Source organism: Mya arenaria, chromosome 3, assembly GCF_026914265.1.
Source record: "Mya arenaria isolate MELC-2E11 chromosome 3, ASM2691426v1".
Lineage (NCBI taxonomy): Eukaryota > Metazoa > Mollusca > Bivalvia > Myida > Myidae > Mya > Mya arenaria.
In genome coordinates, this window is record NC_069124.1 from 19,584,012 (window position 1) to 19,724,485 (window position 140,474).

The 140,474-nt window shown below is 34.8% G+C and overlaps 6 protein-coding genes, 1 long non-coding RNA gene and 2 pseudogenes across 14 annotated transcripts; 1 reads left to right on the plus strand and 8 right to left on the minus strand.

Moving 5' to 3' along the window:
- Positions 1–18,265: 18,265 nt before the first annotated feature.
- Positions 18,266–19,772, minus strand: LOC128225789 (neurofilament heavy polypeptide-like). Its single transcript, XM_052935688.1, has 2 exons — positions 19,685–19,772; positions 18,266–19,152 (listed from the first exon to the last, which is right to left on the minus strand). Exons 1-2 carry the CDS (start codon positions 19,770–19,772, stop codon positions 18,266–18,268), a joined length of 975 nt encoding a protein of 324 aa, XP_052791648.1.
- Positions 19,773–27,539: 7,767 nt separating this feature from the next.
- Positions 27,540–46,869, minus strand: LOC128229076 (uncharacterized). Its single transcript, XR_008260025.1, has 3 exons — positions 46,747–46,869; positions 43,056–43,129; positions 27,540–27,662 (listed from the first exon to the last, which is right to left on the minus strand). It is a non-coding gene; the product is annotated as an uncharacterized LOC128229076 (long non-coding RNA).
- Positions 46,870–51,293: 4,424 nt separating this feature from the next.
- Positions 51,294–54,934, minus strand: LOC128229159 (uncharacterized; annotated as a pseudogene).
- Positions 54,935–62,484: 7,550 nt separating this feature from the next.
- On the plus strand, positions 62,485–63,929 carry LOC128225791 (uncharacterized). Its single transcript, XM_052935689.1, has 2 exons — positions 62,485–63,377; positions 63,678–63,929. The coding sequence occupies exons 1-2, from the start codon at positions 63,225–63,227 to the stop codon at positions 63,927–63,929; spliced, it is 405 nt and encodes a 134-aa protein (XP_052791649.1). The 5' UTR covers positions 62,485–63,224.
- A 2,161-nt stretch (positions 63,930–66,090) lies between these two features.
- On the minus strand, positions 66,091–100,457 carry LOC128227834 (uncharacterized). 6 transcript variants are annotated; one of them, XR_008259858.1, is made up of 3 exons: positions 100,089–100,283; positions 76,209–77,175; positions 66,091–66,208 (listed from the first exon to the last, which is right to left on the minus strand). XR_008259858.1 is itself a non-coding variant. In XM_052938711.1 (2 exons), exon 2 carries the CDS (start codon positions 77,166–77,168, stop codon positions 76,296–76,298), a length of 873 nt encoding a protein of 290 aa, XP_052794671.1. In that variant the 5' UTR covers positions 77,169–77,175; positions 100,304–100,457; the 3' UTR covers positions 75,948–76,295. The 6 variants fall into 6 exon arrangements, 5 of the variants coding, with proteins under 5 accessions (XP_052794671.1, XP_052794670.1, XP_052794672.1 ...); XM_052938711.1 differs by lacking the exons at positions 66,091–66,208; positions 100,089–100,283 and adding an exon at positions 100,304–100,457 and having other exon boundaries at positions 75,948–77,175; XM_052938710.1 differs by lacking the exon at positions 66,091–66,208 and having other exon boundaries at positions 75,948–77,175; positions 100,089–100,282.
- LOC128227836 (uncharacterized) lies at positions 66,134–67,459 on the minus strand. Its single transcript, XM_052938715.1, has 2 exons — positions 67,285–67,459; positions 66,134–67,013 (listed from the first exon to the last, which is right to left on the minus strand). The coding sequence occupies exon 2, from the start codon at positions 67,004–67,006 to the stop codon at positions 66,134–66,136; it is 873 nt and encodes a 290-aa protein (XP_052794675.1). The 5' UTR covers positions 67,007–67,013; positions 67,285–67,459.
- LOC128227837 (uncharacterized) lies at positions 83,885–85,782 on the minus strand. Its single transcript, XM_052938716.1, has 2 exons — positions 85,718–85,782; positions 83,885–85,118 (listed from the first exon to the last, which is right to left on the minus strand). Exon 2 carries the CDS (start codon positions 85,109–85,111, stop codon positions 84,242–84,244), a length of 870 nt encoding a protein of 289 aa, XP_052794676.1. The 5' UTR covers positions 85,112–85,118; positions 85,718–85,782; the 3' UTR covers positions 83,885–84,241.
- On the minus strand, positions 90,930–94,693 carry LOC128227835 (uncharacterized; annotated as a pseudogene).
- Positions 100,458–117,965: 17,508 nt separating the features above from the next.
- On the minus strand, positions 117,966–128,026 carry LOC128227838 (uncharacterized). 3 transcript variants are annotated; one of them, XM_052938719.1, is made up of 2 exons: positions 127,154–127,345; positions 117,966–119,349 (listed from the first exon to the last, which is right to left on the minus strand). In XM_052938719.1, the coding sequence occupies exon 2, from the start codon at positions 119,340–119,342 to the stop codon at positions 118,452–118,454; it is 891 nt and encodes a 296-aa protein (XP_052794679.1). In that variant the 5' UTR covers positions 119,343–119,349; positions 127,154–127,345; the 3' UTR covers positions 117,966–118,451. The 3 variants fall into 3 exon arrangements, with proteins under 3 accessions (XP_052794679.1, XP_052794677.1, XP_052794678.1); XM_052938717.1 differs by lacking the exon at positions 127,154–127,345 and adding an exon at positions 127,626–128,026 and having other exon boundaries at positions 117,967–119,349; XM_052938718.1 differs by lacking the exon at positions 127,154–127,345 and adding an exon at positions 127,000–127,147 and having other exon boundaries at positions 117,967–119,349.
- Positions 128,027–140,474: the final 12,448 nt, after the last annotated feature.

Genomic DNA, 140,474 nt, shown 5'->3' on the forward strand with positions numbered 1-140,474 from the left:
ATGAAAAACTACAGAAACAATCTCAGTTGCCAAAAGTTTAAACATAAAACCAGTTTGCCAGTGGCACAGGGTAAACGCCAAAATACATAAAGCACATTTTCTAATCGTTATCATTTATTATATTGGGCACATACTTTAATATTAGCTATTTATTATCTGCCATTTATCTACCTTTTCCTTATTTAACAACAAGAATAAAGCTATTCTTATTGAAAAATCCGTACTGTCGCTTTCCTATCCCCTATCATGCTAAAACGGTGTGTAGCCTAGGAATTACTTAAAAAATAATTGGGAACATCCGTCTTAAATAGATACTTATCATGACCTAACTTTGGTGTTTAGCAGGAGGTAAATGGCAGTTCATTTAAGGAATGAATTGCAGGGTTGATGTCATTATCGGGATATGAACGCAATTGTAAATCATACAATTCACTCACAAAAAGCACAAACACAAAAACGCGATATTTGTTTTTATAATTGTAAAATAATTGTTTATAAAGTTACTTTAAAATGCAGACATATATTTCAGAGAAACAAGCCAGTAAAAAAAAATGCTAAAAACACCTGAACCTACACAACAGGATCCTACAACACCGGGCACTCGGCAAAATGAATCATCGAATGTTAAAGTTTTTACTTGAACTCTCTCGAATAGTCTGTGTGACAATTGTACATTACGATTTGCGCCAGAAGTGATAATGATTTCCAATTCCTATCCATTGACATGGTTAAACGTAATTCCGCTTATGTAAAAGCACTTAGGGCATTATACGTCCATGTATCATATTTTTCAAATCAGTAATTACAAAAACAATTTACATTTCGACATGCGCCTAAAATGATATTGATTTCCAATTCAATTACCGGTTATAAAACATTTCGTTTTATCAATGAACCTCAGGCATTTTACGTTATTAGTTTGTGAATGATCCAATTATTTCTGAAACCAATAAACGTTAAACAAAGTATATGTTCAGACTACCATAGACGATTTGCCCGATCTTGTATAAACACCAGGCATGTGCATTTAGCCGGTTGTGCTTTCAGTGTTTTTTGGACGTAAGCATGAAAGGTTTCTCTCTTTTAATAGCGTGCTCGTTGCTTGTCTTCTCCCTTGAAGCACATGAAAAAGAGAATCGACAATGTGAGTATAAAAAGTTGTTTTGTTTGTGTTATATATGTATATTATGGTGTTGGGCTACTTACTTAATTAAGACTAAATGATGGCATTTTGTCAAAAGTAAGTACAGATACTGTTGGCTTTGAATTCAATTAGAAGAATACATGAAACAGGTCGTTTGAAGCGTGGGAAGATAACCAGACATGGAGAGGGCCCGCAAAGGACAGCAGGAAAGATAGTATTTACGGATTCACTTCTCTTGGATGTTGATATAGAGGGAAAGACAAAGCAAAGGGTTAAATTGAACAGGAAAAACATTGATGCAAGAAGAATTGGTGCACCAGAGATTAAGGTAAATAAAGCTTATATACGTGGAAACGTTTCTGCATTGAAAATCTATTCCCAGATAGTTTGCGATCTTATAATAATGAATCTTAACATAGTTACGCAGTGTAAAATGCGGACTATGTATACATTTATTAAGTTATCGTACTGATAATTGTATTTTTGGGAACGCAGTTTTTGTTCAAAATAAGCCCGTATCCTTGGGTCCTTCAACCAATACTTTAGAAAAGTTTGTTTCGTTTTAAATTGTATATTGTGAGAATAGACCTTTATACTTTTCTACGTGAGCTGTTGTAAAAAGGGGAAATGCAAAACATATAGCTTGATATTAAATAGTTTTCTATGTGAATAGCGTGAAACTTATATAACAATATTCTTTTCAACGCTGACGACACCGTGTCAGGAAAAATAAGTGTGCCACAAACTGCCTGTATTCAAACCTTACCTTGAATAATTTTGAATGAACACACACAATTTACCAATGGGACTTTCAGAGAATGAATGAATTGAACAAATTCAACATATTATGTTGGCTCCCGGAACTAGCGTTCGAAAGAGCGCATTTGAGGCGCAAGTAAAGATGTGGATCCCTTTTACAGAAACTATGAAAATGTGGTACGGGGTTAAGCTTAAAAACAACATTTTGATGTAAATTTTGCATATCTTTTGCAGGCAGATGGACATAAAAGGTTAACTTTAAAAACTATTTAGGGAGGGCATGCGAGCGCGAGTGTTCGGCTTATACGTCTATATATACGGCATGGGCTATTAAAATATTGACTTTGTTTACGGTGCCATTTAACAATTACGATTGGTTCTTTATATAAAACGAAAGTTAACATTGCATAACTTACCAGTTTATATGGCATGCTGTACAGAGCTCAAATATTTCGCATTTTTTTCAGGGATCTTCCGTGTATATGTCAGATGACAACAGTGTCACCTACCGAGAAGAATGTACTGAGGAAAGTATTTGCCAGGGGGTGAGTCAACATCGTCATGCTATATATATATATATATATATATATTCCTATTGGATAGTTGTTGTTTAAATATATGTACATATTAGATGTAATCATTTTTCATAATTTTACAGTATATTATATGATGTAATGATTATTTAAAAAACGTGAACCGTACGGAACTTTATCTTTTCTTTCAAATGAATACGAAAACAGAGAAAAACGTTTGTATTCTTTATTATCTTTCATGGTTTTTCACTTTGTTAATGATAATATCTGAGTGTGTGTCATCGAGAAACTCTATTTGGCATTTTTAATAAATTCATTGAAGTATAAACAATTGTTGATTTAGAATTATTCTGTTATTAATTAGGACATTTCAGCCTTCGGGCTCAGGCCAATACTGCTGACCTCGGACAAATAACTCGGTCATTATGAAATCACCTAATTAAAGAATATTTTATCAATTAAATTTAACGTAAAATAAAATAAAATATTAATACCTGATTTTAGTATTGAAGCTTATTTCTGTTTTTCAATCTGATTTTGACATGCAGACTTGATGAAGCCGAATGTACTGTACATTTTAATGAAGCATACTTGTTCGTGATTTTTTCGTAAATCGTTTGCCGAAAATTGATAATGATTTTCAGCATTGTCGTCCATTTTGTCGGTTTCCAAAAAAGTAATTGTTATGAAATCCAACTAAATACAACTGTCAAAACAAACCGGTTGAAGAATTTATTAGGCTAGCAATTCAAAAATTATTTGGACAAGGCACACAATTTTTAAACAGTCTTAAAAACGAAAATAAACATGGCTGCCGATTTTAATAATTTATAGCATTCTCGCAAAAGGTCCAATGAAAAGATTCATTCTTCTTATCCCGTATTGGGCGAGTTAAGTAGCCAATCAAAACGGCAAAACCTCGTTTTAGCCAACTTTGGTCCGTATTGGGCGAGTTTGGGCATACATTGTCGTCAAATTTTAGTATAAGTACTATTGTTGTTCCAGTATCGCGTACAAAATGTAATAGTTAATTTATAATAGCTGATATTCACTATTACATCGACTGTGCCTTGGACAGTATGACATGATACCATAGAATATCTGATCAGTTTCTATGAATTCAAAGTCAGTAGTTGTACATTTCTTTCCAGTATGCAATTATCGCAGGTAATGAGAGCACTGAGTTCGTGTCTAAAACTGGTGCGGTGCTGGAGATTCCTTCTGACCCAGACGCACGACTGGCGTTTGTAGACAAACCCGAATTTCCGAAACAGTCAGAACAGTCTGACATTCACAGAGTTCCTGGTAGGAAGTGTACACATTTGTGTTTTGATTGCCCATTATATGTTTGTGTTGCTCCAAATAGAAACTATATTACAAATTTGTTTTAATGTGTTCTCTACGAAATAAAAACAGCAGTCGAGCTTGCCGTCTGTGAGACTGTCCGTCTGTCCTTTCTTTTGTCAACATTGTTATAAAGCTGTTAATCGCATTTTGATCAATTCTAGCAGAATAATAGAGCAATTTATGATGTGTTACCATAACACGAATGCGGTCGTCACAAAGATCTTTGACATTGAGTTTCAAAATTTGTGAAGTATAGCGATAACTCATAGCATAGGTAAAACTTTTATATAACTATTGATAGGAATCCAATCAAACTTAACATAGCTTTAGAATTAAATTCAAAGGTGTGCTACACATTAAATAAATGCTCTTATCTCAAGTGTGTAGTTCATATTTGGAAGTCAATGTTATACAATATGTATTTCATAGCAGTAGTAACTGTCAAAGTCATATATAATCCTTAGTAGGAATTCATTCAAACTTCCAACAACTCTGGAGCTCCATAGGAAGGTGTGTTGCACATACATTTACAAAGGCCATTTTGTATCATTTTTACGTCAATGTAGCACAATATGAATGTTATAGAAAAAAGTTGTGTCTCCAAAATTCAGTTTCACTATAAATGGGATTTCAAAAATAAAACCTTTTTGCATACGTGAACAATTCCATTAGGGAATGTGTTTCACATGATGTTCGTGCTTAAGCAAAATGTCCACTTTAACTATGGTCAATTTCTATCAAAACTAGTGAGTGGGAACTTTCATTTAAAATATGTTATAAATACAAATAATTATCAATATGTAAATTACCGATCGGGGGCATTCGTTACGTACCTATGACAACTTAAAACTTCATGCTGAATGTATTTCAAAGCATTTGGTGTTTCTGCTATGCCACTTTTATCAGATATTTAATGAATGCATTGCGGGGTTGATGCCATTATCGGGATATGAACGCAATTGGGCTGGTCATAGTGTGTTGAGTCCAAAAAGTGATTACCGCAATTGCCGAAAGGCAGTTCATTTAAGGAATGGATGTTATGGTGTTAATATAATTGTTTTAAGAAAATAGAAGAAACACTTACTTTATTATCATATTGTCAATTTTCAAAACGATCTTTTTAAGAGCCGAAGAATGACGTCTCGGGGAATGGACGTCACATCAACGTGACGAAAAGGGCTCTGAATGATGACCTTGTCGGCTCTCGAGTGGCGAAAATTCTCTACTTTGTTGATAAAGCATTTATGAACGAGTATGAATTCATGTTTAAAGACAAGGGTGGTGCGGAAACACTATCAGTTATTTGTAATCAACTGGATAACATGTAATCAATAGAATAACCTGATTTGTACCATATCGAGTATATGTAAACAGCGATGCTATTTATTTTGATTAATTATCATTAATGTCCATACAAATTTAAAAATAATACAGTATAACTTTTGAAATTTTCTTGCAAATATTTCAGAGAAAGCTATGATGTTTTGTTACAGATTTCTACCCTTGGGTGAAGATGACTATGAAGCTACGAAAGTAATAGTGCAAGATTTCTTAACACTTCTTACAAATCAGGTAAGTCTTAACATTATCTAAATATAACAGATCAATTAAGAACGTAATATGTAAGCTGTATGTAAGTCTTCAAAATAAGTCAGAAATGCACCATTCAACATAAAACCTACACGTACCCAATTTCAAGACGAATGCAATTAGTCTTAAATGCAACAGTCTACTTGTTCATTTGTGTTGTTTGTTGTTGCTTTCTAAAGGAAATAACACTTCCATACATTGAAACAAATAGGCTGATACATGTACATACTATATACCACAATATAACAAATCATAATGTTATTTAAGATAATAATCTAATTCTTAATAACGTTTGTCGCATATGGCTTAAAATAATGGTTCGATGCTATCTGAAAGCACAATTAAGCAAATTGAAAAACAAAACAAAACAAAAACATAAAAATGTACAACCCTACTTCTCTTTAATCATAAGTAATATTAAGATTCCTGTTTATGCAAGAATCATATTTCATAACAATATTTATATAATGTTATATTTGATATAATATTATATATCATGATTAAAAAAATATATCATAAAATGTTCGCATACTGATCTAAAACCTACCTCGATTTATTTCTTAGGTCACGGTGTCATATCAGTCCCTCCGTCAGTATAACAAACGCCTGTATCGCGGTGAGGCTTTCTACGATCAGGACGTAGCTATTCAACTTGTTGGGATTGAATACCCTCCGGAGGTTAGTATTAATAAACAGGTATCTATCAGAATCATGCTCATAATTTTGAAACAATTCAGTTCATATACTGCCAACGTTTGAGCATACATGTTCCGCTGACACCCAAGGTCAAAGGTTTTATAATATATTCATTAACACTGAACGCGTTTAAATTACCTTTATATTTCCGGCCCCAATTTCTCGAAACGTTTTAAGTCTCTTATAACAGAATTAAGCTAATCTCACTATTTTTTTTTATTATTTGCATAATATTTACTTCTTTTAATAAGAGTTTTTTGTACTTAATTTAGGAATTATCTATATGTTAGTTACATTAAACCATTCTTCATTAAATTTTTATCAAAATCCAGTTTTAGTATGTTTTTGGCTAATTGAAATAAACTACTTAAGCCTGACAAGCTTAAGAAGTTTTGAGAAATTTGGGCCAGTATAATATTTGATGGAAAGATAACTGAATAAAATATAACTTAATTGTCCGAGAAAAGCATAATCGAATTTATCATTACTCCAAGATTCAGCAATTCAGCACCTAATTTAAATTAGAATAATATATAATTAAAAATAAATAAATCCTGTCAATTACCCGTAGTAACCACGCAAAACAAAATAACAAATACAACTCTAGGTTACGCAACTTATAAATGCAACTATTGTAACTTGCCTTTTGTAATGCAACTTAAAAGACATACATTACCAGAATTTTGGGCGAGGGCAGACTACGGTAACCAATACAAACTTTGAATTGATTTTTAGGCCAAAATAAAGAGAAAAAATAGCTCTACTTTAAATAGTTCCACAAAAAGTACACTGTGTGTGACGGCCATTATATCATATGACCTTTAGGACAACAGCGAACATTTGCTATCGAACGTTCACAGACAAATAAAGCTAAACATTGAAGTTAAGGTACAATTCTTTCAATAATTTTTTCTTTCTTTTTCAAATTTTAAGTGTGTTATTTTATGTGAAAACGATGTTTACATTTCATACAAACAGTGTTTTTATACAGAAACTTTTGCCCACAATATATTAAGAAACCTGTAATCTATCCCGTAAAATTAAAGTTTCATTTGCAGTTTTATAACTCTCAATCAATGCTCGATATATGGCGGTAAGGTGTATATCGATTTAAACGCGCATGCATACAAAACCTGCATTTTTTGTATTGAAACTATTTTGTAAAATTCACGATAAAAGCTGTAATCGGGAAAGTTTATCAAATTACATCAAGACATGGAAACGCTACTATTAAGCTTAGTAATTCAAACACATATTAGTTTTATAAATGTTCTGCTAAAATATTTCAAATAGCAGGATTATTAGATGAAACGTTTAGTAAACTTTAACTGTACTACACGTAATATATTTATTAACACACCACTGAGGGTTATATCACATTATAAGGACCGGCCACTCAGCCCCCGAAAGTGTATTATATTACCGTTCAAAATTTTTAAAGCACTTAAGATGTGTTTTATTGAATGAAGCTAGTAATTTTTACTTGAGACAAATTTTCGTCCATATTACATTTTTGGCGACGTCCGGACCGGCCAAAATTATTATAATACTATCATAAAACTGGATTTTCATCAAAATACAGTGATATACGGACCGATCGAGTTTATATATACAAAGAAAGGACACATTTATGTGAGGTATGATATTTCTTTATAGTTTACATATTTAAAGTAAAAACACAGTAATACCCTTTAATCAGAGGACAAAGGGTAATCAGGTATCCAAAGTTAACATCATTGCTAATTCCTTTCTAAACTGGCAAATAAAATATACAACGGACCTATACCATCATAAATCCACGCAATACATATCGCAAAGTACGGCCGTATTCCACTCTTGTGACGTCACGTCATAACAAGTATTGTTTGGTTGTCCGGTGAGCGCGGTGGTTAGCGCACTCGCTTCTCACCTAGGCGACCTGGGTTCGATTCCCGGCTCGGGCGTATGTGTGTTTGCTTCGTGGTAACAAAGCCGGACAAGTGGGTTTTCTCCGGGTTCTCCGGTTTTCCCCACAACGCAAGACCACACTCTCGCGTAAAATCGTACCACGACAGTGATTAATATAATGTTGTAATAACTTGTTTCACAATCGTTTAAAATGTATATGTTTAAACTAATATTGTTGCCAGTTGTTAATATGACGTCATGAACAAAATATTGCGTCGTTAAAATGACATTTATTGTGAAAACATGTGGCTTTTAAGTTATCTAACCAGTAATGTATATAATAAAAGGGCTATCAGTACTGCGTTTTGGTGGTTGTGTTAGTGGTTTATACTCCGGGTCCCGGCGTGAACACATTAAAGGGTCCCTGAGTGACAGTTCAACCACCGCACACCTATCCTGGGCAGAACCAGTACTAGGTGACATCACCTCTGCAAGGAACTGACAACTTCTGTACATGCCAGGGGCAGTGGTACAGTGCGAATGGTCGTAGGAAGGATTTCATAACCAATCACAACAGAAGTAACCTGGTCCGCCCGGGATTCAAACCTGGGTTGTCCGATTCAGAGTCCAACGCTCTACCGATTGAGCTAACCGGGCGGGCAGTATTGCGTTTTGATCCTGAATGTCGTGTTCGAATCTCGTGGATTTTTGCAGATTTTGATTTCACTCGGCTTCCGCCTCGTTAAATCCGAATCAGCAAAATTCCTCTCGAGACGAATACAACCTCCCAGATAAAAACGCAGTACTAATAACCCTATTGTATTAAATAATATGATTTAGATTGCTGAAACAAATACATAATGGGAATAATCCACTTTTAATAGGGACACGATTTTTCTTTCTCGTCGGATAACGTGGACAACGGGACTATATTCTCTCTTAATGGCGAAGGTTTCCTGCTCGACTTTCGGAAATACGTCGCTTCGTTTGATACCGATATTGATTATGATCATGCTGCAGCCATAACAAGCTATCCTTACGTCTATGGAAATGATACGTACCAGTACCGTATCCTTGGTAAGACTTATGCATGCTTCCTCCATCAGTGTGTGTATACCACGTGATAAATTACGTCATATATGCTACGTCGGAAGGCAATGTTTTGCTTAAAATAAAGACTTTATCAAATTTTCGCTTACTGCACCATTTCAAATGAAACAAAGGTCAGTCTATGCCCCTTAAAGAGTCCCACCTTTAATTTATAACCGGAGTTTGATAATGTGATTAGTTTCATCAAACACTTCGACAAACCTGTTTCCAAAACAATGTTTTGACAGTGCTCCGTCAGACTGTCCGTCCGTATTGTGAAATGGTTTGTCGAAGTGTTATAAGAAACTAAACTCTCAATCAAAAGTTTGTAAAAGACCGAAGGCGGGGCTCCGTTAGAGGCATCGACTGCGCTATGTTTCATTTAAAATGGTAAAGAAAATGAAAAGTTATTATTGTTTTAAGTCTTCAATCGAAGCTTAATATTGCCTTCTGACGTAGCATTTATGACGTAATTTATCACGTGGTATACACACACTGTCCATGAGAGTCACTGTCTTTGCTTTTATCAATATTGTTGTAATCGCTATGTGGTAACTGAGAATGCATGTATAATAAAACTGGTTATATTAATTAAAATTGCTATATTGACTAATTTTAATTAAACTTTCCATCTTTTAAAGGGCTTGCGTATACAGGTATCATGTGTTCTCAATACTATTTCGACGCTGGAGTAAGTTCTTCGACTCAAAGGTTGTCTTGGAACCTGAAACTTGTATTGGCACATGAAATTGGACACGGGTAAGATAATGATAAAGACATATGTAGGTGGAATGTACAATCCTTTCTCGTTATAGTGACATATTGAGATTACTTTGATACCGTAACGACGATTAACGAAACAATAATATAAGGCCTTATATTAAGTAATAAAAGAAAGAGGGACTCATTCACAGATGTCAATTCGGCAACGATTTGCTTTTGAACTATGTCGAAATTGAGTCCCTTGCGTAGTTTATTTTCATACACCTATATGGAACTGACAGATACTTTTTTAAGCAAAATGTTGAAAATACAGGCCTAAAGCGTTACTAACGCCACTAAATGATTTTGTACGAAGTAGTTGTCAGTGGAATGGTATGATCGGGGCTTGTTTTCAAATTCAACAAAATGTTAATAAGCTCGAAATTGGCGTGGGACAAAAGTAATTTGCAATTGTGTGTTTAAAAAAAATCAGCTGCCATACTTTAAATCTATAAAAAACATATATAATGATAATTATATGTATATTTTAAGCAAGTTTTTTGAGTTCACAACATCTTAAACAACTCATTCATTTCAGATTTGGAATGAACCATGACCCTGATACAGAACAATGTCCACACTTGGAATACGTGATGTCGCCTGTGTTATGGATACCCTGGCAGTTCTCTTTCTGTTCAGCAGAAGATTTAAAGGATCATACTAAAGAGTTAGTAAAATGACATAATACGTTAAGGTACATTGATGACATTCTACCTGACATGGATAATAAATCTTTTGCGGAAAATATCAAATAAATATTCCTAAGGCTTTTAGAATTTAAACTTAATGAATCATTAACGTCAAATAAAATTACCGTCGCTCTTTATGACAAGAGGAATGATTTGAACTTTAAATTTGATAAGTATCCATCTTTTGAGGGCGATGCTCCAATGATGAATCAATATCACATTTGATAAGATTCGAAAAAGTATGTTAGGACGTGGGTGATGATTCTGCTCCGTATTACATTAGTGACTGCTAAGCAGCTTAAAAACGATTATTTTAATATCACATTTTGAGGAACACCTTCTTTTAAATTCTGGATTAACCCTTTCGACATACTCTTTGAATACAATAACAGTCTGCAATATCGGATTGTTAATGGTATTGCTCATCATGATCCCTATGGCGATATTCTCAAAAGCTCGGGGACCTTTTACATTCTAATTTGAACCGAGATTATAATGGTAGTATTTTACATAACACAATTAATTTATTATTTGAAAAAGAAAATCTTTGAGATAAAATTCACATTGACGTTCATTCTCCGCCACATCGATCGACAAACATTGATGATAACATTGGTGTTCGAGTTCCGCAAGTGGTGCTCTTATTTTTCTACTCTAAATGCAAAGATGAAGTTGTTACTTTTGCTTCTTTTATCGCTTTTTTAATAAAATATTATTTTACGGTTACGTTTTTGATTGAGAGTCAACAGATGGTTTGATGGAGATTTATTTACAGCCGTTTTCTGCCAGCCGATGCTGACTCACATATAAGACACTATTCGATTCATTTTGTTTTTAATCCCAAAGGATTTTCTATGCCATTGACAATTGTGCCCTACCATGTGCCTCCAAACAGCGTTTATTTACGATGTTTCGATTACTGGGCTTGTCCCTGTAGTTTTCATTGTATTAATGGTAATTCTGTTCGCACAACCCTTGACATTCAAACAATTGGTGTGATGTTTACCATGAGGTTAGTTGTTTTCATTGGCCACATAAACCTTAAACATCAGGAACAGTGTATGGCAGGGAAAGTTAAAACTCCTATTCAATCTATGGTCTACATATTTTCATCATTGTATACATTCAATTGTTTTGTTTACATGAACAACTTCAAGGTGCCTTCAATAAATTGCTTAGTATCGGCGTTTTCTGTAACACGTTAAAAAGATAGTGCCAATGTAAACGCTAAATGCTGGCTTTGTTTTATCGACTTCTGTCTCTGTTGATATTCTGCTTCTACAAGAACAAGTACAGTAACTGATGGTAATTATATTATTGAATAAGACCATTGAACGCTAACAAGACTATTGGAGGCCAAATTATTAATAAAAATTATTCATAAACCAACAACAGCATCATTTGCCAACAAGTATATAGATAGAATGCACCTTAATTAATCGACTTACATTTATGAAACTATTTAAGGACCAGCATTACCTGGTAACATTTTAATCCAGCGGGGCGAACACTATCTCGAAATTTATCTCGACCATAATTAGATTGTGGAACATTGAACTTGGTTAGGGTGAAATATATGTATAAGAAACACCATCATATGTCTCAAAACTTTTTTTGTCACTGGCAAATTGGCTCGTTTATTTCTATAATTTTATTTTATTGGCATGTTATTTCAAGAATTGATTTTCTTAATCCTCATAATCGCTCGTTTAAGAATAAGTGTCAGCGACTATAAGCGAACCTGCCTGACTCCGGTCGATCCTGGCTACTTTGAGGACTTCTGTGATGGCTTCCCGGGAACACAATACAGTCTGGATGAACAGTGTCGACGTCTCTTTGGACCAAACAGTGCACGCTGCGATTATGGGGTGAGGAAATACAGATTAACCTTATATATGTAAACTAGAGGAATTTGCGCTTATTAAAGCTCGATTTTAATTAACACCGGATCCATTAGTGAATTTCACTGGAAAGGGAGTATCATGGAAACGTTTTTTGTTCAATATTAAGTTAATATCTAGAGCAATTATTTCTTACAGATAGATATCAGAACTAGACTTCATGTCAAAACAAAATTGATATTAGTGTTCATAACTAGTGACTTCTTCTTAAATATACTGTGTTTTAGCTAATTGATTTATCCAGCGAGAGCAATTGTAAAATTTCCGATTCATATTCCTTTTTTTCGAATTGGTGGCTATCATTTCTACAATCTCTTTGCAATTAGCAATTCAATGAAGGTCAGTTAAGCCTGGGCTATGTAAGAAGATGCTCGGGCCGCACGCTTTTCTACTGTTATCCGGAGGTGAGGGACGGCTCTTGTTATTCTGTGGATCGAGCTCTATGGGGAACCAAATGTGTAATCGACGGCGAACTTGATCCTGACAATGTAAGTAATTCAGGCACTGAACACGATTTAGTAGTACATAGATGGCTACGGGATTTCTGTTCATGCCACTGTCTGTATGTTTACCAAATGTTTATCAATTGGGAGAAAAAAGGTGTTTGTCAATACAAATGCAAAATGAATACCATATTCTTATATTTGATATGCCTTTCCTTTATCTAAAATATTAAATTGATTGAATTGAATAGGAAAGATATAGACATATTATAGTCAATGAAATAGCTTGTTTGCTTTCAACGTTCAATGACTTGCACCGAGTGCTACCGAGTATCGAGTATTATGATTGGTTAACTGTGTTGTTTTGACGTACCATTGCCACTTCTGTTTCTCGAAAACGACCATTTAAATTTTACTTGCTTAGTTGATTTTATTTTCAGATCTGCTACGCAGAAACATGCCAGAGCAAGAAAATTTGCAACACCAAACCTTGCGTTTGTAAGGGTAACTGGTGCTGTAAGAACAAACGGAATATAGATGGCGGATGTTGCGATGGATGCCGGGGCAGAATCAGGGGGTCGCAGTTGCAGTGCTCATTCAATTCTTAATGATAAATCTATAAACAGCCTATCACTGCATTGCTTTATGCATGTTTATTTCTAATACATCATCGCAAAAAAAATAGTGTTTATTTTTGTATTGAAAAAAGAATTCATAATTGCATTTGACAATAAAATACTTCAATACAACAAGTACGGTTGATTCAGTTTAACTAACTAACATTTTTATAAATTCAGTTTTTTTATAGGTTTTTAAAGGACCATCTACATGATATTCAAGTGAAAAAATATGTGAAAAACATTGCAAGTAGGGAATTCATTCATAGCCAAGTTGACAAGAAGCATACATATTCTTAAAACTATTATTAGAAAATAAAGACTGACGTATCAGTCAGGAACTCTTATTGCTTAGCAGCAAAAACCAAGATAAGAGTTTATAAAACAGACCAAAAATGAATTATAGTTCACGCTTGTCACGGTTACAGCCTGATGCCTGATGCATGTAAGAAAGCATTTACGTTTTACGGTAATGTATACCCTTACCTGAAAATTCGGCTAAAACAATATGTTTCCAAAAAAAGAAAGATCTGTTATTGTAAATATAATATCATGTCATTTCGGGTATGCTTTACACAATTCCGATGTAAAAATATAGTCATTTGACATTTCGATGACTGAAAAATCAAGTTTGAAAAAACAACAACACATGTGTCATCAAAATAAATAAGCCAATGAAATGTCAGCAACAGATATATTTCTTTACTCCAACCGAATTAATCGGCTAAAACATTTGCTTTCAGATAAAATCATGTGGTATTCTCATTCTGAGTAATTAAAGATATGCTTAAGACGAATACGATATCACATTAGTCATATCTCTTAGCAATGATTGAAGAATCAAGTTTGAAATAAAGAAATGTTTTGCCAAGATAAGTATATACTTTGTTATTGGAATGTAAAATCGACTGTAAGTGATAAGAATGTTTTCTTTCGAGAAGTCAAAACACATAATGCATTTGAGTATAGCTTAAAACATGTACAAACATACTTTTAATAATGTACCAAAACTTCAATATTTAAACTTACGAAAATCTTCGGATTTATTTCTTTGAGTCACATTATTGAAAAAATCGCCTGCTGTTCACATTTACGTAGTTTCGTCTATGCTGACCGCAGATTCGATTTCAAACACGTCGAATCTCTAACAATTGATTAAAGAACGATTTTAATTTAAACAATGCCATTTCGTGCGGGAGAAGGACTCAATGCACTAGCGGTAGGGCATAACAATGCCACTTCGTGCAGAAGAGGGATTCAATTCACTATCGTTAGGACATAGCAATGACACTTTATGCGGGATAAGGACTGACTATACTTTCTGTAGGGCATAACGATGCCACTTCGTGCGGGAGAATGAACTTTGGGTCAGACTTAACAATGTAGATATTGGCAGAAGGAATGAATGCAGTATTGATAGCACATGACGATGCTTCTATTGAAATGAGAACGACTAAATGCACTATTGGCAGGAAATAGAGAAATCACTATTGGCAGGAGAAGAAATAAATTCTGGATATGAATAAACGATGCCATAACTGGCAGAAGGACTCTATGCACATTCGGTAGGACATGCCAATGCAGCTATTGAATAACAAGGATGATTAGGAAATAATGATAAAGATGAACAAGTACTGAATGCACAATGGGTTTAAAAAAAACGATACCACTTATTGCGGAAGAGGGAAAAATGCAGTATGGGTAGCATATAATAAAGCCACTTTGGGCAAGAGAAGGAATGTATGCGATATGGGTGGGATAAAATGGTGCAGATATGGGCAGGTGAATGAAATAGTGCAGTTTGGGTTGTACTAAACGATAAAATTATGGAAGGACAATGACGAAATGCAATTTGGGTAGGGACTAACAATGCATATAATTATGACAGGATTATGACGAAATGCAGTATTGGTAGAATCTAACGATGCATCGGACAAGACAGTGACGACATTCAATATGGGTAGGAACTAACGATGCATCTACGACAAGACAGTGACGACATTCAATATGGGTAGGAACTAACGATGCATCTACGACAGGGAAATGACGACATTTAGTATGGTAAGCAACTAACGATGCAACTAGGGCAGGACAATCACGACATATAGAGTTAGGAACTAACGATACATATTTGGATGAGAGAAGGAATTAATGTAGTTTTGAAAAGACACATCGATGCACGTATTGACAGGCTAAGAAATGAATACAGTATAGGAAGGAAATAACGATGAAGCCATACAGATGGGGATATGTTAGAAGTCATCGAATACAGTCCGAAATCGAACGTTTATAACTTAAGTCGCCGAGAATCGATTGCAATCTCTCCGAATCGACTATTGCTATGTTGCTTAAATATCTACTTAAGGATTAAAATTCGATATGTTGCATTTTATTGGGGTATGGTATGCAATGGGGCTGTTCAAAATGGATTTTGAATTGCGCCATTGCATACCATACCCCAATAAAATGCAACATGTCGAATTTTAATACTTATATTTACATTTATTTAAATCTACAGTTTTGCTAAAATAAATAGATTATTTAAGAGCATTTTCTCTTTTTTCTTACTTTCGTTGTTCTCAACGGTGGGTAAATTAGAACAGCTGTCGTGACCTAATTTTATACAACAATGAATGCGCATATAAAATAGTTCCTTATTTATATGTTTATTTTCTATATGTTCAAGGTCAAGTATATTATAAATACGTATTATAACTGCATTACAACTAGAAAAATACAACTGGAGTTATGAAAAATTAACAATAACAAGAAAACAAAAATATCGCCACCTACAAAGTTCTCATTATATCTCGCGATCATACCCGATAATAGCGTTTGTTAAGTCACGATCGAGTTTTCAAATTGGAGAGAAATTCCAGTCAATTTACTTGTCGAGTGATATTTTGAAGAATCAGTTGGTGTGTGAATCATGTTGGAATACAGTGTTGGACAAATCAGCAAGTGCATTGTCATTTCTTTGGAAGTAAACATTCAATGAGGATGAAACGTCTCTGTGGAAACGACAGTGGCGGTGGGTGGGGTAACGTGAACTTTTCGCGGAAGGAAAGCCAGAGGACGCGAACAGACTTAGTATTGAACTGAGCTCTTTCTTATGGACGTTGCTGGGTGCACTACAATATGTTATTGTTTCATTTTCTCGATTTCATGTTTTGTCAGATGCTTTATTTTTACGAAATGTCAATTCCAAATTCCGAAATAAGTCGTCATCATTGTAATTTAATATTTCTTCAACTGTTACATCCATCATGAAATCATCTACATTAAAATCAATCAAATTATCGTTGCTTATTTTGTTTTAACTGCTTTACTGCAAATTACAGTTTTGCATGTTGCCAATAATTTTACTACGATTTCATTGAAAAAAGTAGTTCCGTAGTAAATATGCCCCGCTCATTAATATTATTGCGCCCAATGACAGGACAGAAGTATCGAACAAACGCAAACGATTTCGATGGGAAATGCCCTTGCACTTTATACAGAAATAATGTGAAGTTGATAATCAACAGCCATCGTTAAGGAATGAAGTGTTAATGCAAATATAAAAGAATGGTAGAATAACAGTTAAAGTTATATTGTATTCAATTCACAACGTGAATGTTATCATTGAACATGTTCTTCAACATGTTAATAAATTTGATTACATAATTGAAATTGTCATGATACTTAACCAAGTTTCATTTATTTAAACTTGTGTTTCATTTAAGGTCACAAGAGACGGGCCCATGCCTGTTTATGTAAAGGTTTACTTTATCATTCACAGGAACATTGAAATTAAGTGCATTAATACCATTCAACAAATATGATGAGACAAGGAAGCTTTCATGTTAGTGATGAATATAGACTGCCTTAATGGGAATGCTTTTTAAAGTATAAACTGCAAATGATCCCGATGGACAGTAAAGAACTCAAGGCAGAAGCCAAAACGTCAAGGAACTACAACACAAATACCACGATACACACAATACTAATAAGAAGCAAAAAGACGGATTATCGTTTTAGTATTAATTGACTTATATTTAGGAAAAATCTCTGACACTTAATACTTACACGCTGACCTCTTTAACAATTAGAAGAATAAACTTGCTAATTATGACTTACATCAAAATGGTTCATATGGCTGTTGTTGGACAAACGTTAACTTATGTGTGTACATTTGTCCTACTTTTACTTACTCATCAACATGGGTCTTACGGCTGTAACCAAAAGTCTGTCTGCTATGTTTTTTTGTGTTTATACCGACTGTACACAACAATCCTTCTTGGTATTGGCTTTGATATATACTTTTCTATGTAGAACTAACTAATGTTAATTATTTGGAATAAGGTATTTGAAAAAGAAGGTACGATTCACTTTTATTTTCTTTCATCATACAAACATATATTATAAAACCGGATACGTCAGCTACCAATAGTATATCTACAATGCTTTTTTATGTTTATTCCTACTGTACAATAATAACATCTTTGGCATTGGCACTGATATAAACATTACTGTATATAAATGACTGATGTAAAGTATTTGTATTCAGGTATTTGACTCAGAGAAAATATATTATAAAAAAGGAAATAATAATAACGAGTAATAATTAGAAAACATGTGCACAAGCAAATACAGTATAGCAACACAGTACATAATGTATTCAAACATAACAAAAATAGTTGCAGCTCTTGAATATTTCTAAACATACTAAAGTGTACAAATAAAGATGGAAAATATTCAATCTTAATAGATTTGCTTTGCTCATGCTTCCCCTCTTCCGACCGCTCGCTCGGCTCATGCTTCCCTTCTTACCGCTCGCTCGGCTCATGCTTCCCCTCTTCCGACCGCTCGCTCGGCTCATGCTTCCCCTCTTCCGACCGCTCGCTCGGCTCATGCTTCCCCTCTTCCGACCGCTCGCTCGGCTCATGCTTCCCCTCTTCCGACCGCTCGCTCGGCTCATGCTTCCCCTCTTCCGACCGCTCGCTCGGCTCATGCTTCCCCTCTTCCGACCGCTCGCTCGGCTCATGCTTCCCCTCTTCCGACCGCTCGCTCGGCTCATGCTTCCCCTCTTCCGACCGCTCGCTCGGCTCATGCTTCCCCTCTTCCGACCGCTCGCTCGGCTCATGCTTCCCCTCTTCCGACCGCTCGCTCGGCTCATGCTTCCCCTCTTCCGACCGCTCGCTCGGCTCATGCTTCCCCTCTTCCGACCGCTCGCTCGGCTCATGCTTCCCCTCTTCCGACCGCTCGCTCGGCTCATGCTTCCCCTCTTCCGACCGCTCGCTCGGCTCATGCTTCCCCTCTTCCGACCGCTCGCTCGGCTCTTGCTTCCCCTCTTCCGACCGCTCGCTCGGCTCTTGCTTCCCCTCTTCCGACCGCTCGCTCGGCTCATGCTTCCCCTCTTCCGACCGCTCGCTCGGCTCATGCTTCCCCTCTTCCGACCGCTCGCTCGGCTCTTGCTTCCCCTCTTCCGACCGCTCGCTCGGCTCATGCTTCCCCTCTTCCGACCGCTCGCTCGGCTCATGCTTCCCCTCTTCCGACCGCTCGCTCGGCTCATGCTTCCCCTCTTCCGACCGCTCGCTCGGCTCATGCTTCCCCTCTTCCCACCGCTCGCTCGGCAATTTCTCATTTTCGGAGCACGCATCTGCTGGTGCGCCCTCTATCGGCGTAGTCTTTACCTCCACTTGCTGTTTTTTTTCTAAGAGACGTTTTTGCACGTGCCAGAGGAGGTAATCACAGCTATAACTTTATCTATAGAAGTCCCTTCTACCGGCCTCGTCTCAATCTTCGTTTACAATTCTGTTTTCATCTGTCTCATGCATCTGGTTGTATTCGGCGAATATTGCGTTAAGATTCGTAATGTAGTACGTCTTCACGATTTTGTCATCTCGTCATATAGACACTGGTAGAGATTTATGTTGCAACAAAAGGGTCGTAGTTCCCGTGAAGTCAATTATTGAGGGTTGTTCATAATACACAAACTCACATTCCAGGGTGGTATTTCAACGTTTGTTTCGAAATTCAAATTGAGAGACTTGTGAAACTCTTGGCCCGTTGGCAAGGCACCGACAAATACCTATTTTCCCCACCCCCAAATTTGTTTCAGCACCAATAGTGTAGTTCTCCTGCAGCTCAATCTTAGTAGTCGCTGTAGTCCCCCTTGGTGTTGAAAAGGTGTGACTCTGTTTTGTGTTGGTTTTATTTTCGTACTCTAAATAATACAATTCCACGTTTCTCTGATTCACGTTTCCGGTCCCGGTATTTCTTTGCTCTCAGTCCTGTGTGAAAAATCGAGGTATCCCCAGCGTATGTCGACATAATAATTGGATTTTCTGTTGAAGATGCCCCTCATAAACAAATTTTCTTTTTGGAAACAGTCCCATGCATATTGTTCAATAAGCTCCTGTAAGTTAACTTGGTAGAGCGTATTCTCTGGTATCTTGGTTTTGAAATGTCAAATAAATACATACAAAATTAGTGAAAAATAAGTTTTTAAACACAGTCATCTTAAACCGCACACCAAGCCAACACACACGCGCACGTACGCACGCACGCACGCACACACACACAGACACACAAATACAATATAGCAGGTTGTTAAACACGTTGTGTATTTATATGAAACACTTGTACATGTAGCTTAACGTACATACAAAAAATGCAGTTGAAATGTCAATTTCAATATTAATTGTATTTGATTAGATTCGTATTTCACTTGCTGTCGTCCTATTCAACTTGTCGTTCGAAACATTTGCAATGCACACAATCAATGACGTTATAATGCACAAAGAGAAGACTGGGCGTTCTCGCACACATAGTGTTTCGCAACCTTCCAATATGCTTGATTGTTAAAAACAAACCAGCTAATGGTATAGCTGATGTATAAAACAATTATCAAATTTCAAATCCCTTCAAATGATACATTTATACATAAGTAGAAAAGGAATAATCTCAAAACTCGTAACTGAAGTCATTTTGCTGCCATTATTCACAGTAAAACTATAAATTTGTTGATATAACACCATGTTTTGCAAATTTCTTATTACTTTAGAAATGATGATGTTGTCAAATATACATATATATACACTCAACAAAGCAATTTGAGTTGTATTAGTTATGTAGAAGAATTTGTGCTTACGTTTCTTTATAAGCAAGAAATTATGTATAACTAACATTATAAGCGCCCACTGGTATTGGGTAAGTTATGTTTATGTACTGATATCATGATATATAGAGGATATGTATTTGATTTTTGGAAGATCGATATAAATTTCACCGAATTAGCGGCAAAGGCGATTTGAATGCTACAAATGAACAATACCTTTTGAGGCTCACTCCGTGACAAATATTACAACGTTTCTGTTTATATGCGTTTTAAGTATACAAAATAACATAACACTTAAGTTCCAGAAAAGCGCATCGAATAGTGTGCGAATACAATGTCATTTAGGAACATTACTCCAAGCCCTGTGCGCGCTGACATTTTGTTTGATGGTGAGTCTTGTTAGAATTTCAAAACAGCGAAAATATCATCTTTATTTCACGGATAATTTTTACGAATTCAAAGAAAGGAATATAATATACTTTACTTACAGATACTGTGAAAAACGTACTATACAACTGAATTTGCATACAAATTGACATATTACTATTAGCAGGTGGTCATCGTATGTACATGTATCGATACGTAATCATTAAGCGCAATGATGGTTGTTTATGGATTAATTACGATTATCTTATGGCATACGTTAATCCACCCTCGGCACCCCACCGTATCATAACCTGCATGATACCCTAGGCAAATTGGCTAGGGAAACTTCGTCAATCTTGAATATTCATAAGCATTTTCATCATAACCAATGAAATAGCCGATACTAAAAAGGAAAGACTCTCCTTTGTGAAGAGCTATCGGCATATTGAACTATATCCTTCCTAAAACGATTTTTAAGCCGTGATTGATTGGAATATTTCGAACCGAAATTACATCCGTAACTTCTCTGCCATTTCCAAACCACATGAGGTGTGTCTCATGCGACCAGACAAGTTACAAGATTTCACCTTATTGATATTCATGAGTTGGAGATTTTCACAGCTGATTTGCCCTGGGTAATATATAGGTTATGGTACGCTTGGGTGCCGGGGATGACGCTAATCGGGATTCATTGCCATCATCCTAACTATTTTTTAACATTAGTCAAACTTACAGTAAAAAATCACTTAGAGGCAGGTTAAATTTTTAGGGCAAGTTGGCATTTTAATAAAAACAACTTATATACCCTTTATTCAATGCACTTAATACTACGCAGAATTATTGACGACAATCTGACAACAAGGAACATAACTCCATTTTAACCATACACACAAATTATGGCCCTTGAATGATTTTATTTTTAAATTTCTTTTAATTTCTTTTGTAAAGCACGTTTTCATATTCTTAACCGCATTTTCATTTTGAATGACCAGCGTCATTGTTCGGGCGGGCTGGTGGGAGGGCAGGGTCAAAGTCGCCTTATGTATCGAAATAATTTATCCTGTTAGCTTAGTTTGACATAAAGAGACCAAACTTGGTAAATACAAAGAGTTTATGGAGACCTTTTATTGGAATGCGTTTGAGGCCCCTAGGATCATGGTCAAGGGTACTATTTATAGAAAAAGGGTTAGTATTGAATAACTTAAATAAGGGTCTACATATTGTGACCAAGCTTGGTATATAGGAAGAGTTTATAGAGACTTTTCCTAAGATTGTGTTATGGGCCCCGAGAGTTGAGGTCTAGGTCAAGGTCACTGTTGCTAAAAAAACAGCATCCGGATTAAGTTTGCAAATCCGGAATTTTTGCAAACTTATTTTTTTTATTTTTCACCCAATGTTTTTTATTTTTGTATTTTTTAAAATGTGTTAGGTAATACTAATAAGAGATATTTTTTGTTTCCTGAAATTTAATTTAGAAATATGTTTTTTTGGCATTTAAAGTCAACTTTTCCAATGGGAATCCCATTGGAAAATGGCCTTCCCATTGGAAAATGGCTTTTTCAAGCATTTCCAATTGGAAAACTGCCTCTATTAAAATTGTGGGAGAATTTGGAACATAATTTTTAAAATTGAAATTGACTGTTTAATTAAGAATATTTTACACTAAATACATGAAAAATAATATATTCATTAAAAATGAAGAACCGATAGATTCATTTAAGGCATTTGTTTGCGAATCCTTCCCATGAGTGAATCTTTCCAATTGGAGGATTCCCACATTCAAAGTGGGAAAGTATGAACATTGGAAAATTCCAATTGGAATATTTGGTTAATGGGAAAATTCCAATTGGAGAATACAGTTCAGTTTTAAAATGGGAAATTTCCAATTGGAAGGACAGGTAATGGGAACATGTAGGAAATGGGAATAAAGAAAAATATTGTCATATTTAAAGCATTAATTAGCAAAATGACACTTCTTGCAATGTCCTTACCTGTCAACTGTCGACTTATCCATATTCCTCATCGCTGTTATACTATACAATGGTTAGCATGACGTCTAACCATCGCATTGCTTCATTAACCCTGTATGAGATACTAGTACAATTTTTTATCCGATTGAAAAAAAGACAAACAAAAAAATCCATCTTTCATCAATGTCACAAAAACGCTGTCGTTAAGCTTGATTACAAACATCTTGTCATTTAACCGATTATTTTCAAGGTTAAAGGCAACTAAAATTTGGTCAAGAATTAGCGTTAATGAAGTTCTTTGAAGTCGAAGATATAAACTTTTTTACACTTCTATCTTTTTTAAAGACCACATGATTATGTTCATATATTTACACAAATTAGAAAGGAGTCGGAGAGGTGATGGAGATCTATTGTATGAAAAGGCTTAATTTATGGTATTTATGGGTAAAAATAGTGAAGGAACGACTCGCCATACTGTCATTATTTTATGTACATTGTGCTATATGAAATTATTCTCGTTCACCAGAGTGATGGTGCCATGCGTTCCACATTTGATTTATCACTATCAAACCTCTTGTAAATGAGAATGTGTGAATATGGTGTTGATAAATCAATTAATGGTTTAGAAAATAAACATTTTGAATTTTGAAAAAAAGAAGCTTGTATGTATGTATGTATGTATTTCTTTAGACCTTGCGGTCAAGGATAACCCGTGAAAGTGCAAGCACTTTATTTCCAACGGGGTCCTTTGTTTTTGCTGAAGGGACAGCACGCTGAAGAGACAGTGGCGGGATACAAGGAAGTCCGGGTGCGATACCCTAGCTCTTTTTCGAAGAGACCCCTTGGTTCTTTTACGTGCTCGGTGTAAAGCACCGATACACGAGGTACAACTTTCCTGGGTTAAACCAGTACTGAGTACACCACTTTTCCAAGCACTACCCTTTAAATGCCGAGCGCCAGGCAAGGGAGCTACTTGTACCAATTTTTTAACGTCTTTTGGTATGACGCGGCCAGGGATCGAACCAACGACCTCCCGCTCCGTAGGCGGACGCTTAACCACTAGGCCACGGAGACGCTTGAACTTGAAGAATACTGCCCATGACTGATGAGATGCAATGTGCCAGGCCGCAAAGTTTTTATCAGTGAACATATTAACAGACAATTAAGATATTACATTCAAACAGGGAAAAGTAATATGAAAACCTATCGCTGTCGCTAAAGTAATGCACCAGTCAATGATAAGCATGCCCCCCCCCCCAGGTCCGGGGGGACAGTCGGTGGTTTTGTGTTCGCGCCAAAATAGCGGGGAATTGGCCTTGGACCGACTGTGTAGCTCAAGGAATTTGGTCGAAGCACTAGCGGTTTAAGCGCCCGGCGTGCGCCACCTCTAAAATAATCGAAGTTTACTGTTTTCATCAATATCGGAGAAACAAAGGTAATAAAATACGCTCATAATGCACCATTTCCGACTACATACATGAGGGAGTAACCCCAAATTCCCGTAAAACAGTTTATGACATATACTTTCGGTTCTGAGGGAGGAGCACATGTCAAAAGTTGCGCCCCTAAGTTACTACCCCTCTAACATCAATTCCTGGATCCGCACCTGCGATGTGCCATGTTTCCGCAACCTGGGAGATATAATAAAAACGCTTCTGTTTCTGGGGCTGTGATTACGAAGTTCGTAATCACTGCTTCTGCTGTAATAAACCAAGATGATACTTGATTCCTACTACTACAAGTTACCTACATTCACGTGCATTATTTAGCACGTTATTGCTATGTGTTTCACAAGATTTATACCCTGTGTACTGCTAAGATTTAGCATTCTCAAACATTTATTGTTGAATAAGATTTTAGCTGATAGCTATTTTCTATTTGTCTGAAGATGATGAAAAACATAATCTTATATATTCAACCTCAAGTCAGTTTCCTAGTCTGAATTTTGAGAGGATACAAAATGTATTCCTGGTGGGTACAACCTTTAAGGTAAAAGACAGACACAAATACATGCATGCCATATTTTTGAGAGGCTTTGCAGTGGATTTTAGTCTGAATTCCAGGGAATATTGGTCTAAAGTCCAGCGGATTTTGATCTTAATTCCAAGAGATTTTGGTCTGAATTCCAGGGGATTTTCGTTTAAATTCCAGGGGATTTTGGTCTTAATTTCAGGGGATTTTGATATTAGACCAAGGGAATTAATGAAACTAAGCGCAATATCAACATTTATTATTTAAGACTAAATACAGAAATCTGAATGCATATTTACTTATATTTATTTAATGATCTAGAATACGTACATACAATAAAAGAATAAATAATATATTATGAAATTATAATCAATTGTCAAAGCACATGATAAATAAATAATACATAAAAAAACAAGACAGAATTTTTACAAATTTTACTCAGCACATTTACTTATTTTAATAAGTGAATTATTATAGCACTGCGCATAGTAATATACTTACTTTCCATTATTAATTTATTAGGTTGGGGATTCCCCCCCCCCCCCTCCCCCCCTGGGGCATATATGGCATTCACAAACCAAACTTACACTCTCAATTGTTTCAAATGAACATTATTATTTATTAACTATTTTGATTCAATTAGCATTCACATTTAGTCAAGTCACCATGATTGCAATTTGAATTTTTGCTATTTGTAACATTAGACATACCTTATATACTTCATTTGTACCAAAATTAAACAAATAACGATCTGTACTTATAAGATAGCACTAATTTGAAAAAAAAGAGAAAAAAATACTTTTATTACTTAATTAATTGCTTAAACAATAAACATACATTTTTTTCCATCCGTTTCTTTTATGAAATTCAAAAGCCATTGCATTACTCTTCATATTGACAAACAAAAAATAAAAAAAGTTCATGTATGTAATCGTCTATTTTATTTAACTTTAAACAATAATTTGATATCAATATAATTTAGTTCTTACAAATCATGTAAGTAATTTCACTTTCAATAAATCGAGAGTTAATAAACAGTCACATGACAAATTCCTTTTATTGGACCTTGTCAGATGGAAAGCTATTATTAAGGACCCAAGTGATGTTTGTTCCTGCATCTGAACTGCCTAATTGCAGCCAATTAGAAATTTTGCATTGAATGTTACATATTTGGGTTAATTAAGGGCTATAATCCCTGTCCCGACAATTTTGAAGATAGAACATAAGAAAAGTTATTGACTGGCTAAAAGAAAAATATAAATTGAGGAATATAGGCAATGTAATCTTTACAGATATACACAAATGATTTACAGATACATATTTAGACTTATCAACATTTTACTTAATATCAAAAGGTTCTTACAAATTATTCATAATATTATTCTTCATATATATACACATTATTTAGTAAACAGTACTGTTTCAACAATTTTAACAAATACATAGTTACAAATCAAATGTTGCTGTATTATGGCAAACACTTGGTGTTCCATCAGTACTTTAACTGAACTGGAACCTCAGATCAACCCATAAAGCAATGGAGTCTAGTAACTTCCCACTCGCCTGCCTCTTGGAACAACTGGGCCATGATTTTACCAGTTACCAGTAAGTGTTCTTTTAGACCATCATGTTGGTCAGAAATGTAATCAAACAAATCAAGACTGTCCGTAACTGGAATGTCGGACCAGTTTCAATACATAGGCCACACTTTTTTTATCCAACTCCTTCCAAATGATGGGTAGTGACATGGACATTCCTCAATCCAACTTCTGCCGTGACTTCATTCATTCCTTTAGTCAAATACGGACAGTGTGAGCTGTTGAGATAGACAGCTCCTGTGACATCACATTTTATTGTGAAGAATGTCCAGCATAGATGGCTTGTCATCTAATGTAGCTAATATGTCCGCCCGGTTAGCTCAATCGGTAGAGTGTTGGACTCTGAATTGGACAACCCGGTTTCGATTCCCGGGCGGACCAGGTCACCTCTGTTGTGATTGGTTATGAAATCCTTTCTACGACCATTCGCACTGTACCACTGCCCCTGGCATGTACAGAAGTTGTCAGTTCCTTGCAGAGGTGAAGGCACCTAGTACTGGTCTGCCCAGGATAGGTGTGCGGTGGTTGAACTGTCACTCTGGGACCCTTCAATGTGCTCACGCCGGGACCCGGAGTATAAACTACTAAACCACCACCTAGCAGCCTGCTCTGAAGCTTGTCCATAGCCCCATATGTGTGGCCAGTCATCCATTATCCCCGTTTTAATGATAATCTGAAAATATACATTTAAAGCACATTTATATGCATATTTATTATATCATATCCGCTTCTATACACTTATCTTCTCTAGGATGTTCAAACAGGCTTGATGTGACAATACAAAATGTGAAGACAAATAAACAGTGAGATACTTCAAGTATATTGAATTTTCTGTCTGATTTAAAATGATTTGTAATATAAACAGGACAGGTGAAACTTCCTATTCGACAAATATCTTTCTTTATTGTCATTTCCAAGCATTTTTTATGATTAGATTATTTAATATTTCACAACTTAAATACTATCAGGAAGTCATAAGATTAACCATCTATATATATAATCATATATATATATTTAATATATAAAAATAAGTCATTATACAATTGATATACACAAATTAAAAAGGTATTTATACTTCTGAAACACCGTTGCACAAGCCACTGGGCACAAAGAGGTTGATGAAGGTTTTCCTGATGCCCTTTGAGGTTTCCCCACAATAATGAGAAAGACGACCTCTGAGAGAGATGGTGGTTATTTCCTGAAACATGAATATTTATACATGTTGTATATAATTTTAAAAAAAGGACACTTGACAATATACAGAATGCTGTACATAAAATTTATAAGTCCTATAAATAAATGCTTTGGAAAAATCCCAGAACGTATAAACAGCAAAACCCAAAACCTCTTGATTTTGTTCTCAATTGGCCAACAGAGGAAGTATTTTATTTTTCAAGAATCCATGAAAACCAGTGATATAAAATTGCTGACAAAAAATTAGATCATGCTTTTTTCTTTAACCGTTTGTAATAGTTTAACCCACAAAACATTGGCTCTCAAACGAAAATATGCAAATCTGCGATATAATCTATGTCAGCAGTCTTTTATCATTGGTTTGCAGATACTTACCCAAAAATTTGCTCTTTCCAAGACAAAAAAATAAAACAAGAGGCACATCAGTGCCTGTGCTCCACTGGCCAAAAGGTTCAAGCAAAGACCACCTAACGAACATTTTCGTCAAGTTTCATAGAAATACAATCATCAATTTTTGAGGAGAAGTTATTTAAAAAAAATTTTTACTTTAATAGCTCTTGCTGTCATGTTGTGCAGTGGACCGAAATGATTTGGGCAATTTGAGTAAAGGAGCACCAAACAAACATTTCTGTCAAGTTTTATCGAAAAAAGGTCATCGGTTTCGACGACAAGTCGTATAAAGTTTATTTTTTATTTTTTAGCTCTGGCAGCCATGGTGTGCAGTGGACTGGAACCATTTAACAAATTTTGGTTAATGACCACCCAAGGAACATTTCTGTCAAGTTTCATCAAAATCTGATCATCGGTTAACATTTAATCTGAATAGATTATGAAGCAAATATCTAACCTGAACAAGAACTGACGAGATAGAATCGACTTGGTGTTTCACTTACACTTTTCGACCATTTAAGTTACTAAAAATAGCTGTTTCATAAACTTTCAGAATGTCACTTAAACGAAAATTAATGTTCAGTCTATATATACTTTCCTATGTATAAATGTAAGGTTTTTAAATTGATCTTTTTGTGAGAACTTTATGCTTATATGTTTACTCATAAATTATTATTGTTTAAAAATTATTTAAAGATGCTATAGGTGAAAAATTAAGACATTATTTTTTTTTCTATTAAAGGGAGGTAATTCAGTAGTAAAATGTAATCAAAGCTATTAAAGCATGGCATTTCTTTTCTAACCATGTTGATATTATTACAGTCTATTCAAGCAAGATGCCTTTTGTTTTTACATAGTACCCATAGGTTCTGAAAAACAAGGAGCACTATTCCCAACAGAAGGATGTCACTCCCTATCACTGCATGAGCATCATAATAAAGAAATGTTTACTCAAACTGCAAGCTGCTCAATTGAAATAGGTATTTACCTCAAGCATACAGTTTTATAATGTGGCAAAATAGTCGGACTACTAGATTGTCATTTAGTCCAACTGGCTAGTAGGTTAAAATGTTTTTCGTGAAGACTGCGGACGAGAAGTCCTTAAAGGTTTTTCTATTTTTAACTCTCGCAGCCATGTTGTGCAGCGGACCGGAACCATTTGGGCAATTTTGGTTAAAGGGCATCCCGATGAACATTTATGTAAAGTTTCATCAAAATCTGATAATCGGTTTCTGAGAAGATGTAGTTTAACGTTTTTTTTCTATTCTTAGCTCTGGTGCCCATGTTGTGCAGCAGACCAGAACTGTTTGGGCTATTTTGGTTAAGGACTACCCAAGTAACATTTCTGTCAAGTTTCATTGCAATACGATCATCGGTTTCTGAGGAGAAGTCGTTTAAAGGTTTTTCTATTTTTACCTCTGGGGGCCATCTTGTGCAGTGGACCGAAACCATTGAAGCAAATTTGATAAAGGACCATCCAAGGAACATTTCTGTTAAGTTTCATCAAAATCTGATCATCGGTTTCTGAGAAGATGTTCTTTAAAGGTTTTTCTATTTTTTTGCCCTGGCAGCCATGTTGTGCAGCGGACCGGAACCATTTGAGCAATTTTGGTTAAGGACCACCCAAGGAACAATTCTGTCAAGTTTCATCAAAATCTGCCTATCCGTTTCAGAGGAGATGTCGTTTAAAGATTTTGCTATTTTTAGCTGTGGCGGCCATATTGTGCAATGGACCAGAACCATTTGAGCAATTTTAATAAAGGACCACCTAAGGAACATTACTGTCAAGTTTCATCAAAATCTGCCGAACCGTTTCAGAGGAGATGTCGTTTAAAGATTTTGCTATTTTTAGCTCTGGCGGCCATATTGTGCAATGGACCGGAACCATTTGAGCAATTTTGGTAAAGGACCACCAAAGGAACATTCCTGTGAAGTTTTGTCAAAATCCGCTTATCAGTTTCAGAGGAGATGTCGTTTAAAGTAAAAGTTTACGCACGCACGCACGCACGCACTCACGACGGACAATCTGTGACGACATAAGCTCCATGGCCTTCGGCCAGTGGAGCTAAAAATTGTAGAAACGGTAAATTTGTGAGAGTGCAGCTTTAATAATAATTAATATATTCTTGTAATGAAGCTGTTATGTGCTAAAAATAGAACCCAATGAAAAATAAGCATATCCTTATAAGCCTAGCTTTATATGAATCACCATACAATTTACTGAATCAAATAGACATATAGGCAAATGACTGAAAAGCTTCCATAGTTAAAGCTGCACTCTCACAGATTAAACATTTTGACAACTTTTTAATTTTTGTCTTGGAACAAGCCAATTTTTGCTACAATCCATGGAGACCAGTTATAAAAGACTGCTGACAAAAAATTAGATCGCTGATTTTTATATTTAAGTTCATAAATTGATGTTTTATGCATTTTTCTTAAACCGTTAGTAAGGGTTTAAGCTCTAAAACATTAATTTTCGAAAATATGAAAATCTAAGATCTGTTTTTTTTATCAACAATCTTTGCTCTTTCCAAGACAAAAATAAAAAAAGTTGTAAAAATGGTAAATCTGTGAGAATGCAGCTTTAAGAGTATTTTTTAAACTTATAATAAAAGTCATTTGCATTTAAAAAATATAAGCATGCAAACTAATGTGTTATTTATTCTGAACTCCTTTATAAAAATGTAGGACAAAACATCCCATGTCATTTTTGGACGGTGCCCCTCAGGGCCCGTCCTAAGTAGGCACATCAGCCGAGCAAACTACAAGCCAAAGAACGCCAGTGCGCTCAGTAAATAGTTCTCATCATTGTTTTGAATACACAGCTGATTTAAAGTGGTTGTTACATAGTTTTTTTTCTAAAATGTCTGGGCGAATAGTGAGAGAAGTGGGTCATGTATAATTTATTGACAATTGGTACTGAAATCAAATATTTATATTGATAAATCATTTCGCCAATATTGACTACTACATGGAAATCATTCGGAGCTCCTCGGCCATTTTTTTCAAAAACAACCTCGGATGTATATGGACGGTTTACATACTTAAAAAGTGGTACGTTTAAGTCCGCTGCAAATAGATCGCGTAGTAATCTTATTTAGTAGTTAAAATTTATGACTTAACTCTTGGGAATCGTAATTATGTTTGCAATAATACACTTCACTGGCAATCAATTTAAACTGAGAGCAATGAATACAACTCTTAAACACTACATTTAATTAATGATTTTATTCAAAAAAATACGGACTACTTCAACAGATGTACCGGCATACATCCGAGGTTGTTTTTGAAAAAAATGGCCGAGGAGCTCCGAATGCATGGAAATAGTTCCACTACATTACTACAAATTTTCATTCGGAACTCCTCGGCCATTTTACTGTATCGATAAAATTAAATCCGTAAATGTTTCGAACTGAATACTGAAGCGATAAAATTAAATCCGTAAATGTTTCGAACTGAATACTGAAGTACATTGTTGCTAAACATAATTAATTCAATACTTTGAACTATCGAAATATTTTAAAATATATATCATACTGTAGACTCTTTTAGTAGAATCATCAAAATATGATGTGTTAATGGCATGACCCAAAATGACCCGGTTTATCCAAGATGGCGGATGAATCAACGGGAGCAAGACAAATCGGCCCCTTACCAAATCGGCCTACTACCAAATCGGCCCCTAAGACGTTTCGGCCCTGCCATTTCGTCCCCTTAATTAAAATGACTCGAGACGTTTCGGCCCCTTAGTGATTTTCAATAGAGACATTTCGGCCCCTTAATTCTATTTTATTTTTTATCTTGAGTATAAAGAAAAACATTGTAGGTCGTCTTATAAATGTCAATGAGATCTGTAAATAAGTTGTAAATAAGTTGTCTGGTAGCCGAATCAACACATGTCCGTGGAATTTCCGATGTCAAATCGGATTTAAGGCATCACACTCGAGTTTTACAATGGATTGTTAGTGCTAAAAAGGAGAATTAAAAATAATTAATTGAATAACATCATCACCTTGTGGTCAAATTGGCTGAATTTAACGCAATACAATTAATGACTGAAATACATCTGGTGAAAGGTCACCCACCACTAAAAGTAAGTTGCAGTAAAACACGGAAATACAAACTAAGTGAAAATCCAAAAAACAATGACGTCGTTTTGCTTCGTGCCATTACTAGCATTAGTAGATGTTAATAATTGTTGCAAATATTGATGTGAAAAATAATGATTATGTAAATAACTCGAAACAATTTGCATCTGCGTCACAGTTGTCATCTTTCTGCATAGTTCAGTAGGGTATTTCAGATTTTCTTTAAAATTGTGATATTAATGCACCAGTCAATTGTAACCACGGCCACCCCAGGTCCGGGGAATAGCCGGTGAAATGGGTCGTGTTTATGCTTTTCCGGTGGCACCACATTGCCGGGTAAATGCGGTGGTTTTGTCTGTTTTAAATACAGCGGGTAATTGGCCTTGCCTAGAGTCCCCGGGGTGCAGGGACTTTGGTGGGGATTTTACCAACTGTTCGTCTCCGCATGGTATGGAATTTAGCCGGTTTTGACTGTACTGAAAGTCCAAGTCCCTGCTATTCCCAAGATCGGGGGGGGGGGGGGGGGGGGGGGGGGTGGTGGTGGGGGGGGGTTGCGTGGTTACAATTGACTGACCAGTGCATAATTTGGTTGCCTTTATGCCATGTTGATCTGATTCATACCATAGTAAAATATTTTCTTCAACTGTAACAACACTTCAATATTAAAGATTGCATTGCAAAACAGGAACATGAAAGTTTCGCATAATTTATCTTGAGCCATTATCATTGTTTAATCACACAAGTGTGTATAATTACACAAGTGTTTCATTAAACACTTAAATTCCGATCAGCTTCTGTCAACATAGCATTGCCATTTTGGACCTATCTGGCTGATGCGTGTCATCTTGAAGCTCAATATGCATCAAGTCGAAAATTAAAGATGTGTTCACTATGTGATGTGCCATATCAAAAATGGTAAAAAATCATTCAATGTACAATTATTTGAACTAAATAAACTTAGTGCTTGAAATGTCATTCTTGGCTAGGAGAAAAAGTTGGATGTGGACATGAAGACTCGCCAAAACAAAACTTGTCCAAGACTCTGAAGTTGCTGTTTATTTGGACTAGTCAAGTATTAAACTTTTCAACAAGATAAAGTTACTATAAATGATCCTGGCATTAGGACACGGAGCTAGCCTGTCTGTATTATCTGGATGGTGCTAAGCCCCTGGTGAGCCTTAAATGCCTTGATTTGAAATCTGCCACTTATTATTCTCTATCATTTACTACACTTTTTTCAGGTAAGTGTAAATTACAGTATTTTCTTGTATGTTAAAATTAACAATGGTAAAAGATAATGCATAACTTAATTGTGCATGCTGGGGATATCAATATTGTATACATGCATATAGCTTTACGGATATTTACAATGTTTAAATAGCTCAAAAGGGTCTCTTACTCAATGAAAAAAAAAAAATCAAAATACTAGAATGTAGACAGGATTTTGACATTTTTTGGCAATTAATTAAATTCAAGGGCGTAGCCAGGCTGTACTAAATGTGAGAGGCTATGGGATGGGGAATTCCTGTAACCGTAGGAGGTTAAGGGGGGGCTGCTCCCCACGGAAAAAAATTTAATTGATTTTTAAGGCTGTGTTAGATATCTAGCACAGAGGAACAATGCTTTCTATAGCTGATCTTCCCTTTAAGGTTTTATTATGATGTCAAAACATAACCCTCAACTTTGATGCCATGTTTGGCCATTTTTTCGTTTTTCAAATTGATGTTGCGCATGTGCGTAAGTGTGTAACGCTGGCTACGCCCCTGAAATTGTTCTGTTGCAATTTTGGGCAAATCATTCTCATTGGTATGCCTATCAAGCATCAAACATGTGTGTCTAAAAAAGATCAATAAAAACAAGCCATATTACTGAAATGTTCAAGGCCAACAGATCCCTTCAGAGAAAATCATGCATAACCCTTGTATATACATATACATGTATTCTTCCTCCAAACAGAGACCTGGTATGTTAATTTGCATATTTAATCCAGGACATCCACATACTATGAATGCACTTCCCCCTTTGGCAGAATGTTACATTACCCTTATTCGTTATTTCAATTTATTTCTGAAGACAGCATGAACTTTTATAGAAAAGGAGTGTCAGTTATTTAGTCCGACAGCCTGTGATTTTTTTTTCAATCAGAAGGAAATTTTGCAATTTTAACATGGCCATGTTTTGACATGCTTGCACAGTGTGTGAATTGTGATCAAAATTGTGCTTGGTTTATTTTGTGCTATAAATGCGTATATCTTGGACTTGACATATTTCTTAGTTACCACATGGCTTGTTCCAAAGGGTAAAGCATTTGGAAATGTCAGTTCAAACCTGATAAATATGAAATTCTTTTCCTTAATTCAATTTTGATATTTTCAAAACACCCTCTTTTTTAAAAACTTGTTTTAATAGATGTTTATGGATAAGAAGACTCTTAATTTGAACATCAACTTGTTTAGACTAAGAAATAATGAGCCCTTAAAGCTGCACTCCCACAGATTGACTATTTTAACAGCTTCTTTTATTTTTTGTTTTGGAAAGAGCAAATTATTGCGTAAATATATATGTGCAAACCAATAATAAGATATCTGACAAAATATCAGATCTTAGATTTTCATATATATGTTCAAAAATCGATGCTTAATGGCTTAAACTGATACTAACGGTTAAAGAAAAAATGCATAAAACATCAATTTTTGAACTTAAGTATAAGAATCTATGATCTGATTTTTTGTCAGCAGTCTTATATTACTGGTTTCCATGGATTTTCGCAAAAAAATGGCTCGTTCGAAGACAAAAAATAAAGAAGTTGTCAATACTTTCAATCTGTGTGAGTGCAGCTTTAACAACAAAAATAGAATAAACCTACAATTAAGCAAATGAAATTTCAGATAGGCATAAATGAAGTGCTATCCTTAATCATTAACAATTTCATTCTTCAAGTTTGGTTTTTCCTCAGCCTACTGTCACTCACCTGATGCACAATCCCTGCATAAGATTTTACGTCGACAATGAATTAGACAATGAGGTTGTTTTCTAAGTCAATTGAATGACCTAAAGTAACTAGCTTAATGATTAAGAAGGGCTCATTATCATCGATCACTCCACCCATTCTGAATAATGTTTATTCATAAAGATTTTTTTTTTCATGTTTTTTTTTATTTACTTGTATACTTTATATCCAGTTAAATACAGCCATCACACATTTGTTCTCTCCTAAATACACATGGGTATATCAATATAACATTGGTCTATTTCAATTGGTCAAAAAAATATAACAACTCCAATATTTATGAAACACCGCTGTTGGTCAAGGACAGGTCACGCGGTGACACCACATTTTTCCATTTTCCAAATTTAAATTACACCAAAATGGCATCTTTATTCGGATTTGATGAATATTTCAATGAATAAATAAAACATTTAAACAGGGTAAGAGGTTGTCAACGTTATACTTACATTACAGGGTTAGTAGGTGACATAGTATTGGAAATATGGGGGGCAAGAATCCATATTTAGGTTCGAGCTTCACTCCACCGCAATATGGTTTCCTTTACATTGAATATCCCATATCGCGGGCTACCTACTGACCATGTAACTTATAGTATCCCTTGCACATGTTTTTAAACAAATTCATAGACAAGAATGTTTTTTTCAAATGACAATTTGTCATTTTGTATTCATTGTGATGAAAAAATGTCAAATTAAATTTCCAATCAATTCTTAAGAGGAAAATGTGATATTTATCTTATCTCCTGATAAAAACTTTCAATCACGTTGGGTACTGAATGGGGTACTATATTGGTTTAAATAGGAAATGACGTCATGAACACATAGTAATCTATGACTTCATCTTACCGGTGACCATTATGATGTCACAATTAAAAAAAGTTTAGTTTTTTGTTTTTATTCCTTTCTGCTGTACTTGATATCACCTTTATATGTATTCTTCTTACAAACAGTGTGAGAATGATCGCATGATTTTTTGGTTTGAAATTTTTACTAATACAAATTTTTGCAATGCATGCTTGTAGTGCAGAGAATAGCATCGCTTTAATGGTACATGTATCCTGTTTTTAGCTCGACTATTCGAAGAATATGGAGAGCTATACTACTCACCCAAGCGTCGACGTCACACCTTGGTTAAGGTTTTGCATGTAAGCACCTTTAATTATCATTGTCATTATCTCATCATGTATTGCATTGAAACTTTAGATATGTATTCCCAACTATCTAACCTACTAAATTAATGAAGTTAGATAACACTTATTTGAATTTAATGCAAAAAATGGCCCTTTATTATTTGACTTTGAAATTCTGGTTAAGGTTTTGCATGTAAGCACACATAGGTTGATATCTCAGCAACTACTTGATGTATTGTATTAAGATTTTATACAATGGTACTCAACCATCCAACCTTCCTAATTAACCAAGTAAGAGAACTCTAGTTTGCATTTAATGCAAATAATGACCCTTTCAAAAATTTAAGTGTTCCGACAGAATACCGGACTTCGAAGTTCAGGTGTCCCTCCTGAAAAATTGGTGTCCTCGGGATCCCGGGACCCCGTTAGTGTCGAACACTGCTTTATTATTCGACTTAAAAATTCTGGTTAAGGTTTTGCTTTATTATTTGACATATAAATTCAAATACATCATGTATTGCATTGAAACTTTATACACAGGGTCCCAACTATTCAACCTTCTTAAATAATCAGGAAAGATAACTCTATCTTTTATATTTTATCATTTTTGCCCCTTTATTATGCAACTTAGAAATACTGGTTAAAGTTTCAAGCATTGGACTTAAAATTTTTCCATGTAACCACATTCATGTTAATATCTCAACAAATACATAATGTATTGCATTGAAATTTAATCTAATTTTGCAGTGATCCATGTTTCGACAAAACTTTTTAATCCTTACACTGAACAACGGCGTAATAGTCGAGCACGCAGTCTCTGTGACAGCTCTTGTTTACTAAATAAGTAAAACAGGTAAGTTGTTTTTGCTGTTTTTACTTAAAGAATATTTTGATAAAAAGATACTAAGACTCGTCATCATATAATAGACTGTATTATACAACTCGTCAAGGAAATATGTTAGTATGATCGACAAAGGCCAAGTTATTTACACATTTCCTGAAGTTGTTGAATATGTTTTTTAAAGCTTCATCAATGAAAACTTGACATTTGTACTGTTTTGAAAACAAACATATATTTATATATGTCGTTCTCGGATGACCCTGACTGGGACCTTTTTGACCTAATTATTTTTTAGAGCTATAGCATTTTAGACAGTTTTGAAAACAATATTTAATGTTGTCTTTTGATGACCTAGATTATGGCCTTTTGACACACATTAAAATTTGAAGCTTCAGCCATGAAATTAAGACCATTGATTCGAAATCAAAAATCAAAATTGTGCTTTGATAACGTTGTCCTTTCGACATACTTTCCTATTTTTAAGCTACTTCAATGAAAGTTTTTAGTACAGTTTTCAAAACAAAAAGCAATGTTGTGCTTTGATGACATAGAATATGATTTTTGACATACATTCTATTTTTGAAGCAACAGCAAAGAAATTTAGACCATGTGTATAACTTTTAGAACAAATATCAATATTATTGTACTTGGATAACCTTTATAATTACCGTTTGACCATCTTTTCTATTCTAAGGTACTGCAACGAAAGTTCAGTAAGTTTTGCAAAACAATTATCAATATTGTCCTCAGATCTTCTTTACTGTGACCTTTTGTCCCTCTTTCATAAAATGTACTGCTTTAAGAATAATTATAAATGTTGTGTTTGGCTAACCATGATTGTGACATTTTCACTTACTTTTTTTATTTTTGTGGTCTCTGCAATAAAATGTTGCTATGTTTGGAAAACAATTCATCATTGTTGTTCTCGTGTTACTTTAAAGGGACTGTACACCAGATTGGCACCAATTTTTTTCCTGTAACGCAACTCAGGACAATTATTTAATAGAATGTGTTATGCTTTGAATCATAATTATAGAGGAAGGACCAAAATGTAAAAAAATAGCAGTCCAGTGTTGTATCCACTGTGCTACAAAGGCTTACTCCAAACCGGTGGTATATTTAAGCTATATACCTTCGTAGACATACTCAGTAATATTTTTAATGGAAAAATACCAAATCACTGCTTAGCTAAAATAAATTGTAAACTATGTGGTACTTCAGTTAGTAAGATTCAATGCATTCTACACATTAATACCAAGTTTATGTCAGTTTTCGACAATTGTTTTTCTTGCAAATTGATCATCTTGTGCACAGTTGCTTCAGCTAAGGCCTACGTTTTTAATTTTGAGTACAACATTGAACTTTGGACCATGTATACTGTTTTAAAAAACATCTGTTAATGTTATGCTTTAGTTATCTTGATTGTGTCCTTTTGGCGTATTTGTTATGCAACTGGAATGAAATTTTGACTATGAAGTAGTTCTGCAAACAAACATTAACGATGATATTGCCAGGTGACATTTTCATCAACTTTTCAAAGCTACAGCATTAAGATGAATAATTATGTTTGGAAAATAAATATCAAGCTCAGATATTTGGTTTGAAGCATTGTCTAATTGTCCTCACTTAAAAGTGTTCAAATTATGCTTCTTTATTCAAGATTAGGTTCCGATGATTTTCTGTGTTTATAAGAGGAAGGACTTAGTTCTGCAGACCGAACAATGTCACCGTCCATCAGCACTTTCAGTGCTTTGATTGACTAAGGGGACAAAACATGTCCAACCCATTTAGACAGGGTTGACAAAACAACCCAGATCATTTTGACATGGTGGACAAAATAACCAGGAAAATATTGGCAGTTCAAAAAGTTAAGACCCCTCCTACCAACACTTGAAAGATTAAAACTAATTGGTCATTATCAAGATGTGTTTTATTACCCCCAATAAACACCCTTTTTCACTTAATTTATTAGGTTTAGAAATGTTACTAGGGAGATCTTTATCACAGCATAAGGAAGACACAGTGACTTTAATCATAAGGATTTGCTACAAAGCTACAGTATAATATTAAGTTCAGCATTATGATAATCCTTACTTCAAAACACTCTTCTTAAAAAGGTGTTCAAGGCCAAAATCTAATATTCATATTCATTACAGGCTGCTTTGCATGACAATTATTAATTTCAGATATTTGCTTTAAGCAATTTATTTTTAATTATAAAAACACCTTCTCATAGTTTTCAGTATTCATCTTCTTTTTGATATTGACATGTTAATATTAAAGGGGCCTCATGTGTTTTTAATATTTACGTTAGTCTTATATTAAAGCTGCAACCTCACAGATTGAACGTTTTGACAATTTTTTTAAAATTTTTGTCTTCGAACAAGCGAATTTTTGCGTAAATATCTGCAAACCAGTGATAAAAGACTGCTGACAAAATATCAGATTGCAGCTTTTCATACTTCCGTCCAAAATTGATGTTTTATGCATTTTTCTTAAACTGTTAGTAGCAGTTTAAGCTATAAAACATTAAATTTGGAATGGAAATATCAAAATCTGAAATCTAATCTTTTGTCAGCAGTCTTTTATCACATAAGCAGGTATTTACGCAAAAATTCGAATACATAAAGTTTAAACAAAAAATAAAAAAGTTGGAAATCAATACATACACAAGTTGACTAACATATATTTTGAATAATAAACCTTAAATTACTTTCCAAAGAATACATTTAAGGAAAAGTTACTTACTGAAAACAAGACTGTAACAATGCATGTATTTTAAAGTGAAAACGCACATATTAAATGACTGGTGGATTCTTAAAAATAATGAGATTATGTATTTTAAAAATGTAATCCTTTATACTTTTTACTCTTTCTGTTTTTAAAAAGGATGTAAGTAACCCTAACCAAATCATTTTATTTTTGGCCCTACTATAACACAATCAAGAATTTAGCCCCACATTCCAGAATGCAGGGCTTAAATTGTGTTATCATTTTGATCACTGACATGACATCATTGACAAAATAAGGATTAAAAAATCTTTGTTTCCGCCCAACTGACCCTATTTTAATCCTTCTGAACCTTTTTTGTTTTTGGTGTTTTGATCAATATGTGCTTTTTTAGTAAAGACCTTAATAATACCCTGATATAGGTCAGTTTGCTAAAGAAACATGGTCCTCAAAAAAACCCACCAAAAACAGTTACCGTATGCCTACCTTTTTTTGATATTTAAATGGAAACTATGAATACTTTTTTTTGGCCTAAGCAACAATTTTTTGTGTGAAGCCAGGTGTGCATACTGTGTATTTTTTTACTTAATTACATTGTATTGTCTGCGAATTACCAATATCAAATCCATTGTCCTATTTAACAGGATAATGGTTTTGATATTGGTCCCATGTATTATCATTATAAGAAGTGTAGGAATTTTATTCAAGACCATTTGCAAGATGTGTCATGTTTGGTGTCAATATTATGCTTGAATTATCATATTTTATATTTGTCATTGTTAGATATTTAATTTGTATAAGAAAATGAGAAATAATAAAACCTTTAAAGTTTTTTCCTCACCTGTTGTTGTTGTTGGGTTAATAAAAGTCTGCTTGCCTATGACTCCATTATGGCTTGACCCTGTCACACCCCCTAGTGTGACTGAAACATATTTGTGAGGCCAAAGGGGGATCCACCTACATTGAATGTCAGTATTTGTTTTAGCTCCACCCCTTTTACTTGACCTGACATCGCCCCTTTCACTGAACCTGACATCTGATTGGCTGAATGAATATGCCTTTTAAAGGTTTCCTTGTGACTGACAGCCCCCACCCCCCACAGAGAAAGACTGGTCATTTGAGACAATCAAAATCATATTTTGAAAAGGGGGCTATATGCATGACTATGAATTGGCTTGTAATTGATTTAAGATAATGATCATTATCTGCAGTTATGCACTTAAATTCATAAAAAATTCATGTTCCTTATACTATGAAAATTTTGGAAGAAATACATGACTGTCAATTTAGAATTGAGCTTAATTTCCATGTAAATATACTTAAATTGTATAACATGTCGAAGGCAAAATGTAGATTTTCACAGATTGATACAATTGCTCAAAGGCAATTGTTCATTTTTTTCAAGATAATGACATTAATAGAAGGTTTCTACTTTGTGTAAGATTTTCTGAATTTAAACATTTTTTTTGTCTTCAAGTCTCTTAACATTACCAAATAAAAAGAACTGTCCTCCAGTTTGTATTATGTAGAATAAGATGTAATTTGGAAGTAACTGTAATTTGTTACAAAGATGGTTTAACCAAAACTTAATGAAAATCCCACATTGATTTCGTGCATTTATATATATATATATATATTAATACATATAGCTGTAGCTCGGAATTAAAGCTATTCTGGTTTTCCCAACCTAATCCTACGGTACAAAAAAATTAAACCATTGTAATATATACACGTTACTTCAGAAACAATAGAGTCATTGGACTGTTACATGAATTTCAATAGCTCGAAATTCACCTTTTATTTGTTACCTGCATGGGAAAACCCAGTTATGTTAATTCCAGGCTATATGTATTAACATAACAGCGTTTTCCCATGCCGGAACAAATAAAAGGTGAATTTCGAGTCATTGAAATTCGTGTAACAGTCCAATGACTCTATTGTTTCCTAAGTATAATTCCGGGCTACAACTATTAAGAGCATATACATATACTATCACACTCATCTGATATATTGGGGATTAAATTTATGTACCAGTACATTATCTTACAGAATGATAGTGATAGTCATTATCAAACTATTATCCTGATTTATAAGTAAGTTGTTGAGTGAAAACTATTTTTAAATTGAGACAATAAGGTGGATGACATGTTAAGTTATTGAAAGCTTTGAAGATTTTATACAAAAGTTATAAGTTGTCTCAATTTATGATTTCGAAAAACCATTAAATTGGCAGGCCTAGCATCATAAGCCACTCACAGACTTTGATGGAATTGGTAGACAAAAAATAAATATTTACTTTCTTAGTGTTGCAATGCAAAAGATACTGGGATTACTTTCTATCGAGTAAAACATTCTTAATATATAAAGCTTTTTTCCATTTGCCAAATAATGGAAAATTATTTGAACTTGATTTTAAAAAATAATTATTTTTTATCCTGACTATATAATTATTTAGTCTTTAAAACAGACTCTCTTCCTTTTAAACTCTAAAATATCTTTAAAAATAAAATAGAATACATTTAAACCCATTAAGATTTAATTAATTATTTAAACAGGCCAGTCTGCACTGCTTTTTCAGTAAGGATTTTAGTCAAAATCATATATTCGTAAGAACAAGACAGTACACCATAGGTAATTATGACCCCCCCCCCATAATTATGCATATTATTCATATTTGTATACATGTATTAGCTAGACAATATACAACGATAAGTGTATTGTATATAATAGTGAGCAAATAAATGCATTTAATAAATAAATAAATACAGATTTATACCGGTAAATAGATTTATAAATATAAATATTTTAGGAAAGATAAACATTAGATAAAACATATTATCAAAGCCTTTCTAAATAGCCATATTGTATTGGCTGGTGGGGTTACTCAAAATTACCGTGCATGGTCCGCTTACAACCAATTAAATATTTTCAATTATAAGCTCTGAGAATGATTCATACAATCTTTGATATGATGTCAGTTTTTTTTTACATGGCATGGCTTGACTTGATCAATATAAATTTTATATTATATGACTTGCACCATTCACATGACTTTTCATATATATTCTTTAAGTTTTGTGTGATAATAGATTATTGATCTAAATTTGTGATTCAAAACTTAAAGATACATATATATATATATATATTTACTGCTTCGGAATCACACTTTACACACAAGACATGTTAAAATGGATTATTGTACTCACTGTTTTTTAATTTAAGTTTATTCATCAAACTCTGTCACTCTAGCTGTCTCTGTATTATCAGCATCACACATCAACTAAAAAAATAAATAATAAGAATTATAACAAGAAAGGTTCAAGTAGTTAAAAATATATGGGCTGTCATTGGACATAATATAACAATTTACCATGATTCCATGAAATATTTTTACAAACTAGCAAAACCGAACTCTTTAGTATTTTTTTTACATCTTTGTGAGATTTTGCATAAAGCATCTATCTAATTCTTTGTTAATTTACCACATTAAAATTAAAATATATTGATTAACTGTACTTTTATTTATTTTATAAATATCTTTACTTATATGTTGTGCACCAGTCAATTGTAACCACGGCGCCCCCAGGTCCGGGGAATAGCGGGGACTTTGACTTTCGGTCCAGCCAACCCTGGGTCTAATCCCCCTCCCCTGCGGGGACGAACTGATGGTAAAACCCCCGCCAAATGCCCCCGCACACCAGAGACTCTATATATGGCCCAATCTCGGCTAAATTTGGCTCAAAGACAAAACCACCGCGGTCACCCGGCCCTGCGTGGCCACATAGAAAGTAAAAACACGGCCCATTTCCCCGACTATTCCCGGTATACCCCCGGACCTGGGGGGGGGGGGGGGCGTGGTTACAATTGACTGGTGCATTGGTTATAATAACTGAGAGGCCTCAAAGATGCTCACATGACTGTGACATTTTGACCTTTTAGCAGATTAGAACAAAGAAAGGATTTTTAAGAAATAATTACTCAATGAAACAGAGTGAAACTTTATTCAGGGGCTATACACCGTATAATGAAATAGCGAAAGAAGAGAAAATTGCCGAAAACTGACATGAACTTGGTATCAATGTGTACAATGCATTGAAACTAAATAACTGAAGTACCACATAGTTTACAATTAATTGATTTTTCACATTTTTTTTCCCATTAAATTATCGATGTTATCACTTAATGTTACCAAGCTAGGTATATATTAAATTAAATAGACAAGTGTAAACTTTCGTAGCAGTGGATACAACACTGGACTGCAATTTTGGCGACCACAGTTTGAACCCGGTCTCTGTTATTTTTTCTTTACATTTTGATATTTTTTTTAAACAATTATGATATCAAAAGGATAAACATTTTATTAAATAATTGTCCTGTATACTGGGACTGACCCTACTGTTTGTATAGTCCATTGGTTAAAGAAAATAGATTAAAAAAGAGAAAAAAATAATTGTAAAGTGTGTGTTTAAGGTAGCACTACCCTAATGAAAACCTCCACTTGAAATGCTTCATTTTAATGCTTTATCCTTTATTGTTAAGCACATACCTATTCATCTTTTGTGGGTTCATGTGAGCAGTTCAACTTCAAAGCAACCCAGAAGCATCTTTTTATTTTCCATTTCATTAGCTTACATTTTTCAACAGTAGTTTTATTAAAAAATAGTTATTTTCTTATACCGAAGGTAAAACATACTGGGTTTTTTTTTGCATAATGTTCCAAAAAGGTTAAAGATATTTCATATTGATAAGGAACAGGTCATGAGTATTTTTTGAACTTGTTGATATCGCTGTAAAATGACATTCACAAGGACCCATTTTTTATGCTGTCAAAACATTGTGTTAAAATTTTAATTACTAATTAAGTACAGTTTGATTATATTTGTTGATTTGACAGTAAAATTCTTCTAAATTTTAAAACCAGGAAATGATACACATAATAATAAGAAATTATCAAGCTGATCATAGTTTGAAATGATGCCCATAAGGGGTATTCTACCTTTAAATATACATACAGTTAAAAAACCTTAAAAGCTTAGTAAAGATATTACTTAAACGCTGTTCCTCTATGCTGTTATTACATATGCCTAACAAAAAATAAAACAGCTTTCCTTGTTTTAGGTGCGGGGGATAGCAGAGACTTTGTCTGAAATAGCTCATTTTGAACTAGTTTAATACTCTTTAGTCAACTATATTAAATTATTAAATAAGTCAATTCTTACACAATTTTAGTGGGAAATGCGCCATCTCTATCCCCCCCTTGCTACAATAATGCACCAGTCAATTGTAACCTTGCCCCCCCTCAAGGTTCGGGGAATAGCCGGGACTTTTACTTTCGGTCCAGCCAACCCAGCTAAATCTTAGTAGACCAAAGAATTGTATGTTTACGGATTTTTTTACGTTTTTTGATATGGCAAATCCTTCACGTACAAATTGTTTAGTATCAAAAGTGGGTAGTTATTCCGATCGGAATTCCGGGTTAAAGCATTTAACATCTCAAAAATATCATAAAACAAGAAATATTACCAGATTATGTTATTTTATATCAGTTCCATACATAAAAATGTCATATGGCCTTAAAAAAAAATACATTTGCTACGGAATAGGCGCCGACCCTACCGTTTTTATTGTCAGTTTGAAAAAAATAATGAAAAACTAAAAAAAAAAAAAAAAAAAAGGAAAGGTAAATAATGTGTTTTAATGCAAAATAACTTTTCACTTACATGGTAAAATATGAATAAAAACCTTTATTATCAAAATAAACCATAAAATACTTCACTTAATACAATTTCAATATTTTTCAAAACACCCCCGGTTTTTGCACAAACCTGTTAAGACGTTACTGGCTAAGGTCACAAATCCGAACACTTTCTGATGTTTTTTACAATTATCTTGGAGAGTTTATGTTGTAGTAAGTTAAACTTTCGTATGAAACATCTTTGGTTCATGTGAAAACAGCTGTCAAAGTACAGATTCACGATCTCGTCAATATTATGTCGAAAATCGTTCATTTTATGGACAGTAAATCACCCTTCGAATTACGCTATGGAGGGCACAAATACCAAACACTTGAAAAGCGAAAATACATGGTCATACAATTATAATTAAAAAGTATGCTATATTAAATAAACACTTAGCTGCAAAGTGATTTATTGTTTCCGAGGTTTTTTCAAAACATTTGCTTCAAATGTAAACCGTGATTTCTATTTATAAATATCTTAACTGCAAAACCTTAAGATGTGCGTGCGCGCTCTGATGTCATTCCCCCATGTGTTACATTTTGATCTTTAAGCGTATAAACATTGAATGGCATTTTTTAGAAAAATACTTAACAAAACAAGATGAAACTTCGCAAGTGTGACCAAGGTAAGCCTCTGTATTGATCTAGATCATCGAATAATCGATCACGGTAAACAAACGCGTGTTTTAGGCGGTGTTCGGGATTTGTGCCCTGTTCGGAAATGTACCGTCATCCAGTAAGGATTGGAAGAATGTATTACACGTCTATAATTTTAGACTGGGGGGGGGGGGAAGCTACAATAATGAGTGATTAGGGATACTTTTTTATTATTTTGACATTTCATGTGTATCCCTGTAACTGCCATAGTCTAAAAATCGTCAAAAGACTCATTGACGGTCATTTAGGTGGACTATAGGGGGGGGGGGGGCATGGCTACAATTGACTGGTGCAACCACTGGGACACCATTTTTTATTATTTTGATATTTCTTAAAATACTCGTTGACGGCTATTTAGGCAGAGTATCCCCACTCCCTGTCGAAGTGTGGATAAGAAGAGGCCTGTTTCAAGTGAACGTTCTTTACGAGATGTCCTACTTCTTGACTGTCTATATATTAAAAAATCAAGACAAAAAAATAAATGGAAAAAATAAATGACTTACCAATGGGTGTTTGAGATATCAATTTGGCACCACTTTAGTGCCATTCATCGCTCTTCAAAGCTCCATAAAACAAAATCATTCGTCTAACACATCCCCGACATCTTAACGCAGATGGTATTGATTACTGTGACATGTTTGTGTTAAACCGGTTTGAACGTACATTCACTCGAGTAATAAAGATGCACTCTTAAGTACTCCCAGATAAGGTTTACCACAATTAATAATATTGTTTCAATATTCCTAAAAGGATGAATAAATGTCGAAAACAATGGTTCTTATAAAGGATATCGAGTTAAATTTGAAAGAAATGAGCATTACACACGGTATTTCTACCTTATGAGACTATAGTAGACCACAATAAATCTTTTAGCATTTGCCAATCATTTAATATTTTTTGCGCTTTCTGCTATTAAAAACACGGTTACAATCTTGTTATCAGTAATAAATATTTTCAATAAATGCATTATTTAGTATGTAGTTAAAGGTTTATCAGTCACAATTGATGTTTGTTATATATGTGTATGTATTGATTTTGAATAACAGTGTCACTAAACAAAAAATAATTAAACAAATTTCACAACCTAAAAGGTTGTCCTGTTTTTTCCAGTTCTTTTGGATTACCCTGTATCCCCTACCTCGAAACGAAAAGTTAACTTGGACGACATCGGTACGTTGTGGTTGGGGGGGGGGGGGTCACCCCCCCCCCCCCTCCTTCTGGCCACTAGTGCAATTGCAAAATTAATTTTGATGCGTGAGGGATATACTTAAGCGACGATGTTAACCATTGCTTCAATATTTATGCATGCATATGTACTTGTTGGCATTTTGGGTGCCTCATTTCTACCTCAAAAATGCTCACCTTTTCTCCTGTTTTGAATTCAGCAGGACAAACTACATAAATGGGGTTATGACACGATTCAGAGACATATATATATTTTTACCTAAAAACATAAAATATAATGCTAACCTTTACCGAGATTTTGACTGAAAATGTTTTCAGTCAAAGAAACGTCTGTTACTTTGCAGAAGAGTCGGGAATGCTTAACACGAATAAGAGTTTGTTTCGTTGTTTGTATTTGTGTACGTAATGTAAATATGTTTGTGTCTATAGTTCTTTGTTGTTTGGCTTGTCCCTGTATTTTTCATTGTATTTTGTACCAAACAAACGGTATTTAGATTTAAAGTTAAATGATAAATCCAATGTTGAACGATCAATCATTTCTAATACTAGTATCTGAAAACCGCATAAACATCATTATATTTTCTTGCATTAATATATGCCTAAATCTCTTTAAGTTTAAGAATCATCTATTATTATTGTTAGAAGCTAACCGTAGGCCTAACACGATCTGAGGTCAAATCGGTTATATATCTAACTGATTTATTAAATATTCAAGTGTGAAAAAAATAATATTAATCCGCTTTTGGAGATACATTTTTAGTTTTCTCTCCGAAGTTCAATGCAAGGTTGAAATGTGTTTTCAGTATCACACAAATTGGAGACCGAGAGTTTTACTTTTTGATCCTAAATGTTCGCTTAAAGTATCTGATATTACTTAACTCAAAAAGGTTTACCATGCACTGGCATTGTTTTTCTTTGTCATACTAAAATTTATTTATTTTGTCTTTTTTTAATTGTAAAGAACCACTTACTTACTAGTTATAGCAATAGTTCGACGATTGGACTCAATGCATTATCGGTAGGACTTAACGATGACACTCTGTGCAGGAAAAGGACTAAATGCACTATCGATATGACATAACGATGCCACTTCGTGCAGAAAAGGACTGAATGCATCATCTGTAGGACATAAAAATGCCAATTCGTGCATGAAAAGGCTTGAATGCATTATTGGTAGGAAAAACCAATGCAACTTCGTGCTCGAGGACTAAATGCACTATCGGTATGACATAACGATGCCACTTTGTGCAGGAAATGGACTAAATGCACCATCTGTAGGACATGACAATGCCAATTTGTGCATGAAAGGCCTGAATGCATTATTGGTAGAAAAAACCCGATGCAACTTCGTGATCGAGAACTACTACTGTACAGTACTATCAGTAGGACATTATAATGCCACTTCGTGCAGGAGAAGGACTGAATGCACTCTCGGTATGACATGACAATGCAACTTCGTGCAGGAGAAGGACTGAATGCTTTATCGGTAGAAAAACAATACCGCTTCGTGCGGGAGGACTCTATGCAATATTGGTAGGACATAAAATTAAACATCGTGCGGGAGAAGGACTGTATGCACTAACGGTAAGGCATGATAATACCACTTCTTCCACGAGAAGGCCTGAATGCACTTTCGGTATGACATGACAATGCCATTCCGTGCAGGAGAAGGACTGATTGCACTATCGGTAGGATTAATGATGTCATTTTGTGCGGAGGTTCTGTGTGCACTATTGGTAGGACATAGCGATGCCAATTCGTGTGGGAGAAATGACTCGGTGCACTATTGGTAGGACATAGCGATGCCAATATGTGTGGGAGAAAGGACTGAATGAAGTATCTATAGGACATAGAGATGCAACTTCGTTCGGCAGAAGAATTCAATGCACTATTGATAGGATACAGCGATGCCATTTCGTGTGGGAGAAAGGACTGAATGCACTATCGGTAAGACATATTGACGCCAATTCGTGGTGAAGAAAAAAACATGTTATATCTACCTGTAAGACAAACAGTCCTTCTTCTACCCGTAGCTTAATTGTTATGTATTATCACTAATCCATTGAGTCCTATCTATTGAAGGACAGTAACGACATACAGTATGGTAAGGAACTAACGATACAATCCTTGGATAGAAAAAGGAATACATGTAGAAGATGCATTTATAAACAGGCTAAGAAATAAATGCAGTATAGGTAGGTCACAGCGATGAAGCTTTGTAGATGAGTATATGTTAATATGTATATGTTAAAAGTCATCGCGTTGTGTCAGAAATCGAACGTTTATTACTTAAGCAGATGATTATCGATTGGAATCTCTCGAAACAAAATATAACTCTGTTGCTTAAATAGTTACAATAGAATGGTAGATTGGCAGTTTTAGATATAATATATTCAGTGAACAGCATCGATGTTATCTTTGAACTTCTGCATGTTCATTTATTTAAAAACATAATAGAATTCGTCATGTAACTTAACCAAGTTTTATGTTTATAATTTTGTGTTTCATTTTATGTCACAAGAGGCAGATCAATGCTTGTTCATGTACAGTAGTTATGTGAAAAACTACAGAAACAAGCTCAGTAGCCAAAAATTTATAAAATAGGTCATATGTCGGAACATTTCTAGCCAGCAAAATACCTTTTTTTAAAGATAGCTCGACTCTGCAAAATTTTCATAAAATTGAAGGACCGTAAGTTAAGTTATGTAAGGACGCTATATTCAACCTTAGCTTTTGTTTGAATAATTCATCCTTAGAATTAGAAGTCAAATTATTCTTCAAGTGTTTCATTATATCCACGATTTAAATAAAATCCAAGCAATTCATTGAGTATATCTGCCCAACTACCTGCTGGAAACATTTACCTTGACGATTACTTTTCAAAGCTTTCATTCCCAAGAACATTGAAATTTAGTGCATCAATACTATACAACACATATAAGTGAACAAAGAATCTTACAAGTTAGTGATGAATGAAGACTGCTTTCAGTTGGGAGAGTGCTTTTGATAATATCAGCACAAAAGGTGCCGGTTAATAGTAAAAATACTTTAAATAGAAAGTGCATGCTGGAATATATTTGGAACTGCAGGCTAATAATCATTCAGTTTTTCTACTACTCAAAAGGGCCAGAAAATCATTAACATTTTCATTCACTAATGGTTTATCAATTATAAACTATGCCCTTAACACTTAACTAAATGATGGCATAAGTTAAGTAAGGTCACATCCTACAATACAGATACCGATCTAAGTTTTAAGATCCGATGTCAAGGAGTGAGTTTTAGAATCCAACACCATCACTGACAATGAAAATTTGAACTGGGACAATGTCGGTTGTCGAATATTCAACCCCGTTTAGGGGTTCAATGCAGGGGCAAACATCAACGCATTAGATGGACAAACACCATATTCAGAAATAACAACACCACAAAACACCCAAGACAAATGTCAAGTGATAAGACGGATTATCGTTTTGTTTTAGTATTGATTGACTTAAATTTAGAAAATGTAATCACTGACATTTGATATTTTACACACTGACCTCTTACACAATTAAAAGAATACACTCGTCAATGATGACCGACAATAGTTCATTCGGCTGTTGTTGGACAAACGATAGCCTATGTGTTGACATTTCACCTGATTACGACTAAACATCAACATGCGTAATATGACTGTTACCAGTAAACTGTCTCCTATGTTTTTTTCCGACTGTACAAAAATAACCACCTTGGCATTGGTATAGCTATATATGCCTTTCTTACTGATGTAAAGTATTTTGATTAAGGTATTTGAAAAAGAAGGTACTTTTATTTTATTTTATCATAGAAAAATATATTATTAAACAGGATATAATAATTCCGAGTAATAATTAGTAAACATGCGCTAAAGCAATTACAATATTAAAAAAAGTATATAATGTTTTCAAATACAACAACAATAGTTGCAGCTCTGGAATAATTCATTAAAAACTTTGCACAAAGTATCATGGAAAACATTCAATCTAAGGAGATTTGCAATGCATGAAAAACTACAGAAACAAGGTCAGTAACCAAAATTTTAAACATAAACGCAGTTCAATGGCACTGGGTAAACCAAATACATAGAACACACAGAAGAAATATCACAAACAAGAAATATGGAACAACGGCACAAAACTACACAAACAGCACAGTGCATATATACTTTATAATTTTTTTAGGTATGTTCATCAAGGTACCGCTTTGGAACGGTCAGTAAAACGTAAATTTACTAGGCAAACTACATTGTAGCATTGAAACATTGTACATGTCCAACAAATAACGATATGAAACTGTTATACGTGCCTTCCGATTCGCTTCTACTTTACATATTCATATGCTATCACAAAAGTATATATTTAATAATAATTAATTTATATGATTTGTATTTTTGGTTTTAATAACTATATTGCCATCTACTATCACCTTTAATTTAATCATGAAAAATGTACGCTCGCATTTTTATTATCAGTCACTATCACACACGTGTCCAAAGCCATTGTCAGTCATCTTCCGACCGCTCACTTGGCTCTATCTCAATTTCGGAGGACGCATCTGCCGGTGCGCCCTCTATCGGGGCACTCTGTACCTCCACATGCTGTTTTTTCCAAGAGACGTTTTTGCAAGTGCCACGGGAGGTGATCACAGCTATAACTTCATCTATTGAACTCCCTTCTACCGGCCTTGTCTCAATTTTTACAATTTTGTTTTCATCTGTCTGGTACTTCTGGTTGTATTCGACGAATATTGCGTTAAGGTTCGTAATGTAGTACGTCTTCACGATTTTGTCATCTCGTTTCGTCTTATGGACACTGGTAGTGTTTTCCTTGGCAACGAGAGGGTCGTAGTTACCGTGAAGTCAAGTATTGAGGGTTGTTCATGAACAAACATGGTCACACGGGCGCGATTCATGGGCTGTATTTCAACGTTTGTATCGAACTTCCAAGTGATAGTCTTGTTAAACTCTTGGCTGTTTGTTTCAGTCACCGACAAAGACCCATTCACTCCACCCCCAAACTGAACAAAACCCGCTAAGTCCACCTCCAGGTTAGTTGTAGCACCAATAGTTTAGTTCTCCTGCAGCTCAATCCTAGTAGTCGCAGAAGTCTCCCTTGATGTTGAAAACGTGTGGCTCTGTGTTGTGTTGGTTTTATTTTCGTACTCCGAATAATACAACTCAACGTTTCTCTGATTCACGTTTACGGTCACCGGTCTCTCTTGGCATTCAGTCGTGTGTGAGAAATCTAGGTATCCCCAGCTTATGTCGAAGTAATAATTGGATTGTCTGTTGAAGATGCCCCTAATAAACCCCAAATCTTCTTGGAAACAGTCCCATACATAATTTTCAATAAACTCCTGTAGGTTAACTTGATGAACTGTATTCTCTGGCATCTTGGTTGTGAAAAGTAAAAAAAGTATTAAAATGAGTGAAAAATAAGTGTTTAAACACAAGAACCGTAAACCAAATATCAGCGTCCGTCGATGTTTCCCAGTTGAATACACGCACGAACGCAAGCAGGCAAGCACACACGCATGCACGCACAAACATATGTATATATACACACACACATGCCCGCCTACACACACGCACGCACACACGCACGCACACAAATACACACACACACACGCACGCACGCACGCACGCACGCACGCACGCACGCACGCACGCACACACATACTACTCACGCGCGCACGCTCGCACATACAGAGGCACACCCGCTGACTTGCACGCACGCACGCACGCCTGCTCGCATGGTTGCACGCACGAAGGCAAGTATGCACGTATGCACTTACGCACTCCAGCGTCCTCGCACACACTCACGCTAGCAAACACACACACACGGACACAAGTGCGCGCACATAAAATAAACACAAGCGCGCGGGCTTTTTCCAACGACGAGACCAGTGATATGACAACAATATAGCAAGGGTAGTAAACACGACGTGTCCTCGAAGTTTTACATGTAGCTTTACGTGCATGCAAAAATGCTGTTTAATGGTCGATTGCAAATTTCACTATAAACTTGTGGTTTTTTCTTGTATATGTCACGTGTTATCGTACTTGTCGTTCTTAATATATGCAATGCACACACCCAATGACGACATATTGCACAAAGAGTAGCCTAGGCGTACACGTACACGTAGTGTTTCGTTACGTTCATAAATACTTGACCGTTGAAAACAAACGAGCTAATAAAGTTGTAGCAGACGTATAAAACATTGACTCAAATAATTGGTCAATTTTGAATCTCTCAAAATGCATGTTACATATGGATATAAAAGACAATTTTCGTAGTATCTGCGTATACCGTTGCTGTCATTTGTTGCCGTTATTTACAATAAAACTATAGTTTATCAATATGAAGACAACAAATGTTCAACCACAGAGGGCATAATGACCATTATCTAGAGTGTTTTATCTACGTTTAAAGGCGATACAGATAATTTTAAAAAGAATGTATGAAGCTCGAAAAAATGTTTCATTTGCTTGTTTTTTGAAATTTCTTTCCACTTTAGATCTGATAATTTTGTCACAACTACATTAGACGCAGTAATTTGCGTCTATAGTTTTGTAGAAAAAGTTGCGCTTGAGTGCCTAGATAAGCAAGAAAATAATGAACCACTAACGTCATTAGCGCTCATTAATGTAGGGTAAGTAATGTGTAATATGTAATGCTATTATGATATATGGAGGATATTTATTTGTTTTTAGAACATCGCAATATGTTTCACCGAATGGGCGACAAAAACTATATTATTGTAACAAGTGAACAATTTGATGTTTTCTTCGTGAAATATAATAAAACGTTTAAAGTTATTGAATGCTTTGAAAATATACAAAATGACAGATAATTAAGGTTTCAGAAAAGCGCATCAAATAGTATGCGAATACAATGTCATTAACGAAAATTTGTCCCTGCCATGTACGAGCTGACGTTTGGTTAAAAAGTGAGACGGAGCTTAACTTTCAAAACAGTGTAAATTATCAACTTTATTTGACTGGTAAACCTTTATGATTGACAGAAAAGCATTCGTATATACATGTATCGATATATAATCATTAAGCTCAATGATTGTTGATTAAATGAATTAAATTAACGATTTTCCAATGGCATACCCTAATCCAATTTAGTCAATCTAACAGAAGAAGAAACACTTTTATTCAGTTTCTATACATAAAAGATATATGTTTAAACTAGGTCAATATGACCAAGGATTCAAATATTTCAAGCCATACAATGCAAATTTAGAAGCACGTGAATAAAAACAAATACTTTGATACAACTTATAGATATGAATCAATATAAAACTTTCAAATCAAGTTTAATCATTATTTATTATAGGATATTACCATAAACTAAAATATACTTACAATTTATTTCTCCGAATTGTTGCATGTATAAATACTGTACTGTATATCCTGTCCAGTAGCCTTATCACAAAAGCAAAACACTTTTATAGGCCAGCATAAAGACTTGTCAAACAATAGTTATCTAAACAAATAAATGATTTTAATTTACAATGAAGCTCATATCATCCTCCATTACATCAGATTCGCTCGTATCTGTAATAATATATATATATATATATACCCGAGTCGCCCACATGAGATATGTGAGAAATAACATGTGATCTAAAATGTATAATTTATTTGATAACGCAGTCTAAACTTATTACGGCCCTGAAAAGTGATTGTTATGAAACATTTGATTTCAAATATCATCTTTCTCCCGAAAAGCTGAAGGTTACACGGTACCATTACTATTACCTATATGTTTCACAACCTCCTACACAGTTATCACCCAAGCAAAGCAGCTGCAAAGGAAGTTATGAATATCGAACATTATGCTTGAGTGTTTGTTTTACAATGTCATTCAAAGTATGAAATCCAGTTTGTTTTCTCGTAGTCATTTACCAATTCGATAACTCATTACAGTAGAGGTTTTTTAACAATAAATAAATACTATGTTTTATGAATTATAAACAATTATGTATTCCGAATACATTTATACTTAATATCAATCATTTCATTGATGATCTTGAAGCATGTCTATTTCTTTGCAACCATTACAATCATAGCAAGGGATAGATCACGGTACAATGGTCTAGTTCAATGGAAATAGACATAACAAGATGAAAGATTCATTCCACATAACACTTTCTTTTACCATTAAACAATAAACATCCAAAAATTTAAAATTGCTCAGATTAATTAAAGTTTGAAGTTTAAACTCTAAAGGTTAGATAGAGAAAAAGAATATTTAAGATTTTAAATGTGAAACAGAAAGTTGGCCATTTTTGTTGTTGTTGTAGGTCGATCGCAACTGCTTGTTGTATTTCAATAGATGGCCACTTGAGAGAGCTACTTGTGAAGTTTCAATTAATTAGACTCAGTAGTTTCAGATGAGATGTATTTAAACAAAAAAAGTCGGCGATTTTAATGTGAAAAGTTTCATTGAATTTTGCCTGATAGTTTCATTAAAACTACTATTAAATAGGCCGGACAGATGGACGGACGAACGCCGTTCGGAGACAGATCCTGATTGCCCACCTTGAGCACTTCGTGCCTAAATGAACCAGGCTGCATGGTTAGCAATGTCGAGTATACAGCAAGCCTTGTATCGATGGGATAATTACACATTTATAAAAAAAATAGGTTACAAATACAGTGGGGTAATAGTATTAATAAATTGTATCAAATAAGAACAAATAGTTTCTTAAACATGGTTTATCTAGGGTTGCCATGTGAGGCATTTACGTATTATGGTGACAATCTTGCTTAGATCATTCAACTTCAACGCACTTTACTCATACTGTTTGAAAGATAAAACATTAACATTATCACTAGTTTGCAAAATGTAGGTTTATTTTCCTATCATTAACTAAAAGCGGACAATGTAAATGATAGTGATATCTATTGCAAACGTCATTCAAAGTACATTATTGTCATTTTTATCATTTTTATACCAATCCACCTCCCTTTTGCAACTGTTTAATAATTATTACAAAGTAGAAGGTTTACTTAACGTTGGACGAGTTTTTCATTAACATTGACATAAAAGTCTTGAATTCAGTTTTATAAGGTTTGTAATTGTTACATTTTGAGGAGTTGTATACTTACTTTTCCAGCTCTGCATGTATTGGTGTTTTAAAAAAAAATCACCAAATTCAACAAAACATATTAGACCATGGGTAATACTGGTTCTGCGAAATATGATTTAAACCACAGAATCATAATAATTTGCATGTACAGTACAATCCCCATATAGAAACGTTAACACAATAATTGAAATATTTTATTTGTTTTTAATTTGTTCATACCAAAATTTTATTATGTTTTATTAAATCGACCAAGATAAAATATATATAACATGAGGAGTATTTCTCTTTACATTCAGAATATGCTGCATCAAATCAGTATGCACTTTTTCTATCAGCTTCAGATCACCGTATCCCTTTTTTACAGGTACAATGTAGATAAGGTAAGACTGTTATGTCAAATAGTTTCATTATTCATTTGGCTGTCTTAAGGTAGACACACAATTATTATCTTATCATATAGGCAAAATGATGATTATCTGGCTGTCTCTATCACATGTTTTTTTCTCAATTTGTTAAGCGCCTATATTTGATAAAAGCAAATCCAAGTTAATTGAAAGTGTCTATAACTGTTTAGTCTACCACCAAACACTAGAACTTTCAATTAATATCCAATTTCCATTTATAACAATAGTCAACAAAAGTGTTCACTAAAATATACATGGTCATGTTCAGTTTTAGTAAATATTACTGTAACAAAAACCTAACACTTATTTTAAATTACATAGTTATAGGCAATAGATAAATAAAAAGTTGACCAAAACAGAACAAAAGTTTATTTCAACTAATGCAATAAGGCATTTCATCAAACAAATATATACAATCAAACAATCCATTTATGCATGTGATCATCGTGACAAGTTAGTGTTTTTAAAAACAATTCAAGTTTAAAAAACCAAGAAAATGTTAAGGTATAGTAATATTGTGAACAATAATGAATTCAAGACGGCTGTATAGCTAGTGTATGAGATACATTATGGGAATGCGTGTGGTCAATGATTACAAGAATGAGTATACAATCAAAGTTTAAACAATATAACTGATGCACAAATTTCTTCTATTATCCGCTGTAACAAGAATTTTCATAACATTACAATGGTTGGTTTTGTTTTACTTCTAACAAGTTGAATACATTTAAACATGCTGGTTTTTACATAAAAACAAAATAAATTTGACCGGAGATTATCGAAACAATAGCATCTTAGAACAAAATAAAATTAATACTCAATTTATTGTGCATTGCATTATATACATTATCCAACATTTTATTTCATGGAAGTCTATTTTGTCCATACCTACCCTTTTCAATATGTGCCCTTATTGGACCCACAATCGAGCAATGAAAAGATATAACCTTTCAGAAATATTGTATTTAAGTTGAACAAATGAAGCTGAGTCCTGCAAGTTCTGTAATTTTATGAATATTATTTCAATTGTGACTTTGTCCGGTTGCATAATTAATCAGTTTTGAAAAAAAATTAAGTAGTTTGTCAAAACAAAATTTAATAACGACAACCATCTTTTATGCTTAGGCGTTGCGTTCCTGTGAACAGCTAATAACTTGAACTGTGTGGTCCTCAAACCTGAAGATCGAAGATGCAGAGGACATGAACCAATGTCCTAACAATATGCTCCTATTGGTCACATCGTTGTTTGCCCATCATGGTCCCAAAATGCTTGGTCAGAGTGGTCCGATGTGTTTTTCCACAAAGGTCCAAGGTTCAACCCACATAGTTCCCATGTTGTGTCATCATCTTAACCCACATAGTTCCCATGTTGTGTCATCATCTTAACCCATATAGAACTCATGCAAACTATTTGCACTTTTTCCGTGGGCCCAACATGATTTATCCACGTGGGGCACGTATAGAAATTTAAATGTACCCATAAGGGCCCATACTTTTTGCAAGCTCGGAACCAGCCTCTATGGTTATGAATATTAGGTTTACAGGAAGCTTTGCATGCCTTCGTTATTGCATGTGTGAATGTAAGTTTATGAATAAACACGAATAATGATTGTAAACACAATGTTGTGCACCAGGAAGAACCAACCGAGAAGTTCATACAAGTCTTTGCGCATAAAATCACCTAATTTAAAAAAACCTTAAACCTACGTTATTTAAACTTCCGTTTAATTAAATCGCTGTCTTTCGTAAGTGGTTAAACAAATTGTAGATAGTGTTGCAGCATCGTCGGCAACCACGGTTCTTTCTTCCGTTACACTTCATACATACCGTGTTAATGTAGATAGAGTGGCAGCGCCTGTTTATCTGTATACAAGACAAATAAATCAGCATAGCTTACATCAGGGCTTAGTAAAATACTCACTTTGTGTTTCTGTAAGTATATAACACAAATGTATGTGCAAATGTCTGTCTGTACTTATTCCATGATATCAGATCGTTAACTAGCAATCAATCCGCAAATATATCTTTGTATTACACAAAGTTATGGTAACGAAGGTTTGTATGAAGTAACGAAGGTTTCGTTTCATTTCAGGTTATATGGGTTAAAGTACGAAAATGGAAAATCAGGATGCGAATGAGGGTACGCGTGTGCTTTTCTTTTAATTCGATGGAAATAGCACAAGCAAGTACTCGAATTTAGCACCTTAAAGTGGAAAAGACAGTTACTCAATAAAGTTAAAAACAGCCCAAAGAATAATAAAAAGAAAGGTTAATAAAAGCATAATTACATCAGTAACTACCCCATGTTAGCAAACAGAAGACCTAATGTATGAAGCAAGCCCGTTGTCAGATGAGAAGAAAACATTTAAGAAACAAATGTTGCCGGGGAATTAACTACTGAACGAGCTAAGAAGGACACAAGAGAAAAGAATGAAAAGCTGTATCAAAGCCCTGTGCAGTCTAGTATTTGGGAAAAGTATGAAGAAGTATATGACTTAAGTTCTTCTTAGGCAGAACACGGGGTTTTGGGGACACATGTATGGAAAAGTGAAAGCAAAATATACCAGTTGTTTTAGCAACTAGGCATAGCAAGGTGAAGAAGTACCGCTCTATTCAAAGAAATGGAATACACAACGTGCAGCCGGGCTAAGAGTATCTCGAGAGAATCAAGCAGGGTGAAAGGCAGCATATTTATGTTTTATCAGACTACTTGACAAACGTATACGATAAATATAATTCGGTAAACCAAACAATTGATATTCCGTCCACGGATCTTTTTAGATCAAAGCCAAAATACGTCTTTATCAATACTCTTTCACGGTGAAGCTCATGCTTTTGCACGAAACATTTGAGAAGGCAATCCAACAGTAGCAAGTGGTGATGGTTTCAGAAATCAGACAGACACTAAGCCAATGGACAACGCTTGAAATGGAAGAAAGATACAAGAGTCTCAGTATGATGCAGATCAAATCTGTAAATATTGAAGAAATTGGCCGGCGTGTAAACACTGAGTAAGTTCAGAGGGTTGCTGTGACCTTTACCTTGAAGGTAGAACAAATACCTTGTGCACAACACGTTCGCATCCTATGATGGTAATTTCTTGCATTTTTTAAACGCCAACGATGAATGACAAAGATATATGCCAGACACAAACTATCATCAGTAAGGCTTGTATGACACAAGATACTTAGTTCAGAAGGTTGCTGTTGCATTGCCGAAATATAAGGGGAGACGAGTTTTGTGCACGACACGTCCTCATGCTATGATGGTCATTTCTACGAAATATTCGTAATATGCAACTTTGTACGACAAAGATATGGACCTGATTCGAACTATCATCAGAAAGGTTTATGTGACAAAACGTACTAAGGGCAGAAGGTTTCTGTAACCGTAATCTCAAATGTGCGGACACAGGTAATGGGCGTGACACATTTTCGGGTATGATGGTCACTTCTGGCAAATAATTTTTAAATCCAACCTCGTATGACACAGATATGAACTGCACACGAACTACTGTCAGTAATAAACACTATAAATTGGGGAAAAGGCATACTAAATTCAGAAGGTTATTGTGACCTCAAAGGTATGAACACAAGTCTCATGTGCGTCAGCATGTCCTCATAATATGGTAGTCACTTCTACCAAATAATTTTAAATTCCGACAATGAATGAGAAAGATGTGGACCACATGGACATTTATCAGTTAGGCTTATCTAGTAAATTATACTAGGTTCATATAGTTGCTATGACATTGATTATGCAGTAAGGGTCAAGATCTTGTTCAAAATACATCCATATGTTATCATAGTCTACGTTTAAAAGTTTACAACGATGTTGTAAATCCAATTGTTTCTTTTAACAAAGTTCTTGACAATCGGCCGATTTATTTACATTCATGTCATTAAATAAGAGTTCTATGTATGCTACATGTTTTATTTTAATCAAGCACACATTTGTGGTAGACAATGCAGTGCATGAAGTATGAACGGACTAATAATAATCAATCATTATATTTACATTAACCCCTTTTCATTACTTTTATTTCTTTTGGCTTAAAATCAATTAAATTATATTGGCGTCTATCTTCGTGTTTTACAAATGCATGACCAAGGTAAGTGAGTGCAAAATCTTATTTATTTTTTAATTTTGAATATACAGATTTGTGTGGTATCTTGTTTTTCTGCATATCTTTGTCTTAAATGTGTTTTAGGGTAACAATAACGGAAGAAAATGAATGAGTAGTTAAAGAAAAAAAGAAGTCGATTGAACACACAAACTCAATAATAACTCAATAATATTAAAGCCTATGAGGTCGATGCGACCCTTGCTAGTCCAAGGACCCATATTTTAATATGAATTCGGGAATGTCATGGAATTGGTTGGCAAGTAACTTTGATTGCTTATATTGTTTTTCTTGTCATATTCTCCTTTATATAGAATTAAGTTTGATAAATGCAGTTACTGAGATATGAGGTAAAGATAGAATATAACAGGTGCATAAGGCTATTGCTTATGAGATTAAAATACATCTGGCGATTTGAAACAAGACATCTTTGCCCTCTTAATAAGTTAGTATGACGATTCATTTTGTATTGAAAGAACTAAACGAGCATGCTTCATAATTATGAGGCTGAGCTTAACCCGATTTGTTAGCTGAACTTATGTCCATATTCTGGTTTTCGACTGGTCAAGATAGCCACACCATAATTTACATTTTCACCTACTGGTTATTTTGTCGTTTAAAGCATATGAAATTAAAGTATGAGCCTCGTCTTCAACTTAATGACATCAAACATTAAATTGATTCACATCTATCGACCTAGTTGTAACATCTGAGGTCAAGGATTAGGAGAGAGGAACCACCTTCATAACTGTTTCCTGACTAATATCAAGCGAGCATGTGGATATTATTTGTTTATAAATATTTACTAAAACTTTAGCACATGTGTTCGCCGATATTTGATATTTAACAAACTGACCTCTAAGATCCTTTGTTTAGTCAATTAGTTAAATGTTTTTCTAGTATTTAAACATGCTTATGTCTGAATCGAATTGATTATATTAGATTACTTTTAGATAAACTGTTGTACGTGTTAGATTTTGACCTACTGGCACCCACACTTCAAAATGAGTCAAATGACTGGCATTAGACAAACGTTTGCCTATGCGTTATTATCTGACCTACTGCCACCTACAAAGCATAATGGGTTATATGGCTATTATAGTATTCTACCTTCCACACTTGATGATTCTTTAAATGAAAACAAATAACTCTTTTCAGTCGAGTGTTTCTAACTGTGACCTACTGACATCAGCATGGGTCATATGGCTGTAACCAAAGTTGATGATTCAAACAAAGGTATATTGTGTTTGCTTGTTTGTTTTCCGACTGTACAAAAATACCCTGCTTAACATTGGTACTGATATAGAAATAATTGATGTGAAGTACGTGGATTAGGGGTACACTCAAAAGCCCCCCCTATCAAAAGCCCCCCGTTCAAAAGCCCCCCCTATCAAAAGCCCCCCGTTCAAAAGCCCCCCCTCAAAATGGGCAAGTGGTTCAAAAGCCCCCCCACTAAAAAAATAAATACATATATATATATTTTTATAACATTTTTTTTAAATATTATGATGAAATTTAATATAACCATTAATATATATATATGTTTTTTTCAATGGTCACTTTTTTTAGTTTACAAAACTGTTCAATACCGTTAATTAATGTATAACATGTACAGTACTTTTTTACTTTTAAATTTTCAAGCAATTTTCTTCGAAGCAATAAAAAATATATTTGTTTTATTGTCATTTTTTAGGCGATTGGTTTACTCAATTTGGCAATATTTTATCATTAATTACGATTGACATTTTAGCTAATAAATATTCATGAGGTATCAATTATTTCAATAATCAGTGATGAATGTGTTAACTAAGCTTTGAATAATTGCTGTTTTATGATTTTATGTTGTTAGCTGTGTCAGATAATGATATTGATTGTTTCTTTGATCTGCTATTGATGTACCAATTATTTAATTACAAACATGGCCATGCTAACCTGCTAATTATAATTAAAGAATTAACTACAATTTATTAAAGTTACATCTTTGAATTCTGTGTAACATCAAACGAGCAACATCAAATAAATGGTTTTCACAAGTAAGCAAACTGAAAATTTCTTTATATTTTCCTGTGTATAAAATGGCTTTAGAATTCTGTATCATCATTCACTTTCCAACTTTTCAATCGTGTTCTCATGTGTGTTTGTTATCATGGAATTAATTAAGAATAACAGTGGTGGACTGAAATTGTGTTTAAATGGATATATGTATACGAAGAAGAACACCAAGAAGACATCCATACGCTGGGAATGTTCTCAGAAACGTGGACTTGACTGTCTCGGAGCTGTCAATACTGACATAGAGGTGAGTTCATATGAAATTGTTTATATGTTTTAAACAAAATGAACGGTAAACATGTAGACTCAGATAAGGGTTGTGTAGCCCTTAATCTTGGTTTACTTATGTTTACCGTTATTTTATTATTATTTGGTACAACTTTATTTTATTAAACAATGTTGTTGGCAGTGATTTCATGTTGAAGTCTTGTTTTATTTGGGATTTTCTAAGCACAAGTTGTGAAAAAATCATAAAAACCTACCGAATAGAATTTATTTGATAACTGTTGTACACATGTCTAAATTTCGTGTTTTTTTCTACTTAAAGGTACAAACAGTTCTATCCTCAAAAGACCACAACCATGAGGCTGACTTTGACAAGATTGAGGCGACCAAAGCTGTCAATGTGATGAAAAACGGGGCTAACATCAGCCGAGGACGCCCTCAACAACTTGTAGTTGACGTGCTACAACCACTACCTGTGGAAGTCCGGGCAGCAGCTGGGACAACAAATGCAGTGAAACACAGCTGTGACGTGTGTCTACGCTCTTCTGCCTGGAAAATCCCAAGAAATCTATGAGGAACTTTTCCAATCGTTGGACCAGAAGTGCGAGGAGATGGGACTCACACCTGACCCAACAACAGTGATTACAGACTTCGAGCAGGCTGTGTTGAACGCTTTTCGAGCCACGTTTGGTGATCACGTGGATCACAAGGGGTGCTTCTTTCATCTCACACAGAACACTTGGAGGTGCATCCAACGCCTTGGGCTTGTAGAGCTGTACAAGAGAGATGATGAAATCAAGTTGTACTGTGGTATGCTCGATGCATTAGCATTTCTCCCAATTGAGGACGTTTCTGAGGGCATGGAATTTCTTAAACAGACTGCACCAGAGGAAATTGAAGATGTGATAGCCTACTTCGACAAGACCTATGTCTCAGGAACATTCCGAAGGATCCAGCAGCAAGATGGCCAGCCAATCAGATTGCGACGCATCCAGCCTCTCTATCCACCAACACTATGGAATGTACACCAAGCAACGCTCACCAACTCTGACCGCACCAACAATCTATGTGAAAGTTGGAATCAACAGTTCCAGAAGCTCCTTGGGTACAATCATCCGACTGTCTGGGTTGCGATTGAGGCCTTCAGGAAGGACCATTCAGTGGTGGAGACTGCACTCTTCAACAACGCCAACGGTGTGCCACCCAAGAAAAGGGTAAAAAAGTCTACCACCGAACTTCAAGAGCGCCTCCAAAACCTATGCACTGACTATGTGGACAGGATTAAGGGGATGGAGGAATTCGAGCAGTCGGACGAACCATTCGATGGAAGGTGTAAACGGTGCTGGCAAAGCAAAGCAACACTTTGAAAGAAGCATAACATACTGAATGGTTGATGTTTGTACATCACTATGTGTCACTTGGTGTTTTCTTGCATGTAAATAAGTCTGTGCTGATGTATGATTTAGAGTGAAGAGTAACATTTTATTAACAGCTTAAATATAGCCTTTTAGATGCAATGTAGACATAATTTGATGTGAACTCCATACAAAATATGATGCTCATTTTAATCTATGTTTACATTGTCCTAATATTTCACTGCAAAGAAACAGTTCATTTACAATTCAATAATTATAGCCCTTGAATGCATTATCGACATAACTCAATGTGAACTTCATACTCATCTTATTTTGTTGATGTTTGACAAATCTACATATCCTTATGTTAATCTTAGTCAGCTGGCTATTATCTGCAGATCTTTATTTTCCACCAGAATATATAGAATATATATAGGGAAAAACAGTATAGATACATAAAGGTACTTATAAATGTTAATAATCAAATTAAAGATATTTATTCATTTAATTGTCTTACACTGTTATCCTTTCAATTCCTTATCCTTGTATGAGTCCTTGTATGAGTCCTTGTCCGAGTTGAGTTGAGCCAGATCAAACACACCGTTCACTTGCTGATTACCAAGTCAATATGCTAATATTCTATCAATATGCTAATATTCTATCCAAATGAAACTCCAAGCTACTTGGTGTTTCGTCAGGAATACGATTTCCAACAAAAAATTGACCCGAAAGCACTAAAGCACTAAAGTAGCCTAATTTATCGAATTAGTGCAGGAAATTAACGTAAAATAGGGTTAAAATGTCTGATCTGGATCTACTCAATAAAATATGACAACATTCTTCAATTGGTTTAAACTTATGGAACAAAATTATATTGAGGGGGGGCTTTTGAACGGGGGGGCTTTTGATAGGGGGGGCTTTTGAACGGGGGGGCTTTTGATAGGGGGGGCTTTTGAACGGGGGGGCTTTTGATAGGGGGGGGGGCTTTTGATAGACACTCGTGGATTATGGTAATGGAAAAAACTGCGAACTGCAAACTAAATAGCAAAATATATAATAAACATAACAAATAGAATGTAGAAATTACAATTAATAGTTAGTTAAGATTTGCAAATAAAATTACAAATATAGTTACAAAGTACAGAATGTATTAAAAAATGAATGTAAAGTTAATTATAAGCATGGACGAGATTCCATTGTAATATATATGAAAGAGAAACTTGATTTAAGTTTTGAAACATATGAAAGTATCTCTTTGGTTATGAAGTTCGTTTGGCTTCTTCTCATTTTTGGCTTACGTGCCTTCCGGTGCCCCCTCTATCGGCGTCAACTGTACCAGTTCTTCACATTCTTCAAAAAATGTGTGATCATATTAGTACACGTCACATCGTTTATATGTTCAAAGTTATTATCCGTTATCTTCCTAATGTTCGCTCACCTCCTTCTTATTTTCGACAGGTGCCTCTGGCGGTGCACCCTCTATCGGCGTACACTGTACCTTCACATGCTGTTTTTTCCAAGAGACGTTTTTACACGTTCCATGGGAGGTTATCACAGCTATAACTTCATCTATCGCGCTCCCTTCTACTGGCCTTGTCTCAATTTTTACAATTCTGTCTTCATCTGTCGCATACTTTTTGTTGTATTCGGCGAATATTGCGTTAAGGTTCGTAATGTAGTACGTCTTCACGATTTTGTCATCTCGTTTTCGTCTTAAAGACACTGGAAGAGTTTTCTTTGGCAATGAGAGGGTGGTAGTTACCGTGAAGTCAAGAATTGAGGGTTGTTCATAAACCAACAACGTCGCACGGGCGCGATTCCAGCGCGGGACTACAATATTTGTGTCAATATTCCAAGTGAGAGTCTTGGAAAACTCTTGGCTTTTGGTTTCCGTCACCGACAAAGACCCATTTACACCACCCCCGAACTTAACAATACCCGCTAGGTCCACTTCCAGATTAGTTTCAGCACCAATAGTGTAGTTCTCCTGCAGCTCAATACTAGTAGTCGCAGTAGTCTCCCTTGATGTTGAAAAGGTGTAATTCTGTTGTGTGTTGGTTTTATTATCGTACTCTGAATAATACAACTCCTCGTTTTTCTGATTCACATTCCCGGTCACAGGTCTCTCTTTACTCTCAGTCCTGTGTGAGAAATCGAGGTATCCCCAGCGTATGTCGAAGTAAAACTTGGATTTTCTGTTGAAGAGTCTCCTTATAAACCCAATATCCTGTTTGAAACAGTCCCATGCGTACTCTTCAATAAACTCCTGAAGATTTACTTGGTATACTTTTGGCATCTTGATTCTGAAATGGATAATAGATAAGTGTACACTCTCACTTAAATGAATACCAATGCTCGAGGTTTTAGTTTAGTTGATTAAAGAATACTTAGTTCACATACACACGGACGGCCATGCCCAGGTACACGCACAAGCACACACACATAAAAATATATACAGTGCAATTAATAACGAAAATACCATTGCTATAACAATATAGGTCAGGAGAAACGACATGTACGTGAACTTGTGTAGCTAGACGTCCATGTAAAGGCTGTAGTAGAGTTAATACTCACATTTACCACGTTCCGTCGTGCTATGACATTGTAAACTTGTACAATGAACACAAACCTGGATGACGTGAAGAAGCCTTAACGTACACGTGCCCGTAGAAGTAATGTTTCGCAATCGTTCTATTGCTCAACAGATGCAAAAGACGAGCGAGAAGAATCATGAACCATTGTCACATATGCTTTATCAATTCTTATTATTTGCAAATATAAACTGAACAGAGAAAGAGGTGTCATAGTGTGTATTTTATAAGGTTGTTGTAACAATTTCTAACACGCACGGAGCTTAAGCCGTATGCTGCTGTTAAAACTATACATACACCATGAACAGCCTACTTCAACGACAGAACATAATCACCTTTCATTTGAGGAGTGAAATCTAAATTTTTCGTCAAATTAACGTTTAATGAACAAGATTAATTCAGTATCAATATAAACAAAATTCGTGTTTGAAATGGGTAAATATGAGCAATCAATCACATTAAAAGACAAACAATGCAAATCATATATGGCAATATGGACAATATTTTCAAATAAATTTTTAATCATTATTACTTTTACTATAATATACGATAATATATTATTTTTAAATAATGAATAAATATTTCAGCTCATAATTAACATAACCATCCAAATTAACAAGCGTGTTCTATTTTAATTATCTTATTTAAACAAGTCAAACAATAATTATCTAATCAAATGTATGACATGACCATAATCAAAAATAAAACTTATATCATCCTTCATATCATCCTTCATAATATGCAATTCGTTCATATACAACTCTTTGTATATCTAGTACATACTTTACCAAGCCCACGTTGTACAATAGATAGATGATAATTACAAAGTCCAAAGTTTTCTAGAACTTGAACAATGTTTTATATACTAAACAATTGAAATAAAAAATATTAAAAGTCGACATAAAAATGTTAAATATGGTAAATGGTTTTTTATGATAATTATTTCTTATAATAATTAAGTCAGTCGTACAATTTATTTGACATTAAAACACTTATACAAGAATACAAAACATCTGTCGTACCCACATAAATATAAACCTTATCTTATTCTAAAACAATGCAGAATAGTTTAGTTCAGAGACATATCGTATAAAAACATGTTACTGTAATACCATAACAAAGGCTTTACTATTTTGATAATATTTTGCATACGTACCGGCCACGACACGTCACTAATTTACAAAAAGTAGTTCCAATTAAGAATTTAACACTTCGAACTTCGCTTGGTTGTAATATGTCTTTCTTAAGTTGTGTGTGTGTTACTTATTATCAGAGCCTATAACATGACACATTAAATAGAGTTTGGTTAGAAAAACAATCTTTATAATTAAATGCAAAAGGTGTCAGAAAGTAAACATTTAATACTGTCGAAACATGTTTGATACTTTATATGTTTCACAATCTCCTACACAGTTATCACCCAAGCAAAGCAGCTGCAAAGGAAGTTATGAATATCGAACATTATGCTTGAGTGTTTGTTTTACAATGTCATTCAAAGTATGAAATCCAGTTTGTTTTCTCGTAGTGATTTACCAATTCGATAACTCATTACAGTAGAGGTTTTTTAACAATAAATAAATACTATGTTTTATGAATTATAAACAATTATGTATTCCGAATACATTTATACTTAATATCAATCATTTCATTGATGATCTTGAAGCATGTCTATTTCTTGGCAACCATTACAATCATAGCAAGGGATAGATCACGGTACAATGGTCTAGTTCAATGGAAATAGACATAACAAGATGAAAGATTCATTCCACATAACACTTTCTTTTACCATTAAACAATAAACATCCAAAAATTTAAAATTGCTCAGATTAATTAAAGTTTGAAGTTTAAACTCTAAAGGTTAGATAGAGAAAAAGAATATTTAAGATTTTAAATGTGAAACAGAAAGTTTTTGTTGTTGTTGTAGGTCGATCGCAACTGCTTGTTGTATTTCAATAGATGGCCACTTGAGAGAGCTACTTGTGAAGTTTCAATTAATTAGACTCAGTAGTTTCAGATGAGATGTATTTAAACAAAAAAAGTCGGCGATTTTAATGTGAAAAGTTTCATTGAATTTTGCCTGATAGTTTCATTAAAACTACTATTAAATAGGCCGGACAGATGGACGGACGAACGCCGTTCGGAGACAGATCCTGATTGCCCACCTTGAGCACTTCGTGCCTAAATGAACCAGGCTGCATGGTTAGCAATGTCGAGTATACAGCAAGCCTTGTATCGATGGGATAATTACACATTTATAAAAAAAATAGGTTACAAATACAGTGGGGTAATAGTATTAATAAATTGTATCAAATAAGAACAAATAGTTTCTTAAACATGGTTTATCTAGGGTTGCCATGTGAGGCATTTACGTATTGTGGTGACAATCTTGCTTAGATCATTCAACTTCAACGCACTTTACTCATACTGTTTGAAAGATAAAACATTAACATTATCACTAGTTTGCAAAATGTAGGTTTATTTTCCTATCATTAACTAAAAGCGGACAATGTAAATGATAGTGATATCTATTGCAAACGTCATTCAAAGTACATTATTGTCATTTTTATCATTTTTATACCAATCCACCTCCCTTTTGCAACTGTTTAATAATTATTACAAAGTAGAAGGTTTACTTAACGTTGGACGAGTTTTTCATTAACATTGACATAAAAGTCTTGAATTCAGTTTTATAAGGTTTGTAATTGTTACATTTTGAGGAGTTGTATACTTACTTTTCCAGCTCTGCATGTATTGGTGTTTTAAAAAAAAATCACCAAATTCAACAAAACATATTAGACCATGGGTAATACTGGTTCTGCGAAATATGATTTAAACCACAGAATCATAATAATTTGCATGTACAGTACAATCCCCATATAGAAACGTTAACACAATAATTGAAATATTTTATTTGTTTTTAATTTGTTCATACCAAAATTTTATTATGTTTTATTAAATCGACCAAGATAAAATATATATAACATGAGGAGTATTTCTCTTTACATTCAGAATATGCTGCATCAAATCAGTATGCACTTTTTCTATCAGCTTCAGATCACCGTATCCCTTTTTTACAGGTACAATGTAGATAAGGTAAGACTGTTATGTCAAATAGTTTCATTATTCATTTGGCTGTCTTAAGGTAGACACACAATTATTATCTTATCATATAGGCAAAATGATGATTATCTGGCTGTCTCTATCACATGTTTTTTTCTCAATTTGTTAAGCGCCTATATTTGATAAAAGCAAATCCAAGTTAATTGAAAGTGTCTATAACTGTTTAGTCTACCACCAAACACTAGAACTTTCAATTAATATCCAATTTCCATTTATAACAATAGTCAACAAAAGTGTACACTAAAATATACATGGTCATGTTCAGTTTTAGTAAATATTACTGTAACAAAAACCTAACACTTATTTTAAATTACATAGTTATAGGCAATAGATAAATAAAAAGTTGACCAAAACAGAACAAAAGTTTATTTCAACTAATGCAATAAGGCATTTCATCAAACAAATATATACAATCAAACAATCCATTTATGCATGTGATCATCGTGACAAGTTAGTGTTTTTAAAAACAATTCAAGTTTAAAAAACCAAGAAAATGTTAAGGTATAGTAATATTGTGAACAATAATGAATTCAAGACGGCTGTATAGCTAGTGTATGAGATACATTATGGGAATGCGTGTGGTCAATGATTACAAGAATGAGTATACAATCAAAGTTTAAACAATATAACTGATGCACAAATTTCTTCTATTATCCGCTGTAACAAGAATTTCCATAACATTACAATGGTTGGTTTTGTTTTACTTCTAACAAGTTGAATACATTTAAACATGCTGGTTTTTACATAAAAACAAAATAAATTTGACCGGAGATTATCGAAACAATAGCATCTTAGAACAAAATAAAATTAATACTCAATTTATTGTGCATTGCATTATATACATTATCCAACATTTTATTTCATGGAAGTCTATTTTGTCCATACCTACCCTTTTCAATATGTGCCCTTATTGGACCCACAATCGAGCAATGAAAAGATATAACCTTTCAGAAATATTGTATTTAAGTTGAACAAATGAAGCTGAGTCCTGCAAGTTCTGTAATTTTATGAATATTATTTCAATTGTGACTTTGTCCGGTTGCATAATTAATCAGTTTTGAAAAAAAAATAAGTAGTTTGTCAAAACAAAATTTAATAACGACAACCATCTTTTATGCTTAGGCGTTGCGTTCCTGTGAACAGCTAATAACTTGAACTGTGTGGTCCTCAAACCTGAAGATCGAAGATGCAGAGGACATGAACCAATGTCCTAACAATATGCTCCTATTGGTCACATCGTTGTTTGCCCATCATGGTCCCAAAATGCTTGGTCAGAGTGGTCCGATGTGTTTTTCCACAAAGGTCCAAGGTTCAACCCACATAGTTCCCATGTTGTGTCATCATCTTAACCCACATAGTTCCCATGTTGTGTCATCATCTTAACCCATATAGAACTCATGCAAACTATTTGCACTTTTTCCGTGGGCCCAACATGATTTATCCACGTGGGGCACGTATAGAAATTTAAATGTACCCATAAGGGCCCATACTTTTTGCAAGCTCGGAACCAGCCTCTATGGTTATGAATATTAGGTTTACAGGAAGCTTTGCATGCCTTCGTTATTGCATGCGTGAATGTAAGTTTATGAATAAACACGAATAATGATTGTAAACACAATGTTGTGCACCAGGAAGAACCAACCGAGAAGTTCATACAAGTCTTTGCGCATAAAATCACCTAATTAAAAAAAAACCTTAAACCTACGTTATTTAAACTTCCGTTTAATTAAATCGCTGTCTTTCGTAAGTGGTTAAACAAATTGTAGATAGTGTTGCAGCATCGTCGGCAACCACGGTTCTTTCTTCCGTTACACTTCATACATACCGTGTTAATGTAGATAGAGTGGCAGCGCCTGTTTATCTGTATACAAGACAAATAAATCAGCATAGCTTACATCAGGGCTTAGTAAAATACTCACTTTGTGTTTCTGTAAGTATATAACACAAATGTATGTGCAAATGTCTGTCTGTACTTATTCCATGATATCAGATCGTTAACTAGCAATCAATCCGCAAATATATCTTTGTATTACACAAAGTTATGGTAACGAAGGTTTGTATGAAGTAACGAAGGTTTCGTTTCATTTCAGGTTATATGGGTTAAAGTACGAAAATGGAAAATCAGGATGCGAATGAGGGTACGCGTGTGCTTTTCTTTTAATTCGATGGAAATAGCACAAGCAAGTACTCGAATTTAGCACCTTAAAGTGGAAAAGACAGTTACTCAATAAAGTTAAAAACAGCCCAAAGAATAATAAAAAGAAAGGTTAATAAAAGCATAATTACATCAGTAACTACCCCATGTTAGCAAACAGAAGACCTAATGTATGAAGCAAGCCCGTTGTCAGATGAGAAGAAAACATTTAAGAAACAAATGTTGCCGGGGAATTAACTACTGAACGAGCTAAGAAGGACACAAGAGAAAAGAATGAAAAGCTGTATCAAAGCCCTGTGCAGACTAGTATTTGGGAAAAGTATGAAGAAGTATATGACTTAAGTTCTTCTTAGGCAGAACACGGGGTTTTGGGGACACATGTATGGAAAAGTGAAAGCAAAATATACCAGTTGTTTTAGCAACTAGGCATAGCAAGGTGAAGAAGTACCGCTCTATTCAAAGAAATGGAATACACAACGTGCAGCCGGGCTAAGAGTATCTCGAGAGAATCAAGGAGGGTGAAAGGCAGCATATTTATGTTTTATCAGACTACTTGAAAAACGTATACGATAAATATAATTCGGTAAACCAAACAATTGATATTCCGTCCACGGATCTTTTTAGATCAAAGCCAAAATACGTCTTTATCAATACTCTTTCACGGTGAAGCTCATGCTTTTGCACGAAACATTTGAGAAGGCAATCCAACAGTAGCAAGTGGTGATGGTTTCAGAAATCAGACAGACACTAAGCCAATGGACAACGCTTGAAATGGAAGAAAGATACAAGAGTCTCAGCATGATGCAGATCAAATCTGTAAATATTGAAGAAAATGGCCGGCGTGTAAACACTGAGTAAGTTCAGAGGGTTGCTGTGACCTTTACCTTGAAGGTAGAACAAATACCTTGTGCACAACACGTTCGCATCCTATGATGGTAATTTCTTGCATTTTTTAAACGCCAACGATGAATGACAAAGATATATGCCAGACACAAACTATCATCAGTAAGGCTTGTATGACACAAGATACTTAGTTCAGAAGGTTGCTGTTGCATTGCCGAAATATAAGGGGAGACGAGTTTTGTGCACGACACGTCCTCATGCTATGATGGTCATTTCTACGAAATATTCGTAATATGCAACTTTGTACGACAAAGATATGGACCTGATTCGAACTATCATCAGAAAGGTTTATGTGACAAAACGTACTAAGGGCAGAAGGTTTCTGTAACCGTAATCTCAAATGTGCGGACACAGGTAATGGGCGTGACACATTTTCGGGTATGATGGTCACTTCTGGCAAATAATTTTTAAATCCAACCTTGTATGACACAGATATGAACTGCACACGAACTACTGTCAGTAATAAACACTATACATTGGGGAAAAGGCATACTAAATTCAGAAGGTTATTGTGACCTCAAAGGTATGAACACAAGTCTCATGTGCGTCAGCATGTCCTCATAATATGGTAGTCACTTCTACCAAATAATTTTAAATTCCGACAATGAATGAGAAAGATGAGGACCACATGGACATTTATCAGTTAGGCTTATCTAGTAAATTATACTAGGTTCATATAGTTGCTATGACATTGATTATGCAGTAAGGGTCAAGATCTTGTTCAAAATACATCCATATGTTATCATAGTCTACGTTTAAAAGTTTACAACGATGTTGTAAATCCAATTGTTTCTTTTAACAAAGTTCTTGACAATCGGCCGATTTATTTACATTCATGTCATTAAATAAGAGTTCTATGTATGCTATATGTTTTATTTTAATCAAGCACACATTTGTGGTAGACAATGCAGTGCATGAAGTATGAACGGACGAATAATAATCAATCATTATATTTACATTAACCCCTTTTCATTACTTTTATTTCTTTTGGCTTAAAATCAATTAAATTATATTGGCGTCTATCTTCGTGTTTTACAAATGCATGACCCAGGTAAGTGAGTGCAAAATCTTATTTATTTTTTAATTTTGAATATACAGATTTGTGTGGTATCTTGTTTTTCTGCATATCTTTGTCTTAAATGTGTTTTAGGGTAACAATAACGGAAGAAAATGAATGAGTAGTTAAAGAAAAAAAGAAGTCGATTGAACACACAAACTCAATAATAACTCAATAATATTAAAGCCTATGAGGTCGATGCGACCCTTGCTAGTCCAAGGACCCATATTTTAATATGAATTCGGGAATGTCATGGAATTGGTTGGCAAGTAACTTTGATTGCTTATATTGTTTTTCTTGTCATATTCTCCTTTATATAGAATTAAGTTTGATAAATGCAGTTACTGAGATATGAGGTAAAGATAGAATATAACAGGTGCATAAGGCTATTGCTTATGAGATTAAAATACATCTGGCGATTTGAAACAAGACATCTTTGCCCTCTTAATAAGTTAGTATGACGATTCATTTTGTATTGAAAGAACTAAACGAGCATGCTTCATAATTATGAGGCTGAGCTTAACCCGATTTGTTAGCTGAACTTATGTCCATATTCTGGTTTTCGACTGGTCAAGATAGCCACACCATAATTTACATTTTCACCTACTGGTAATTTTGTCGTTTAAAGCATATGAAATTAAAGTATGAGCCTCGTCTTCAACTTAATGACATCAAGCATTAAATTGATTCACATCTATCGACCTAGTTGTAACATCTGAGGTCAAGGATTAAGAGAGAGGAACCACCTTCATAACTGTTTCCTGACTAATATCAAGCGAGCATGTGGATATTATTTGTTTATAAATATTTACTAAAACTTTAGCACATGTGTTCGCCGATATTTGATATTTAACAAACTGACCTCTAAGATCCTTTGTTTAGTCAATTAGTTAAATATTTTTCTAGTATTTAAACATGCTTATGTCTGAATCGAATTGATTATATTAGATTACTTTTAGATAAACTGTTGTACGTGTTAGATTTTGACCTACTGGCACCCACACTTCAAAATGAGTCAAATGACTGGCATTAGACAAACGTTTGCCTATGCGTTATTATCTGACCTACTGCCACCTACAAAGCATAATGGGTTATATGGCTGTTATAGTATTCTACCTTCCACACTTGATGATTCTTTAAATGAAAACAAATAACTCTTTTCAGTCGAGTGTTTCTAACTGTGACCTACTGACATCAGCATGGGTCATATGGCTGTAACCAAAGTTGATGATTCAAACAAAGGTATATTGTGTTTGCTTGTTTGTTTTCCGACTGTACAAAAATACCCTGCTTAACATTGGTACTGATATAGAAATAATTGATGTGAAGTACGTGGATTATGGTAATGGAAAAAACTGCGAACTGCAAACTAAATAGCAAAATATATAATAAACATAACAAATAGAATGTAGAAATTACAATTAATAGTTAGTTAAGATTTGCAAATAAAATTACAAATATAGTTACAAAGTACAGAATGTATTAAAATATAAAAGAATGTAAAGTTAATTATAAGCATGGACGAGATTCCATTGTAATATATATGAAAGAGAAACTTGATTTAAGTTTTGAAACATATGAAAGTATCTCTTTGGTTATGAAGTTCGTTTGGCTTCTTCTCATTTTTGGCTTACGTGCCTTCCGGTGCCCCCTCTATCGGCGTCAACTGTACCAGTTCTTCACATTCTTCAAAAAATGTGTGATCATATTAGTACACGTCACATCGTTTATATGTTCAAAGTTATTATCCGTTATCTTCCTAATGTTCGCTCACCTCCTTCTTATTTTCGACAGGTGCCTCTGGCGGTGCACCCTCTATCGGCGTACACTGTACCTTCACATGCTGTTTTTTCCAAGAGACGTTTTTACACGTTCCATGGGAGGTTATCACAGCTATAACTTCATCTATCGCGCTCCCTTCTACTGGCCTTGTCTCAATTTTTACAATTCTGTCTTCATCTGTCGCATACTTTTTGTTGTATTCGGCGAATATTGCGTTAAGGTTCGTAATGTAGTACGTCTTCACGATTTTGTCATCTCGTTTTCGTCTTAAAGACACTGGAAGAGTTTTCTTTGGCAATGAGAGGGTGGTAGTTACCGTGAAGTCAAGAATTGAGGGTTGTTCATAAACCAACAACGTCGCACGGGCGCGATTCCAGCGCGGGACTACAATATTTGTGTCAATATTCCAAGTGAGAGTCTTGGAAAACTCTTGGCTTTTGGTTTCAGTCACCGACAAAGACCCATTTACACCACCCCCGAACTTAACAATACCCGCTAGGTCCACTTCCAGATTAGTTTCAGCACCAATAGTGTAGTTCTCCTGCAGCTCAATACTAGTAGTCGCAGTAGTCTCCCTTGATGTTGAAAAGGTGTAATTCTGTTGTGTGCTGGTTTTATTATCGTACTCTGAATAATACAACTCCTCGTTTTTCTGATTCACATTCCCGGTCACAGGTCTCTCTTTACTCTCAGTCCTGTGTGAGAAATCGAGGTATCCCCAGCGTATGTCGAAGTAAAACTTGGATTTTCTGTTGAAGAGTCTCCTTATAAACCCAATATCCTGTTTGAAACAGTCCCATGCGTACTCTTCAATAAACTCCTGAAGATTTACTTGGTATACTTTTGGCATCTTGATTCTGAAATGGATAATAGATAAGTGTACACTCTCACTTAAATGAATACCAATGCTCGAGGTTTTAGTTTAGTTGATTAAAGAATACTTAGTTCACATACACACGGACGGCCATGCCCAGGTACACGCACAAGCACACACACATAAAAATATATACAGTGCAATTAATAACGAAAATACCATTGCTATAACAATATAGGTCAGGAGAAACGACATGTACGTGAACTTGTGTAGCTAGACGTCCATGTAAAGGCTGTAGTAGAGTTAATACTCACATTTACCACGTTCCGTCGTGCTATGACATTGTAAACTTGTACAATGAACACAAACCTGGATGACGTGAAGAAGCCTTAACGTACACGTGCCCGTAGAAGTAATGTTTCGCAATCGTTCTATTGCTCAACAGATGCAAAAGACGAGCGAGAAGAATCATGAACCATTGTCACATATGCTTTATCAATTCTTATTATTTGCAAATATAAACTGAACAGAGAAAGAGGTGTCATAGTGTGTATTTTATAAGGTTGTTGTAACAATTTCTAACACGCACGGAGCTTAAGCCGTATGCTGCTATTAAAACTATACATACACCATGAACAGCCTACTTCAACGACAGAACATAATCACCTTTCATTTGAGGAGTGAAATCTAAATTTTTCGTCAAATTAACGTTTAATGAACAAGATTAATTCAGTATCAATATAAACAAAATTCGTGTTTGAAATGGGTAAATATGAGCAATCAATCACATTAAAAGACAAACAATGCAAATCATATATGGCAATATGGACAATATTTTCAAATAAATTTTTAATCATTATTACTTTTACTATAATATACGATAATATATTATTTTTAAATAATGAATAAATATTTCAGCTCATAATTAACATAACCATCCAAATTAACAAGCGTGTTCTATTTTAATTATCTTATTTAAACAAGTCAAACAATAATTATCTAATCAAATGTATGACATGACCATAATCAAAAATAAAACTTATATCATCCTTCATATCATCCTTCATAATATGCAATTCGTTCATATCCAACTCTTTGTATATCTAGTACATACTTTACCAAGCCCACGTTGTACAATAGATAGATGATAATTACAAAGTCCAAAGTTTTCTAGAACTTGAACAATGTTTTATATACTAAACAATTGAAATAAAAAATATTAAAAGCCGACATAAAAATGTTAAATATGGTAAATTGTGTTTTATGATAATTATTTCTTATAATAATTAAGTCAGTCGTACAATTTATTTGACATTAAAACACTTATTAAGAATACAAAACACATCTGTCGTACCCACATAAATATAAACCTTATCTTATTCTATAACAATGCAGAATAGTTTAGTTCAGAGACATATCGTATAAAAAACATGTTACTGTTAATATCTATACCATAACACAGGCTTTACTATTTTGATAATATTTTGCATACGTACCGGCCACGACACGTCACTAATTTACAAAAAGTAGTTCCAATTAAGAATTTAACACTTCGAACTTCGCTTGGTTGTAATATGGTCTTTCTTAAGTTGTGTGTGTGTTACTTATTATCAGAGCCTATAACATGACACATCAAATAGAGTTTGGTTAGAAAAACAATCTTTATAATTAAATGCAAAAGGTGTCAGAAAGTAAACATTTAATACTGTCGAAACATGTTTGATACTTTACACTTACAAGTTTCATAGCCGGCCATATGTTATGTTAATGGCGCACTTTCATGCTTTGACCGATGAGTGTAATCTTATCAGTACAAAGACATTGCGTGTAAGGTCAAGATTTTTATCTGCAATTAAGTTCGTGTCGCATTTTTTTACTATTCAAATCCTCCTTAAGCATTTTGATATGGATATAAAAATTGAACTATAAAAAGAAACAAAAAACTGCTTTTAAAAACTGGTCAGAATATTCCATTGCATGCCTGCAATTAAGTAGATGTAAATTCACCAATAAACAGTGTTTACACAGTTTTGTTTACCAATAGAAACCAACCGAGTAGATCTCTGGGAATTATTCATAATATTACAATTAAGTTAGCAAAATATATTCGATGGGGACAACGATTATTACGAAAAATGTACTCGGTTATGTTCAGATTCATCGTATAAGAATAAGTTTGTGTTTGTACCATAACAAAGGCTTTACTATTTTCGTGTTTTGATTAAATAAACTGATACACATAGTATATAATATTTATGTATGCTTTCAACTGTAGAAAAATTGATTAAATTTATTGACAGTATGACTATCAATACTTTTACGTTTAACAAAAGCCTTGACTTTATTACAGAAAAGAGAGTGCTCCTTATTTATCTTCAATGAAATAAACATGCTGCTTTATCATTGCTTAAGGAATTATTTAGAGATACTGATAAAAATATACTGATTAAAAACCAGATATTAACCTTTAATTTATGAAAGGAGAACTGATCTGATATCTTATTGTGAGTTGTAAATGGTAAATAATTTTGATTTGTTTTACACCCATATCCATTTCGTATTATCTATGAAATATTCCGGCTAAATTTTGCTCAAGCAAATGAAATTTTTGGATTAGTTAGGATATTATTAATTTGGCTGAAACTGTATAATTCAACAATTTAGAGAAATTGATATACTATTTGAGTGTTAAAACAAAACCATTTGATCAATAAGAATGCATGTTTTTTATATATGTTTACTTGTTTTGAAACAATACCAGTCTGACCTTCATGGTAAAAAGAGTATTGTTGTTGTTTGTCTGAATATTTTACAGTTGTAAAAGCTTAACAAATATAGGTTATATATTTTAATTCTAAATGTAATAAGCAAATATACAGCCATTGTTAAGTAAAACATCATTTATTTTATTGTATGTTTCATTTAATTTCAGTTAAGGTTTCATATTTTTCATGCCTCCTGCTTAATAAAATATATATGACTAGTGATACATTTACAAAAAACAGAACACGTTGAAACTCTCTGCAACAACAAGTTTTGCTGTAAGGCAAATATCATTCTAGCTGATATTAAACCCCAAATAGCCACAACTTACCCTTTTTGTTTACCTGCAAGTCAAATTGCTGTTAAACTTTATGAATGAAACTGATTGTGCAAATTGTACGCCAATCTTAATAATTGCTTGACACTTCTGCTTGGCTTTTTACTCTTAGGCTAGTGTTTTTTACTCAGTCTATGATATTCTTTGATTATGCGCAATATGTTCTTTACCTAAACATATGTGTCAACACAAGCCATTTGTACGTACTTGAATAGTGGAATAATTATGCCCTATCAATCTCGTAAAAACGAAAAAGATCTCCAGATTTAGATATTTTCAACAACTATTCACTTTCATAGCAGTATAAAAAAAAGTCAGCAAATAAAGCATAACGAATCGATTTTTTGATAATATCAACTTTCTTACATTCAAAAATCATGTTTTTTTTCTGTCCAAAACTCTATTTACAATCAACCAATATTAATAAAAAGGGTGCAAATGTCAAATGCTAAATATCCCTAATTGTATTGTTTTGGGCATATAACAAAATTACATCTACATGGATTCTGTCAGTTACAAATCAATTGTCTATTTAAAAATTTAAGTGTAAAATAAGATTTTTATTATTCATACTGACAGTTTTGAGTGAACAGTGAAATATCATCCTTTTTATTCACACACGCACACACGCACGCACGCACACACACACACATTTACGCACACACACACACACACACACACACACGCACACGCACACGCATACGCGCATACACACACACACACACACACACACACACACACACACATGTATATTCGTGCACGCACCCACGCAAGCACACATACGTGCGCGCGCGCAAACACTCATTTTTATATACTGACATCATTTTATTAGACCAGTTTAACTACGGGAATATAAGTCTTGAAATTAAATACTATATTATATCTACCTGAGTCAGCCCCTTCCTGTCATCTAATCCTTATTATTCGAAGCTGCTAGCACTATCCATGTAAAAACCAACTTGCCCTTGCGGATATTTTTTTATGAATACATGGACAATGATCAGGACATTTAATTTGTAAACACGGCACTTATATTCATTTATATTCCGCATCACCATTAATCAACATAAATATCCGGTCACACAACTAAAGTCCATATCACTTTTATCATTTACCGCTTTTACAATTGAAGCTTTTTCACGATATCACATAAAATTATTGTATTCATTTACTTCTTTTCCCATATTGAATAAATATCCGATCATAAAAATAACTTTGATAAAGAGCAAGCCTAAATCAACTTGATCTCTAGTACTAACAGGGACATAAATGTCAGGTGTGTCCACGTTTTCTGGTTCAATGTTTGGGGTACAAAGCATTCTCGATTCGATGAGTATACACATTGTTTTCAATACAGTCAAATCTCGTTGGCTCGATATCCTCGTTGGCTCGAACCAAATTAAAAGGACCGATTTTTATTTACTCTTTGTTCATATAAATTTCGATCGGATGGCTAGATATCTTGAGAGTCGATATTTCTCCACGCTCGAAGTCGTTTTCGCGGTCACAAACAAGAATTTCACACTTTGATTTGGTTGCTTGGGTCGATGTCATTTTCGCGGGTTCAGTTAAGAATCTCACGCCCTGATTTGTTTGATTGGCTTCATTAAGCACAAGGCGCTAATCGATTAAAATTGCTTGACTGATATTATAATTATTATCGAATTTAATGGTTTAACAGTTTAATTAAACATGCCATCACTTTAAGTTATGTCTCTAATTGTTATCCATCCCTAAATTACTATGCATTTTGATATAACTTTTAAGCTATGTTTGTGTTACCCACTGTTTACAATTGCTTGTTTTCGCATAAATGTATTTTTATTATAAATAAAAAATAAAATGATATTTTCTAATAATCGAATAAGTCATATTACGAAATTTAGGGTGCGTAACTATGCCCAATAAATACTCTTCCTTCTCTTGCGGAGATAGCGTAGCCAATAACAGACAAGGTAAATAAGACTTTATGTTACAAATGAAAAAATAACATTCTGTAAGCAATCCCGCTTGGCCCGATATTCTCGAGGCTCGAAGTACTTTGGTCTTTCCATAGAATATCGAGCCATCGAGTTTCGACTGTATGTTAAAACGATGATGTATAGGAAACGACCTTGTGCACCGAATGAAAAGCAATTGCTCGTTTACGATGCTGCTTGTTTTAGATGAAAATCATGTTTGATTATAATAGCTCGTAAAAACAATGCACGTTCTTACTAGGCTTACCGACTTATTCAATGCACAATTTTTCAAAACTACCATTAATACCGTTTTCTGTTCGAGTAAATTTCATCTCACACCTTGGTTTAGTCAACAAAGGGTATTCATATCGTTTTCCGAGTGCAGAACGCCAGTTTTAAAGTTAAATCGTCACATTGAGAAAATGCTTACTGATTCATTCTGTATATTAATAAGATCCAGATTCATCCAAATTCCTTTAAATCTATTACACATTAAACAAAAATGATAAAAAGCGTCGATTGTTTAATACCCTAATCCATGTATGTGTATTATAATAAGTATATGAAGGGTGATTTTGATAAGTACATGTACTTCAAAACTCTTCTTAACGTAAAATTGTCACTACATTTTCACGGTTTTATATAATAAGTGAGACATGGTTAAATCTTTAATTGAAATACTGGTAAATGAAGTTGTGACGAACAACATTTACTACGGAATTATCGGTATACATATGTTGAGACCAACAATTTGGTTTCGTAATGGTCAGGAGTGCCCCACCATAATTTACATTTACACTTTCTATTGTTGTTGGTGTTTTATTTAGTTTAACTATGACCTTCATCTTCGCCGTTATACATCAATTAACGTGATTTAATATCACAATATCACAATTCACAGTCTTCCGACTTAATTGTACGCTTTGAGGTCAAGGGCTGAGTGTGAGGACCATTTCTGTTTCCAGACCATTTCAAGTGAATATGAACTTTGAGTTACCAGGGATCATCGTTGACATTTGACAAACGATTACACCATGCCAACGCCAATGTACGTTTTGTTTGTTTTGATAAACTTATTAGACAAACGTTTGTATGTGGTGACATTTGATCTACTGACAACTACATTTCAAATGGGGTCATAATCATGACTGTCATTAAAAAAACGTACGCCAATATTTTGACATTTGACCTACTGACATCTAAATTTTAAAATGGGTCATTATTATGAATATCATTAGACAAACGTTTGTATATATTGACATTTGACCTACCGACAACTACATTTCAAAAGGGGTCATAATTATGACTGTCATTAGACAAACGTTTGCCAGTATGTTGACATTTGACCTACTGACACCTACACATCAATATTCGTCAGTTGACTGTTACTGGTATTCTACCTATCATGTTTGCGGATTCTTAAAATGTAAAAAAGATCTTCCGTTTTGGAGCGTGCCATTCTATACATAAAATCTCATCGACATTGAAACTGATATATACCTTTCGGTATAGAAATAACTTATGCGAAGAAGTTAGGTTAAAGTGATGGAATAAGAAGCTTTGATAACCTTTCATTTCATGACTACATAGCAAAATATATTATAAATCATAATATTAATAAGTATTTAAATATGTGCCAATCAAATACAAGTATTATAGTAACGACGAATTTAATGTGTTCAAATAAAAAAAATGTGCAGTTCTGAAATAATCTTTAATTGCTCTGAATGCCAAAATGTTGATGATAGACATTTAAAAAGATATTTGTAAGAAAAACTTCTAGCAGTGAAACATTGCACGTGTCTAAACAATAACAGTAAGGAACTGTTATATGTATCTGCCGATTCGCCTCTACAACATAAATTCTCTTGTTATCCTGTTTCTTCGGCTATGATTAAACTAATAGCGTCTATGATCATATTTATTTTAAATTTTATCAAACTGTTTCCAGAAAATTTCACACATTTTTATCAAACTTTCTGCTATCAATAATGTGTGATCATATAACTTTCAGTCACTGTCACACACGGGGTCACAGTTATTCACCATCATCTTCTGACCGTCGCTCGGCTTCTTTTCATTTTTGGAGGGCCTTCTATCGGTGTAAACTGTACCTGAACATGCTGTTTTTTCCAAGAGACGTTTTTACACGTGCCACGGGAGGTAATCACAGCTATAACTTCATCTATCGAACTCCCTTCAAACGGCCTTGTTTCAATTTTTACAATTCTGTGTTTATCGTTCTCATACTTCTTGTTGTATTCGGCGAAAATTACGCTCAGGTTCGTGATGTAGTACGTTTTCAAGATTTTTTCATCTCGTTTTCGTCTTAAAGACACTGGAAGAGTTTTCTTTGGCAATGAGAGGGTCGTAGTTACCGTGAAGTCAAGTATTGATGGTTCTTCATGAACACACAGCGTCGCAAGGGCGCGATTCGAGCGAGGGACCACAACATTTGTATCGATTTTCCAAGTGAGAGTCTCGGTAAACTCTTGGCCTTTTGTTTTAGTCACCGACAAAGACCCATTCACTCCACCCCCAAATTTAACAATACCCGCTAAGTCCACCTCCAGATTAGTTTCAGCACCAATAGTGTAGTTCTCCTGCAGCTCAATCCTAGTAGTCGCAGAAGTCTCCCTTGATGTTGAAAACGTGTAGCTCTGTTTTGTGGTGGTTTTATTCTCGTATTCCGAATGATACAACTCCACGTTTTTCTGATACATGTCTACGGGCAACGGTCTTTTTGTGCTCTCAGTCTTGTGTGAGAAATCGAGGTATCCCCAGCTTATATCGAAGTAAAACTTGGATTTTCTGTTAAAGATACCCCTTGTAAATCCCATATTGTCTTGAAAACAGCTCCATGCATAGTCTTCAATAAGCTCCTTCAGGTTTATTTGGTATATATTATCCTCTGACATATTGATTCTGAAATTGATAATAGAAATATAAAGATTATGAAAAAGATAGAGTTAAAACACAGAAACCGAAAACGGATACCAGCACACGTCGACCTTCTCAGTTGATAAGGGAATACTTTTGTCACCCACACACTGCTAACAACAACTACACCATAGATATGACAATATTATGCAGGATGTAAGACACGACGTGTTCTCGTTCTTGTATGTGTAGGTTAACGTACATGTAAAAGCTGTAGTTGAGTTTAAAGGCCGACTGAGAAAGTTAACTACAAACTTGTACTGATATGCTTGCTGATACTCGCATGCATGTTAAGTGTAACTTTCCGTTGTGCTATCGTACATGCCATTTTATTGTTCAATGCACACACCCAAGGATGTTGTAGTGCACAAAAAGATGCATACACGCACCCGTACAAGTAGTGTTTGGCAACCTTTTTTATGGACTAGACTGTTGCAAACAGACGAGCTAATGAAGCTGTAGCGGCTGTACGAAACATTGACTCAAATTCGAAAATTTTTTTGGAAATGTATCAATAAAAATGTTTAAATAAAGTTAAATCATTAATTAATCTAGGATTGTATCATTAACTAAAATATACTTACAATATATTCCTCCAAATTATTGCATGTATATATACTGTACAGTATGTCCCTTCCACTAGCCGTATTACAAAAGCAAAACACTTTTATAAGCGAGCATAAAAACTTGTCAAACAATAGTTATCTTAACAAATAATTGAATTGAATTAACAATGAAGCTTATATCATTCTCCATAACATGTGATTCGCTCACATCTATAATTATACATATATCCTGAGTCGCTCACCTGAGATATGTGGTTAAAACACTGCTTATAAGCATTGGTTTTGTATTACTCCCAATTGACATGTAGAAGGTCATAAGTCTGAGCCATTTATAATTGATATTGTTAATGATATAGCTTTACTTAGAGACACCATTTCATAAATTGCAGAAGAATGCTGTTGATATTTTCCACTTTGAATGATTAAATGTGATAGTTGGTGTGTTTAAAAAAATGTATTATTTGATTATTATCGACCTCTAAGTTTATAATGGCCATGAATAGTGAAAAAATTGATTTCAAATACCAACTTTTCCCTGAACAGCTAAATGTTACACGGTACCATTAATAACCTGTATGTTTCTCAATCGCCTACGCAATAATCACCCAAGGAAAGCAGCTGCAAAGGAAGTTATCAAAATCTAACATCATGCTTGATTGTTTGTTTTGCAATGCCATTCAAAGAATTCAAACCAGTTTGTTTCCTCGTAGTCATTTTTTTCCAATGTAATTGCTCATTACAGTAGAGGTTTTTCACAAAAGTAAATACAATTTTTAAACATTATCAACAATTGTAATGTATTCCGAATACTCAATTACTTAATATGTATCACCTCATTGATGGTCTAGATGCATGTTGTTTTTCTTCTATTTTCAGCGCGCCGACTTGATGCTATACGTCAACTTATTTCTACTTTACAGGTTTTGTCAGTCTATACCTTTCCATTTTGTGGTTATAAATAAGTCTATAAGGGATTGATAGTGGTTAATGCAACCATTACAATTATTGCAAGAGATAAACAACAGTACAATATTCTTGTTTAATGGAAATAGAAATAACAAAATGTAGTTATCATACGCGTCTTTCAAAGTATACACTTGCCATTTTTTATTATTATTGTTTTACCAATCCATCATCCTTTTTAAAATTGGTAGATGATAATTACAGTATAAGTATAAAGGTTGCATTTACATAACAGTCTTTGAATTTAAATTCAGTTTTGTAACTTCTATAATTTTTACATTTTGAGGAGTTGTATACATTTTATTCAAGCTCTACATGTATTTATGTTTTAAAGAAATTTCACCTAATTCAATAAGACATTTTAGACCTTTGGTAATACTGGTTCTGCCAAATATAACTCAAACAACAATAATTATACGATCAAAGCTTAAACAATATCATCGATTAACATGTTTCTTCTTTCATTCGCTATAGCAAGAATTTACATAAATTTACAATAGTTAGTTTGTTTTACTACTTATAAGTTGAAAATATTTAATCATGCTGGGTTTTACATCAATAAAAAATGAGCCGGAGAGCATCGCAAACATTACATCTTAGAACATAATGAAATGCATCGTCAATTTCTTGTGCATTGCATGATATACATAATACTTTATTTTATTTCTTGTACCTACCCGTTTCAATACGTATCATGTGGGCTGATACACGATACTGAGTAATGTGTTTTCTACTATTTGTTGTCATATAAGGTATTAAAATATTCATCCATATAAAACGTACTATGCAAATGCTAGTATATACTACTACATTTTGCACAGCATGCAACATCAGAACGCCACTTATGTCAATAAAATTTTGTTTTTAAACTGGAGTAAAGATTGTTATATTATAAATACCCGGATTAATCCAAACGTCTAAATATTTATTCTCCTCATGTTAACATTTAACGTTCGATGCCACAGTTGAGTAAACTTCCAATGTTGAACTTGCATATTACACATTCTTAGTCAGATAAATATTACACTATTTAATAAAATAATTAAATTATATGCTACACAAATCATTCAAACGATTGAGATATATATATTAAACAGGTAGAAGCCAATTTTTAATATTTTACGAAGGTTGTCTTTTTTGATATTTCACAGTGGGGCATTCAAAGAAGGAAAATTGCTTCCTTTGCAGTTTTATTTCAAACGAGATAGGTATTAATATTTCATTGTTTTTATGAAAACTTGCCATTTACAAGTTCAATCGATACAAGCACACATATATTATATATCAACAATAATACAAGTTAAAGAAGGGTTGTGTTGAAAGACATATCGTATAAATGAATGTTTTGTTTGACCTATATACCATACAAAGGCTTTGCTATTATGGTAAATCAAACCGAGAAGAAAATCTCTGCAATTACTAACGTACTTATATTTCCGTTTTTGATAAATGAACTTTTAACCTCTTTCGATTTTAAATGAAGCAAAGCACATTAAACAAACATACAGACAAAATATCAACTTACAACTGCATTTTGATAATGATCAAACAGAGGGCTTCAATAGCGGATTTTAGCAAATCGTTCGTTCAAAGATAATGTTATATGTATTAATTTTCTAGAGAAAATGACTTTAAGAACTAAAATATCATTAATTTACTAAATATCCATCAATTCTTACCCAGCCCAACAAGCAAGCACAACTTGGAGCCATATGGGCTATACAATGGCAAGCTCTGTATTGGAAACCGATGTGAGAACCATCTGGGACCCATATTTGCAAGTTGTGCCGTTATTAAATCCACATGGGTGTAATGACATATTATAACCCTTCAGAAATATAGTAGTTAAGTTGAACAAATGAAAGCTTAGTCCTGCAAGTTCTGTAATTTTATGAATATTATTTCAATTTTGACTTTGTCCGATTGCATAATTAAACAGTTTTAAAAATGTTTTAAAGAAGCAGTTTGTCAAAACAAAATTAAATGACGCCAACCCACTTTAATGCTTAGGCGTTGCGTTCCAGTGAACAGCTAATAACTTGGATAGTGTAGTCCTCAAACTTGAAGATGGAAGATGCAGAGGACATGAACCAATGTGCTGACAATATGCTCCATCATTGTTTGCCCATAATGCTTGGCCATAATGGCCATATTGGTCGGATGTGGGGGTTTTCCATAATGGCAAAAGGTTATGCCCTCATAGTTCCCATGTTGTGTCATCATCTTAACCCACATGGAGTCCATGCAAACAAACCTCCGTGTGCCCAACATGGTTTCTCTTACTAAGTTAGTATGACAATTCATTTTGTATTGCAAGAACAAAATGAATATGCGTTGTTGGACTTCATAATTATGAAGTTGAGATTAACCTGATTTGTTATCTGAACGTATGTCCACATTTTGGTTTTCGACTGGTCAAGTTGGCCACACCATAATTTACATTTTCAACTACTGTTAATTTTGTCGTTTAAAACAGATAAAATTGAAATTTGAGCCTCGTCTTCGACTTTAAAACATCAAATATTAAATTGATTCACATCTCAAGGTACAGTTTATTGAACTAGTTGTAAGATCCGAGGTCAAGAACTAAGTGTGAGGACCCACCTTCTTTACTCTTTCCAGACTAATATCAAGCGAGCACGTGGATAGTAGTTGTTTGTAAATATTGACTAAGAATTTAGCAGAGGTGTTCGCCGACACACTGAACTAATAATACCTTAGTTTAATCCATCCGTGAATAATGTTTCTAGTAACCATGTTAATGTCCGTATAAAATTATTTATTAGATAAACTTCTGTACGTGTTGAATTTTCACAAATACTTCAAAATGGGTCATATGGCGCACATTAGACAATTGTTTGCCTATGTGTTATTATCTCACCTACTGACAGCTACAAATCATAATGGATTATATGGCTGTTATCAGGGGTGTAGAAATGGGCCGGGAGCCGGTAAAATCACCCGGTAACTTTTGCATCCTCACCCGGCTACTTTTTAACAGCATCGAAAATATCATTTGTGCAATAGTTTTGTAAAGTTCGTTTGTTTACGTCCTTCCAAAATTGGTTTCCCAGCACTCTGAATTACAATGCAGCAATACCTCGCTTTGTGACGTCATTAGTCTTATCCTCTCTAGAAAGTAATGAATTTAGATTTCCGGAATTAACGAAATTACGTAACGCATTTTGGCGCGAAATGTGAGGTCATTTGCGTTATCCCTCTGGTAACAATTGTTCGAATGCCAGGCAATGGAGGGGAACGCGAAGCCGAAGCAAGAAAATCTGTTTCGTTTTTTCCAGAAAAAAACGGAGTAAGTATGAAACCAATAATTTTGGCCAGTTGTCTTTTCAAATAAATTCTAGTCCAGTGCCCTATATATATGTGAAAACTTGATTTTTGTTGTGATGTCATTGTCAAATATTAATCAGAGCATAGCGTACATTTGCATATCAAGCAAGATGGCGAATTTTTACTCGTACATCCGGGTACTTGCAAAAGTTGTAACGAGCCTTCCGAAACTGTTAAAACGTGTACACATGAACCAGAACGGGTTTATACATTAACGGTAAATTTTATGAAAACGAAAGTAGCTATGTTTATGAAAACGAAAGTAACTATGTTTTGTGCATGCTACCAAAATGGTTTTAAACAATATTTTAGTGACAAACAATGATTCAGATGCCTGTGACTTAAACAAGTTTAACCTTTCACACATAGACAGGTCATAAACTAACACACATATCTACGCTTATACTCAGATGATCAAATGTAATACATTATGATTATTGTATAACTTGTTGACGATAAAACCATAATCAGATTTAAAAAAAAAATACTAAGAATGCATAAAACATACCTCCAGGCTGTTATAGTATTCTGCCTTCCACACTTGATGATTCTTAAAAAGAAAACAAATATATCTTTTAGTCGAGTGTTTCTAACTGTGACCTACTGACATCAGCGTGGGACATATGGCTGTTACCAAGGTTGATGATACTAAAAAAGGTTTATTTTTTGTGTGTTTGTTTTCCGACTGTACAAAATATCCTGATTGGCATTGGCACTGATATATTAATAATTGATGTGAAGTACGTGGATTACGGTAATGGAAAAACTGCGATTTAAACTAAATAGCAAAATAAATAATTAACATAATAAACAGATTATAGAAATTACAATTAATAGTTATTTAACATTTGCTAATAAAATTACAAATATTGTAACAAAGTACAAAATGTATTAAAATACAAAAGAATGTGAGGTAAATGATAAGCATGGACGACATTCCATTGAAATATATATGAAAGAGAAACTTGTTATCTGCTAATTTGCAATTCATATACATATGTATTTATTCGTGAAAGTTTCTCTTCGGTTACGAAGTTCGTTTGGCTTCTTCTCTTTTTTGGCTGACGTCTCTGCCAGTGCCCACTCTATTGGCGTAAACTGTAATAGTTCTTCCAAAAATGTGCGCTCATATTAGTACAAGTCACATCGTTTATATGTTCAAAGTTTTTCTCCGTTATCTTCCTTCTGTTCGCTCATCTCCTTCTTATTTTCGGTTGGTGCCTGTACCGGTGCACCCTCTATCGGCGTACACTGTACCTGCACATGTTGATTTTTCAAGAAACGTTTTTACACGTGCCACGAGAGGTAATCTTTACTATAACTTCATCTATTTCACTCCCTTCCACCGGCCTTGCCTCAATCTTTACAATTTTGTCTTTATCGTTCTCATACTTCTGGTTGTATTTGGCGAATATTGCGTTAAGGTTCGTAATGTAGTACGTCTTCACGAGTTTGTCGTCTTGTTTTCGTCTTATGGACACTGGTAAAGATGTCTTTGGTAACGAGAGGGTCGTAGTTACAGTGAAGTCAAGTATTGAGGGTTGTTCATAAACAAACAACCTCGCACAGGCGCGATTCCAGGGCGGGACAACAATGTTTGTATCAATATTCCAAGTGAGTGTCTTTCAGTCACCGACAAAGACCCATTCACTCCACCCCCAAACTTAACAATACCCGCTAGGTCCACTTCCAGATTAGTTGTAGCACCAATAGTGTAGTTTTCCTGCATCTCAATCCTAGTAGTCGCAGTAGTCTGTCTTGATGTTGAAAACGTGTAGCTCTGTTGCATATTGGATTTATTATCGTATTCCGAATAATACAACTCCTCGTTTCTCTGATTCATGTTCCCGGTCACCTGTCTCTCTTCGCTTTTAGTCTTGTGTGAGAAATCGAGGTATCCCCAGCGTATGTCGAAGTAAAATTTGGATTTTTTGTTGAAGATGCCCCTTATTAACCCAATATCGTGTTTGAAACAGTCCCATACAAACTCTTCAATAAACTCCTGAAGATTTATTTGGTATACATCTGACATTTTGGTTCTGAAATGGATAAGTGATAAAGTAATTGTACACAAACACTATAACTAATACAAACGCTCGTGGTTGTTTTTTAGTTGAAAAGAATACTTTGTTCACATTCAGGCACACTCACACGAACAAGCACACACTCTTACAAATACATACAGTGCAAGTAATAACGAATAAGGCCACAGTTCTATGACGATAGTATTAAAGTTGCGAGACACGGAATCTACATGTACTTGTTTAGATACACTTCCATGTAAAAAACTGCAGTTGAAATAAAGGTAGATTTTGAATGTCACTATAAACGTGAAGATGTATGCACGTTGATACTCTCATAAATCACCTCCAGTCGTGCTATGCCACTCTAAACTTGTAAAATAGACACAAACCTGGATAAAGTGTATGCACAAAGAGTAGGCGAAACGTGCACGTACCCGTATAAAAATGTCTGGCAATATTCCTATAACCTCGACCGTTGCAAACGACAAACACTGTTCAAATATGCAGTATACATAGAAGGAAGATACATTGTTTATATTGATAGTGTGTACATTAAACAGTTTTCACAATTTCAAACACGAAGCTCAAGCCGTATTTTGACATTAAAACAATAGGATCTGCATATACCATGCGCAGACTCATGATAGTTTATGATTTTTCAAGCTAAGGAATGGGACCTTTTATATGTGGTAAAATTGTCATTCCTTTCATGGGCAAAATTGAAAGAATTGTACTGGGCAAACTTCTGTGAGAAAAAAATGTTCAGGTTAAAGGTTCAAAGTGTATTTGGTACCTTCAATGCAAAACCATATCAATTGTTTGCAAATGAAAAAGGTGTTATCTTTACTTGGAATCTTAACCAACGAAAATAGGCTTTATTCATACATTTGTTAATGTCCTGTTGACCTTGAGTATGACAACAAACTGGAAACTGTTGTTTGAGATGAACGTAAAACACAGCGACAAAAAGACAGTCCCAATTGACTTACACCTCATAAAGATGCAGCTTACATATCTCCAGACGTTAATGTTTAAGTCAATAAACAATTGTGGAAATCGAATGTCATTAAAGCAAGATCAAGAATGCAATGAAAGCTAGATTCATGGAATATGCATAATGCTCTTAATGAATATTTAAATGTCATCAAAAAAAAATTGTTCATACAAACTTGGTAATCAGAGATTATGTTACCAAGAGACAGTTTATTTGAAGTCATATTGCTATTGTATTGTGGTAACACGCATGTTTCGTTATGTTCGAAATCATTTGTAAGCAATATGTCTGCTGTTAAAGAGTTGAAACTCAGGAGTGATACTTGTAGCGGAGAAAATCTAAGCCAATATGTGGTGAGCCCCTAAAGGAATTCAAAATCTCAACCACTTTGACCAAACATCCTTTCAAAGTGGCAATTCCATTCCATTCATACTTTAATTGAACATACAAAAAAGCATTATAAAATTGTATATCCATGGAAGGGAAGTATCTGCGGCATAACCGCTGTGTCATGGTTACTCCTATTCGCGCGAGCTGTACGTCCACTAAAAATAAATATTTGTTGAAATTGAAATTAACTTTGAATAAAACACTTATACCATCTACGAAACCTAAGATTGGTTTTTACATTTATTAACGCACAAAACAAGGTTTTAAGCTAGAGCATTGCCCAAAGAAAAATGTATAGCACGTAGAAATATAAGTGAATGGAACTGGAACATGTAATATATTTCTGTACATTCAAGAACAAAACATTGTGTTAAGTGGTGTATATTTATTCAATGTCGCTCTCGGACTCTGGAATCATCTGGATCCTTCGATATTTCGTCGGTGACGAATTCATGGCGCTGTGCAAGGTGTTTTGTTGTTGAAATAGCGAAAAGGTTTTCTATGTACTAAAGTTGAATGCCACTTTACCGATAAATATTAAATGCTTTTGAGAAAGATGAAGCGCAGACTTTGGAGTTTTTTTTAGACGACCAGATGTCAGAAATCGCCATTGCCTGGTTGTTGTTCAGTCTGCTATAGTTATTCAGATGTTCAGGTTTTCATGGCCGCTGATCTAAAATATTTGATATGGCGGGAACCGTTTATCGTTCAGCATTCGAACAAGCCTTTTCTGAGCACTACAATATTTTTAAAAGAAAACTTAATTTATAAACTGATAAAGGTTAACATTTAAAGGAAGTTAGTCCAATTCAAAATACATGTGCATACATGTATGCGGTTAAAGTTTTTCAGTGAAAATGATATACACCTCTTTTACTACCACATTTGGACAAGTTAATAGTCAACCGATACCTACCAAGCGGGTTTATTGTAAGAGTATATTCCATAAAATAAATCATACATAACATGGTATGTTCATTCTTTTTTTAATAGCACACATGAAATGGTAAGTTTATTCTTTTTTTAATAGTTAAACTCAATCGCACAAGTGTTTGTTTTATAATGCATAATTTGATAATGACAATATACGGCATGATGCGAGAGTCCTTTATAACAGCATCTGCATTCATATTGTTCATTATGCTGTAGATAGAGTTGATCCCCATGACATTATTCTGGAATCAACCTTTCTCCTGGCCTGTACAAATACTCACAAGAAATGGGCTTTCTGGGCCCAGAGATTTTACAATGCGCCGGGCCCTTAACACTTTCAATAGATGCATAGGATCTCGGTGTGGCTCACCCTCTGTGGCGAACTCACGAGGCTGATTTTGTCTGAAAATAATTTGGCAGAACATTTGCAAAAAAAATGGTATATATATTTCGCATTTGTTTAAAATTCAATTCACATTTTAATGAACCCGTGTGTTTCTTTACTGCCATTAAACCAATTATCTTTTTTTTTTAAATAGTTAGGCATTAAATCCGCATTTTTTAAATCATGTTGAATAATAAACAACTCACCTTACTTAAATTTTCGAATGTTTTGACTAGTCCTTGTTTTCGTTTGTCGCTCAGTTTTGAGTTTAATGAACTCACGCCCAGTTCCAGGGTTCAAACCGAGGTGAGCATCAGCCCATATCATGTTACTTACTTCAGCACCAGCCCTATACAAAAATGTAGTACATGTGTACCACATATAATGGACGAAGGAACGTGCACTGGAAGTGTGGGCCTAATACGTCTGCTCCAGATGTGTTTCAGTGAGGGCTCGGCTGCTCGTGGCCTGTTTCCTTTGCCCATCATCTTCAGGTTTTTCTGTTTTATTTTCAAGATGTGTCAAACATTAGCAAACACAACATCATGAAAGAAGGATATCTTTGGGTTTTTACATCTGAGATGTCCCTAGACAGAGCTCACAAAGCTTCTTAGGCTTGTTGGATCATATTCCTCACCATTTCGTTTTTGACTGATATGGCAAAACGACACAAGTATTCATTAACTTAGTTGGTGGAATGAATTGAATATTTTTTAATTTTCTTTTGACAATACAACTTTATTAACTACTTTCATATCGCTGTTTGTTCTTCTTAATGTGTTTATGTTATTGTTCCCAGATATAAATTGGTCCACATCAATGTTGATGTTTACGTCACTGTTTTCATAATTTTGCATCATTATTTCTTCAAATTCTGTGCTGAGAAAAAGTTTCTGCATCAAAAAAGTATATCACCTAACGCCGATTTGACCATTGTGTCAATTGCTGCAAAGCAGACGACAACAAACATGTATTTTCCACTTGTTACATGCATGTATTTCTTTAAAGTAAAGGGAAGTAAATCATACAGAAGAGGGGAAAAAGTAGTCCCGATTTGTCTGCAGTGAAATGATCAAATGTTATAATTTCACTCGAGCCAGAGTGAAATGATCAAGTCATCATTCACCAATACTTTTAATTCTTTCAACGATATGCATGAAATAAATTCACTTATTTATAACACTATAAACGCAAAGACAAATAATAAGGCTAGAATGTTCACATTATTACATCTTAATAAATATCTAAACATGATGTGTTTGCACAAACACTCGCTTGCTTATTCTATTACAAATGCATGATGCACGTCTGCTGCAAAGTTTCTTACAATATTGACATTTATCAGACTGCAAAAAATGAACAGTTATATACATATTTGGTCTTATTCTGTAATTTCGTATCATATATATCTCCTTGTAGATTGTAAATATTTACGTGTTGAGAATGTTTGAATTTCCTGTTTATTTTTGTCTTAAATGTAAAGCAGCTAAAGTTAAAATAAGTTGTTGGAAAAAACAAAACCCACGCCAATGATACTAAAGTCTATGGGGTCATTGTGTCATTACATGTTGTAATATTGATTGAATGCATGCATTGGTAGCATGACTATCAAGACTTGAAATGATAAGTGGTTTTAATGTTAAGAAAAGCCTTGTCTTTTCTACTGGAAAGGAAGTGCGCTCTTGTTTTCTTTATTACCATTGAAAAGAGTATGCGTTATTATTGTTTAAGGAAGTACTTGGGTATACGTATTGTGTTTGTTGTTATTAATGTAAAACAAATATTTATTAACTGTGTCCGGGTCTTAACAATCTACCCATTTGAGTTCTAGCTTAAATTCTTATATCAAATATGCCTGCATTGATTAAAACCCCCCAGATGTTTTCCTTTAATTTATGAAGGAGAAAAGATCGGATATCTTAATGTTAGTTGTAAGTGGTAAATAAATTTGATTAATTTTGCATACATATCCATGAAGTTTTATCTATAAAACAAACAGTCTTACAAATAGACAAATAGCAATTTCGTCCAAGCAAATGCATATTTGGATACATTAGGATATTAAAAGTTTGGCTGAAATCTGACTAATATAACAAAATATTTAAGTGTAAAAACAAAACCATTAGGTGAAATAGATTGCATTTATAAAATAACCACAACTTACCCTTTTTGGTTAACTTAAGGTCAAATTACTGTCAAACATTACTATATAGCTTGATCAATAAGTTATATTAACTGAATTTAACTGACAAATTGTAAGCTCATTTTATTCAATTGTATTACTTTCTGCTTAGCTTTCTACTCTTATGCTACTCTATTTTACTGAGTCTGCTATATTCTTTGATTATGCGCAATAATTATCTCATGAATTACCAAATCATTCGTGTCAACATAATCAATTTTCCGCACTTGAACCTGGCCCTATTAATCTTTTAATCACTTCTTAAGTGGCGATAGCACACATATCAAGGGGTTGGTTATCATATGATTTCATACAATATGAGAAAATTATAATAGGTCGTTTACAAGTGCTATCACTTAGCATAGGCAGCCGCCTTGATCTAGTAAAAGTTAATATATAAGCACCAACTACTGAGAATATTATTTTTTTAAGGATGTGAAAAAGCAAATAAAAACGTATTTATAGGTGAAGACTTCAATACTCTTCTCGATTGCAAACTTCAAACACTAATGGTAGTCATATCAGACGTTCATGTAAACTTGTTCACATGGCATTTAAATACAAAAGCACCAATATGGTGTACTCGTGATTTTTTCTTGGTATTGTCAAAGCTAATGAATACCACATCAACTTGTTAAGTAAAACCTGGTTTTAACACAGATCGTTTGATTTTTGTTCGTGTTTTTCTACTGTTGTTTGTGTTTTATTCAAATCAATTTTGACCTTCAACTTTGACGTACGAACATCAAGTATTTATAAAGGATGACATAACGGCCAGGGGCATGCACAACTCTGCCATACATGAGCTAGTTCAACCCCTAAAACGGAGGTGACAGGTCAATCACTTTAACATTGAAATTGTTTCTTCGAATCAATACAGTGGATGAAACTGTTGTCATTGGCAACACCAATGAGGAGTCTGGTGAGAACAGAAACACTACTGCTCAGTAGGTTGCTAAGGAAGGTGGTCTGGATATATCAACCATGACACTTACAAGTCCCACAAAATTAGTAGACTAAAAGATAAGCCTATGGACACCATTGTAAAGTTTGTGTAATATAACATCAGAAGTGTATTTACGAAATTTAGGAAACAGATTACAAACAATGCAAGGCATTTATAAAAAAAAACACAAAATGCCATACAGAAGTGAACTTGCTTATCAGTGTACGCAGAAAACATTCCCTTGTCACTGACAGCTGGTCATTTGATTAAAGTATGTTAATTGAAACAGATGAGAACGGTGCAATGATCAAGATAAACAGTCGCATGGAAGTTTTTCGGATTGGATTCAACCTTCCTTCCTCCTTATTTGTGAAATTACAGTGCTGGGAGCTTACTCTAACTTACTCACTTATTTGTGTGATTCATTTGACAACTTTTTGCTGTACGTGTTTAAACTCAAATCATAAAACATATTATCATTATATCACCTTATGATTATAATACATTTGTTCATCAATGCTCATCAATTGTTAACTTTAATTCCATATTTTTGAGCATGCATTTTACATTGTTATATTTATTTTATCGTCTATTTATCTATTATGCTTCACTACTCAGTTACAGTTCAATATAACTGTAAGCATGCATATAATAAGTGCTTAATATAACTCTTAACGAACTTTACTTCCCTATATTTTTAATGATGAATGCTTTATGTAGTTTCAGCACAGCTCCATGTATATTTGTATTCAGTAATATTTTGTACATGTATACCAAATATATTATTACAGGTTACAAGCATTTAGGGCCATAATCGATGTTTCTTAATGTGTATGACGGTTATATGTATATGTTTATGCGTGTATGCTTATTAAATATGTATTCAAATACTGACTGGTGTAGAATTGTCATATGAATTCCATGTGCATTGCTATATCTGGATGCCAATGATATTTGAGATACAGATAGATAAGTATCACACGAGTTGAAACTTCAAAGAGGGTTACAATGCATCTTACTGATTTTCAGTATACGTATACGAGATGTATCAGGCCATGTTAAAGAATACAAACTCAACCTTTAAGTGTTGTATATTCATTTTAAAAGCCGTGTTGTCTCTTCTTTCTCTAAATTCATATCACTGTTATTACATGTGCGAATGTGTATGCGTGTTAATGTTTGAAAAATAAATATATACAAAAACTGTATGGTGAAGAAATGTTATTCTCTAAATAAATATCAATGATTCAGTGTAAAAAGATAAGTGTTAATGTCTATAGTATTGATATAAATATTCAAGATTCACATAAGTTGTATCAATGCATCTGACTAGACTAATATAAAGCTAATCAGATTGATCTTGTATTTTCAAGATTTCAAACTTGACCTTTAAGTTTTGTATATCCTCTTTCAAAGCAATGTTGCCTACTGTGTATCTTAATTAATCGGTATTACTGCTATATGTTTATGTGAATGTATGTGTATGTTTACAAAATATGTATACACATACTGCCCTTTAGTTTGAACATAAACAAAATCATACTTGGATTTATAAAAAATAATTTATTTTTATCTACTCATGTCCTTTACCTGAATAATAATCAATGTTTAAGATATAATTATACTTGTTATTAAATATTCATGTATGCCAATTATTCTTGTCATCTCATTTTCACTTGATTTTGGTGTTTGATTTATCGAAGACATGTCGAACAAATGCATTTTTCCAGTTTAAAATAATATGTGCATTTCTTTTATCGTTTTCCTGATATAAATGACATCCTTCAGCTATATCTATGAACTACTTCCATCGATAAATGATTTTCGGATTATTTTATTTTCTTACATTAAAAAAGCATTTTATATGTCCATAACTGTATTTACATTCTACCTTTTTAATGAAAAAGGGTGCAAATGTGATTGTACTGTTTTTGGCAAATAACAAAATTACATCCACAAACGAAACACACACGGACAGGCACAAGCACACACATACAAATACTCAAGCACACACTTGCACGCACGCGCATACACACACACACACACACACACACACACACACACACACACACACAAACAAACAAACACACAACACACATGAAGTGTTCATTACATGCATTAAAAACATGCATCTTGATCGCTTATTAATGAAACACATGTATTTATTAGCATATTTCACTACATAAAAGTAAGTCTTGAAAATAAAATACTAAAATAAAATAACCTAAACTTATTCAGCCCCTTCCTGTCATCTAACTGTAATTCTTCGATGTTGCTATTACTACACATGGTAACACCAACTCACAACTGCGAATCATTTCTAAATGAATATATGTACAATCACAATGACATTTAATTTGTAAACACTTTCAAGTAAAATGATTTATATTCCGCATATCCGGTTACACTACTAAAGTCATCATCACTTATTTAATTTACCATTGCATACAATTGACACTGCTTCACCATTTCACACAATAATTAATTACTTCCTTCACTTCTATTCCAGTTTTAAATAAATATTCGATCTGAAATTTTACTGTAATAAAGAGTCAGCCTCAGTCAACTTAATCTCTAGTACTAATGTCTCAACAAACGATTATATCTTAACATGTCTATTGTTTAAGAAGGAACAATAACAAGTTTGGTAAGCACTTCTATTTAACTCATTTCAAGTAGCAATACACTGATATAAAACACGATGGGGTACAAGTCTGATCAGAATTTCCACATATATGTTTACAAGAAATTTCAATTTCACCATTTTAAAATAAAGCAGCTATGTACCAATCAAGAGTGACAGATGTGCTATTTACTCAATATTGACTGATATAATTATATAATAATAAGCAATATACACATTAAATTTATAAAAATAAATTAGTATTATTAAAATCAATTGTTATTGTTTTTGACCAATTATAATTGATAGAAAATAGTTGATGAATAAATTATTTCATATTTCTTTTAATTTAAAAACAACCTGAAAATTAAAAGAAACATGAAAATAACAAGTATCTGTTCAATTACTTTTAAATTTAACATTGTAGAAATTTCCAACCAAACATATTTCAATGGCATATTTAATATCTTAACATTTTTTTTTTAACTCAACAAAATTGTGCGTGATGTTAAACGTGGACGACTAACTAATATTTGTTACAATGAAATTATTTAATGACACTTGAATAACAGCCACGTATCCATGAGTTCAACACATGCATATGTTTCCTCAGCACAAAATATAGTGTTCCCAAACCCGACATGCATCACAACATTTAAACCTTGAGCATACACATATAAGGTGGTGTTATGTATAACGACTTTTTTTCTTTCATTTTCCTCTTCTTGTCTTCATTTGGCAAACAGGCTTTTCGCACTGTATTTTTGGAAGTGTCACTTGACTGATTAGGATATTGTTTACATCTTACCGGTTTCCTAGAAGTTCACATCGGCTTTCAGCACCACTTTTCTGTACATCCAACAGAAAGTGAGTTTATCTTTCATGACCAACCATAATTATTTATCAAGCGGCACTCGTACACACAGATTACTGCAAATTTGACCACAAAAAATCACAATGTGCACACATTACATTAATCATAACATATTCATTGCGAGTGATGTTTAATGATATTTCATACAAGTGCCATTAAGAAAATAGCAAATGCCGAGATGGATTGGTTGTAATATAGCCTTGTGGACATGTACAGGTGATACCGTTAACAAGAAACCCGACAAGCCAAAACACACGTTGTATTTGAATTTTAAGAATAAACATGCATTATTATTAGTATCATCTATTACATTATTAAACACAGTTTAGCTACAGGAACATCGACAACAATACAAAAGCAACTGTGAAAATATTTTACCGTCAAAATATTCTCACCCCGCAACAATTTCTTCGAAGGTGCCAGTCGATGTTTGATTTATTTTGCATTAAAACATATTATCAATATACATAATGAGTTCGGAAGTCGACTAATAAGTAAATATCGTAAGTTTGATGCGAATGTGAACAGTTAAAATGGTGCTGTGGAGATTTTACTCGATCATTAAGGACCTTCAATTCTAGGCCAGGCCCACTGTGGTCACTATATATCGGTGTATTAATCCGTACGCAAAGATAGCGATTAACTTCATTGATATGAGATTGAAATGAGATGCAAGTTTATCAGATGCCATATTAAACACTGCCTGTCTGGAGAATAAAGTTCGAAACGATTGAATCTTTAAAGGCACATACCCGCTCGCACATTACTATCTGCAATATTCGGTTAAAAAATGTAACAAATATTTGTTGCGGCACTTGTTCCATCAAATAATTGAACTTCATTAATAAGTGCCCTTTCTTAACGTATACCTCATATGTGACACGCATAACATGTAAACCCTTTCCTGCAGATCTGATATACAACGTTTTACACACTACTGATGTAGCTGTTCCTTTTATAATAACACATTACTTGGTCGGAAAAAGTCGCCTTTAGTCTGGCTTATTATTTAATACGGTACTTGTTATTTTACTCAAGTACTTCCCCCTTACATAATTTCCTCATTCTTTTTCCGTTGTTCAAGCCATTCAGTATGTAGATACTCCTCATTCATAGAGCAGTTTGATCCTGGATCGTTATTATCCTTTGAGCATGAGTTTTAATATGTATAAAAAATGACTCATATCATATAGGGCCGGTTTGTTCCGCTATTATCAGAATCAAGCAAAAGGAGTTAAACATTTAACTCATTTTGAATGAATCTGTTCGTTGTCAATGATTTTATTAAATTACGTAATTTTGACATCTTAGCCTTCACTGAAACATGGCCCACCTTTTACATTGAATCTCCTTAGTTGCTATTTGCCGTATTTCATACTCCTTTTGGAAGAGACAGATCAACTGACCCACATGGAGGTGAACAAGTCTTCATTTAATATGGCTTCCTTGTATAAGAGCGACGGGATCTTGACGTTATTGATATTATATGTATTTGGCTCGAAGTTTAAAAACAAAAGTTAAACGTCTTCTGTTGGGTACATTTACAGACCTCCTAAATCCAGTTCATATGTCCTTCCATGCGTTTCCAACTCAATGTCACTGGCGGTTGACGCTGGTGTAAAGGATATAGTCATTACAGGAGATTTTAACCTTGTTATGAATGAACTATAACCTAGACAAACGATAAAGTCCATAGGCAAACAATTTAATCTGTCACTATATTTATATGAAAAACTACAGAAACAAGCTCAGTAGCCAAATGTTTAAAAATAAAGCTCGTTTAATGGCATAGGGTAAACGCCGAAGACATTGAATTTAAAAAACAAAAACAAATCACAAACAAGAAACATGGAACAAAAGCACAAAACTCCACAAACAACATTGCATATAAACCCACATATCAAAAATTGTTTTAAAATCTGGTGTTAAGGAACAATTTCTGAATCAGTAACTTCGTTATTACTGCCCTGTTTAACGCACACTAAAATCACACAATGTCGTTGTCCGTTCGTTCGTTTCATCTTTTGACTTGGACTCAAGTTTCACACAAATATCCATATTTGTGTTAATCAGTTCACTTATAAAATTATGAACTTTTGTAATATATTTAAGCCGCCAAATGTTATAACGACTCGCACTCAGGGCCCCCAGAGTTTCATAATAAAATTCGAATATCATTCCGTCAAAGACGGAGGGAATTTAAAAGAGCCAGGCGCCCGAACAATGGACACCATTGGGGAATTTACAGGACGATACGCAACCACGTCAAACATTTTAGAATTGACAAGCAAACACATACTAAAAAACGTGCTCAGAAAAATTCAGAAAAAAACTAATACATCTCTTCCTATTGTCTCTGATATTCCATCTCTGCACTGATAGTCCACTTAATTATGTTATTGGCTAAATAATGGTTCTGAAAACTTGCAAGGCAACCGGACCCTTCGGGCCCTTTTTAATAACTCTCTTCTTTCTAGTAAAGAACCACACCAGTGGAATTTCGATCATATATGTGCTATTTTAAGTAATCAGATCAACCAGATGTCACCATTTATCGTCTTAAGTCTGTTGAGTGGTGTATTGAAAGTCCCAGAAATAATTTGGCATTAATACATAAATGAATTCAACTTCTTCCTTCTTAACGACCATTTATCCTCATTTCAGGCAGGTCAGGTTTTGTTCCTAATGACTCCACTTTTTATCAGCTTGTATCTATCTAACATTCCTTTTGCCTTGCACTCGATGCGGGTAAAAAATTCGAGCAATATTCTGCCACTCCTCAAAAGCGTTTGAGCGCATACGGCATGAGGATCTTTTATTCAAGTTCCGAAAAAGAGGCATTCCAGGTTCCCTTTAATTATTATTGTCTGTCTGGTTCTATGCCTGATACGGTTTCAGTATTTTCTGCAGCTTTTTGCATATATATTTCAATATCGGAGTACCGCACGGTTCAATTAAAAGGCCGTTACTCTTTCTTGTCTATATAATTGATTGTGTTCGTGAAATATAATCACCCGTACGTATTTATGCAGAAGATACTACCCTATATATCAGTGTCAATAACCCTATGTTTGCTGGTCAGCAATAAAATAGCGACATGGAAACGATCCATACGTGGACCGAAAGAATGCTTATAATATTTGACCCAGCGAAAACCGAACCACTTTCTCATCTCAAAGACAAACAGAAAAAAACAGATATGCACTTCGACCTGTCTTCATTGATAATGTTCAAAAAGCGGAGGATTGAACTCACAAACATATGGGCATCACACTCTCCTGAAGCTGTACATGCCATAAACACATCAAGTCCGTCAAAACGAAGGAGTGACAACATATTTGCCTGATGCAATAGTTCAAATTGAACTTTATCGACATTTATTAGGCCTCTGTTGGTATATGTAGATGTGGTTTGAGACAATCTTACGCAAGCTGACTTAGAGGACCTAGAGAAAATTCAGCATGATATAGTGCGAATTACCTCCGGAAAAATCGACTTGTTTCCATTTCAAATCAGTATAGTGAAACAGTACTTGAAGTGAAGAAGGCAGAGAATTAAACTTACCCTATTCAACAAGACCTTTTTTTGTCTTACGCCAGCCTCTTACTACACATATTTTGTCCCGATTTGGATATACAATCTCTCACAATCTTCGGAACTCTGTTAGCCTTGATAACATTTATTCTAAAATCTATATTATCCTCATGGAATGCACTACCGGAATAAGTTCGTTCTTCTACATCCTTATCATACTAAATTTATAAACACATCTCAGTCATCATTTTCAATATAAGGGTAAACGCAAATTGCATGTCACGCATACGAGGCTGTGTCTTCACCGTAGAAATGTTAATGAACATTCGTTCTCTAAAAATATTTTAAGAAGCCCAGTATGAAGATATTGAGTACACGCACAATTTATTATTCACTAGTTCTTTATAATCATATCTTGCTATTCGACTCACTGTCTGCTATCAAGCCTTAATATTTCAAATACTACCGATGCAATCCAAAAAAGCCACGAACCTTCCCACCTCAAAGATAATCAACTACGTTCGCCATTAAACGCGCCAAACGAAACGATTTTGATCTCCTTAATATCAAATAAAAAAAATAAGTTTAACCTCTGACCTGTGTAGTCAAAGCCTTACCACATCTCCCTGTTTTTCCGTTTCCTGTTATTGCCTATTTCCAAATTTCCAACACATACATTTGTCATTCACCTTCAGCCATATGCATCACTTTAGAGAAAGCATAACTATTCTTAAAAATATTCCACTTGAAAGAATGACAGAAGAGGGGCAACGTTTAAGCTGCAAAGCTTCCTTTCAATTATGTCGTGATTAACTTGTTTTGTGCATACAATTATTTCATTTTGCTTTACAATGAGTGTATTGGTATCTTTAATTGCTTTATTGATATAAATATGTTTAAACCAACATTCTGGTTTTTTACTGGGCAAGAGTGCCACACGATAATTTACATTTACACTTTATATTGCTGTTGGTCTTCTATTCAAATTAACTAAGACCTTCACCTTCGTCGTACTACATCATAAAGTAACATGATTCGCATCCCAGTTAACAGTCTTCCGACATAGTTGTACGATCAGAGGTCAAGGACTGAGTGTAAGGACCTGTGTCCAGACTGTTCAAGTGAATACTGACTGACTTTAAATTTCCGGGGGTCATCGCCGACATTTGATATTTTACACACTAACCTCTTTAAACCTTAGTTCAGTTAATTTTCGAATAATGTTTCTAGCATTGAACCATGCCAATGTCCGTACTATATATTTTGATGTACTTATTAGAACAACGCTTGTATGTGTTGACGTTTGACTTACCAACACCTACACATATTGGTCAGTTGGTTGTTACCGGTATACTACCTCTCACGTTTGTGGATTCTTAAATTGTAAAAAAGTTCTTTTGGAGCGTTCCTGTCTATACGAAAATTATCATTGCCATTGAAATTGATGTGTAGATTTTAGTATATAAACAATCTAATGTGAATAAGTTTGTTTACGATGATGGGATAATAAGCTTTAGTTTCATTTTATTTCTTTACTACATAGCAAAACATGATATAGTAATAAAAAGTAATACTTATTTAACATGTGCTAAAACAAATACAAGTAAAGTAACGACAAATATAATATGTTCAAAATATGAAAAATGTGCTGTTCTGGAATATTTGTTTAAATGCTCCGAAGGCACAAAGTCAATGAAAGACATTCAATTAATAAAGATATTTGCAAGAAAACCTTAAGCATTAAAACATTGCACGTGTCTAAACAATAACGGTAAGGAACTGTTATATGTTTCTGCCCACTCGCTGCAATATATATCCCTTTGTAATCATGTATCTTCGGTTACGATTACACTAATAGCATCTATGATCATATATTTTTAGAGTTGATCAGTGCCAGTCATGATCACACTTTCTATCAATATGTGTGATCATATAAGTGTCAGTCACTGTCACACACGTGTTCACAGTTATTCACCATCATCATCTCGCCGTCGCTCGGTTCCTTCTCATTCTCAGTGGACCCTCTATTGGCGTACACTGTACCTGCACATGCTGGTTTTTCCAAGAGACGTTTTTACACGTGCCACGGGAGGTAATCACAGCTATGACTTCATCTATCGCATTTGAATTTGAATCAATATTCCAAGTAAGAGTCTCGGTAAACTCTTGGCTTTTAGTTTCCGTCACCGACAAAGACCTATTCACTCCACCCACAAACTTAGCAATACCCGTTAAGTCAACCTCCAGATTAGTCTTAGCACCAAGAGTATAGTTCTCCTGCAGATCAATCCTAGTAGTCGCAATAGTCTTCTGTGATGTTGAAAACGTGTAGCTCTGTTTTATGTTGGTTTTATTTTCGTACTCCGAATAATACAACTCCACTTTTTTCTGATTCACGTTCCCGGTCACCGGTCTCTCTTTGCACTCAGTCTTGTGAGAAATCGAGGTATCCCCAGCGTATGTCGAAGTAAAACTTAGGTTTTCTGTAGAAGAAGATGCTCCTTATAAAACCCATATCTTTTTGAAAACAACTCCATACATAGTCTTCAATAAGCTCCTGCAGGTTTATTTGATATACCTTATCCTCTGACATATTGATTCTGAAATTGATAAGCGAAATATAAAGGTGATGAAAAAATAGAGTTTTAACACAGAAACCAAAAAACCGGATACCAGTGCACGTCGACCTTCTCAGTTTACTTTTGTCATACACACACTGCTTACAACGACAGCACTTGTGCTATGACAATATTATCAAGGATGTGGGACAATAATTGTCTAAACTACACGCACCATATTTACTAATTTTGACATAAATTGGCGACAAAAGAGTCTGTTACAGTTTTTCAAGTATTGTTTGATATTATTAGCTTGTTGATAAATGTATACGTATTTGAAGTTGTACAGAATGTTATTAGTTTAAATTTAATTGAAATTATCAAAAGAAAAATAATAACGATAATTCCTTTTACTAAATTAGTAGGTTTTAAGTACATTACATACTCTCTTGAAATTAAACTCACTTGAAATTTAACAAGGTAAAAAGACACACACCTTATAAACTATAAAAATCCTCCTTTCCAGAAATTAAATCATATTCAACAGAATGGTTTAAAACATTTTTGATGCATTCCAAATTACAGCGAATATCAGCAATGTCCGGCTACAAAGATAATTTTCTATTTAGCCTCAACCTCGCGATCTTTGGCTTTAGTATATATCAGAATATATATATATATATATATATACCGTGCTGCTTTACCCTATATATGAAGCATTTTATATCGCCATTTATACTTTTCTTCTCAATATGTGCTTTTCAAAAACTAAACCTTAGTTGAATTAGTTTTGTATTCCAATTGTCGTCTAAAGCTTTAATGTCCTTATAATACAGATTTTCAACGATAAGGCAATCTATTAGTATCACTCAATAGTGAAATGACACAGCAAGATAATACTTCAATAAAACCAACCTAATGTAACACATCAATGTCATTGTTTTAAGCTTCTATTATATTATCCGACAAAAGCGTAAATATTCAAACCAAATCTAAAATCTAAAAATCTAACCTCAATCTAAAATCTTAAATCAAGCGATTGTTCGATAAACCATGATTTTAGAAAAATGCCCGAGATATTGTCATGTCTAAAATTTCTTGGTGGACAGAAACGAACGGCCAGGTATTTCAGTTGTTAGCATAGTTAACTTTAATTATTTATATATATGTATATAATATTTATGCACTGTGCTGTCTGTAGATTTGTGTGCTGTTCTATGTTTCTTGTTTGTGAATTTGTGTTCTATGTCTTTGGCGTTTGCCCATAGCCACTAAACCGGGTTTATGTTTAAACGTTTTGCTACTGAGCATGTTTCTGTAGCTTTTTGCATATATATTTAGAGTTTGTATATATTTGCATAACGTTTTGTAATATTCGATAAAGTTATTTAAACAGAATCCAGTTCAGATACATGGATAATATTATATTCTTTACAGCATATGTATATCTAAATCAGATTTTAACATTATATAATATACTATCATAACAATGATATAATAGAACGGATTCAAACAAAAAGCTTATAGTGTTTTTCAAAGAATAAAGATAGTTGCATGTTCGTAACAAAGTAGCGAATTTAAGCTACTATTATTTCGAAAACATTCTTATTTAAAAAGATACATGTATCCTTAAGAAGCCACAATCAATTGTTAATAAGAAGGACTCGAACATTTCGGCATTAAAACAGATGTATATGTTTAAATGTGAAACAGAATTGCAACAAATTCCTGGATTATAAGTATCTGCCATGGTCGCTCGAGAAAGATTATAGTTATTTTCCATGGTCGCTCGTGTAAGATAGGATGTTTTGCGGAGTCGAGGTTTCCCGAGTTTCCGCAAAACTCCCTGCGCCAGGGTTGGGATGGATGAACCTATCTTACACGAGTGAACGTGGTAGATCCTTTTTCTCCCATATCAGTTAAACAAATTAAAGTTAAAATGTATTTTTTCGCTGGAACTCTTATATGCATAGTGACAATAATTCACGTATTGATATGTGGTGATTGTCGCTTTCATAGATATGCGCGCAGTTATTCAACATTTGTAAATAGTCAAATCGTTCTTTAAATAGTTCTGAGGAGACTGCAGCAATATTTATTAAATGCGGAGTGAAAACGTTTTTGTGTCATTTAAAGCGAGAGATTATTTATTTTGATTTTAAATTATGCCACAAGACAAGGTTTCCATGGTACTACAGACGATTGTCTTCAACAAGGAAAGTTATTGTGTGATGACAATAAACAATTAATTCCATACATTTACTGATCAGAACAGACAGAACTCATTCATCTTCATTTTGTGTTTGAAATATTGCAAAGATTACTTATTATATGGCAGTTGTAGTTGTCGTGCACTTTGTATAAAACACAATTTACTTCTGTGGATTGCTCAAACAATTTGCGGTTCGAATTTATTAGATGAAGATGAAGCATTGGAAACAACCATTGACATTTAAAGCAATCCCAAGTCAAGGGATGAGCTATGAGGGTGACTTATGCTTATTACAGGACATGACGGGGCTACCAACTTCAGGCACGGTCGAACCAGTATTAAAAGCCACTTATAGAGCCTACAACCTCAAATGCCCTTCAACGCACATCCTTCAATTACATGAAAGACGAGTCTTAGTTTATAAAGGTTTTATTATAAAAGTTATCTCCAACGTTAATGGTCAGTGTTGTAACATTGCAGTGTTCACGTATCAATTAAACACTTTTTACATGATTTTCGGTAGTTTATAGAGATTAATCGGTGAAAAACAATTAATATTTTACTGTTCCAAACAGAGTAAATAATCTTCTCTCTCTCTCTCTCTCTCTCTCTATCTCTCTCTCTCTCAGTTATATATCAACGGGCAAGATGGTCATTTCGAAATAAATTCGCATGCGATCTGGCATAATATTTCTTAAAAAAAAACGTATTTTTTACTCATATCAATTTCAGGAATTACAAAAAGAAATTTGTTCCCATGTTAGATCGCAATATATCGCTACACGTGAACACAAAAAGTAAACATTTCACAACTGGCGTACGTTAACTGTGGCTTTTGGAGCACACTCGGTGAATTATATAATATTAATCTATCGTAGTTTTCTTCGGCTTTAGCAAGGGCAATATAAGGCTGTGCAATGTTTGTTTAGTTCAGTTTAGTTTATACTTCTTAAGCTCGTTTGTGAAGACAATTACAAGCTGATATCTACCACTCTCGAGTCCATGGGTTTGAAAACAATATTGGAGACCTTTTGGAAATATCAAGAGAACGGTTCGCTCTAGGGGCTCAAATCCACGACAGCTTGGGCGAATGGAAAATATCCATACCACAAGACAACTCTTAATTGATGTATGATCTACTTGAATCATGATAAGAATAAGTAAACCAACTGTTCTACACGTACAAATAAGAAGAATACACTCATCTATCGTGGGGTTAATGCAAAAAGGTACAAAAGCTTTTCATATATATCAATGTCGTTTGATGCATTTTAATATTATCATCACGCTATCATACTGGGGTCCCCAGTTGGCAAACTGTTTTATTTTGTGGCCAGGCCCCGATTTCTCGAAACTTTTTAAGCTAGAAAGTAACTTATTTCAACAAGCCAAAATACATGTTTAAATTATATTTTGATTAACAAAAAATGTTTTTGTTGTGATAAGCATAAAGATAATTCCTATCTTAAGTATAAAAAGTCTTAATGAAGTAATCATTGTGTAAATTATTGAAAAACAAAAATGGTGAGCTTAGCTTAATTCTGTTAAAAGGGACTAAAAATGTTTCGAGAAATTGAGGCCAGGTGTTTAAAAACAAAATAACACATGCAAATATAAACGAAGGAATGTTCCAGAGGTGGAGGTTTTTCGCACCCAAGAGGATATGGACACGAGCTCAACAGGGCGAACCATCCGTTGCCAAATAAAAAGGACATTACCTGTTTTTACACGGGCGGTCTCGGAATCATATCATGAACTTCTGTAACCTGTATGAATCTAAATAGTATAATCAGTACTATAATATGTATATGAAAGTTTTAAAAAATCCCATACATAAACGATTTGAAAAAATAGCAATTCAAATACATCTATAAGACTTAGGGCCAATTGTTAAGAACTTTTGTAAAAGTCATCGTTGTTAACTTTCAAATCGTAACTGCTCTGGAAGTGTATGGATACATTTGAGATCTGCTCTATATTTAAAAAAATATTAAGGCAGCATTTCAGTTTAACTTGTTTACATCTGAATATGTGAGCACATAATCAATTAATATGTCACGTATAAAAGTTAACATCGCCGTCGTAAATGACGATGTTAACTGAAAAAAAAATCCTGAGCAATCATGTCTTATAAAAACAAATAACAAATGGAAAACACGTTTAAATATATTAATATACTGATCATTCTGTTATTTGTGTTTGCACATTTAGGATGATGCTTTATTTTTGCATTACAAACAACGTTTCTGATTTGATTTATGATCAACATTACTTATATACTGTTATCTGCATGTCATATTTAACATGACCCTTGATTGGATGTCTTTATCTTATCTGATATTGTCTTATCATATCAGAGATTATCTTCACAGCCGATCTGAAATCATTTAAATCATAAACGAATTGAAACCGTTCAATGTACAGTTTACAATATAACAATCTGAGACAGTTTACATTACCAGGCAGCATTACACGCGTATTATATTCGCAACGTGATGCCAACAAGAGAGATTCGTCTTTGGAATCGTTTCCACCTAATAACAATCTGGCAGAATGGACCTCTATATCGTGCCTCTATACCACATCAAACCGGTCGTTTAATTACCACTGTGTGGGAACGGACACCGGATATAGCTCAAAATAGATAAGTAAACAGACAAGTATGCAGTTGTTTTTCTTTACCAGAGGTAAGATCTTGCTGTGTTAACGCATATCTACCGTATCCACAAATGAATCAAGTGTTTGAACTAAAAGCTGAATGCTAAATTTGCCTATGGTATACTTTAAAGTGCTTACGATTTAGCAGACCTCGAAAAACGTTTCTTCAAATCTGAGATGATCACCTCATCACTTACAGAATTTTGACAAGTGTTGTTATTTTTAGGAAATATATCGAATAAATAAAAAATCTGAATCGAAGGATTTCACTAGCATAAGCTCAACTAGTTTTATTGTAAGAAATTACAATGTAACTTTTAAAATGTTAAAGATATGCCCTTAGTAATGTTCAGAGTACAGTACTGAGGATAGCCGTATTTTATACTGGGGATAGTTTCAAAGTTGAGAAATGTGTCCTGGTGATAACGTGTAAAGTGGGACAAAAATTGATAGTAACACTGTTAATATACAATATACATGTATGTCTATTTCGAACTTTCAAATAATCTGCAAAAAGTGAAAGTACAATTTGATAAGAAATCATTGAGCAAACTTAAGTTAACAATGAGTTTGATCCATGCTATCCTAAATGAACGTATTTATGCAAGCTGCTGAAATATCAGGGTTGGTCACAATACATACTTTCTCACTGAAGTGAACGAGCAGAAACCATTATTCTGTTCTAAGTAATAGCAACATCGACCCAGGCTTAGAAAAAAGCTTCACGTGTTCAAAATTTGATCTCAATATCTCATTCCCTACTGATGACTTTCTGTGTGCAAAAAAGTACCTACTTGATTTTCAAAGCAATACTATATATATGAATAGCAAACACCATATAAATTCTACGGCCATATGTTTTGTGTTCCTCAATAAATCAGATTACCGGCGTATTTCAAATATTTAGATATTTGCGACTCGAACGTTGATACTTGTGAAAACACATAGTTGTTAACTAATCTGAATGAATGAAACAGTTTTAAGTGCATACAGATACAAAAAAACAGCAACATTTTTTTTGCTCTCATCCCTCGATATGGACATTATCAAACAATTTCCCTAGAGCTCCCGTATAGGTAAATGGCCGTAATCATTATCACAGTCTCGTTATTCTAAATACATCGTTACTATCCTCAGTCTACTTTATAGCTATCCCCTGTGCAATTATTTATTTGCTTCATCTATTCCCAGTACACCGCCAGGGCATCAAAAGGTATGAATATCTCCGTAACAACAAAACATATCGTATTGATATCTTACACATTACTAGATAATGTAATTACAATGAAATCGCTCGAATCAGTTTTTATTCTTATTTTTAATTTGTTGATTCATGTTTGAAATCGTACCACATAAATGAACATTTGTGCGCGATCATGCAACTTTCGGCGAGAATTTGGCTATTATACAAAAGAGGAGACACATTTCCATCAAAGTCGTATATTACACAGGATCAAGTTATTTAAAACTCTTCAATTTTGATATATATATAACCATAAAATACAAAAAAAATGATAGAAAAGTGTCCATGTGTCAAAATCAAACGCTTATCGATTTATCACCTTTTGAGCTATATCCGGTGTCCGTTCCCCCACAGTGATTAATACACACATTCAAAAAGCTATCGGTTTGCTTCGACCATATTTATAAAGCTTTATCCTTGTTACCTTGGCATTTGCCCACCGCGTTCTGGGTCCTCACCTGCTTTCAGAGAATACGTCATGAAGCAGGAACTTTTAATTCATAATTCTTAATTCAAACGAGTCTTTAGAGTAAAGTCCTTAGTGGAAATTTTAAATAACTACGCCATCTACTTGCAGCGTATTTAAATGTAAAACAAAATGACATTGTAAATCGTCAATATGCATCCGATGGTTGCCTTCAATGGAAGAGTGTTGAAGTATTCCGATTGAATACCTGGAACGGGTATGGTAGACAGCAAAAACGGTGTGTGCGAGTGAGACCAAGGTGTTAATTGTCTAACTATATAAAGCAATAGCAAATGGCCTTTTTAATTGATTTATATGGCAAAGGATAAACACTTCAGTAATACCTTTTTTATGTTTTACCTTCAGGCTCCGGGAAAGTGGCATTTCCGAAGCCCTAGTATTATGGTTACGAATTGCAACAGTACATTGTTTGTCTGGTGCTATGCCTGATACGGTTTTAATATCGGAGTCCCGCAAGGTTCAGTTATTGGGCCGTTACGTTTCCTTGTCTACGTTAATGATAGTGTTCGTAAAATAAATTCACCAGTACGTATTTTTGCAGAATATACGATCCCATATATCAGTGTCGATGACCCTTTGTTTGCTACTCATCAATTAAATTGTGACACGGAAAAAATCCATATGTGTATGGCTGGTATTATTTAACCCAGCAAAAAACCGAATTCCTTTCTTAAAAGAAACGAAACAACAGATAGGCACTTCGACCTGTCTTCATGAAAATTGTTTTAATAGCGGAGGATTAAATTAAAAAAAACATATGGGCGTCACACTCTCTTGTAGCTTTTCATGGCATAAACATATTCAGTCTGTCAAAACGAAGGCCTGGCAACGTATTTGCATCATGCGATTATTTCAAATGTCGTATATAGTAAATCGCTTTATTTCATATTTAACATGTATTCAGCCTCTGTTGAAATATGTACGTGTGGCTTTGGACAATCTTACGCAAGCCGACGAAAAGGACTTAGAGAGAGTTCAGCGCGAATCACTTCCAACGCAACACGAGTTGTTTGTATTTCAAATATGTATAGTAAAAGAACTACAATGTACTATACTTAAAGAAAAGAATGCGAAAAAAAGCTTACCCTCATCGTCGGCAACCACGGTACATTTTCCGTTACACTTCATAATGCTATACATACGAAGTAACGTATCGGGGGTATTCGACGATGGCTTACCCTATTCAACAATACCTTTTATTTTTAACGTCAGCTTGTCTTACCACACATATTCCGTCCCGATTCGGGGAAAACAATCCCTAACAATATTCGGAGTTCTGTTAACCTTCATAATATGTCTAGTAAAATCTACAAATAATTGTGGACACGTACCGTTTCTAATTCACTTTACCCCTATATAATGCCCAAAGACATCACCTATTCGACAAATTGTCTGCTATCAAGTGTTTGTCATCTCAGCTACTACCGATTTGATCCAAAAAGCCAACTTCCCAACTCAAATATATTCGACCACGTCAAACTGGGCGCTTTTGATCTACTTAATATAAATAAAAAGAAGCTTGATTTGACATCTGACCTGACCCGTCTATGCCCTCCTATACTTCTCTTGGGCCGGTGGCCTTTAGCAAATAAAATATTGAACCTCCCTGTTTCTTTCCATGTCCTGTTCGAATGCATTTTATCATCTACAACTTGAAACTTTTGTTATTCAATTTCCACCTTATTCATCACTTTATAACATGTATAGATATTATTCAAAACAGCATTTACACCAGCAGCTTGAAAGAATGACATAAACGAGACAACGTTAATACTGCAAAGCTTCATTCTCAATTCTGTCGTGATTATTCTGTTTTGTGCATAAACTTATTTGATCATGGCGTACTACCAGTCGATCAATATCTTTGAACTGCTTTTTTAAATTAAAATGAATAACGTTTAAACCAATATTCTGGTTTTCTGTTGGTCTAGAGTGTCACACCACAATTTTGATTTAAACATTCTATTGTTGTTGGTGTTTTATTTAAATTAACTATGACCTTCACCTTCGTCATAAAGTAACATGATTCACATCCCAGTTCACAGTTTACCTACCTAGTTGTTCGATCCGAGATCAGGGGCTGAGTGTGAGGACTATTTCTGTTTCCAGACCATTCCAGGTGATTATTAACTGACCTTATGTTACCTGGGATCGTCGCTGACTTTTGATAATTAACACACTGTCACAGAGACAGCGCGCTCGACTATTCCGCCGCTTTTCGGTGTATGGATTGAAAAGATTTGGCTAAATATGCATGGATCAGTTAGATTAGATTTCAATGCAATACCTGATGTGCTGAGATATTTGCATAAATTGAATTGGAAAATATTTGAGGTGGTATCCAAACTTAAATGTAAATTCTAAGTCGAAAAAGGGGCATAATTCTGTCAAAATTCTCATTACAGTGACCTCCTCCTGTGTACAGGTTGGGGGCATGATGGTGAACAAGCGTGCAAAGTTTCAAAGCCAGATGTCAATGGACTTTGAAAATATTTGAGGTGGTACGCAAATTTTAACGTAAATTTTAAGTCGAAGAAGGGGCATAATTCTGTCAAAATGCTTGATAGAGTTACCTCCTCCTGTGTACAGGTTGGGGGCATGATGGTGAACAAGCGTGCAAAGTTTCAAAGCCAGATGTCAATGGACTGTGAAAATATTTGAGGTGGTACGCAAACTTTAACGTAAATTTTAAGTCGAAGAAGGGGCATAATTCTGTCAAAATGCTTAATAGAGTTACCTCCTCCTGTTTATAGGTTTGGGGCATGATGGTGAACAAGTGTGCAAAGTTTCAAAGCCATATGTCAATGGACTTTGAAAATATTTGAGGTGGTACACAAACTTTAACACAAATTCTTAGTAGAAAAAGAGGCATAATTTTGTCAAAATGCTTGATAGAGTTACCGCTTTCTGTGTACAGGTTGGGGCATGATGGTGAACAAGTGTGCAAAGTTTCAAAGCCATATGTCAATGGACTTTGAACATATTTGAGGTGGTACACAAACTTTAACACAAATTCTAAGTAGAAAAAGAGCCATAATTTTGTCAAAGTGCTTGATAGAGTTACTGCTTTCTGTGTACATGTTGGGGGCATGATGGTGAACAAGTGTGCAAAGTTTCAAAGCCATATGTCAATGGACTTTGAACATATTTGAGGTGGTACACAAACTTTAACATAAATTCTAAGTCGAAGAAGGGGCATAATTTTGTCAAAATGCTTGATAGAGTTACCTCCTCCTGCGTTTAGGTTGGGGGCATGATGGTGAACAAGTGTGCAAAGTTTCAAAGCCATATGTCAATTGACTTTGAAAATATTTGAGGTTGTACACAAACTTTAACATAAATTCTAAGTAGAAAAGGAGGCATAATTTTGTCAAAATGCTTGATAGGGTTACCTCCTCCTGAGTTTAGGTTGGGGGCATGATGGTGAACAAGTGTGCAAAGTTTCAAAGCCATATGTCAATGGACTTTGAAAATATTTGAGGTGGTACGCAAACTTTAACATAAGTGGTTACGCCGACGCCGACGCTCGGGTGACTAGGATAGCTCTCCTTATTCTTCTTAATTGACCACTCTAAGCTTAAAGTACAGTCAACTTGCGAGAGCTATTTCTAATATAAAACTATGCCAATGACTGTATTGTCTATAGAAACGAACTAATTACACAAACGTTTGCCAATGTGTTGACATTTGACCTACTGACACCTACAGATGTTTATAACTCATTAGGCTCTTATCGGTATTCTGCCTACCACGTTTGATGAGTCTTGTATGCATGTAAAAATGATCTGTTTTTGTTGGAGCGTTTCTCACTATACATAAAACCTGGTTGACATTGACACTGGTTTATACCTTTCGATACAAATAACTAATGTGAAGTAGTTGGAGTACGGTTATTGAATAATAAGCTTTGATTCCCTTTTATTTCTTTACTACATAGCAAAAAATATAATAAAACATTACATAATAATAACAAGTAATAATTATGAAACATGTGCTTAAACGAATACAAGTGTAGTAACGATATATGTATATAATGTTTTCAAATATAAAAAAAAAACGTGCAATTCTAGAATGTTTCTTTAAATGCTCCAAAGGCCAAAATGTTAATAAAAGACATTCAATTTAAAAAAATATTTGCTAGAAAAACTTGAAGCAAAATTGAAACATCGCACGTGTCTAAACCATAACTGTTATATGTTTTGCCGAATCACTACAACTATATAAATGCCTTTGTAATCGTGTATCTTCGGTTATGATTACACTTTTATCATCTATGATCATATATATTTCAAAGTGATTATAGTTCATTTCACCAGAATCATTCATAATGACACATATTTACGCTCTTTCTACCATCAATAATGTGTGATCATAAAACTATCAGTCTCATGTTCCCAGTTATTCACCATCATCTTCCGACCGCTCACTCGGCTCATTTTCGGAGCACGCTTCTGGCGGTGCACCCTCTATCGGCGTACACTGTACCTGTACATGTTGGTTTTTCCAAGAGACGTTTTTACACGTGCCATTGGAGGTTATCACAGCTATAACTTCATCTATCGAGCTCCCTTCTACAGGCCTTGTCTCAATTTTTACAATTCTTTTTTCATCTGTCCCATGCTTCTGGTTGTATTCGGCGAATATAGCGTTAAGGTTCGTGATGTAGTACGTCTTCACGATTTTGTCATCTCGTTTTCGTCTTATGGACACTGGTAGAGTTTTCTTTGGCAACGATAGGGTCGTAGTTACCGTGAAGTCAAGTATTGAGGGTTGTTCATAAACGAACAACGTCGCACGGGCGCGATTCCAGCGCGGAACCACAACGTTTGTATCGATATTCCAAGTGAGAGTCTCGGTAAACTCTTGGCCTTTGGTTTCAGTCACCGACAAGGACCCATTCACTCCACCCCCAAACTTAACAATACCCGCTAGGTCCACTTCCAGATTAGTTTCAGCACCAATAGTGTAGTTCTCCTGTAGCTCAATACTAGTAGTCGCAGTAGTCTCCCTTGATGTTGAAAACGTGTAGCTCTGTTTCGTGTTGGTTTTATTCTCGTACTCCGAATAATACAACTCCACGTTTCTCTGATTCACGTTCCCGGTCACCGGTCTCTCTTTACTCTCAGTCCTGTGTGTGAAATCGAGGTATCCCCAGCGTATGTCGAAGTAAAACTTAGGTTTTCTGTTGAAGATGCCCCTTATACATCCCAAATCGTCTTGAAAACAGCTCCATACATACTCTTCAATAAGCTCCTGCAGGTTAATTTGGTAAACCTTGTCCTCTGACATCTTGATTCTGGAATAGATAAGCGAAATATAAAGATAATGAAAAAGAATAGTTCTAACACAGAAACTGTAATAGGGATACCAGCGCATGTCGATATTTTTCAGTTGATCAGGGAATACTTCTGTCACTCATTCACTTCTTCTAACAACGCTGAAACCAGTGCTATGACAATATTAAAAAGGTTGTAAGACACGACGTACACATGTACTTCTACATGTAGCTACACGTGCATGTAAAAGCTGCAGTTAAACTTCTGCTGAGAAACTTCACTACAAACTTGTGCTGGTATGCTTGCTGATACTCGCATACATCACTGTCCGTTGTGCTATCGTACACTCCATTTGAATTTCCAAGATGTGTGTGGTGTACAGAAAGTAGCCTACACATAGACGCACCTGCACAAGTAGTATTGACAACCTCCCTTTTACCTCGATTGTTGCACACAGACGAGCTCTTAAAAAAGTTGTAGAAGGTGTATGAAACATTGATTCAAATGATTTGCTTATTTTCAATATCTTCAAATCTATGCTAGACATTGAAAGAAAGTGCTCGTAGTGTCTGCGTTGTATCTTTGTTGTCATAATTTCAAGCTCAAAATTTAAGTCAATTGTTGCCGTACTGACAATAAAACTATAGTTTACACATATGCCAGGAAAATTGGTTCAAGAACATAAGACATAATGACCATTATTTTTAATTAGTTATGACGAGTTTGTATTCTCAAATAACGTTAAAAGGCAAACAAGTTGATTTTAAAGGAATATAAAAAAATGTTTGAATTATTTATGCTTCAAAATGTGTTTCATTTGTGTCGCTTTTTTAAACTTCAAAATTGATGATTGTATTACATATACAATACAATAAATCTATCAATAATTTGTATTTGATAAGGTTAATAGTAAATTTGCGCTTGAGTGACTAGTGGGCAGGAAATAATTTATAGAAAAGCCTAAGCGTCCACTGATGTCGGGTTGGTAATCTTTATGTTCTTGTCTTACAATGTATAGAGGATAAGTGTTTATTTGTTTGAGTGAGCGCCAAGAGCTATAAAAGGGAAATGTTTACTTTTGATGTGCTCGTGTGAAATATATTGTGGTCTTACACAGAAATATACAATGATTATGTTTATTGAATGCCTTTGAATGATAGAAAATGACAGTTAATTGTAGGTTTGTTTCAGAAAAGCGCACCGACTTGTATGCGAACGTCGTTGCAAGTGTGTCCCAGCCCTGTGCGCGCTGAGGTTGATTTGCAAGTGAGAGGGGCAAATATTTCAAAAATATCAATTATCTATAAATCTGTTGAATTAATGCAATCCGAAAATGTTAAAGTTAATAGAAATTTAGCCATGTATATTAATTATGCATTTAGTTTAAGAAACAAGTATCATTATTATTATGACTAGTGATAGCCTATATAAACGTTATTTCATACTGATATCTCGCTGTCATATATTGTCATGTATTGATTTTACTCTACATGTATACAATAGTTATTAGTTTTGTATTTTACGCGATGTCATTTATGTTATGTATATTATAAATATGGCATTGATCACTTGACAACTTAAATATATTTATTATGTTCTCAAATGTATACACACGGACAGTATGTCTACATGTATTTCTGAATAAACAACATATAAATTTCGGGAAAGCATGTGATAGACGTTTTTTGTTCTCTTTAAAGACGATGTGCACAAATATTTATGCATAATAGTTACGCATACAATTTTACTAATAATCAATGTGACAAAGATGATACATACTAAATTTGCATACATACTACTTATTACTATTAGCAAGTGGCGAATGCACGTACATAAACAGTATCGATACATAATCATTATGCGCAATGACTTTTGTTAATGGAATGTTAATTGCGATTTCCTAATGGTATACGCTAATCGACATAAACCGCCGATATCCAAAACTATATTACTCACATTAGTCGATTTAGGTAAATCACACCTTGTTTTTATTACTTCAAATGCATGATGCACCGCAAAAAAACATTAAACGAACGCTTATGTGCCATTTGTAATTTATTAGAAGACGAGTATCATTTTGTTTTAGAGTGCATATTGTATACTGAGCTCAGTGTTAGATAGCTACCTAGTCCGCCCAGTTGGCTCAATCGGTAGAGCATTGGACTCTGAATTGGACAACCCGGGTTCGATTCCCGGGCGGACCAGGTCACTTCTGTTGTGATTGGTTATGAAATCCTTTCTACGGCCATTCGCACTGTACCACTGCCCCTGGCATGTACAGAAGTTGTCAGTTCCTTGCAGAGGTGAAGGCACCCAGTACTGGTTCTGCCCAGGATAGGTGTGCGGTGGTTGAACTGTCACTCTGGGACCCTTCAATGTGCTCACGCCGGGACCCGGAGTATAAACTACTAAACACCACCACCGCTACTTAGGTATTATAGACAACGTCCCAGTATGCATAAATTAATTAACTTTTTAATATCGAAAATGAAGTAATTTTGAAAAAAATGTGTGTATATTTTTAAAGCAATTAAGAAACACTACGTTAGACTCCATGTATAGATTTGTTGTAATTGTCATTTATTTGTTTGTTAAGAAGTACACAGTATCTGAATCAAGTGCTCTTATGAAGACAAAGGTTAAAATTAACTATTAGTGCACCTCTCTTTATCTGCATAATTATGCATTTATCATTATAATTTAGTGTTTACTGTGGTATTGCTGCTTTTGTCGCCATTGTATATGAACATGTTTTGCCAGATGGGGCTATGACCTTCTTGGAAATAAATGTTCTGTTCTGTTCAGTTCTGTTCTGTGTACGCTGCAAAGTTTCTTACAATATTTACATTTTTAAACTGCAAACGTAAAACTGTTATAGACATGTTTGGTCTAGTACTGTAATATCGAATTATATTTATCTTATGTTACTCAAGCATATGAGGGCAATGCATTCCTTGCTAATATAAACATATTTATTTTACAACGATTGTGAAACAAGTTATTAAAACATATTAATCACTCTCGTTGACAAGATGTTGCGCGAGAGTGTGATCTTGTGTTGTGGGGGAAACCGGAGTAACCGGAGGAAACCCACTTGTCTGGCTTGGTGACCACAAACCAAACTCGCTAGTCCTACTGTTTTCTTTAATTTGAACCCAGGCATGGCTGTTGCCGGGCAGTATCAAACTAAAGCGTTAATTTGTGGATAAAACTAATTTCCATAAGCCTTTTAACTAAATAAATAACGTTACCAGGCAACTAAACAAAACTATCAAATATAAAATACTAAATAACCAATTAATATTAATTAAATTGAATACTATAAAAAAAAAGCATTACGATGAAATGGTTGCACAAATACTGTTTTGTAATAAATGACAATAAAGTGACTTCGATCAATATTCAATAGATGTGTTTCAGTGGTTGACAGCTGTCCTGCTTTTATGCGAATGATCTAAATGTTCGCACACTACTCCTAATTTCCTCCGGGAATTATTCAATGAATAATGTTTTCTCTCATTCGCGGGGGTCCTTGCGATTGTTAAGAAATATACTTGGCCAGATAAATATCGTATAAGTATATGTTTCTGTTTGTTGTTGTATCATGACAAAGGCTTAACTGTTTTCGTTCATCAAATAGAAAGGAAAATCTCTGCAATTACTTACAAACTAGGTACGTGAACTTTTTACCCCTTAATGGTATGACATTAAACAAACGTACAGAAGAGGTATCAACTTACTGGCTAATGATGATGGCCAAATAGAACTGACCTCAACATCACACAAATGCTTAAATCAAATCAATCCATTTTACCACATTGCATTACAAGGTGTTCAACATCATATGTGTTATAACTCGTTTTACAAGCGCATTTTTTTATAGAATATGTTGATTAAAATCTTTAATTAAGGTTCAAATGAAAGAAATAACAACAAGAAATAAAACTGAGCACAACTCGTCGATTTATTTTAAAATTTACTCAAATACATATGTTTGCTCTATAATTAGTGTGGGTTTTTTTCTTTAAGAATGTTGATCATACTATGATTTTATGTGGTAAAATAAGTTGAATTTGAAATTTGACTTGGGTGATTTTTGTAATATTGGGGCGAATGGCTGTATTTTATATTAGACTTAAGTCAATCTTATGGTCATACATAATTTACTTCATTTACTTCATTGGTCAGTTATTAGTTACAAGTAATCCGATTAGCTACATCGTTCTTATATCCAATTAAGACCAATATTGAATAACAGCGCAGTGCAAATATTCCGGATCTTGGAGAAACATTCATTCTTAATTCATTGCTACATGCATTCATTTTCTAAAGAAAAGTATGATTATAAACTAACTGTAGTATGAAATTGAAGGTAAAACTATATAAAAGCAAGGGACTGAAAATACCATCTCAAGTCATTATACATGCAGTATTCATGTCTGGATCTGTTCAAACTAAGATCATGTACATCAAAACGCACCATAACGAGAAACACACGCACGGTAATTGTTCCGGAACATATGAAACATTTCATTTTGCTCATCAATTATTTACTCTGGCAAGAACGAGGATCCAAACAATTTGTAACAGTAACAGAACACGATAATTAACAGAAAAGAAAATGCCATCCCGCAGTGTTAATGCCGAATATTTCCCCCTTTATTATTTTACAGGTGAATCACTCTGTATCATGGGCTAATGGATTTACATTCCTTTCTATATGGATTAGAAAGCAGATGTCCAAATATTAATACAAGATTTGTGTTTTATCGTAATAGCATCAGGCCTTTGGAAAAAGAAGGTTTTGTTATCACAAATAATTAAGTACAAAATCTTCAGGCATATAATATAGTGGAGCGATTGATTATCTATACACCCTATTCTGAATAAGTGAGTGCAATTTAAAAAGATACTTAATTTTGGGGTATTTATTATCTGAAAGAAATCTCTTTCATAAGTGAATTGTAAGCGAATAATTTCTTTAGCAAGTAAATATAAAGGCCAAAATATTTTTTGTGTGGTAATGGTTACATATTGTCCATCAATTTAGAAACAAATTTCGAACTTAATCACCTTAATATAAAAAACACTCCAACATTGTTTTTCGAGAGATATCAAAACTGTAGGGTCGGCTCCTTTTCGGAACTCCTCGGCCATTTTCTATCGAAAACAACCTCGGATGTATATGGACGGTTTACAATGTCAGAAATCTGTACACTTTAACTACGCTGCAAGTAGATCGCGTAGTAACTTCATTTCAGCAGTTAAACTTAATGACTTAACTCTTGGGAATCTTAATTATGTTTACAATAATACACTTCACTGGCAATACATTTAAACTTAGATATACAAATACGCGTTAAAACACTACCATTAATTAATAATATAATTCAAAATTTTACCAACTACTTCTACTGATGTACCGGCATAAATACGAGGTTGTATTCGATAGAATATGGCCGAGAAATTCCGAATGTTTTTTTCGTAGGTAAGATCGGGGAACCCAAAACCAGAATAATTGTTATAGTAAAAAGTATTTGTATACAATTTGAAAACATGTAAGGAAAAGTTTGTAAAGTGGTTTTGAATTTCATTGTTACTTTTATTAAGGTTATCGACAAATATGTTTAAAGTGAAACTTCTTTTAATGACAGCAATAAAAGAATAATACTTTATTTTCTATTTGTAACATAAGTAAAAGTAATTCACTATATTTTCTGTCAGAAAGTAATTTCGTTTGAAATCTGAGACCAGCAATGCAATAAAAAGAACGTTAAGATTGAACAAGAGCTTCATATATACATCTGTCACCGATCTGACTAATAAACTAAAGCTTTAATTTTTGGAAAAGCGAACATGAGTGTCTTTGTTGCATTGTTTAATCTTTCACGGAATCATTCACTATTCCCCTTGAATTATTCTGCTAGATATGTGATTTCAAGTTTTTGTAAATAAAGTTAACGGAACTATTATAAGAACAGGCAGTCTTTTCGGTAAAGATAGAGCCTAATAATGTAGTTGATCGTCATTATCATCAAGATAATTTCATTTTAAAGTTCAGACATTCTTGATAAATGTAAACATCATACAAATTATACCGATACAAATAGGTGAACCTGGCTTTATCACTTCACCTCCTCATCCCAACACCTCCCAACCCACACCTCAGATTACTTTTTAAAAAAAAGTAGTAAGAAACGCCAAAAAGCCCAAGTTCTGACTAGTATTGTTTAAATCGCCCCCCCCCCCCCCCACCCCTGCCAACACTTTTAACACACTAGTTTTCGGTTCTGAGAGAGGGTCTCAAGTAAAAAAAGGTTATGCCTCTAAGCTACGCTTTAACGTCAAAGCCTAGATCCGCTCCTGATTATTATGTTATAAGTGATTTAAGATGCTTCGAGAAAATCAACCCTGTCTTTTGGAAGAGAACAGGGCGCCAACGTAACTTGTCTTTTTCTTCCGCAGATATGACGAATTATTATTATTTTTATAACCAAAAACAATTGTTGAGCATGATCTGGGGACTTGGAAGTCACGATGGCGTGTCTAACCAGATTTGTCAGCAGAACTGTGGTGTTATAACCCGTCAAAAAAAAGACGAAAAGACTGCGTGATCACCAACGATATGCTCTTCCACACAAGGCTACATGATCACAGTATCAGTATATATTATACACGCTTCCATACATGACTACATGATCAGAGTATCAGTGCATACGACATACGCTTCCATACAAGACTACATGATAACAACATCAGTATATACGATATACGTTTCCATAGAAGACTACATGATCACATTACCATTTTTACGATAAACGTTTATATACAACAAAAAATATAATTAACCCAGTATCAGAATATATGATATACGCTTCCATACAAGATTACAATATCACAGTATCAATTTATACGATATACGCTTCCATAGGGGTAGACATCGACATCACACTATTCAAATAAAGCAAATACAATATATTATGTAGTATAACCATAATATAAACCTAGTAAGGAGAAGTTAGTATTTCCATTAACGTTTCAGGTAATTGATCACCGTTTCCGTTACGTGGCAAACGCGACTAGTTTCACTGCTCGGAAGTGAAATGTCAATATCTTAGCGACCCAAGAGGGCAGTTGAATGCCCATTAACACCGGCAACCATCAATTAATAGCGCGTATTTTGTCAGGATATGAATTATCCGTATGTTTTCTGTTTGCTAACGGTCTGGCTTAATGAATGTTGGTAAAAAATAATGACTTGCAGCGGTATGATCGATTATAAACAGTCTAGGAAATAATGTGGAGGTTATGTGAATGTACACTGCTGTAGTTGTAGTATGAAGTTTCGACCGCATAGAAATATGGTATTCGATATAAAAAAAAATAATTGTATACAATTTATTCTTTCATATGAACTTTACTGTTTGATGTGAAACAAGATCGCGTCTTCGCATATTTTTTTGCTTTATGACTCATATTCATTCATATATTGATATCCAAATGATAATTAAGATTAAGATAATTATTTAAAATATACTAAATAAATTTATACATATATGAAATCATAAGAAAATTTAAGTTATATACTTAAATTTCCTTTGATATATGCTTGATTCTCTCAACCTTTGACGTGGAAAAAAATAAAAGATAAAGATAAAAAAAAAACTAACCGCTTAACTTCCGCTTCACCTTAAGTATTCATGAACGTCCAAAGTCCACTGTTTTCGATGAAAAGATCCAACATAAAAGTAAAGATAAATATTTTTACTTTTTCTTAAACAGTCAATGGATAGAAGCCCACAGTGAACAATGAAATATTGATACCTTGCTCCCAATCAAATCGAATGTTGTGTGTATGGCTTATTTTTCACGTTACAAAGGCAGCCATTTTACATTCGAACATATTTCGAATATTTCGTATTTTTGCACTTGTATATCAAGTAATTAAGTACGTTTTCACATCGAAGGATTGATTTCGAAGCCCTTTTGTACAATATAACAGTCGTAAAAGCAACAATTGACTAAAGTATTTGTACAATTATGACTAATTTTGACGCAAAATGGCGACAAAAGAGTCTGTTCCGGTATGTTTAAGTATTTTTCACTTAAACTCGATAATAATCGCTTTCATTCATTAAGTGTTGTCAAGTTTATACGAATTTGCAGTTGTTCTGTAAGCCATGAATTGACATTTAACTGAACATACCAGAGGAAAAATAATAACGCAATTTATTCTACTTTTAAGGTCACTAAATTGATCTTCATTTGGGAATAAACAGAATAAAAACATACAAACCTCAGAAATTATTAACAGTAAGAATCCTTCTTCCCGATTACTATAAAATATAGCACAGAATGGCTTTAAATATTGTTTAATTGTTTAATAAATTCCGGAAAAAAACGCGAATATCACAAAACCTCCGCCATCAGCTAAGCCCGGCGAAAAAGCATATTATAATATTGAGGCTCAGCTCTGCAATCATTGGCTATAGAAGATCAGCGTAGATCACGTGCTGCGCCTACACTGTGTACGATATATTAAATATTACTGTGTCTACTGGTTTTCGCAATGTATGCTTTTTTCTCAAAAAGTAACTTTATTCGAAATAGTTTTGCTTTTCAATTGTTGTCAAAAAAATTCACTAGATCGCGGTAGTTTACTTTATAACACATTGTAAATACACGGAAAACCATTTGTATCACTCGATAGTCAAGTGACAATACGGAAGATGATACTTCAATAATATCGACGTAAAGTAACATCAAAGTTATTTACTTATTCAACCATTGTGGTTAGTATGCATATTCATATAAAAGTGTTTATATTCTTATAAAATCTCATATAAAAGTGTTTATATTCTTATAAAATCTCATATAAAAGTGTGTGGTTTTTATTTACAATAATTATAGTTAAATGCTCGAGAATTTGTTATTTCTGAAATAACTTCGACATCGACTTAGTGGTCAACAACATGTGGCTGGGCCTATCAGTTACCAGCAGAGTAAAACTATTCAGTCAATTAAGATTATGTTTTATATGAAAAAAATGTGGTTTGTAATATTTGTTATAGTTATTTTAGTAGCATTCAATTCAGATACAATTTAAGCACATTTCATATAGCATATATATTTATCGAACATCAAATTGCAACAATTAAACTAGTATATGAATGATTATGTTATACGGGTAAAAACGAAAGCAGAGCTTAAACTGTTTCTTCTCCGGGTTGATTTTTTTTGTAACCAGGAAGTGATTTCAAGTTATTATTGTTTGAATGACGCTATTATTTGGAAAAAAAAATACTTGATTCCGCAAGAAGCCACATTGCATTGTGTATTAGAAAGACACGAACCTTTTGTCATTAAAACAAATTTGTATCTGAAAACGTTTCCGATTTAATACAAAACGGAATTTCAACAAATCCCGGATCAAATATCGTCTTTCGAAATATTTGCTCAACTCTTTAAAAGACCAAACAAATAGCATATGGTTAATGTTTTAACCGTACAAAATATTTTACCTTAGAACAGAACAAAACTTTAACTTTTAATTCGTTTTCATTTTCCCCACCTTAGCCCCCCACTGTGTGTAGAAAGTCAATACTGGTATTCAATATTTAACCTCAGTTAATATTATGGTCATAGATCATTGACTTCATTCAATTTATTGGTTAGTTAATGATAACAAGTAATCCGATTAGCTACATCGCTCAAATAAGAGCAACATTGAATACCAGCCCAGGTTAAACACGTTCTAGAACCTTATGACAGTAGCAGTTTTCTATTCAAACAGTTTTCGGGTACAATTGGACACGATCTTTAGACAATGAGGATGGGAAACAACCGTTGGCATGGTAAACAATCCCAAGTCCTGCTTCCGGTATGAGAGCGAGTTCAGCCAATGACTTGACTTGACACCACGTGTATTTCACTGCATCTGAAAGAGGGCTCATGTTAAATATCCACACGAAGCTTGGTCGTTATCTTTCAGGAGTTGGCGCCATTCCGATCCGTCTGTAAAATAGAAGAAGGTGACACTGTATCTCTATCAATTCAATAAAGCAAAATAGTGTAACTTGGTTTCTTGTCACATGATGGTCACGTGTTCAAGTCACCACGATGCCAGTAACAGAAAACAACTCTGGCTCTTTTCGCTTACTTGATTTACATTTTTTTTTATCTTGAGACTGGTTGCAGAGACTCAAACTTACACTATAGTGTAATGTTTTACATGTCTTCATTATGAATAAGGGAAACTTCATTGTTATGAAATCACGTGCAGGTTCATAAACAGATACAAACATGTGTAAATTATGCACTAGTCAATTGTAACCACGCCCCACCTCCTCCCAGGTCCGAGGGTATACCGGGAATAGCCGGGGAAATGGGCCATGTTTTACCTTCCAGGAGGCCCCGCAGTGCCGGGTATATGCCGTGGTTTTGTCTTTTCGCCAAATATAGTGGGGAATGGGCCTAACCGAGGGTACGGGGGCATTTGACGGGGATTTTACCAGCAGTTCGTCCCCGGCGCGGGACGGGGATTTTACCCGGGCTTGGCTGGACGGAAAGTCAAAGTCCCCTGTATTCCCCACTGGTGCATTAGCATATCTGAGATATGCCGTTAGTGTGAATTTTGGGGCAAACATTTAATCGATTCACATTTTTGTAAAAGCAACCACGCAATCTTTTTAATGCACATGACTGTACTTCATAGTATCTCTGTCTGTATTTGTTATAGATGTATGTCAAGCAGGATCAAAGTAAAAATATTCACCAATGAATTGCAAGACGAGTCATACTTCGTAATTTATTTGTTGTAAACGAATTTACCAACGGTAACAGTTGTAATTTTGCAAAGTGTTCAAGTATCTTTCATACACTTTCATTTTATGCTTTCCAGTGGTTTAAATAAAATACAATTCATAGTTTACTGTTTCCCTGTTATGACATTTTAACCTACTCTCGGTTCCAAATCAAATGTTTGTGTGCAAAGGTGTGGGACACAATTTCATCGAGGTCATTTCCGAAAAGTCTTTACGTTCGCATACAATTTGGGCCAATTTTTTAAATAAAAATACCATTACGTGTCTTTTATATCATTTAAGGCATATAATTAGAAAGAATTATGCTCGTTTCAGTGTAAGATCGCAATATATAACTTATTAAAACAAAACGTAAATAATTCTCTCATGGCCTCGCCGCTCATGGAATATAGCTTTTGGTGATGCGGTGAACCCCTATTTTTGCATAAAGTTATATCGTACCAAAATGGCGTCTACTTTCCGATTCCGATGAATATTCCGATGAATAAATAAAACATTTAAGCATGTTAACAGGTTGTCGACGTGATATATATATATATATGTGAAGGGTTTAGTAGTTGACCCGAATGTGGGATATACGGGGCGCAGGAAACCATAGCTTTGCTCTCACCTGATATGGTTTACTTTGCCCCGTATATCCCATATCGGGTCACCTACTAACCCCGTAACTAATAATTTCATACATGTAATGCACCAGTCAATTGTAACCACGTCCCCCCAGGTCCGGGGGTATACCGGGGATAGCCGGGGAAAAGGGCCGTGTTTTTACTTTCCATGTGCCGCGGTGGTTTTGTCATAGCGCCAAATTTAGCGGAGATTGGGCCTTATGTAGAGTCTCTGGGGTGCGAGGGCATTTGGCCGGGGTTTAACCATCAGTTCGTCCCCGCAGGGCGGGGATTTTATCCGGGATTGGCTGGACCGAAAGTCAAAGTCCCGGCTATTCCCCGAACCTGGGGGGCCGTGGTTATAATTGACTGGTGCATAATAATGAACGTTGGCTCTAGCAATGGACAATACTGGGATGTGCAATTGATGTTCGTAAAGTTCAGGCTTAGCTGGGCTGTGAAGACAAATACCAGCTGATATGTATCGCTATTAAATCCGTTCCATGGATAGAAACCACTACTAATATATTTTCTAAGAGGCGGAGAGAACGTTTCCATGGAGGGGCTCGAACACACGACCACTTGGGCTAGTAGCTGACATCTATACCATTAGAAAACTCTGTACCTACAATCGATGTCTGACCCATTAGTATCAGGATAAGTAATAACCATAGCAACTGTTCTACATGTACCAAATTATAGGAGAACTTTTGTATCGTGGTGTTAATGGCAGAATATACCGAAGGGAAATAAATAAAAACATAATCTAATTTGATCCGTACCAGATACAAGGAACGGCGCCTCATCGTTAATAAAAAAAAGTCTAATTTAAGGCGGCTTACTTTAGCAGGCAGCATTTAGCATTTGTAATATATGCGCGGTAAAAATTGTCTTTAGTATCGTTTCCAACTGCTAACGCTCTGACAGAATGGACCTTTGATATGTATCGTGCTATTGCATCATGCCATCAAATGTTCTTTTTTAAAAGCTAGCTTTTGGTTTATCCCTCACCAGGATTTGATTTAAGCATTTAAGGTTGTGACCTTGACATTAGACCAGCGCGTACCGGGTCCAAACCTGCTTTCAAAAAACACGTCATGTAGCTACGGGCGGGTATGATATACAGCACTATAGAAATACGCGAGTAGAAAGGATATATAGCCACTATTATTTTATTTATTGTATATTTAATTATCTTATTTAGTTATTTTGACATTATTATTTACCGTCATCGTTATGTTCATTTTCCAAATTATATGTTCATATCTTATTGGTAGGTTTTCAATTTGTATTATTGTGTTTGTATCATTGTTTTCATATTTAATAATATTGCTAACTTATTACGTGCAGTATAATAACCCTTGCTTTATATTGTTTGTAAACATATTCTATATCGACTTTCACATGTTATTATAGCACGTGTATGGATGATAAACTGTTCAAATGAACGTTCAAACGCAGTGAATGTCAATTCGGAACTGTTAATAAATCTGAGTATTGTAAAAACTTTTCCAAAGTGTGGTGAGTGCAAGGTTTAAATTATCGAATTATTTAGCACTAGCAAATAATTCCTTTAATACTGGTGTAGGAAAGAGGATAAATTCTACACACATCCTATATTTTCTATCATACAGATGGTTTGACCACTGGCACCGGATTTTTAAACTCAATCATTTTTATTTTTTTAATCAAAACTAAAAATATAATACCGAAAATGTGAAAAAATATTGAAAAATATAATATGCACTTTGTACTGTACTTTATACTATATACAGTTCAAAGTGCAGGTTATGAAAAAAAATAGTTTTCAATAGTTTTTAACATTTTTGGTATTGCAAGTTTTAGTTTGGAATTATAAGATTGTTTTGCTTTAAAAAAAAATGAATGAGTTTGAATATCCGGTGCCAGTGGTGTTGACCATCGCAAAAACTCCTGACCTAGTCGAATCCATACACATTAAGCGATAGACAGGCGTTTCGTGTGAAGACGTTCTAAGTCATTTTTCCAGAAAGGAAATTGAATGTCTAGTATTCCCGACTGACCTATTCAAGAAAACTCTTATTTACGATTGTGTGTTATGGAGGCAGATGGAATCAGACAATCATTAGATGTACAACAGATATGGGGAGTAAATTAAGCCTGTTTAAGGCTCTCCAAATCTTATGATGTTCACAACAATTGCTCATTCGTAGATTTCTCGGGAAATATTCATTGAAAATATTGATTTGACCTTACGGAGTTTATAAAATGACATGGTGTTGTAAGCTGAGGGACAATTAATTTGGATTCTAATGGGAAAGCGGTATTGTACGAAATGCAAAACTGTTAAGCATTTATGAGTTATCTCTGACGATTTGGACATAACTCAAGACTAGAAAACGATAAATACATATAAACAAAAACATTCTACCGCTGGTTGTCAGTCATTTTTATTCTTTGGATTATAAACATATTAACTTTCGGTAAACAAAATGAATATTATAGGGCTAAAAACTGTTTGGTTAGGGTTACATGTACATCCTTTTCAAAAACAGGTGGGGTAGATAGGCTTTCATATTTTTTGCTTTTTTATTAGGCTTTATATAAGAACGTAATTGTCATCATTGGAGAACTGTGTTAACGTAATCTTCCGTACCAAGTTTTAAAGGTGTAAAACTACATTTAAAAACACACACAGTCACCTAAAACGCACCTATCACTTCGAATTACTCTCTTGCAATTTTGACCTTGACCGCGCACTCGGCTATGTCTTAAATGCAAGAAGCGTTTTCATTGGACGGCTACCATCGACTTTCCTGGTTTTAATTACGTAACTGGAAAAGCCTTCAAATGTTGTCCAAAGTGAAAACAGAAATACCTCAACAAAAAACGTTCGATTTGGATAAATACCCGGGCCTTATGGCATAGCGGAAGCTACGCCGCTTGATATCTTTCATCAGATTCTTTAAGTAACAACAAGTTCCATGGTACCCTTTATAATGGTTCCATGGTTATTTGCAACATTATCATTTTAAAACGACGTCAACGGCAACACAAACGCCGCTGACCCCCACACCAGGCATTGATTATATCACAATATTTTTGTTTCTTCTAAAAGCAGCCTACCTAAAAAAGAAAGTCCGACTGCAATAGTCCATTTAGGGGAATATGTACATGTGTACTAACAGACACCAAGAAGAAATTGGTGTATGACTCGGTAGCGCGGATTGACAAATCCATTTGCAGTTATCTCCCCTGTCACTACCCTGATCGCGATACTTGTAATCGCTAATGATATTGGTTGAATTTAAGACGAATTTCTTGAACTTCTTGAAACTGAGAAGTGTTTTTAATATCAAAAATATTCCGAAAAATTAAGTTGAATTATATATGGGGCAACCTAGATATGAATAATGAGTTTAAATATATATGGGGCGACCAAGAGATTAATAATAAGTTCAATCATGGTGGGGCGACCTAGGTATAAATGAGTTGAATTATATATGGGGCAACCTAGATATGAATAATGAGTTTAATTATATATGGGGCGACCAAGAGATTAATAATAAGTTCAATCATGGTGGGGCGACCTAGGTATAAATGAGTTGAATTATATATGGGGCAACCTAGATATGAATAATGAGTTTAATTATATATGGGGCGACCAAGAGATTAATAATAAGTTCAATCATGGTGGGGCGACCTAGGTATAAATGAGTTGAATTATATGTGGGGCGACCTAGGTATGAATAATGAGTGTAAACATATATGGGGCGACCTAGGTATGAATATTGAGTGTAAACATATGTGGGGCGACCTAGGTATGAATTATGAGTGTAAACACTATGGATATGATATAACGATGCCACAGTGGGCGGGAGAAGGACTAAATGCACTATAGATATGATATAACGATGCCACAGTGGGCGGGAGAAGGACTAAATGCACTATGGATATGATATAACGATGCCACAGTGGGCGCGAGAAGGACTAAATGCACCATAGATATGATATAACGATGTCACATTGGGCGGGAGAAGGACTAAATGCACTATGGATATGATAGAACGATGCCACAGTGGCTGGGAGAAGGACTAAATGCACTATAGATATGATATAACGATGTCACATTGGGCGGGAGAAGGACTAAATGTACTATGGGTATGATATAACGATGCCATATTGGGCGGGAGTAGGACTAAATGCACTATAGATATGATATAACGATGCCATATTGGGCGGGAGTAGGACTAAATGCACTATAGATATGATATAACGATGCCATATTGGGCGGGAGTAGGACTAAATGCACTATGGGTATGATATAACGATGCCATATTGGGCGGGAGTAGGACTAAATGCACTATAGATATGATATAACGATGCCACATTGGGCGGGAGAAGGACTATATGCACTATGGGTATGATATAACGATGCCATATTGGGCGGGAGTAGGACTAAATGCACTATAGATATGATATAACGATGCCACATTGGGCGGGAGTAGGACTAAATGCACTATGGATATGATATAACGATGCCACAGTGGGCGGGAGAAGGACTATATGCACTATGGGTATGATATAACGATGCCACATTGGGCGGGAGAAGGACTAAATGCACTATGGGTATGATATAACGATGCCACAGAGGGCGCGAGAAGGACTAAATGCACTATGGGTATGATATAACGATGCCACAGTGGGCGGGAGAAGGACTAAATGCACTATGGATATGATATAACGATGCCATAGTGGGCGCAAGAAGGACTAAATGCACTATGGGTATGATATAACGATGCCACAGTGGGCGCGAGAAGGACTAAATGCATTATGGATATGATATAACGATGCCACAGTGGGCGCGAGAAGGACTAAATGCACTATGGGTATGATATAACGATGCCACATTGGGTGGGGGAAGGACTAAATGCACTATGGGTATGATATAACGATGCCACATTGGGCGGGAGAAGGACTAAATGCACTATGGATAGGAGATAACGATGCCAAAGTGGGCGGGAGAAGGACTAAATGCACTATGGGTATGATATAACGATGCCACATTGGGCGGGAGAAGGACTAAATGCACTATGGGTATGATATAACGATGCCACAGTGGGCGGGAGAAGGACTAAATGCACTATGGGTATGATATAACGATGCCACATTGGGCGGGAGAAGGACTAAATGCACTATGGGTATGATATAACGATGCCACAGTGGGCGGGAGAAGGACTAAATGCAATATGGGTATGATATAACGATGCCACAGTGGGCGGGAGAAGGACTATATGCACTATGGGTATGATATAACGATGCCACATTGGGCTGGAGAAGGACTAAATGCACTATGGGTATGATATAACGATGCCACAGTGGGCGGGAGTAATACTATATGCACTATGGATATGATAGAACGATGCCACATTGGGCGGAGAAGTACTAAATGCACTATGGATATGAGATAACGATGCCACAGTGGGCGGGAGTAATACTATATTCACTATGGATATGTTTGAACGATGCCATATTGGGCCGGAGAAGTACTAAATGCACTATGGATATGATACAACGATGCCACATTGGGCCGGAGAAGTACTAAATGCACTATGGGTATGAGATAACGATGCCACAGTGGGCGGGAGTAATACTATATGCACTATGGATATGTTAGAACGATGCCACATTGGGCCGGAGAAGTACTAAATGCACTATGGATATGATACAACGATGCCACATTGGGCCGGAGAAGTACTAAATGCACTATGGATATGATACAACGATGCCACATTGGGCCGGAGAAGTACTAAATGCACTATGGGTATGAGATAACGATGCCACAGTGGGCGGGAGAAGGACTATATGCACTATGGGTATGATATAACGATGCCACATTGGGCTGGAGAAGGACTAAATGCACTATGGGTATGATATAACGATGCCACAGTGGGCGGGAGTAATACTATATGCACTATGGATATGATAGAACGATGCCACAGTGGGCCGGAGAAGTACTAAATGCACTATGGATATGAGATAACGATGCCACAGTGGGCGGGAGTAATACTATATGCACTATGGATATGTTAGAACGATGCCACATTGGGCCGGAGAAGTACTAAATGCACTATGGATATGAGATAACGATGCCACATTGGGCCGGAGAAGTACTAAATGCACTATGGATATGATATAACGATGCCACATTGGGCGGGAGAAGGACTAAATGCACTATGGGTATGATATAACGATGCCACAGTGGGCGGGAGAAGGACTAAATGCACTATGGGTATGAGATAACGATGCCACAGTGGGCGGGAGAAGGACTATATGCACTATGGGTATGATATAACGATGCCACATTGGGCTGGAGAAGGACTAAATGCACTATGGGTATGATATAACGATGCCACAGTGGGCGGGAGTAATACTATATGCACTATGGATATGATAGAACGATGCCACATTGGGCCGGAGAAGTACTAAATGCACTATGGATATGAGATAACGATGCCACAGTGGGCGGGAGTAATACTATATGCACTATGGATATGTTAGAACGATGCCACTTTGGGCCGGAGAAGTACTAAAAGCACTATGGATATTATACAACGATGCCACATTGGGCCGGAGAAGTACTAAATGCACTATGGGTATGAGATAACGATGCCACAGTGGGCGGGAGTAATACTATATGCACTATGGATATGTTAAAACGATGCCACATTGGGCCGGAGAAGTACTAAATGCACTATGGATATGATACAACGATGTCAAAGTGGGCCGGAGAAGTACTATATGCACTATGGATATGTTAGAACGATGCCACAGTGGGCGGGAGTAATACTATATGCACTATGGATATGTTAGAACGATGCCACAGTGGGCGGGAGTAATACTATATGCACTATGGATATGATAGAACGATGCCACATTGGGCCGGAGAAGTACTAAATGCACTATGGGTATGAGATAACGATGCCACAGTGGGCGGGAGTAATACTATATGCACTATGGATATGTTAGAACGATGCCACATTGGGCAGGAGAAGTACTAAATGCACTATGGATATGATACAACGATGTCACAGTGGGCCGGAGAAGTACTATATGCACTATGGATATGATACAACGATGCCACAGTGGGCCGGAGTAGTACTATATGCACTATGGATATGTTACAACGATGCCACAGTGGGCCGGAGTAGTACTATATGCACTATGGATATGTTACAACGATGCCACATTGGGCCGGAGTAGTACTTTATGCACTATGGATATGTTACAACGATGCCACAGTGGACCGGAGTAGTACTATATGAACTATGGATATGTTAGAACGATGCCACAGTGGGCCGGAGTAGTACTATATGCACTATGGATATCATACAACGATGCCACAGTGGGCCGGAGTAGTACTATATGCAATATGTATATGATATAACGATGCCACAGTGGGCCGGAGAAGTACTATATGTACTATGGAAATGATACAACGATGCCAAAATGGGCCGGAGAAGTTCTAAATGCACTATGGATATAATATAACGATGCCACAGTGGGCGGGAGAAGTACTCTATGTACTATGGATATGATATAACGATGCCACAGTGGGCCGGAGTAGTACTATATGCAATATGGATATGATATAACGATGCCACGGTGGGCCGGAGTAGTACTATATGCAATATGGATATGATATAACGATGCCACAGTGGGCCGGAGTAGTACTATATGCAATATGGATCAGATACAACGATGCCACAGTGAGAGGGAGTAGTACTATATGCACTATGGATATGTTATAACGATGTCACATTGGGCCGGAGAAGTACTAAATGCAGTATAGATATGAAACAACGATGCCACAGTGGGCGGAGTAGTACTATATGAACTATGGATATGATACAACGATGCCACAGTGGGCCGGAGTAGTACTTAAGGCAGTATAGATATGATATAACGATGCCACAGTGAGAGGGAGTAGTACTAAATGCAATATGGATCTGATACAACGATGACACAGTGGGCCGGAGTAGTACTATATGCAATATGGATATGATATAACGATGCCACAGTGGGCCGGAGTAGTACTATATGCAATATGGATATGATATAAGGATGTAACAGTAGGCCGGAGTAGTACTAAATGCAGTTCAGATATGATATAACGATGTCACAGTGGCTGGGAGAAGTACTAAATGCAGTAAAGATAGGATATAACGATGCCACAATGGGCTGGAGAAGTACTATATGTACTATGGATATAATATAACGATGCCACAGTGGGCGGGAGAAGTACTAAATGCACTATGGGTATGATATAACGATACCACAGTGGGCGGGAGAAGTACTATATGTACTATGGATATAATAGAACGATGCCACAGTGAGAGGGAGTAGTACTATATGCACTATGGATATAATATAACGATGCCACAGTGAGAGGGAGATGTACTAAATGCACTATGGATATAATATAACGATGCCACAGTTGGCGGGAGAAGTACTATATGTACTATGGATATAATATAACGATGCCACAGTGGGCGGGAGAAGTACTAAATGCACTATGGGCATGATATAACGATGCCACAGTGGGCGGGAGAAGTACTAAATGTACTATGGGTATGATATAACGATGCCACAGTGGATGGGAGAAGTACTAAATGCACTATGGGTATAATAAAACGATGCCACAGTGGGCGCAAGAAGTACTATATGTACTATGGATATAATATAATGATGCCACAGTTGGCGGGAGAAGGACTAAATGCACTATGGATGTAATATAACGATGCAACAGTGGGCGGGAGAAGTACTAAATGCACTATGGGTATGATATAACGATGCCACAGTGGGCGGGAGAAGTACTAAATGTACTATGGGTATGATATAACGATGCCACATTGGGCCGGAGAAGTACTAAATGCACTATGGATATGATACAACGATGTCACAGTGGGCCGGAGAAGTACTATATGCACTATGGATATGTTAGAACGATGCCACAGTGGGCGGGAGTAATACCATATGCACTATGGATATGTTAGAACGATGCCACAGTGGGCGGGAGTAATACTATATGCACTATGGATATGATAGAACGATGCCACATTGGGCCGGAGAAGTACTAAATGCACTTTGGGTATGAGATAACGATGCCACAGTGGGCGGGAGTAATACTATATGCACTATGGATATGTTAGAACGATGCCACATTGGGCCGGAGAAGTACTAAATCCACTATGGATATGATACAACGATGTCACAGTGGGCCGGAGAAGTACTATATGCACTATGGATATGATACAACGATGCCACAGTGGGCCGGAGTAGTACTATATGCACTATGGATATGTTAGAACGATGCCACAGTGGGCCGGAGTAGTACTATATGCACTATGGATATGTTACAACGATGCCACATTGGGCCGGAGTAGTACTTTATGCACTATGGATATGTTACAACGATGCCACAGTGGACCGGAGTAGTACTATATGAACTATGGATATGTTAGAACGATGCCACAGTGGGCCGGAGCAGTACTATATGCACTATGGATATCATACAACGATGCCACAGTGGGCCGGAGTAGTACTATATGCAATATGTATATGATACAACGATGCCACAGTGGGCCTGAGAAGTACTATATGTACTATGGAAATGATACAACGATGCCAAAATGGGCCGGAGAAGTACTAAATGCACTATGGATATAATATAACGAT

What these genes read in the sequence shown, in the direction of transcription:
- LOC128225789 (XM_052935688.1), bottom strand. Translation starts at nt 19,772, where the DNA reads ATGTCGACATACGCTGGGGATACCTCGATTTTTCACACAGGACTGAGA. An exon ending in GAAACGTGAATCAGAGAAAC is followed by an intron (nt 19,153 to 19,684) that starts GTGGAATTGTAT and finishes AACGTCTCTTAG; the next exon opens with AAAAAAAACAGCAAGTGGAG.
- LOC128225791 (XM_052935689.1), top strand. Translation starts at nt 63,225, where the DNA reads ATGGAATTAATTAAGAATAACAGTGGTGGACTGAAATTGTGTTTAAAT. An exon ending in CTGTCAATACTGACATAGAG is followed by an intron (nt 63,378 to 63,677) that starts GTGAGTTCATAT and finishes TTCTACTTAAAG; the next exon opens with GTACAAACAGTTCTATCCTC.
- LOC128227836 (XM_052938715.1), bottom strand. Translation starts at nt 67,006, where the DNA reads ATGCCAAAAGTATACCAAGTAAATCTTCAGGAGTTTATTGAAGAGTAC.
- LOC128227837 (XM_052938716.1), bottom strand. Translation starts at nt 85,111, where the DNA reads ATGTCAGAGGATAATATATACCAAATAAACCTGAAGGAGCTTATTGAA.
- LOC128227834 (XM_052938710.1), bottom strand. Translation starts at nt 100,153, where the DNA reads ATGTGTAGTAATAGCAACATCGAAGAATTACAGTTAGATGACAGGAAG. An exon ending in AAGGGGCTGAATAAGTTTAG is followed by an intron (nt 77,176 to 100,088) that starts GTTATTTTATTT and finishes TATCCATTTCAG; the next exon opens with AATCAAGATGCCAAAAGTAT.
- LOC128227838 (XM_052938719.1), bottom strand. Translation starts at nt 119,342, where the DNA reads ATGTCAGAGGACAAGGTTTACCAAATTAACCTGCAGGAGCTTATTGAA.